The sequence below is a fragment of the Lynx rufus genome, unplaced genomic scaffold, assembly GCF_022079265.1.
Source record: "Lynx rufus isolate CCGP_SWC_20201006 ecotype Redwood Valley unplaced genomic scaffold, mLynRuf1.p SCAF_4, whole genome shotgun sequence".
In the NCBI taxonomy this organism is placed as follows: Eukaryota; Metazoa; Chordata; class Mammalia; order Carnivora; family Felidae; genus Lynx; species Lynx rufus.
Genome location: NW_025814856.1, coordinates 872,548 through 1,016,726, shown reverse-complemented (window position 1 = coordinate 1,016,726; position 144,179 = coordinate 872,548). Strand labels below are relative to the sequence as shown.

General features: G+C 46.1%; 3 protein-coding genes and 1 long non-coding RNA gene across 19 annotated transcripts; 1 reads left to right on the top strand and 3 right to left on the bottom strand.

Moving 5' to 3' along the window:
• The first annotated feature begins 17,404 nt into the window (after positions 1-17,404).
• Positions 17,405-18,609, top strand: LOC124524851 (zinc finger protein 57-like). The gene is given in 2 exon segments (XM_047097275.1): positions 17,405-18,056; positions 18,122-18,609. Coding segments are annotated over 2 exon segments (738 nt in total). The 5' UTR covers positions 17,405-17,421; the 3' UTR covers positions 18,225-18,609.
• A 27,120-nt stretch (positions 18,610-45,729) lies between these two features.
• Positions 45,730-71,639, bottom strand: LOC124523134 (zinc finger protein 77-like). Of its 5 annotated transcripts, none has more exons than XM_047094930.1 (4): positions 70,930-71,639; positions 56,532-56,658; positions 48,634-48,814; positions 45,730-47,984 (listed from the first exon to the last, which is right to left on the bottom strand). In XM_047094930.1, the coding sequence occupies exons 2-4, from the start codon at positions 56,563-56,565 to the stop codon at positions 46,715-46,717; spliced, it is 1,485 nt and encodes a 494-aa protein (XP_046950886.1). In that variant the 5' UTR covers positions 56,566-56,658; positions 70,930-71,639; the 3' UTR covers positions 45,730-46,714. The 5 variants fall into 5 exon arrangements, with proteins under 5 accessions (XP_046950886.1, XP_046950884.1, XP_046950883.1 ...); XM_047094928.1 differs by lacking the exon at positions 70,930-71,639 and adding an exon at positions 70,684-70,898; XM_047094927.1 differs by lacking the exon at positions 70,930-71,639 and adding an exon at positions 65,500-68,636.
• Positions 71,640-74,320: 2,681 nt separating this feature from the next.
• Positions 74,321-120,160, bottom strand: LOC124523132 (zinc finger protein 791-like). Of its 9 annotated transcripts, none has more exons than XR_006964925.1 (7): positions 119,982-120,160; positions 100,169-100,295; positions 96,911-97,076; positions 96,237-96,492; positions 78,448-78,574; positions 75,561-75,741; positions 74,321-75,147 (listed from the first exon to the last, which is right to left on the bottom strand). XR_006964925.1 is itself a non-coding variant. In XM_047094925.1 (5 exons), the coding sequence occupies exons 4-5, from the start codon at positions 96,928-96,930 to the stop codon at positions 94,794-94,796; spliced, it is 1,719 nt and encodes a 572-aa protein (XP_046950881.1). In that variant the 5' UTR covers positions 96,931-96,968; positions 97,072-97,076; positions 100,169-100,295; positions 119,982-120,078; the 3' UTR covers positions 94,458-94,793. The 9 variants fall into 9 exon arrangements, 5 of the variants coding, with proteins under 5 accessions (XP_046950881.1, XP_046950878.1, XP_046950879.1 ...); XR_006964926.1 differs by having other exon boundaries at positions 75,561-75,731; XR_006964927.1 differs by lacking the exon at positions 75,561-75,741 and having other exon boundaries at positions 78,397-78,574; positions 119,982-120,143.
• Positions 120,161-121,356: 1,196 nt separating this feature from the next.
• On the bottom strand, positions 121,357-143,485 carry LOC124524188 (uncharacterized). Of its 4 annotated transcripts, none has more exons than XR_006965175.1 (6): positions 141,175-141,973; positions 133,443-133,630; positions 130,881-130,994; positions 123,524-123,689; positions 122,603-123,401; positions 121,357-122,327 (listed from the first exon to the last, which is right to left on the bottom strand). It is a non-coding gene; the product is annotated as an uncharacterized LOC124524188 (long non-coding RNA). The 4 variants fall into 4 exon arrangements; XR_006965174.1 differs by having other exon boundaries at positions 122,603-122,798; positions 141,175-141,969; XR_006965176.1 differs by lacking the exon at positions 141,175-141,973 and adding an exon at positions 142,765-143,485 and having other exon boundaries at positions 122,603-123,689.
• Positions 143,486-144,179: the final 694 nt, after the last annotated feature.

The following is a 144,179-nucleotide window of genomic DNA, read 5'->3' as shown; positions in this document are numbered from 1 at the left end:
AGCCCAGTGTGGGGCTTGAACTCACAAACCAGGAGATCATGACCTGAGCCAAAACCAAGAGTTGGATGCTTAACCGACTAAGCCACCCACGTGCCCCACAAGCTTGCTGACTTTTAAAATTACAAATTTCAGGGACCTGGTGTGGCAGGGACCTGCACTGGTCCTATGGGAAGGGTCTCACCATGCTGGGATTGATGCAGGTTTGACTCAGAAAGGCAGCCATACCAGATCACAGGGGCATGGCATTTGGAGCAAGCAGGCTAAACAGCCAGTGTCCATTTAACCACCCCTCAACAGGTGTCTCTGTGCCTATGCTGAGGGGTGAGGGAAATGGCACCTGTGGGCTCTTCTGTCCCTTGAGAGGTGACTCTGCGAATGTCACCTCTCACAGATGCACTCCATAAAGAGGAAAGTCTCTCCCTCTGTCCCTTTGGTGATCCTGAGATCATACAGTCAGCCCAGGATTGTTTGCCTGCCTTCTCTCTAGGAGTAGGGCAGTGGTCTCAGGTCTCTATCCCAGACAAGCATGCCAACCTCTGAAACTCCAGTCTTTGAGCCCTGCTGGTCCGCTCCTCTCATTTTCCCAGACAATGGTTTTGGAGAAGTGTTCTCTTTGTCCATATCCCTGTGTGATCAATCTTCTCTTACCTTTCTCTGCAACCGAGGCTCCCTTTCCTCCATGGCACCCGCCATCTGTTTCTCCCCCAAACCACATCTCCACCCTTCCTAACTTCCTCAGTGTGGCCTCGCCTCTCCCTCTAGTTATGTGCGGTTTGTTCTGTCAGTCCCCAGATTGATCTGTTAGGCATTCAGAGTGATTTGATGCTATCTACCTGCATTAGAGGGATGAGGCAAGCCTGGAGTCCTCCTCCTATGTTGCCATATTAGCACCACCCTTCGATTGCTACCAGTTGAAGGAATTTTCTTAGTATTTTCTTATAAGGTGCTTCTCTTAGGAAAAAAAAATTCTTAGATTTTTGTTATTTGGAAATGTGTTCATTTTGCCTTCACTGTTGGAAGTTAGCTTTCTGGATGCAGATTCTTTATTGGCAGCTGCTCATTCTCTCAGCACTCCACAAATGTTATTCCATTCCCTTTGACCTCTGCTGTCTCTGCTGAGGATCAGCACTTGTCTTATTGTGGTTCCCTTTTAGGTGACAGGTTTTTCTCTTGCTGCTTTCGTGATCCCTCCTCAGGCCTAACTTCCACAATTTTTACTACGATATATCTGCTCGTGGATCTATTTGCAGTTTTACTCTTTGGAATCAGTCCATTGAGCGTCTAGATGCGTATTTGATTTTCAATAACTTTGGATCATTTTTAGCCATTACTTCTTAAAAATTTTTTTTAATATTTATTTTTGAGAGAGAGAGAGTATGAGCAGGGGAGGGCAGAGAGAGAGGGAGACACAGAATCCAAAACAGGCTCCAGGCTGTCAGCACAGAGCCCGACATGGGGCTCAAACTCATGAATGGCGAGATCATGACCTGAGCCAAAGTCAGATGCTCAACCGACTGAGCCACCCAGGTGCCCCATTTTAGCCATTATTTCTTGAGTATTTGTTCTCTCCTGTCCTTGTACGGCCATCACATGTATGTTGGTACACTAGGCAGTACCCCACATTACTTCCACATTTTTATTCTCTCTGTTCTTTGGATTGTATAACCAATCAGTCTGTCTGCAAGTTCACTAATTATCCTGACCGTTTTAAACTACCATTAGCCCTTGTAGTGAATTACTTTATAACCCAGGGAGTTGATGGTTCTCTGTGTCAGGTCTCCAACACCAACCTCAGATATGAGGACTCGCTATGAGGACTCAGGGAAATATTTATTCCACAGAAGGACTTATTTCAGAAAAGCTGTTATGCACAGTGCTGCAGTTTATTACTGGGAAAGGGTCTGTATTGAAATTAGTGAATGGAAAAGGAACATGGGGCAGAATCCAGGAGATGTCAGGCTCAAGGTCCAACTCATCCCCTCTCAATGAAATTGTACAGATAGAGCTTAATGTGTGACAACATTTGTGAAATATTTGTAGTCGGTGAACCTTGGAGGCCTTGGATTTTATTTGAGGATTGGTCATGGGCATGCCCATGTTGCTGGTCTTAGCTTCTTAGCATCCAGTTCCTCTAGAAGTCTGATACAATGTGCCCCAAGGCCCCAGGTGTACAAAAGGAGGCATGCATCAGAAATCACACTGTTAAATACTTGGAGACTAAAGAACATCCTATTAAAGAATGTATGGGCTGACCAAAAAGTTAAAGAGGAAATTAAAAAGTACATGGAAGCCAATGAAAATGATAACACCATAAACCAAAACCTCTGGGACACAGCAAAGGCAGTCATAAGAGAGAAGTATATAGCAATCCAGGCCTTCCTAAAGAAGGAAGAAAGGTCTCAGATGCACAACCTAACCTTACACCTTAAAGAGCTGGAAAAAGAACAGCAAATAAAACCCCAAACCAGCAGAAGGCAGGAAATGATTACAGCAGAAATCAGTGCAATCGAAACCAAAAAAAACAAAAACAAAAAAACAGATTAATGAAACCAGAAGCTGGTTCTTTGAAAGAATTAACAAAATTGATAAACCACTACCCAATTTGATCAAAAAGGAAAAGGAAAGGACCCAAATAAATAAAATCAAGAATGAAAGAGGAGAGATCACAACCAACACAGCAGAAATAAAAATAATAGAATATTATGAGCAATTATACGCCAATAAAAAGGGTAATCTGGAAGAAATGGACAAATTCCTAGAAACATATACACTACCAAAACTGAAACAGGAAGAAATAGAAAATTTGAATAGACCCATAACCAGTAAAGAAATTGAATTAGTAATCAAAAATCTGCCAAAAAACGAGTCCAGGGCCAGATGGCTTTCACCAAATATTTAAGGAAGAGTTAACACCTATTCTCTTGAAGCTGTTCCAAAAGTAGAAATGGAAAGAAAACTTCCAAACTCTTTCTATGAAGCCAGCATTACCTTGATTCCAAAAGCAGACAAAGACCCCACTAAAAAGGAGAACTATAGACCAATTTCCCTGATGAATATGGATGCAAAAATCCTCAAAATTAGCCAACCGGATCCAACAATACATTAAGAAAACTATTCACCATGACTGTTGCAGGGAGTATGGCCGGAGTCGCAAAAGAAGAGTCTGCAAGCAAAATGGTTAAGTGAAGGTCCTCATACTCGAGTCGGAATGAGGCCCGACTCCAGAATGAAGCCCCCTTTTACTAGGGAAATTGCTAAAGGCTACGTGCATAAAGTCAGCTCAGCAAGTGTATTAATCAACTTAATAGTTTTGTTTTTCAAGGTTGAATTTCTAGATAATTGTTCTTTATGAAGCCAGGAAGGGTCGGGAGTGAAGGAGGATCCGGCCCTGGACAATGCCTCAAGGCATTCCTTAAGAGCAGCAGCCACGTTCAGCTGTGAAAACGTCCTAAGGGGGCGCCTGGGTGGCGCAGTCGGTTAAGCGTCCGACTTCAGCCAGGTCACGATCTCACGGTCCGGGAGTTCGAGCCCCGCGTCAGGCTCTGGGCTGATGGCTCAGAGCCTGGAGCCTGTTTCTGATTCTGTGTCTCCCTCTCTCTCTGCCCCTCGCCCATTCATGCTCTGTCTCTCTCTGTCCCAAAAATAAATGTTGAAAAAAAAATTTTTTTTAAAAAGAAAAAAAAAAAAAAACGTCCTAAGGCCTTGCACCTGCTCCAGCCTTTCCCTTTTGAAGTCTTTTCCTTTGATGTTTTTCTCCTACATCTTCCACATCTTCCCCTTTTTCTTTCATTTGGCAAAGCTGAACTACAAAGACAGAGGCTTGTGAGGCATATTCTTGGCTTCGTCATTGGCCTCTTCTCCAGACTAGGTATATCCAAACAAGACAAAGATTAATATAAGAATACCATGGGGCGCCTGGGTGGCGCAGTCGGTTAAGCGTCCGACTTCAGCCAGGTCACGATCTCGCGGTCCGGGAGTTCGAGCCCCGCGTCAGGCTCTGGGCTGATGGCTCAGAGCCTGGAGCCTGTTTCCGATTCTGTGTCTCCCTCTCTCTCTGCCCCTCCCCCGTTCATGCTCTCTCTGTCCCAAAATAAATAAACGTTGAAAAAAAAAATTTAAAAAAATAAATAAATAAATAAAAAGAATACCAATCGCAGAAAAGCTTAAGGTTTTGCATAATTCATTGGATTCAATTCTGAGATTCAATTAGTTATCTCAGCTAGAGAGGGAGCACCAGAAAGCATCTCAAGTTTATTTTTGAATGTATCATAAATGTCCTTTTGCAATTGGGCTATATCAGTGGAGGTATTACCTTAAGAAGGTGTCGATGCACAAGGTCCCATGATATCTTGGACTGATTATATACATGGAGAGTGACACAAAAGGTGGTTACGTTCCAATCACATTGAAGCTTTACCTGTTGTTGTAAACTAATCAGTTGATCTCCTAGAAAAAGAACGGCTTGTTGCAAGTCAGATAATTGGCTCTCTAGTTGGTTATCAATCAACCGTTGGCTGTTCCATAGTCTTTCTGAATTTTGATGCCAGTGTTGTACAAAGTGGGTAGTTTGTACAGTCTGGTGCAGCGCAAAACCAGCTGTAGCTGCAATAGCTATAATCCCAAGTACAGCGGTTACCAGTAAAGCTACAAATGGTCAGGTGCGATGTAATACACGTTTCAATATTTCATCTATGAGAAACATTTCAGGGGAGTGTTGCCAAGACCAGTCCATAATTACAGGCATCCAAACCCGATTTCATGCCTTAAGGATATATAAGCTTTGTCTCTCCTGTTTAAAGGGATAGAATTATAAAAAGAGCAATCATGGCAAGTAAGAAGATTGTTTTCAGGGTCCCAATGAGGCATACCTAACATAAACAGAAAAGGAAGTCTGACACACGCTTGAATTTTATGAGTCTCATTTAATCTAAAAGAGAGGGAGAATTTACTTGAGACATTAAGCAGCCTTTCCAAGAGGACATGCCTAATGATCCAGTACCAATTTTCCAAAGCTCAGAATGAACTGGCCCATCAGGTAAACGTGGGCTGGGGGGGAGTCATCCCTCCTTCATGCCATGCAGTGGGTTCAGATGTTATATCCGAAAGGATGTCATCATGATATCGACACCATCAGAGCTCTTTTTTGGAGTATTTGGTCTGAGCAGAGCCTATAGGGGCCCAATCAATGATGCTTCCTTTGGAAGTATTAAGAAGAACTCTACCAACTTCTCCTCTACAGAGCTCCCAATTAATCCGTTCCTCAGGATTTATGGTTTTTCTTGACATCGAGGCAATTTAGGAGGGTAATTGTATGTAGTTTTTTGACTTCTCATGGAGACCCCTTGTAGTAAATACAGTATGGGGACATTAGTCCCATTGTGTATTTCTGCTATCCATGCCTATGAATGAAACACAGTGGTCACCTGTTCCAAAGCATATAGGTGGCCCCTCTGCACCTACAGAATATTCAGGGATTACTTTTCCTTCTTCTTCTGGTTTAAATGGACCTCTATTATCATAAGGTCCAGGCAACCAGACTGAATCATTTACGTAAGCCTGGAAAGAGGGATCATCCTATGCAATTAATCTATTAAGAGGTGGATTTGGAATATAAGCCCAATATGTGTGATTCTCTTTAGCACTCCCAGTTAAAGTAACAACCGACATCATGGCAATAAACACAGTAGAAGTCTTAAGTGTTCCCATTTTTTGGAGGATCTGTTCGGCTTCTTGAGTCATCTTCACTTGTCCCCATGTTGGAGGTTTGGCTTCCATTGTATTTTTGGTTCTTATTTCTACCTTCCTTATAATCTTGGGTTCCAGGCTTAATTCTTCCGTATCTTCCTCCAGTGATCGAAAACTGTCGAATCTTTTTCTCTTCGTCCAACTGTTCATATCGTGGTTTTGATCGCCAGGCTGGAAGCCAGATATCTCTATCTGTGGATACAAGAGCAAATCCTTGACCCCACAATTTAACATATCCAGGCACCATTGGTTATTAGCATTTTTCCAAAATATCGGTTATGAAAGGGGTCTGGTATTAAAGATTGTGTGAGGTTTTCCGGCTGCGGTGAACTCTTGTTCACCTCTTAAATCCAAAAAATTAAGTGTAAATAATGTTTTCATTAACTGATTCTTTGGATTCAAGGCCATATCCCCGTTTTTGTTTTTGTAACATGGTTTTTAATGTATGATCAGTGTGTTCAATAATGGCTTGACCCTGTGGATTATAAGGAATGCCCCATTTTTGGCAAAATACAAGGAAAGTGTGAGAAGTATAAGCCGGGCCATTGTCAGTTTTAAGATTCCAGGGGAGCCCCGTGGTGGCAAGCGCTTCTGAAAGATGCTGTATAACGTGGGCTGGTTTTTTCCCTGTCAAAGGTGTAGCCCGTATAAAACCGGAATATGTATCTACTGATACATGTACATATGCAAGGTGGCCGAATTGCAGAACATGAGTAACACCCATTTGCCATAAATCATTAGGTTACTGACCTCCGGGATTAACCCCCTGGGAGTACGAGGAATGACAATAGGCCCACAAGTAGGGCAGTGTGTGATGATTTCTCTAGCTTGTGTAAGGGGAATAGAAAAGCGTTTACTTAGGCCTTTAGCATTAAAATGAGTAAGATTGTGAAAATCTTGTGCTGTAAGAACAGGGGCTGTCAATAAGGAATCCGCTGTAGCATTTCCTTCTGCCAAGGGGCTGGGGAGGCCAGAAGGAGATCATATGTGAGTAATGTATATAGGATGGCATTGGTGCTGAAGATAGAATTGGACCTGAAAGAATAAGTCAGACAGTTCTGAGCCATCTGAGTAAATATTAATGATTTCCAAATTTTCAATCACTTGCTTAGAACAGGCTGAATCCATTAAGAGACTGATGGAGGAGGGAACGTCTTTAAGCAATAGAATATGGCCAAGTGTTCAGCCTTTTGTACTGAGGCATACAGGGATTTTACACATTTAGAAGTAGGATCATAATATGCAGAATAGCCAGACTTGTTGGCATCCATGAAATAATTAGGTCCATTTACAGGTACTGATTGTACAACTCGAGGCATGATGAAGGAGGTGGTTTTGATAAATCCAATTAATTTGGATTTAGATAATGGTTGTCGATGGGACCTATATAATCTGCAACTCCAAGTTGCCATGAAATGCACTGTCGATATGCCATGGATATTTGTGTGCATGGGATAGAGGTACTATGATTGTCTCAGGGTCTTGGGCTGTTATTTCCCGAAGTCTCTCTCAACCCTTAAAAATTAACATTCCTATTTTGTCTAAATATGTAGATAATTTTTTAAGGGCTTTGTTGGCTAGAAGTATCCATTCCATGATTCCATTAGCCTGCCAAAGCACTCCTGTAGGGGAATGGGGTGACGGTAAAATTAACAAAGAGATGGGTAGTGAGGGGGTAATTCGAGGAAGCTGACTGGAAGCAATTTTCTGCTCAATCCAATGTAATTCTTGGGATGCTTCCGGAATTTTCCAGGGCTATTTAAACTGGAATCCCCTTTAAGTAGATCAAATAGATGAGTCAGTTGATAAGTAGGTATGCCCAGAGTAGGCCCTAGCCAATTAATGTCTCCCGATAACTTCGGGAAGTCATTTAAAGTATGCAAAGTATTTCTACGAATTTGAACATTTTGAAGCATTATTGAATTTTGTACTAATTTTTGACCTAAATGGAATAAGGGATCTTCAAGCTGAATTTTGTCTTCTGCAATAATAAGGCCATATTCTGAGAGAGTTGTCTGAGCTGCTAAAAAGAGTGCATATAAATCATATCATTCGGGTAAAGCTAATAGGATGCCATCCATGTAATGGATGGTCTTAGCATGAGGAAACTGAGATTGTAAATATCGGAGAGGTTCTGCAACAAAGAGCTGACAAAGAGTGGGACTATTTAACATTCCTTGGGGTAAAACCTTCCATTGAAATCGGCTTATGGGCTCTTCATGATTAACCACAGGAACGGAGAATGCAAATCGCTCAGCTTCTTTAGGGCTTAAGGGAATGGAGAAGAAACAATCCTTAAGATCAATAACTATAATTTTCCAATCTCAAGGGATAACAACAGGCGTCAGAAGGCCAGGCTGTAGAGCCCCATTTGCTGTATGAATTTATTTATGGCTCAGAGATCACTCAGCATTCTCCGTTTCCCAGATTTTTTTTAAAATAACAAAACCTGGAGAATTCCAGGGACTAGTTGAGGGTTCAATATGTCCCGCTTCTAATTGTTCAGAAACTAAAGATTTTAAAGCTGCCAGTTTTTTCTTGAGAAAGCGGCCACTGCTCTATCCATATGGGCTCATCAATAAGCCATTTTAAAGGCAGCGCATATTTTTGTTCCCTGGCAGTGGCCGTTAGGGTAAATTTGGATATCCTAGCCCTACGGTTTTATGTTTGGGGAAAATATCAAGGGGTGTTTTAATGCCCGTTGATTTTTACCTAATCTTTTCAATGGATTATATCCCATGACGCACATTATATTTTTACTTTGAGTAGATATAGACGGGATATTAATATATGCATCCCATTGTTGAAGTAAGTCTCTGCCCCACAGATTAATGGCAATGTTAGCCACATAGGGTTTAAGAATTGATCCTTGGGTCCTTCACATCTCATAATTTGTTGGCTTCTTTTTATTCGCCCTAAGGAGCCAAGTCCTGTAAAACTTACAGGTACGTTGTCGACAGGCCAAGATGAAGGCCATAACTTTTCAGATATGATGGTTATGTCAGCTCCAGTGTCCACTAATCCTATAAAAGATGTATTATTAATTTTAAGATGTGTTTCGGGGTGAGGATCTTTCTAAAAAGTTTGCCAATATAGTTGTTTGCCAGTACTACCAAAACCTCCATTTTGAAGAACAGGATTGCTTTGGCCCCCTATATAAGGAAGAATAAGTAACTGAGCAATTTTATCCCCTGGTTGAATAGTATAAGGGTTAGCGGTCGATATCATAACTTGAATTTCATTTTCATAATCACAGTCAATAACACCAGATATACATGAATACCTTTGAGTGGAAGACTACTCCGTGTAAAAATAAGGCCTACTGTGTCTTTTTCCAAAGGCCCATAAACCCCTGTTCTAACTTTAACAACACCTAAAGATGGCTATGAAACAACTGGGTGAATAGCAGGGAGATCGAAGGCAGCACTCCCAGTTGTTGCATGACAGAGATCTGTGACCCGTCGGTGTTGCGGTGTTGATACCCATTGCTGACTGGATAAAGGCTCATTTTGTTTGTTAGGCCCTGAGCTAGGCCCCGTGAGAAGTTTCCCTGATTTTGATCAATATTAGAAGATTAAAGAGAATGCCCCATCTGTGTGATACTTGGAATGGCGCCGATTGGCCCGATGATGTCCTTTTTCACAATGAGGGCATAAAGCAGTTGGAGGTATCGATATGGGTAGATTATTAGTACTGGTACTATTATCATAAATTTGTCCTTCATTTTTTGACAGTCTTTCTTCCTATGGCTGATTTTCCCACAACCAGAGCATTCCGTATTAGATTTAAAAGGACCCATCCCGGGTCGCCCGGGTGGCTCAGTCGGTTAAGCGTCCGACTTCAGCCAGGTCACGATCTCGCGGTCCGTGAGTTCGAGCCCCGAGTCGGGCTCTGGGCTGATGGCTCAGAGCCTGGAGGCTGTTTCCGATTCTGTGTCTCCCTCTCTCTCTGCCCCTCCCCCGTTCATGCTCTGTCTCTCTCTGTCTCAAAAATAAATAAACGTTAAAAAAAATTTTTTTAAATAAAAAAAAATAAAAGGGCCCATCCCTTTTAAAGTAGGTTCATATTGTAAAGTGGGGTGCCAAAATCAGCACATGCTTTCACATAGTCAGCTGTGGACCCAGCAGCTGCTCTTACCGGGCAGACGAAGAACTTGTTGGCATTCCAAATTAGCATTATTGTAGGCACAATGGGAAGAAACAAATCCCTTAGGCCCTCTTGAGGAATTGTTTTCCAAAACATCTCTTAATCTTGCTAAAAAGTCAACATAAGGTTCAGTAAATGAGGGGGTAACCTCGCCTGGAGTAGCTATATGTGGCCAAGCCATCTTGCAACAATTTTGTACTTGTTGTGTCGCTTGATCACTCATACCACATTGATCTCTTAGTTGAGAATATTCTCCTTGTCCAAAAAGTTGTTCTTTGTCAATAGGAATATCATGAAGGTTTCTTTCCCCTTGAATCTTAGCCTGATCTTCCCACCAAGTCATGAATTATAAATATTCAGCATGGGATAAAACAGTTCTAGCCAACATTTCCCCATCTTTAGGGATCAAGCGTTCGGTGTCAGCAAATGCTGAAAGTAAGCCCTGCGTAAGGAGAGTTAATGCTGTATTGGGCACAAGCCATTTGAAGATCCTTCAGGATTTTTACAGGGATCTGAGAATATTCAGCATTATAGCCTCCATTAAGATATTGTGCATTTGGCGGGAAAGCATTCAGAGTAACCGGAAATAGTTCTGATACCGGTTGTATCAATTCTAAATCTCCTTCCTCTTTAGCATTTATCAACCCTTGCATCAGAGGTGTAATGATAGGGCCCTCATGCTCCCTGGTAGGAACTAATATGCGGGGCTGGTTATTAGAAAAAGGATTGAGGGGCGCCTGGGTGGCGCAGTCGGTTAAGCGTCCAACTTCAGCCAGGTCACGATCTCGCGGTCCGTGAGTTCGAGCCACGCGTCGGGCTCTGGGCTGATGGCTCGGAGCCTGGAGCCTGTTTCCGATTCTGTGTCTCCCTCTCTCTCTGCCCCTCCCCCGTTCATGCTCTGTCTCTCTCTGTCCCAAAAATAAAATGAAACGTTGAAAAAAAAATTTAATAAAAAAAAAAAGAAAAAGGGTTGAAAGTAACTGGACAGGCAGTTTTTTGTTTAATATGAGTAGGAATTTTTGTATCCTCAGGTAAAGGAGGGGGGGTGTCCTTTATTATAAGGGGGGGCAATAGCCTCCAAATTATCATTTGTGGGTGGTGGCGGAGGCCATCCTGGTAAAGTATTTTCCTCAGGTGCTACAGCCTTGATTCCCTCAGAAGGAGACTCATCCTCAAAACTATTGGATGTAAAATCCGACTCGTCTCCTTCTTCCGGATGAGTTTTCATTTAGGTGAACCTATATTTTGTTCTGTGTCAGATGTAAAGGCTGTAAAGCCATCTCAATTAAGGAGCATAAAGACCAGACTTTTAAGGAAATGGTATCTCCATTTTGATGAGTGCATCTAAGCATTTTCATAATCAATCTCCATTGTTTAAGGTTTAAAAGATTTTTTTCCAGAAGGGGTAAATCAATAGCAGTGTTTTCTAACCAACTACCAGAGCTCATCAAAAGTTCCCCTTTTTACTTTGACTCCTGAACTCTAATAAAGTACAGAATAATTTAGAGTAAGCCTCTTTTTTTTTTCAACGTTTATTTTTGGGACAGAGAGAGACAGAGCATGAACGGGGGAGGGGCAGAGAGAGAGAGGGAGACACAGAATCGGAAACAGGCTCCAGGCTCCGAGCCATCAGCCCAGAGCCCGACTCGGGGCTCGAACTCACGGACCGCGAGATCGTGACCTGGCTGAAGTCGGATGCTTAACCGACTGCGCCACCCAGGCGCCCCTAGAGTAAGCCTCTTAATCATGAGATTGGGAGTTTCCCGTAACTTCACTATCCCAAAGCTGAGATTTACCTGTCCTACCGCTCCACTTTGGTCCTTCGCGGCTGTAAACCAAAAGTAGTCTCGAAAACTGTTTGCCGCACTGTATCCTGCCGACTACACCAGATGTTGCAGAGAGTATGGCTGGAGTCGCAAAAGAAGAGTCTGCAAGCAAAATGCAGTTAACTGAAGGTCCTCATACTCGAGTTGGAATGAGGCCCCGACTCCAGAATGAAGCCCCCTTTTACTAGGGAAATTGCTAAAGGCTACGCGCATAAAGTCAGCTCAGCAAGTGTATTAATCAACTTAATGGTTTTGTTTTTCAAGGTTGAATTTCTAGATAATTGTTCTTTATGAAGCCAGGAAGGGTCGGGAGTGAAGGAGGATCCGGCCCTGGACAATGCCTCAAGGCATTCCTTAAGAGCAGCAGCCACGGTCAGCTGTGAAAACATGTCCTAAGGCCTTGCACCTGCTCCAGCCTTTCCCGTTTGAAGTCTTTTCCTTTGATGTTTTTTTCCTACATCTCCCACACATGACCAGCTGGGATTTAGACCTGGGATGCAGGGCTGGTTCAATATCCACAAAACAATCAATGTGATTAATCACATCAATAAAAGAAAGGACAAGAACCACACGATCCTCTCAGTAGATGCAGAGAAAGCATTTAACAAAATACAGCATGCTTTCTTGATAAAAACCCTCAAAAAGTAGGGATAGAAGGATCATACCTCGATATCGTAAAAGCCATATATGAAAAACCCAATGTTAATATCATCTTCAATGGGGAAAAACAGAGCTTTCCCCCTACGGTCAGGAACACGACAGGAATGTCCACTCTTGCCACTGTTATTCAACATAGTATTGGAAGTCTTAGCCTCTGCAATCAGACAACAAAAAGAAATAAAAGGCATCGAAATCGGCCAGGTGGAGGTCAGACTTTTACTCTTTGCAGATGACATGATACTCTATATGGAAAACCGAAAAGATTCCACCAAAAAACTGCTAGAACTGATCCATGAATTCAGCAACGTTGCACGATATAAAATCAATGCACAGAAATCTGTTGCATTCCTATACACCAAGAGAAATCAAGGAATCGATCCCATTTACAACTGCACCAAAACCCATAAAATACCTAAGAATAAATCCAACCAAAGAGGTAAAAAATCTATACACTGAAAAGTATAGAAAGCTTATGAAAGAAATTGAAGACACCAAAAAATGGAAAAATATTCAATGCAATCCCTATCAAAATAACACCAGCATTCTTCACAGAGCTAGAACAAACAATCCTAAAATTTGTATGGAACCAGAAAAGTTCTCAAATAGCCAAAGCAATCTTGAAAAAAAAAAAAAAAAAAAAAAAAAAAAAAAAAAAAAAAAGCAGGAGGCATCACAATCCCGGACTTCAAGCTGTATTACAAAGCTGTAATCATCAAGACAGTATGGTATGGGCACAAGAACAGACACGTAGATCAAGAATAGAGAAGACAAAGCAGGAAAGAATATCCAATGGAAAGTCTCTTCAGCAAGTGGTGCTGGGAAAACTGGGCAGCGACAGGCAGAAAAATGAACCTGGACCACTTTCTTACACCCTACACAAAAAGAAACTCAAAATGGATGAAAGACCTAAATGGAAGACAGGAAGCCATCAAAATCCTCGAGGAGAAAGCAGGGAAAAACCTCTTTGACCTTGGCTGCAGCACCTTCTTATTCAACATGTCTCTGGAGGCAAGGGAAACAAAAGCAAAAATGAACTAGTGGGACCTCATCAAAATAAAAAGCTTCTGCACAGCGAAGGAAACAGCAAAACTAAAAGGCAACTGACAGAATGGGAGAAGATATTTGCAAATGACATATCAGATAAAGGGTATCAAAAATCTATAAAGAACTTATCAAACTCAACACCCCAAAAAAAATCCAGGGAAGAAATGGGAAAAAGATATGAGTAGACACTTTTCCAAAGAAGACATCCAGATGGCCAACCAACACATGAAAAAATGCTCAACATCACTCATCAACAGGGAAATATAAACCACAATGAGAACCTAACTCAGACCTCTCAGAATGGCTAACATTAACAACTCAGGCAACACAGATGTTGGCAAGGATGCAGAGAAAGAGGATCTCTTTTGCACTGCTAGTGGGAAACAGCCACTCTGGAAAACAGTATGGGGGTTCCTCAAAAAATTAAAAATAGAACTACCCTATGAGCTAGCAATTGCACTACTAGGTATTTATCCAAGGGATACAGGTGTGCTGTTTCCAAGGGGCACATGCACCCCAATGTTTATAGCAGCATTATCAACAACAGCCAAAGTATGGAAAGAGCCCAAATGTCCATCGACAGATGAATGGATAAAGATGTGGTATATATATACAATGGAGTATTACTCGACAGTCAAAAAAAAAAAAAATGAAATCTTGCCATTTGCAACTATGTGAATGGAACTAGTGGGTATTATGCTAACCGTAATTAGTCAGAGAAAGACAAATATCATAGGACTTCATTCATATGTGCAATTTAAGATACAAAGCAGGTGAACATAAGGGAGGGGAAGCAAAAATAATATAAAAACAGGGAGGGGGACAAAACATAAGAGACTCTTAAATATGGAGAACAGAGCATTAATGGAGGGGTTGAGGGTGGGGGGATGGCCTGAATGGGTAAAGGGCAGTAAGGACTCTACTCCTGAAATCACTGTTGCACTATATGCTAACTAACTTGGATGTAAATTTTAAAAAATAAAAAATAAATCATATTGTTAGCATGAGCTCTGCCATGGCCCAAGGCCCCACCTATATGCACAGAGTTACCATTGTATTTCAAGGGCTTGCATGTTTCCTCCCAGGAGCTGGTCAAGGGCTAGTCCTAAAGAATGTGCTTTAGGACTCAGTTTAATGAGTCCTAAAGGATTATTGAAATAGGTTTGGATAATTGAACTCTGTTACCCTTTTACTGCATACTCTCCAACAGAAGTATTTATTTCATATGCATGGCATATCTGTCTGGGCCCTAATGATAGAAAGGAGTAAGACAAGAGTGGTCATAATAAATGTAGAGTTAAGGTTGATTCCTTAGTGGTTCAAGAAAGCCTATTAGCAGTCAGGGCACGTATTATGAGACCAGAAGTTCCGTTTTGAACCTTCTATGAATCGATTTAGTTCCCCAGTGCTTTCAGACTTACCCTTCTTCCTCCACACACTTGTATATGTCAGGACTCAGTGGTCTTTGAGGATGTGGCTGTGGACTTCACCTTGGAGGAGTGGTCTTTGCTGGATTCTGTGCAGAAGAACCTCTACAGAGATGTGATGCTGGTCTCAGTGGGTAAGGATGGCTTCAGGCCAACAAATATCTCTCATCTGTGCTTTTCCTAAGTTTGAAATGTGGAAAAGGAATACACTGGTAAATAAGACAGATGTGGTCACAGCCATCACAGACCTAGAATCAAATAATGTCTCCATGGTAGTGGAAATGTATTCATTAAACTGAGGTTTTATCAGTGTGGAGGTTCCTCAGAAAATTAAAAATAGACCTACCCTATGACCCAGCAATAGCACTGCTAGGAATTTACCCAAGGGATTCAGGAGTACTGATGCACAGGGACACTTGTACCCCAATGTTTATAGCAGCACTCTCAACAATAGCCAAATTATGGAAAGAGCCTAAATGTCCATCAACTGATGAATGGATAAAGAAATTGTGGTTTATATATACAATGGAGTACCACGTGGCAATGAGAAAGAATGAAATAGGGCCCTTTGTAGCAACATGGATGGAACTGGAGAGTGTGATGCTAAGTGAAAGAAGCCATACAGAGAAAGACAGATACCATATGTTTTCACTCTTATGTGGATCCTGAGAAACTTAACAGAAACCCATGGGGGAGGGGAAGAAAAAAAAAAGAGGTTAGCGTGGGAGAGAGCCAAACATAAGAGACTCTTACAAACTGAGAACAAACTGAGGGTTGATGGGGGGTGGGAGGGAGGGGAGGGTGGGTGATGGGTATTGAGGAGGGCACCTTTTGGGATGAGCACTGGGTGTTGTATGGAAACCAATTTGACAATAAACTTCATATACTGAAAAATAAATAAATACACATATTTAGAAAAAAAAAGAGCAATGAGTTTGGAATAAAAACTTGAGTCTTTTCCAAAAAAAAAAAAAAAAAAAAACCAAAAAACTGAAGTTTTATTTTTGTTTTGGTTTAGAAGCCCTGAAGCTCTTTTGGTTTCAATAGTCTGGGTATTGGCTTCATGTGTTGTTTTGGTTCACAGAGAGGTTTCTTCTTGGAAACCTTGTGACAGTCATTACTAGTGTACTATGTTGACCCCTTTTGCCTACCATTGATGAAGTTTTGAAAGCACTAAAGTCATCAAAGTCTGTCTTTGCTCAGCAGTGCCTTCTTCCTCTAATATGTTCATTCACCTTTTTGTTTCTGATTACAAGACACTGTTTAAAGCCAGTGGGTTGGTTCCACAGGATGCACTTGAGAAAAAAAATATCTAATGAACAGAAAATAGTGAAATTCACAAGAAATAATTCTTGTGCCTACATTTTTTTAAATTTTTTTTAACGTTTATTTTTGAGACAGAGAGAGAGCATGAACAGGGGAGGGGCAGAAAGAGAGGGAGACACAGAATCTGAAACAGGCTCCAGGCTCTGAGCTGTCAGCACAGAGCCCGACGCGGGGCTCGAACTCACGGACCGTGAGATCGTGACCTGAGCCGAAGTCGGATGCTTAACCGACGAAGCCACCCAGGCGCCCCAACTCTTGTGCCTACATTTTAGAAAAAATTGGGAAGACCATAGCATTGAAGATCAGCATGGAAACCATGCAAGACATCTGAGGTGAGTTGCGTTCACAAGATAAAAAAGTCGCAATCCCAGGACAGAATTTTAGTAGGTCATGAACTTAAAAAAAAAAAAAAAAAAAAAATCCAGCTCCAAATCTATTTATTTAGAATTTTAAGAAAGTTTTCAAAAACTTGACTGAGACATTGAATGTTTGAAGCATAATTCAGTTAGAAATGATTCTAGGAAGACCCCATACATAACAAATAGTAATGAACAGTGAACATGCTGAGGTCACTTCCAGGGCATTTAATGAACTCTAAGACAATCCACAGAGGGTAGAAAAACTTCCTGTATACTAAAATGAAGTTAGTCATCTAGTTATAATACTTACTAGTTGCTAATAACAAATCACTAATAAACATAACATTGATAATGTATTTCTGACTTTTAACAGAAATCCTGTGACAGATTCTGTGAAAGCAATGAAGGAAATCAACACAGAGACATGTGCAGCCACTGTCCCCATCTTAATTCCCACAAGAATATTTCTACTGGAGTAAAACTCTATGAATGCACCAAGTGTGGAAATGGCTTCATACATCTTTCTTCCCTTAAGAGGCATGTCAGATCTCACTGTGGGCAAAAACCATATCCATGTCAGGAATGCAAGCAGGCCTTCATTTGTCCCACAAGCCTGAGAACTCACACTGGAGAGAAACCCTATGGGTGTAAATTATGTGGTAAAACCTTTCTTTATTTCTGCTCCCTCACTCAACATATCAGGATTCACACTACAGAGGAAAATAATGAATGCAAGCAATGTGGGGAAACCTTCCATGAATTCTCCAGTCTCACTAGACACATGAGAACTCACACTGGGGAGAAGCCATATAAGTGCAAGGAATGTGGGAAAGCCTTCATTTATCCCTCAATCTTTGAAAGACACATGATAACACACACTGAAGCCGTATGATTGCAAATTATGTGGAAGAGACTTTTACCATTCTTACTCCCTCACTCAACATAGGAAGATACACACTTCAGGGGGAAACCTATGAATGCAAGTGGTGCAGGCAAGCCTTCAGTCAGTTCTCCAGTTTTACTGGGCATGTGCAAATGCACACAGGAGAAAAGCCATATAAATGTAAGGAATGTGGAAAAGTCTTTATTTATCCTTCAGTCTTTCCAAGACACGTGATAACACACACTGGAGAGAAGCCCTGTGAATGTAAGTCATGTGGGAAAAGTTTCTGGCATCCCTACTCCCTCTCTCAACATATAAAGAGTCACACAGGGGAGAAAACCTATAAATGCAAGCATTGCGGTACAGCCGTCCCAGAGATCACCAGTCTTACCAGACACATGAGAACTCATACTGGGGAGAAGCCATATAAGTGTAAGGAATGTGGGAAAGCCTTCAGTTATCCTTCAACCTTCTGAAGACACGTGATAACACACACTGGGAAGAAGTCCTGTAAGTGTAAACAATGTGGAAAACCCTTCAGTTATCCCCAGTCTTTTCAAAGACACTAAAAGACTCACACTAGAGAGAAGCCCTATGAGTGTAAGGAGTGTGGGAAAGCTTTCGGCCCTAAACCTTCCATGTACATGTGAGAGTGCAAATTGGGGAGAAGCTGTTTAACTGTGGGCACTGTGAGAAATTGTTCAGTTCCCCCAAGTCCTTCCAGGGGCATGTGAGAACCCACACTGGAGAGAAACCTTACGAGTGCAAACAGTGCGGGAAAGCCTTCAGTTGGCCCTCAACCTTTTGAGAACATGTGAGAATTCACACTGAAGAGAAACTGTATAAATGTAAAAATTGTGGGCGAGCCTTCACTTCTTCCAAATCCTTCCAAGGCCACGTGCGGACCTACACCAGAGAGAAGCCTTATGAATGTACACAATGTGGGAAAGCCTTCAGCTGGTCCTCGTCCTTACAGAAGCACTTGAGGATGCACACGGGAGAGACACCCCACATGTAAACAGTGTGGGAAAGCCTTCAAGTGGCCCTCATCCTTTCAAAACTATGTGAGGATGCACACTGGGTAGTAGCTCCAGAAAGGCATGGAATATTTGAAAAGTTTGTTAAGTCATACTTTTTAGAGGGGAGTTCCATAATCGTAAGTAATGTTGGAAAACCTTGCACTGATTTATATATAATACTCCAGAAAATTCATGCCAGGAAAGAAATATAGAAGATATAAATATGGTATTGTGTTTGTCATTACCTCATTTTAAAAATGGACCCCTGGGGCGCCTGGGTGGCTCAGTTGATTAAGCGTCTGACTTCAACTCAGGTCACAATCTCGCGGTCTGTGACTTCGAGCCCTGCATCGGGCTGATGGCTCAGAGCCTGGAGCCTGCTTCCGATTCTGTGTTTCCCTCTCTCTCTGCCCCTCCCCTATTCATGTTCTCTCTCTCTCTCTCTCTCTCTCTCTCTCAAAAATAATAAAACATTAAAAAAAATAAAAAATAAAAATGGACCCATACGAGTGCCTGGGTGGTTCAGTCAATTGAGTGCCTAACTCTTAGCTTCAGCTCAGGTCATGATCTCACAGTTCGTAGGTTCAAGCCCTGTGTTGGGCTCTGTGCATGAAGCCTGCTTGGGATTCTCTGTTTCCCTCTCTCTGTCTCTGCCCCTCCCCTGCTCTCTCTCTCTCAAAATAAATAAACTTAAAAAAATGGACCCCTAAATAGTTCTTTCACAAAAAGAATGTTCTTCACAAAAAGAATGTTCTTCACAAAAAAGAATGTTTTCACAAAAAAATGTTCATGTTAGAAATAACTCTCCAAGTCTTTCAGCTAGAGTGCATATGTTTGAATAGTGTTCCCCCGATTTTCCCATTTATTTTTCTTTCTTTGTAGTTTATTTGAACCATAGTAATTTCAAGTGCTCTTTTAATGTTACAGAAAGGTGCTTTTTTTTTTTAAATGTTACAGAAAACTTAACTCTTCTGTATTGTAGGTAAGTGCCTGACAGTACATCCACTTCAAAGCTTCATCTAGAATAAACCTTGCTGGTTGTGTAATACAATTGCCAATAGAACCAATAGATAGGGAACCACCCTCCACCCTTGACCCCAACGTATGTAGAACACCCGGTGTGCATGCTCTCTGTACTCACAACCTTGCTATGTGGCCCAGGTGTGCTATATACTCTCCAGGACTTGTATTAAACCTAGTTCTTGTAAGTTCCATGATGGCAATTGGTGAGGTGCATCTTACAGTCATATGAAGAACCACAAGGAACAGTCCAGTCACAACACTAGCTCTGGATGGGTCATGTCTGTGGGGGCTCACCGCAAGTAGTATGGCTCAGGGGAGTGCCCCCAGACATTCCTAGCCAATAGCATGGCAACTGACAGGCTGAGATGAACAAAACCGTAGTTTTTCTGTATCATTAGAACAATAGAACTTTAGCAATTTTCTTACTGTTCTAGTATGGCACATAGTGGATATCACTTCTGTATTTTTCTTACCAAAATAGTCTTGTTTGATGCAAAATTTGGTAAGTATGCAAAACTCTACAAAGAGCAATCTTTATCTCCTGCAATTTTCTCTTTTCCTTCTCCGCGTGACCTGGACAGTAAGTTTTGAATTAAGAATAGAGACCTGTGACATAAATGTATAGATGGAGTTGGAGATGGTTATACCAGATTTCATTACAGAAATGTGGGTAAGTCTGGGAATATTTCCCTAAATATCTTCCCCACAGACTTCTCGGTTCAAATTCATTAACTGTCAAATATGCATGAGACATACAAAAAGCAGACTGGACACTGACGTCTAGACTATTGTAGTGATTCCTGCCTCTTTTAATCAAGAGTACCCTCAAAACAGACAGCGAGCACTTGACTTTCATTCTCAGGCTGTCAGCATTTCCATGTGATCCCCAACATGGATACTAAGAAATGTTCTTTTTTACTTTTCACTCTGGGGATATATTAAAACATCCCATTGCGATTATGGACTGTGAAATCAACTAATTACCAACTTAGGCAACACTTATTCTGTCAGGGTTACTAGGTTTGTACAAATTCAAGGACTTTTCTTTCTGGTATGATTTGATTTTATTTTTTTTAAGTTTTTATTTATTTTGAGAGCAAGTGTGTGCATGCAAGTTGGGGAGAGACAGAGAGAGAGAGAGAGAGGGAGGGAGGGAGACTCCCAAGCAGGCCCTGTGCTGTCAGTGTGGAGCCTGATGCAGGGCTCAAACCCACAAATCTTGAGATCATGACCCACGTCGAAACCAAGAATCGGATGCTTAACCGACTGAGCCACCCAGTCGCACCTTGATGCTATTTTCTGAGCAGCCCTCATATACCCAGCATTTTAGTTTCAAAATGTATACAGTTAGGTTTAAAGCTAACCAGGACATCCTAGGCCCTGGATGTAGAGGCATGACACAAACAAGTGTTAACACTCCTGGTCTTGTATTTTTGTGAGAAAAGAGAGACTGTCAACATGGCAAAGGTGTGGTTTATAAGGAAATAGGGACCTTTCAGGAAAGCAAACTGTGGCAAGTCAGATAACAGGAAATGCATGGGGTGGGATGTATATTTTCTCTATGGACAGTAACAGTTGCAGTGAGGAGGTCGTCATTAATTCATACAAACACACTGAATAAATTGTGAATGAAGTGTTTCAGGAACTGTTGGAAGTACTTGTAAATATTGGGAAGAAATATTACAGCTGTGAATTTGTGGAGTTTACATGAATGACGTCGCATGAAAATAAAGGTAGGGGCATGCTTCAAGCTTAAAATCTTGACGGTTAAAAGTTTTAGGCCACCTGATGTGCACTCAGACTTTGGAAATGGGTATTACGGATCAGGGTCTTTCCAGTGTGGGTGTGAACTCAGAGTTGCAAGCTGCGTTTGTAAAAGCTCTTGCCTTGGCGTACCACTCCCCTAGCCTCTCCTGCATTCTAGCCCATGATCTTGCTTGGCGGCCCTAATGCAACACTATAAATGCTGAATTTACTGCTCGGGGTCTGAGTAAATATGTAATGATTAAAAAAAGGAGGGGGAGGTCGCAGGCTTTCTGTTTTGTGCTCTTGCTTCTGGATCAACGCGTGGATGGTAAAAACAGACATAAATGTTTGCAGCGATCATCTGATACACAGACCGACTGTACTGCTAACTTGTGATTCCTACCAAAAGCTGTTCATTTGGGGAGGGCACAACACAGGGACAGTGGCCTCTCTGTCCACCCCTGACATCAGGCTCTGATGTCACAACTCTCATCACAACTCTCATCTGCTTTCTGGAAGCCTGACCCACCTCCCTTGCCCTTCCTCCTGGTATGCACACTGTACTAAGGTGGTGGTCTCCAGAAACATACTCCTCTCTTCTGGGCTGCTTGCTGGATAAATCATCAGGACAAAATGAGTGGGAGGTTGTGCAAATTCATTTTTGAAAACTTAGCAGCTCGTCCTGAACAACTTTTAAATGGGATGTGTCTGAGTAAGTTGTATCAAAATGTTTTCCATGGAAATGTTGTTATTCCTCTTCTGCACGCCTCTTCCACGGGAAAGGTCTGGGTGAGAGGAGGGGCTGGTTTTAAAATGTCATGTTATGGGGCGCCTGGGTGGCGCAGTCGGTTAAACGTCCGACTTCAGCCAGGTCACGATCTCGCGGTCCGTGAGTTCGAGCCCCGCGTCAGGGTCTGGGCTGATGGCTCAGAGCCTGGAGCCTGTTTCCAATTCTGTGTCTCCCTCTCTCTCTGCCCCTTCCCCGTTCATGCTCTGTCTCTCTCTGTCCCAAAAATAAATAAACGTTGAAAAAAAAATTTTTTTTTAAATAAAAAAAATAAAAAAATGTCATGTTATAATGGCTAAGTGGAACACAAGTCTGGTGTCTAGTGAGGTGATGGGGAAGGCAGAGGCCAATGTCAACCTTGTTTCTCAGAATCCTTCCTGAAGGAAACCTCACGCCATCTTTCTAACGTGCTGTGAGTGTCTGAGCGCAGACGGCTGGGCTGACCCATGTGAGTCTGGCTGGCACTGCCTGGCTCTGTTATTCCCATACGGAGCACCTGGAGACACTGTCCAGGCGAATGAAGCAGGGGGTCAGGGCAGGCAAGCCATCTGGGAGTGAGGCAGTCCTTCTAAAGTCAAGGACTGAACTGAATTATCTGGACAGGACAGAGAACTCTAGAGGCAGAAGGGGCCATGTTAGAAGCCACACAGGGACCTCTGAGCCTGAACTGCCTGATGCACCAATGTGTGCTCAGGACACCCTGACAGCTGTGCCCTCTCTGCCTCCTTTGGGACTGTACTTCCTGTGTGTGTCACATGTGCTGACACTGCCTGAGCTGTGGGAGACATTCAGGTCAACTTCCAGTTACTGGGCAGAGTTGTGTTGTGTCTGAATCGATAGGCCAGCCAAAAAGGTGGATACAGAAGTTTAAGGAGGAATCCAGCTGGCTTTCTAAGAAAAGCCTTTCTTTTTTCCAAAGTCCACTATCCTTAAACATCATAACAGAGATCAGCACTGGCAGATGGTCTCATCCTGCCATATGGTTCCCACTGATAACTATTTTGCTGTAAACCAAGGGCCAAAGGCCTGGACTGTAGACAAGAGTTAACACAGCAGGCCCGACTGCTGTCCTTTGAAAGGTTGGCTACGTCTATACTGTTTGTATAAGCAATGTAGTTCAAGCAGAACTCCTGCCCTCCTTCTGGGAGTCTGGAATGTTGGCATGTGACAGGCAGTCAGTACTTGTGTGAGCAGTTCCCCGATACAAACCTTGGCACTGTTTCTGTACTGAGCCTCCCTGGCTGGCAACAATTTACATGAGCTGTCACAAAAAAATTCATGAAGTGCACCCTGTGTGCCTCCAGTGGGAGAACCCAAAAGCTTGGGCCTTGCTTCCCAAACTTGGGCCCATGGACCTATTCCTCTCACTGATCTGCCCCTGTATCCTTTCCCTATGAGAGATCTTGGCAGTGACCGTGACTAGATGCTGAGTCCTGTCAGTCCTTTGGGAATGCTGTGGCCATGAAACAAAAGCCCAGCCCAGTTTTTCCTATGGGGAATCGTAATCCTTGGGCCTCAGCAGCATGTCTCTCTCTCTCCAGGGCCTGTCCCGAGGTCTCCTGGAGCTCCAGTGTTCCCATAAGGAACCGAAGTGTCCTCCTGCTGAGAAGCATCATTAGTGATGCACAACTGCACCCACTAGGGAGCAGGTCTCTATGGCATGAGGTGCGCAGGCTGTAACAGTGGCAGAATCCATGTCACAAGGACACACACACCTCAGCCACAGCAATCCCCACGGCCACACAACCAGCTCAACACATGCACAGTCACATCCAACAGTGTCATGACTGCCAAGGATATCACAAAGGTACATGCACCCATGTATCCTTCAATCACCCGCTATTCTGTTATGTACCCCAGCCTATTTGTAAAACACCAAGAAACAGAGGAGAGCATAAAGACAACGACAGCTATTGTAGAACTTGCATACTCTTTGAAGCATTTGGTTAATTTATCTTTTCTCATTATTTTAGTTAGATTTTACTTCCAAGTATTTCAAATTGCTATCATTTTATTCAAACACAGAGAAGTGGATGGGTGGGTGCAGTAACTGTAACTGCACAAGGACTTCCTTTGCCCTCATCAACCCCAACAGCATATGGTTTCTCTTCAGCAAGGGCACCTTTTCTCTGACAGCAATGTTAATTACCATACTTTAAAATAGCTCAAATTGGGGCACCAGGGTGGCTTAGTCGGTTAAGCATCTGACTTTGGCTCACGTTACAATCTCATGGTTTGTGAGTTCGAGCCCCACGTCAGGCTCTGTGCAGACAGGGGAGCCTGGAGCCTGCTTCCGATTCTGTGTCTCCCTCTCTCTCTGTCCCCCCTGTTCACACTCTCTCTTTCTCTCTCAAAAATAAACATTAAAAAAATAGCTCAAATGGGTCAAAGAAGGCATCACAAGAGAAATTTACAAGTACTTGAGTGAGGGGCGCCTGTGTGGCTCAGTCGGCTGAGCGTCGGACTTCGGCTCAGGTCATGATCTCGCGGTTCTTGAGTTCAAGTCCTGCATCAGGCTCTGTGCTGACAGCTTAGAACCTGAAGCCTGCTTTGGATTCTGTCTCTCTCTCTATGCCCCTCCCCTACTCACGCTCTGTCTCTCCCTCTCTCTCAAAAATAAACATTAAAAAAAAGTTCTTGAGAGAAATGAAAAGGATAAACTTACCAAAACATACAGAGAGCAGTAAAGGCATTGCTAAGGGAGAATGTATGTACATATGCTTACATTAAGACACAAGGACGACCTCAAATCAACAACCTGACTTGACAACCTCAGAAATCAAGAAAGAGGGACGAAATCCAAACCTAGCTGAAGAAAGGAAATAATAAACATTAGAGCAGAGATAAATGAAGAAGAAAATAGAGAAAATCAATGAAACCAAAACTTGGTTGAGAAGATCAACAAAATTGGCAAACCTTTAGCTAGGTAGACTGAGAAAGAGAAGACTCAAATTACTAAGATCAGAAGTGACAGGACATTGCTACTGAATCTACAGAAATAAAAAGGACTGGGGCGCCTGGGTGGCTCAGTCGGTTGAGCGTCCGACTTTGGCTCAGGTCATGATCTCGCGGTTTGTGGGTTCAAGCATTGTGTCAGGCTCTGTGCTGACAGCTCAAAACCTGGAGGCTGCTTCGGATTCTGTGTCTCCCTCTTTCTCTGCCCCTTCCCTGCTCATGCTCTATCTCTGTGTCAAAAATAAAAAATAAAACATTAAAAAAAGCAATAAGAAAGACTACAAGAGAATACTATGAAGAAACGTACAGCAAAAACTTGGACAACCTAGATGGAATGGGGGAATTCCTAGAAACACAAAATGTACCGAGAATCAATCATGAGGAAACAAATTCCAAATAGAAATCTAATGAGGCTGAATCAGTAGTCAAAATTCTCCCAAAGAAAAGTCCTTAACCTGAAGGCTTCACTGGTGTATTGTACCAAACACGTGAAGAAGAATACTAATCCTTAGCAAAATTTTCCAAAAAATTGAAGAGGAGAGAAGGAACACTTCTCAAGTTATTCTGTGAGACCAGCATCACCCCCCAGGAAACAAAACTACAAACCAATATCCTTTATGAATTTGTATGCAAAACTCCCCCAACAAAATGCTAGCAGATAGAACTCAGCAGCATACTGAAAGGATTGTACACTGTGATGAAGTGAGACTTATCACTGGAATGTAAGAATGGTTGGGCGTACAAAAATTGATCCATGCAATATGCCACATTAATGAGAAAAATGAATGAAGAGAAAAAATCCAAAGGATTATCTTAAACTGATGCAGAAACAGCACGCAACAAAATTCAACACCCTTTTATGTTAACATTCCATCGACTAGGAGTAGAAAGGTACCACCTCCATTTAATAAAATCCGCATGAGAAAAACCCCCAGAGAACATCACACTCAGTGGTGAGAGACTGAAAACTTATGCCCTCAGATCAGGAATAAGAATGAATTTCACCACTCCTGTTTAATGGAGTACTGGAAGTTATACCCAGAGCAATTAGGCAAGGAAAAGAAATAAGCATCCAACTTGGAAAGGAATAAAGATGATCTCTGTACAGCTTAGGTGTAGAATACTCTAAAAATCACACACACACACACACACACAACCATTAGAAATAATAAATGAACTTAGAAAAATATCAGGATAAAAACACAAAAGTTTCTTTTCTAAATCAAATAAAAAATCTGAAAAGGAAATTACAAAAACAATTCCATTTAAAACATCATCAAAAAGTATTAAGTGTTTAGGAATTAACCAACGAGGCAAAAGACTCATATAAGATAAAACTACAAATCATTGCTGAAAGAAATTAAAGATATGAATAATGGAAACATCATATATTCATGATTCAAAGACAATTTTTTAAGTATTTTTGTATTTTTAAACTTGTTTTATTTATTTTTTTAAATTTACATCCAAATTAGTTAGCATATAGTGCAACAATGATTTCAGGGGTAGATTCCTTAATGCCCCTTACCCATTTAGCCCATGCTCTCTCCCACAACCCCTCCAGTAACCCTCTGTTTGTTCTCCATATTTAAGAGTCTCTTCTGTTTTGTCCCCCTCCCTGTTTTTATATTATTTTTTTCCCTTCCCTTATGTTCATCTGTTTTGTCTCTTAAAGTCCTCATATGTGTGAAGTCATGTGATTTTTGTCTTTCTCTGACTAATTTCACTTAGCATAATACCCTCCAGTTCCATCCACATAGCTGCAAATGGCAAGATTTTGTTCTTTTGATTGCCGAGTAATACTCCATTGTGTATGTATGTGTGTGTGTGTGTGTGTGTGTGTGTGTGTGTGTGTGTGTATATATATATATATATATATATATACACATCTTCTTTATCCATTCAACCATCAATGGACATTTGGGCTCTTTCCATACTTTGGCTATTGATAGTGCTGCTATAAACATGGGGGGGGGTGCATGTGTCCCTTCAAAACAGCACACCTGTATCCCTTAGATAAATGCCTAGTAGTACAATTGCTGGGTCATAGCGTAGTTCTATTTTTAGTTTTTTTGAGGAACCTCCATACTGTTTTCCAGAGTGGCTGCACCAGGTTGCATCCCCAGAAAGACAATATTTTTAAGGGCACCTAGATGGCTCAATTGGCTAAGCACCCCACTCTTGATTTCAGCTCAGGTCGTGATCTCATGGTTTGTGAGATGGAGTCCTGTGTCAGGCTCTGTGCTTGGAATTTCTCTCTCCCTCTCTCTCTCTGTCCCTCCCTATTCACACATCTGTGTGATGTCTCAAAATTAAACTTAAAAAAAAAGACAGGTTTTTTTTTAAGTTTATATATTTTGAGAGAGACAGAGATAGCGTGACTTGGAGGGGCAGAGAGAGGGAGACAGAATCCCAAGCAGGCTCCATGCCACCAGCACAGAGCCCAACATGGGACTCAAACTCACAAAACTGTGAGATCATGACCTGAGCCAAAACCAAGAGTCAGATGCTGAATTAATTGAGCCATCCAGGCGCCCCCCCCCCCCCGCCCGCAAAAAAAAAAAAAAAAAAAAAGAGTATTTTTAAAATGTCAGTACTACTCAAAGCAATCTACAGATTCAATGCAATTCCTATCAAAATCCCAATGGCTTTTTCTTTGCAGAAATAGAAACACCCATGCTAATATTCATAAAGAATCTCCAGCAACCTCAAGTAGTCAAAACAGTCTTCAAAAGGTGTGGGGAATAAGCTTAGGAATCCCCTGGGCTTACACCAATGGGTTAACAAGGCATAAAGAAATACAAAGCCATAGGATACTCACAACCTGGGTTTGGGTAAACAAGAGTAGGGAGGTGCAAAGGCACCTCAGAATAAAGAGGGGGTGCAAAGGCACCTAGCCTAGAGACGGGGTGCAGATCCCCCCACTCAGAATAGAGAGGGGTGCAAAGACCCCCCAATACAAAGGTATATGAGGCAAGCAAGATTAGGTATTCAGGGCAAAAGTGCCCCCCAATTTAGTAGTATAGCAGAAAGCTGCCTTCATAGGAAGGAAGGACCAAATTAGGTAAGCAGGTAAATTGGGCTATAGACCTGCACTTCAGGTGAAGCAGCCCAGAGCAGAGATGATTAACAAAAGAAAGGTGCCTTGTTAACCCTGAGGTTATTTGTCCTACCTGTCTCATCCCCTAGGCTAGCTAAGATAAACAGGTGGTGCCTCAGGTCCACTGTAAACAACCTCCTGCCCACCTGCCCAGCACCAATATTTTGTATTAACCCAAACCCCTAACCCCAAATATGCTCAAGACCCCCTTTCCCTCATGTCCACAAGTTAATGTTCACAGATTCATTGTCTCTTTGTGCATATCCATAGCCATGTTTGTAAGTCTTCTGATCCTAATAAAAACTGGGCAAGGACCCTTATTCTGGGCTCTTGTCTTTTCCTGGATATTAGCCATCTCTCGCTTTTCATCCTGCATCCCACTCTTTTGCTGGCCAAAAGAGAACTTTAGACTTAGAGTCTATGACAAAAAGGAACAAAATTTGTAAGTTTCCCTCTTCCTGGCTTACGAGTTAACTACAAAGCTACTATAATCAAAACAGTGTGGGAAGGGCATAAAGATAGACATATAGACCAAGCAGATAGAATAGAAAACCCAGAAGTAAATCCTTGCATACATGGTCAGCTGATTTTGACAAGTGTGCTAAGACCATTCAATGAGGAAAGGACAGTGATTTCAATAAATGGTGCCAAGGAACTGGACATCTACATGCAAAAAAACAAAGTGGCACCTTTACCTAACACCATACCCAAACATTAACTCAAGATGGATCAAGAACCTACATGTAAGCCCTAAAACAACAAAACTCTTAGAAGGAAATATAGGAAAAAACCTTCATGACATTGGATGTGGCAGTGACTTCTTAGCTGTAACATCGAAGTCACAAGTAACGAAAGAAAAAATAGGCAAATTTGCCTCCATCACCCTCTTCCTCTCTTCCTGCTGAAAGTCCCTGTTCCTCTGAGTCTTGCCCCAATCCTTCCTCTCCTGCACCTGTTAAAACCTGCCCCTTTAAAACTAAATCTGATGATCCAAACAAACCCCAGTTTCTTCCCTGGATGAAAGCTGAACTGTGAGCCAGAGTGAATGAGTTTCCCAAAGTGACTGAAGACCCCCGTAGATTTGATGACGAATTTAACATACTTACTCAAACTTCCCAAACTGATTTCTCAGATTGATATCAACTAGTCCCTATACGTGTTGGTGAGGGTCAGGCCACACACAGGATGAAGCGAGTCTGCCAGGAAATCCTTGAAAGGTATTTAGAGAAACAGACCTCTCACTTCTGGCAAGATGCTAGAACACACAATGAAAGTCTCCACCGGGCAAATGTGGTAGCTTTTCCTAAGCCTGCTGACGGGAACAGGGTTTAGGATTGCAAACAGCACCTGATGAATGAACCTGTTGATGACAATTACACTCAACCCCAAGTTGTCCTCAAAGAAAATGCTGCTCTTCCTTTAAGACGGGGAATCCGCCCAAGTAGCCTTTAACTAACTCCATGTTTGCTAATCGTCTGAACCAGGAACATACTCTTCTGGTTAACAGGACCAGGATGGAAAGGGAAGACATATCCACTGCAGACTGAGTTAATTTGGCAATGCTGACAGATCACCTTTTGACTCCCCATTGCAGTGTATGGGAAACTAACTAAGGCATAGTTTTGATGGTTTACTGCAGGTTTTACCTAAAGGATGATAATGTTGAATGGGTTGAGTGTGCTATTGCAACTTATTTTTGAAATCACTGAGGGAGCACCCTTACTTGTGGCTACTTCAGCCTAATAGGTGAGTTATATTCCCTTATTTGAGCTTGCACTTTAACTAAGGGTAAAACCACAGACTATACCAATTGTCAGTATGCCTTTGGGGTTGTTCATACTTTTGGAATATTGTACAAATTGTGTGGCTTCCTTACCTCCAATGGGGATAAAATTAAAATGACTCCTATGTCCAAAATGTATTAGATGCTATACTTTTGCTAGCTGCTTGGGCCCTACTAAGGTTCCCGGGCACTCCAGGCTAAACCCCATGGTGGCCCAAAGGAAATCACCTCACTGATATTTCCATGAAAAGCACTACTCTCCAGGAAACCAAAAGCCAAATATCTGTCTTGGTCTAAAGGGATGTTCTCCCAAATGATAATTTGGAAAAATTAACAAAGGATACCCAATAACTGGCCTCAGAGAGGGAAAAACAATACTGAAAATCTAATAATTATTGATTCAGTAAAAAGAGAGAACATTGGTTTGGACCAAATAACACTCTGGCCCTACTGGAGATTCAACAATGCCCACTACTCAGCACTGTATATGCATTAAACCCTGGCCTAATGATACAGTGGTAATGTTCATGAACTAATATTGGCAAGGAAACATTAATAAAGCCACAGAAAGTGCCTACCTCCCTGGTCCCACCTGTCCAAGTACAACCCAGGGAAACACGTTTGCATAAATGGATTTCACACAGCTCCCTCTCTCCTGGACATGAATACAGTTTAGTCATGGTTTACATGTTTTCTCACTGGACTGAAACTTTCGCTTGCAGACAAGCCAGTGCTGGTCCTGTGGCTGCAGTGCTGTGAGAAAACATTATCCTTACCTGGGGAACACCTCTCAAACTTCATAGTGATTGGTGAACCCATTTTGCCAGTCAGGTGCTTCCGTGAACCAGTCTGTTAAGCTGGTTTTACAAAACATTCCCTGCACATACCATCCACAATCCTCAGGCTTAGTTGAACACACTAATGGCACTATCGATGCTCAATTGACAAACTGGAGAGACATCCCCCCACCCCCTACACCATGTCCGAAAGCACTGTGGTTAGTCCTAAATCTCATATCCACCCTCCAGAACTCCTAGACTCCCACCCTGAGATATCACAGCATGTCCATTGCACTGGTCCCTGTTGACTTTGACCCTCAATGAGAAAGGGAGGTATGCTTCAGTATTGGAAAAGATTGGTCGCTTCTATTTGAAATAACCATGTTCTGGAAGAGCAATCTTCATGGTACCCTTCTGGAGAGAGAGGAAGACCTGGATCCTCCCACCTTGCAACCCCAAGATTTCGCCTACTGACAAGACACCTCCTGGTTCTCTCCAGTCTCCCTGGAAAGGCCCCTCTCAGCATCTGCCTGCCAGCCCTTGTGTCACCACACTCCAGGGCACAGACTCTTGGATACACGTGACATGTCTAGACACACAGCAAACCCTGACTGCCTTGCACACCACGTGGTGATATGACAGTAAAGGTTTCCCGGAACAGCAGCAGACCACATCTGTGCCACAGCCTTCCTGTGATGTTTGGCCCTGGTCTGGGGTCCTTTAGCTCACTGTTGTTTTCTTCTCTCTTCACCGAGAGATGCCCTGCCCTTGTCTGCATTTATAAAACACTTGAGGGAGGGGGAACCCTTTTCTTGGTCTTCTGGCCTTTCAGGAACAGGCTCATGAGCATCCCATGAGTTTTCAGAAGGGATAGAAAGTTTAGAAAATCAAGTCTTTCCTTCACTTGACCTATTAACTGACTTAGGATTCGTACCCAAGTTCATGGTGTCTTCATTTGCAACCTTACAGGCTGTATTATTGAGAACACATTTGGTTCCAAGTAGTTTGAGATAAAGATACTATTTCAAAATACCTTTCAAGTTTTGCTATTTTTTTTTCAAAAACTTCACCACTAAGCTTTGTGTTCTCCCCCGCACTGTCTCCTCCCACATGCCCTGGGTTTGTTCTCGCCCTGTGCTTCTGCAGGGCCCACTATCTGCCCTCACGGTCTCCCAGGTGGGAACTTCCAGGAGGCATACAGGACTCTGGGTCTGCCTCCACAGGGAGAACTTTCCCCCTGAGGTTGGAATAAGTGCCAATAAACATTTCAGTGAGCTGCCTTCAGACTCGGGGTCCCGGATTAGATTCATCTTACAATTTGGATTTGTCATGTTACTTCTTTACGGTATAATATTTTAATTTTATTTGTTTGTTTGTTTGTTTATTTATTGCCTCTCAAAACATTTTAAGAAAATGATATACCTGAGGGCACCTGGGTGATTCAGTTGGTTAAGTGTCCAACTTCAGCTCAGGTCATGATCTCGTGGTTCACGAGTTCGAGACCCACAGTGGGCTCTGTGCTGACAGCTCAGAGCCTGGAGCCTGCTTCATATTCTGTGTCTCCCTCTCCCTCTGCCCCTCCCCTCCTCATGCACTCTCACTCTCTCTCTCAAAAAGAAACATTAAAAAAATAAAAAAATAAATGATATACCCAATAATGTGATGTTGGCTCAATGCTTTGAGATAATCTCCAAAGCTTATCACCTCCGGAAGATAGAATATTTAATTGGCAAGTGCCTGAGAGTTTCTCCCTCCCAACCTTCCTTGTGTCTCAAATGTGGCCTTAAGTGGTTCCCACTGCTCTGTACGTTCCCCCAAACATAAGACACAAGTAGGAAAGGTTCTTCTTGGCAAAAGACAAAAACACTAAATATGGAAAAACTGACTCTTGATGAGCAATGCTTTTGAGGAAGGAGCTTGATTGAAAGGGGCAAGTGTGAAAATTAATAAATGGAAATGTGCTTTAGAATGGACTCAGGAGAAAAGCAAGGCAGCCCTTGTCCACTACCACTCGTGCTTAATTGCAGATCCCACAGAAAGAGAAAAGCCTTGCAAGTCAGTAGGACCTTAGCTAATACTTTACTCCCCCAGGAGCAGGAAGAAAGGCTTTCACCCTCTGCCAGCCCAGCCAGTGAGCAGCCACAACGCGTCCAACTGCTAGTTTCCTACAATGCACTCTTGGTTCACAGCAACCCTCCCAACCTTCACATTCCACTAGAAAACTCTTTGTCTCCTTTGTTCTCTGGACTTGTGTGGTTCTGCCATCGCTTGTTCCAGACTGTAATTATCTACTGTCTGTAAATAAACCAATTTACCAAATTTATTTACTTATTTATTTGCTGGTAAAATAACTAAGAGTTTCATTTTGAAGGTTAACAAGGTTGACACTGATTTCTCACTTGAACTAATGGCAGCACAAATACAGTGCAGTGGCATATTTAAAATGTTAAGAGCAGGTGCACCTGGGTGGCTCAGTTGGTTGAGCCACCGACTTCGGCTCAGGTCATGATCTCACATGATCTCATGGGTTTGAGCCCACGTGTGGCTCTGTGCTGACAGCTCAGAGCCTGGAGCTGTTGCAAATTCTGTGTCTCGCTCTCTCTGACCCCACCCCACCCCCACTCTCACTCTGTCTCTGTCTCTCAAAAATAAACAAAAAAAAATAATTTTAAAGGCTAAAGGCAAAATTATCTGTCAAACTAAATGTCTATACTCAGCGAAAACATCCCTCAAAATGAAGAGGAAGCTAGAGACTGGGTCAGACAGATGAAAGCGGAAGGAATCCGTCCAGGTAGACAGGCTCCACAGGCCTGTCTTTCAGGCAGAAGAGACCTGATTCCAGCTCAAGTTGAGGTCTCTACAAGATGTGTTTCTTGCCATTTAAACCTAAGAAACGTTTAATTATTTCAACGTCATGCTGACCCAACATATTATAGGGCAAATATATGCCTAAGAGTGTGGACAACCAGGTGCAGCCTCATGGCTTCCACTCTGCGGTCACGACTACGGTGGGAGAGGCAGCTCTAGGGCACCTGGGTGGTTTTAGGGAAGCGGAAACTGTTCACACCTTCACAAAGCAGTTAACCTTTAACTGTATCCTCATGCTAACAAGCCTTAAATTAATGAGAATTGACCACATCTTCCTTCACTGAATTTTCAGAGTCCTAAGGATTTTATGAATTTTTAATCGCTCCCGCACCCACTTCCCCTTAGGGTGCGGAACTGTGTGTGTCGGCTCTTCCAGGACCTTCCTGAGACCCTGCTCTGGTCGCACTCCCACAGTGAGCCCCCAGAACAACATGGGACAGCACTTGGAGGTACTTCCTCAAGGACAGAAACTTACTCTTCGCCACAGAACAGCAGACAAGGCCGTTTACCCAAACCTCAGGCCTGTGTGAAGGCAGTACTATCAGCCCGTGCAGGACACAACTGTTGTTACAAGACAGATCCGTGGGGGGTCGTCCCAGACCCGAACCCCAAAGCAGCGGTGGGCCCCTCCGCCCTCTGCCCCCCTACATTGCCGACAACTGGGGTTGGGGGTCCTGGGACCACCACTCCTGCACCCCACCTTGCGGACAAGGACGGAGAGTCAGGTGAGGACCGACGGTGACCCCAAAACCAGTATGGGACACCGGAACCCCACTCGGGAAGATGGCTATAACTCGGGGCCACACCCCTGGGATCTGGGAGACCTGGGCCCATGACTCAGCCTTTCTCAGTCCCACTCCAGGCTCTCAGAGCATCTTCCTGGTGGTTCTGGGACTGTGGCAGGTAAGAATGTGGACACCACACCTAGAGCAGAGGGAGGCATGTGGTTATGACCCAGCTGCACCGGAAGAGCCACCTTGGAAAGCACAGGATCCCGCCTACCCCCGAGCCTGATTGGATGGTTTCTGAGCACAATGATATAATTGCACCGCGTTATGCACCCCTGTGACCTGATTGGGCATTGCTTCAGGTCCTAACACCTGATTGGACACTGCTCTGAGAAACCCGCTCCCACCCCGTGATAGGACGGCCTGCAGCCCCCTTCACGTTCTGATTGGAAGGTGATCCTGGCACCACCCCTGTGTCCCAGAATTGGGCAGATCTGCTAGGTCCCATCTCCTGCTCCCTGATAGGCTAGCGGTACACACGTGTTTGACCCGCCTACCCAGAGGGTCAGCTCCCAGCAGGATGGCTCCTGGCCAGGGGATGCACCGGCATCCTCCTTCCTTCAGGTAACTAAGTTTCTCCAGGAACCTCCCTTCTCCAGGAAACCTGCCCAAGTGAGACAGAGCAGGGCTGTGAAACTGCACGCTCCCGTGACATCAAAGACTATACTAGGATTACTCCCTTATTGCAAGTTCAACAGAGGCAAAATCAAGCCATACACTGCTTGGTGATGAGAACAGAGGTAGAGCTGCAAAGAAAGGAAAACAACAGCAGTCCCCAGGGACACCACACTCACACACTACAAGCGAAAAATCATACACCTGCAAATACGGCACAAAGGTCTTAAGTGCTTGTGAACACCGGAGTCACCACAGCAGCATGAAGGCGTGGAGCTCCCAACCCTGATGCAGAAGGACAGTTCTGTCCTGAGACACTTTTCCCCAGGGGACGCTCTCTGGATAAAGCCCCCAGTAACCCGGGTCAACAGGGACAGGAACGACCTGACACACTTACCACCCTCTGCCCTGAAGGGGAAGAAAGGAGGCAGAAAGAACTCGGGCATTTTACACCTGCTCAACGTGAGGCTGGCGGAGGACAGAGCCATCAGTGCTGGGCTGGACAGGGACAGCGCTGCTCACAGGTCACAGGTGACCTGCAGAGCCTACCTGAGCCCTGTGCTCCTGGGTGGTTCAGTTGGTTAAGTGTTAAATCATGTGAGTCTTGATTTTGGTTAGGGTGGTGACGTCATGGTTTGTGGGTTCGAGCCCCAGATGGGGCTCTGAGCTGAAGGTTCAGAGCCTGCTCGGGATTCTCTGTCCCTGTCTCTCTGCCCCTCCCCCTGCTCACACTCTCTGCCTCAAAATAAAGAAAATAAATATAAAAAGAGAGAGACAGAGAGAGAGAGAGAGAGAGAAGACTCACAGGAAGTCCCCCTGGCTCACCCATGACAGGGCCACGCGCAGACCCCCCCCACACCCACACTTTGTGCCTCATCTGTGATCAGCTCAGCTGCTTGTCCCCGTGACCAAGGGGCACAAAATGCTGGCTGGTCCCACTTTGCTTTGGCTTCTCTCCTTCCTCCAGACCCCTGAATGTGGGCTTGCTCTCAGGCTGAGCCACACACAGACCCTCCTGAGGGACAGGGGGACAGGCTGGCCTCAGGGAACCTCCACGTCAGCACCACACCTGCTCATGCCTGGTTTCTTTCCTCCTCTCCTTTTACATGACTCTTGAGACACTCCTAGGTCTTAGGCTCACAGTGTCCTCCCTGTCGATGTAGACCCTGCCCCAAGTGCAACTGCCCCCCCCATCCCCTGCAGGCCCCTGCCCCCCTGCACAGCCATTGTCCCCAATGCAAAAGCCACCCCCCCTCCCCGTCCCCCTGCAAGGCCCCTGCCTCTAGTGCAACAGTCCCCTTCCCCCCCCGCCCCCTTTGCAATCATTCTCCTCAATACAGGACTCTCCTTACTCAGTTGGGAATCTTCATTTGACACTGGTTTAACCAACTGTCCACCACCGCCCGTTTCCTACCCAAACTTTACCCAGGCCACTGTCCTCCCCACAGGCCCCTGAACTGCGGGTGGCCCACACTCTGAGCATCCACTCAGCTGAGGAACGAGGCCCTGGGGACATGAGCCAATGAGGCCTTCCTCCACCGCAGTGGCCGGATCCCGACACTGGGCTTTCCTGCCCATCCCCCTCTTAAAGAACAGCCACGCCCCGGTTCTGTTTCACTGGAGACACTGGAGGATCTCTGAGACTGGACATTGTCCCTGTTGGAGTTTTTTGTATTAAAGTGTCCTCAGACAAGCTGGGATTTGAATTTCTCTCTTAGGTCCATCATGAGTTCCCAGGATTTACCGCCCCACGGGTGGTGGTCCCGGCCTTCTTCCGCCAGCCAGGGACTCAGCTGGTAACACGGAAACCAGCACGTGAGAAGGGGACAGGACGCCGGGACTCCACCTCGCGGCCCGCCGCAGAAAATCGGGAGGGGACCCCAGAGCCAACCCGCGGGGAGGGGACAGGACGCCAGAACCCCACTCCGCGGACGAGGGCTGAATCTCGCGTCCGGTCACCGCGGTCCGGGAGACGCGGGCCCGCGGCCACTTCCAGACGGTTACGGCCAGTTGGAACGAGCGCCCCCCACCCCGTCTCAATCCCGCCGGACTCACCCTCTGGCGGCTCCGCTCCGGGCTCTCCACGCGTCCTCCACTCGGCACTGCGGCCCCAGGCGGGTGCCAGCCCCGCGCAGAGGAGCCCGAGCCCGCGGGGAACGCGGATTCGCGTCCACGAGGTGGGATCGCGCCCGCCCCCGGGCCTGATTGGACGGTTCCGGGATATAATTGCGGCCCCCGCGCGTGATAGGACGGCTTGCGGCCCTTCACGGTCTGATTGGAGAGTAATCCTGACGCGGCCCCTGTGGCCTCAGATTGGACAGCTCCCCCAGGCCCCGCCTCCTTCCCCCTGAGGGTCCCGCTCGCGATACACCTGTGCGGGGTCTGTGAGCCCCCAGGTGGGCTCCCAGCAGAATACACTCTTGGCCCGTTGACCCGTCTGCACCCTCCTTCTGTCCCGAGAATCTGACTCACTTTCTCCGCGGAGCCTCCCTTGTCCGGCACCAGATCAGGAAGAGACAGAACAGAAGGGCCCGGTGACCCTTGAGTCCGTGGTGGACACGGGGTGGCCGTGCACGGATCCCCTGTATTTAAGAACAGCTCAATGACCGGTGATGTCACCAAACAGAAGAGAAGGTCTTCCTGGGTTTTGACCTGACCCTTTGACACCGCGAGGCCCCACTCTCCATCCCTGCCCCACTTCTCTGGCCTCAGGTCAACCAAACATGCCCTGTGTCCTCAGCCCCCACGAAACGTGGGATCCCGCGATCCCAGCAGGACACAGTCACAGGTGTGCATGGCTACGGGAATGTAAACTAGGGCATCTGATGTGGATAAAATCTTGATTGTTTCTCAAGAAGTTAACCACGGAATTATAATGTGACCCATGTATTGAGTCCTACCCAAACCGAAACAGATTCTCGGATGTGGCACACGAATGCCAGGTGCAAAACTACTCAGGACCCACAAGAGGGAAACGTCCCAAGTGTCCCCCAGTGCGTGGATGGATGAGCAGGGTGCAGTGTATACACAGGACGGTGATTCAGCCCCAGAAAGGAATGAGGCACGGACACATCATGCACGTGAACCAATCGTGAAAATGTTATATACCACGTGGAAGACACCAGCCACACCAGGCCACATGGTGTGAGTCCGCTTACATTAAATAGGCAGAGTGGGCAAATCCATTGCGACATTAAGTATTTCAACAGTGCCCAGGAAGCATGATTTCCTGGCTATTGTGGCCTTTAAATTTGTTTTGAAAATTGAGATATAAGTCACATACCGTAGTGCTCACACTTTTAAGAGTAAAATTCAGGTTTTGTTTTATTTGGTGTGTTCTCAGTGCACCATCTGAAGAAGGAAATGGAGCCTTTTACATTCCACATTCACAGGGACTGATTACAAACAGGATCTGCTGTGACTTTCCTTGCAGAACACAATGCACACCTGAGTATTGCAACACATCCCACACCTGTGGCTGTGCCCAGCTGGGGGTCCTGATAACACACATCCCTAGACATTGTTTAACGCCATAGGCCATGAAGGAGTTTCTGGTTTAAGTGATGATCTTTGATTCTTATGCAAATATACATCTGTACATCCATACCTTCATCATTATGCTTCCAACATACAAGTTTTTGATGACTGCTCAATTTGGGGTAAGTCCCTGTACCTCATTTTATAAAAATTCATGTCTCTGAACAATTGTTCCTATGTATAAAATTTTGAAGTGGGATTTGTGAAGTTCCAAGAACTTGGTATAATGCTGATGGAGTTCTATTAAAATGATTCAACTATTTAAGTATTGACACATGGGAAGATTTCCTTGAACCTCTTTCTCAGCCCACCTACAAGCCAGGAAATTCTGATGGCTCTAACTTCAAATACTATCTGGGCTTCAACCTCCACATCGTAGCCATTCTACCAACCCAGTGTGATCCACCACCTTGGCTGAAATCACCATCCTACTGTCTGTTGTCATGGTAACAGAAGGATACTCTGTGGGTGCCTGATCAACTCATCTTGAGAAATCACCATCCTAAGGGACCTGAATGTGAGACAGGAAACCATCAAAACACTAGAGGAGAAAGCAGGAAAAGACCTCTCGGACCTCACTTGCAGCAATTTCTTACTTGACACATCCCCAAAGGCAAGGGAATTAAAAGCAAAAATGAACTATTGGGACCTCGTGAAGATAAAAAGCTTCTGCACAGCAAAGGAAACAATCAACAAAACTAAAAGGCAACCAACGGAATGGGAAAAGATATTTGCAAATGACATATTGGACAAAGGGCTAGTATCCAAAATCTATAAAGAGCTCACCAAACTCCACACCCAAAGAACAAATAATCCAGTGAAGATATGGGCAGAAAACATGAATAGACACTTCTCTAAAGAAGACATCCAGATGGCCAACAGGCACATGAAAAGATGCTCAACGTCACTCCTCATCAGGGAAATACAAATCAAAACCACACTCAGATATCACCTCACGCCAGTCAGAGTGGCCAAAATGAACAAATCAGGAGACTATAGATGATGGAGAGGATGTGGAGAAACGGGAACCCTCTTGCACTGTTGGTGGGAATGCAAACTGGTGCAGCCACTCTGGAAAACAGTGTGGAGGTTCCTCAAAAAATTAAAAATAGACCTACCCTATGACCCAGCAGTAGCACTACTAGGAATTTACCCAAGGGATACAGGAGTACTGATGCATAGGGGCACTTGTACCCCAATGTTTATAGCAGCACTCTCAACAATAGCCAAATTGTGGGAAGAGCCTAAATGCCCATCAACTGATGAATGGATAAAGAAATTATGGTTTATATACACAATGGAGTACTACGTGACAATGAGAAAGAATGAAATATGGCCCTTTGTAGCAACGTGGATGGAACTGGAGAGTGTGATGCTAAGTGAAATAAGCCATACAGAGAAAGACAGATACCACATGTTTTCACTTTTATGTGGATCCTGAGAAACTTAACAGGAACCCATGGGGGAGGGGAAGAAAAAAAAAAAAAGAGGTTAGAGTGGGAGAGAGCCAAAGCATAAGAGACTCTTCAAAACTGAGAACAAACTGAGGGTTGATGGGGGGGGGTGGGAGGGAGGGAAGGGTAGGTGATGGGCATTGAAGAGGGCATCTTTTGGGATGAGCACTGGGTGTTGTATGGAAACCAATTTGACGATAAATTTCATATATTAAAAAAAAAGAGAAATCACCATCCTACTGTCTGTTGTCATGGTAACAGAAGGATCCTCTGCGAGTGCCTGATCAACTCACCCACCACCAAAGTCCATCTTCTTGACTGACCAGCACATGCAACCCACCCCATCCTCTCCTCTCACATCTGCTGTTCCTCCTCCCCCCTCACTCTGCTGGGGGCACAGTGGCCTCTGGTGTCCTTCAGATATCCGAGGTCCCCTCCCTCCTTCAGAATGCATTCGTCTCCTGGGGCTGCCATAACACAGCATGAGACAGACATTTGTGGTGTCACAACTGAGGTGGCTGGAAGCCTGAGATCAAGATGTCTTGCAAGGTTGGTTCCTTCTGGAGGCTCTGAAGGACAAACTGTCCCAGGCCTCCCTCCCAGCTTCTGGGGGTTGCCCACAACCCTTTGCATTCCTTGAGGGGGTAGACACATCATGCCAATCCCTACTGCTGTCTCACATGGTCAAGCCCTGTCTTCAGTGCAGGCCTCTGTGTCCAAATCTCCCAGTTTTATAAGGACACCCATCATTGGGTCAAGACCTACCCTGATCCAGTGTGTCCTCATCTTCCTTACATGTGCAAACACCTTATTTTTCTTTAAAAAAAAATCTTTTCATGTTTTTATTCATTTTTGAAAGACAGAGCACAAGCAGGGGTGGAGCAGAGAGGGGGGTTGGAACACAGAATCTGAAGCAGGCCCCAGGCTCTGAGCTGTCAGCACAGAGCCCGATGTGGGGCTTGAACCCACGAACTGTGAGCCAAAGTCGGACGCCGAACCAACTGAGCCACCCAGGTGCCCCTGAACTACTTATTTCTAGAGAAGGTTGTATTCTGAGGTTCCACGTGGACATGAAATTTAGGGTGTACAATACTGAACCCAGAGTGTGTGTATGTTTGCACTGCATATACCTTGTCATGAATTTAGGTATCAACTTCCAGTGTTACCTGAAATCACTATTTTACTCTTCCACTTTCCTATTCCCACCAACCTCCTAAATATATATCCCTGATATTTTAATTAAATAGAACTTGTATAGCAACAAAATGACACCCTGTTTACTTTTCACTGGTGAGACTTATATATAAAAATGATATTTTATCTGTTTACATTTATGGGTTGTCAAATCAGCCTTGCAGTTTTTCATTTAAGACAATTCTTGTCCATATTCTCATACATGCTTAGTCATAGTACCAGCTACATATGACCTCATGGATTTTTTTCCTTATGAATCAATTTTTAAAATTCTTATCTATTAAGGCTTTTGTGATTAACATGATTGTGGTACATTAATAAGACTAAGATAATGACTTTGTCGATGCCCTGAGCCAAAGACCCCCAGGGCCACACCTGTAGTCAGAGAGGATCATCCTGGATTAGCGCATCAAATGACCACAACTCATGAAGGAGGGTAGAGGTGTCAGTGTGAGGGACACACTGTGACATGAGCCGCGGGAGGACGTGTTCTGACATGTCACATTCAGACATGTGATGGATGATGTCAGTGTGTGGGATATTCTCCTTTACTCTGGACTGGGTGCTGTCTAATCCAGATACCATCAGGAGGTACGTGTAAATTTATCATTGAAAAGTTGTCATAGTTCTTATGTTTTTATTTTTTGAAAATGTTTATTTATTGGTGCACCTGGGTGGCTCAGTTGGTTAAGCATCCCACTTTGGCTCAGGTTATGATCTCATGGGTCTTGAGTTTGAGCCCCACATGGGGCTGGCTCTCTGTTGTCAGCATGGAGCCTGCTTCCAATTCTCTGTCACCCTCTCTCTCTCTGCCACTCCCTTGCTTGCTCTCTCTCAAAAATAATTAATAAATTAAAAAACAATATTTTGAGAGAGAAAAAGAGAGAGCAGGGGAGGGACAGAGAGAGAGGAAGAGAGAGAACCCCAAGCAGGCTCCACACTATCAGCAGAGAGCCCACCGTGGGGCTCGATCTCATGAACCATGAAATCACGTCCTCAGCCAAAATCAAGACCCGGATGCTGAACTGACTGAACCACCCAGGTGCCCACACAGTTCTTATCTAGAAAAAAGAAGGCAGTGCAGCTCAAACTATGCATAAAGAGGCAGCCAGCACATCAGCAAGAAGCAGGGAATATTTGGTGAGTTTTATGGACTGGACTCTATTTTCAAGCCTTTTACAGACATGACCATAACATGGTCTTCATGTGCCTCGACACATCACAGACAAGGAAGTGCCTCGTCCGAGGACAGGTGGGTGAATGGTTTCTGCTCAGTGAGAGAATGTCACAGCCCAGTACTGAGTGCCGGGCCGGCTTCCGTGTCTGAGGCTATGACTGCCATTGTCGCTGACTGTGTGAACACTTGACCTGCTGCTTACTCATATCCGGCAGTGTGTTCCTTCCATAAAGGAACTCCACCAACATATATAAATCCAGTTTCCCCTGAGCAAAATCTGTAAGATAGATATTTTTTTATCTCCTTGTCTGAGTTGCCTGAGGCCTACAAATGCAGGTGATTTTCCAGAGGACACAAGAAGAAAGGAAGCACTCAGGATGGTCACTGAAACTGAGCCTTCTTTCCCAGATTCTATACTGTCAGGTAATAAATAATGAGCCTCCCTCATGTCCCACACCGTCGGCTCAGAGCACACAGTGATGTTCCATGCCGATCCAGGCACTGCAGACACTTGCCCACATGGCCTCGTGCTCATGGCCGCCCACCCTCTTGCTCTGCTCGCTCGCCCCCGTGGTGCTCCCCAGTGTCACCCCCTCTTTACATGCACTGACTGTCCTAGGATGTGATCATAATACACGATTATCCTGGGCCTTTCTGTGCACCTGGGTTGGTCACACGAACTGGGTAGCCACTAAAGGCACACAGAACACGTGCAGAGTCACAGCCTACAGACATCAATGGGCATCCCAGCAAAACTTAGAACCTGAAGGCACTACAAAGAATAGAACTCCAGCTTCAGAAGGAAAACTGCCACTGGGTATGCAGAAGGGCTAACAACTTATAAGCCAGTTTGACAATGTATGTCATGGGTCTGCTAAGAAAAAGAGAGTTCCATGGAATATGTCCAGCTTGAACTCTTTTCCACCGGTGATGAAACAGAAGCGTGGTTCTGATCCACAGCTTCCATGCTGTTCTAGTTCAGCGCAGCTAAATCTGAGCCTTATTAGTGTGTGGTATCCACGTGACCAGTGGTCGTTATCGATTGGTGAACTGAGGACAGCAGAGAGGAAGGCCCATTCTGACAGTGGTTGGAATGACTAGACATAAGCATTCCTCTCTGCAAACACTGTACAGATATCTTGATTTTCCATTTAAACTACCACATTCCTGAACATTCCCTTTACCATTTCCTTCCCCAAGCCCCAGTGGGACTGCTCACCTCACACATCATCTCAGACATGAAGCCCAACTCCACCCGAAATACAACCAGACTCCCACCACGCCCAGGACCAGGGCATCATCCCTGGAGGCCATGTGACACAGAGATAGAAACTGGTCTGTGTCAAATGGGGGCGGACCAACAGAAGCATGAGTGGTCTGAAGGAAAAGGGAAAGGCCTGGCCCATTTTTCCTCCACTGGAAATAAGGAAACACCTCTGAGTGAAGCATTACCAATCAATTACCCATCCTTCATGGGAAGAAACATCCTTTTCAGCACAATTTCTAGCAGGGAGGAAGTACAGGTTTCCATTCTGGTATCGATTTTCAAGTAAACATCTAAGAGCTATTTTGGACAACAAACATTGGAAAGATGCATTTCCAGATATTAGCAGTTATGCCTGGAGCTCCACGTAAGAACTCATTCCCACCACCACTAGACTCACCTCATCAACAACACTGTTTCTTCTAGTCGTTCACAGACAAGTAGGAAAGACACATGTGTCTGGCTCCTCCTCCCATACTTTTGAGGACACTCACAGCCCAGCTGATGACACACCATCACAGCTCCACCATTGAGAGGTGGTCATAGACCAGCCAATGAGAAGGCACCATCTTCAAACCCCCAGTTTGTCCCAATGGACTTTTTCTTTACCACAACCCCTCCCAACTCTCCCCATTTCCTGTAAAAGAGCATCCTCTCCTTTCTTCTCTGAACTTGCCCATGGATTGGCCATTTCTTTCTTTTTTTTTTTTTTTTAATTTTTTTTTTCAACGTTTATTTATTTTTGGGACAGAGAGAGACAGAGCATGAACGGGGGAGGGGCAGAGAGAGAGGGAGACACAGAATCGGAAACAGGCTCCAGGCTCTGAGCCATCAGCCCAGAGCCTGACGCGGGGCTCGAACTCACGGACCGCGAGATCGTGACCTGGCTGAAGTCGGACGCTTAACCGACTGCGCCACCCAGGCGCCCCTGGATTGGCCATTTCTTGCCTGTCCTGATTTGCAATCCTTGCTATTCCCAATAAACTCGTTTTTGCTTGTAAAATAATAGACACTTAAAATTAACCTCACTTTGGGGTCAGAAACCGCACCCGTTAGAAGTGTGCTTTCAGTCCTACTCCTGTGCGGACTCGGACTCTTCCTACCTGGACCTGTGCAGGCCTTTGGATCATGGCCTTTTGAAACCAGCCAGTTTGCGGGAAACTGTGGTTTTTAGGAGTTTTAGGAGATCCCAGTCATCGAATGCCTTGAGGAAAGAGACTACATTCGGATCCAGACAAACCTCCTCAGGACTGCGGATCGCCGACACGTCTCCTTTTGATTGGTGGCATTTTACACGTCACTCCTCTGAACAATGAAGACTTCTCATAGTTTACGGATAGGTCTTTTAAATAGGATGAAAGTGGTAAATATTAGCTTGGGTGTGCTATCGGAAATCTTTTTTGGTTTTTAAATAACATTGTATCATTTTTTAAAACTATCTTGACAGCCAGTATGGGGATCGAACCCACAACTCTAAGTGAAAGAGTTGCTCACTCCACTGACTCAGCCAGCCAGCCTGCAAGACCTTTTTTAAAAGGTACCACGGCAGCAATGCTTTCCCTTTCACATCCAGCCCAGTAGTATGAGTTACAAACTGCTACTCGGCCATATGCCTTAGCCACGGGCAAAACCAAAAACATTTAGCCCGATAGTTGATATACACTTGGGGTACCTCAGGACTCTGGAATATTATGGAAACAATGAGGTGTTTTTATCTCCAATGGGGATAAAACTGAAGAGGTTCCTATGTCCAAAATTTATCAGATGCTATATTTTGGCCAGCTGATCTGGCTATTAGGGGTACTAGGCACCCCAGGTATTATGTCCTGGGGGCCAGAGGAAAGCACCTCATAAGGATTTCCACCACAATCACTGCTCATGGAAACAAACGGGCAAACCTGACTCATGTTGCAAAGGGATGTCCTTTGAAGTCACAACTTGGCACAAAATTGACTGACACCAAAAATTAGTCCCAAAAAAGAAACAATATTGGAAGTTTACCAATTGCCCATTCAATAAAAAGAGAGAACTCGGGGCACCTGGGTGACTCAGGCAGTTAAACATCTGATTCTTGACTTCCACTCAGGTCATGATCTTGCAATTCGTGGGATCAAGCCCTGCATCGGGTTGCATGTGGACAGTGTGGAGCCTGCTTGGAATTCTCTCTGCCCCTCCCCCACTCTCTCAAAACAAATAAATAACAAAAAAAAAAAAAAGAGAGAACTGATGTGAAAATATATCCTTTAATAATAAGGATTGAATAGAAGAGTAGGTACTGACTCAGGAAATTCCAGTATCTGCAACAGAGAACAGAACTTTCAACAATAGAAGTCTACATGTTGTGATCATATACTAGAAACATTCTGCAAGGTGAAATTAAATAAATCTTTTTCTATAATTATATAAAGTTGTACACACACTGCCACACACACACACACACACACTCTCTTCTCACTCCTGGGTCCAAGATATATACTAATGGAAAGGAGACATGTTGTGCATAACAGTGTGATTACTTGAAATCTGAGACAACAACATCTATGTTGTACAGATGCAGAGGAGAAAGAAGGCCACTTAAAACCATTAGCATTCAGTGACATGAACTAGGAATTCATACATTTGGGATCCCCATTAAGGAAGAGGCACTTTGAAAGACAAAGTCATATTCATAACAATGAAAAGATTTGTGTCCTGCCGGAATTTTTGTGAACAAAATACATCAAGTTCTATACCTGATGTTTTCCCAAAATCTTGTTTGTTCAGGATCATCTCCAGTGTGTTGGCTCACATTCCCAATAAAATTTTAAGGGAGAATAAATGCTTTCCCACAGTGTGTCTGTGCTCACAGATTCCTGGGATACCTGAAGGCTTTTCCACGGTGCTGAAGTTCATAGGGTTTCACGTCACTGTGCTTGCCCGTGTGTCCTTGAAGGGAAGAGAGACAAACGAAGGCTTTCCCACAGAGCAGACATTTACGAAGTTTCCCCAGTGTGTGTTCTCATATGTACCTGCAGATGTGTGTGATCCCAGGAGGCCACGCTGCTTATTCAGAGTTTCATTGCACTGTGCGTGTTCGAGTGATGTTTGAAATGTTCACTCTTCTGGAAGGTTTGTCCACACTCCTTAAAATCATGGTGTCTCTCCCCAGTGTGTGTTTCCAGGTGTGATGGACACTTGAGGGCCCTCCCACACTGCTGACATTCATAGGGTCACTTTCTAGTGTGTGTCCTAACGTGTACTCGCAGGTTCTCAGAGGAGGTGAAGGCTTTCTCGCAGTGTTGACATTTATAGGGTCTCTCCCCAGTGTGTGTCCGCGCATGTATTTGTAGGTCTCTGTGATACCTGAAGGCTTTGCCACACTCCTCGCATTCATAGGGTTTCACTACATTGTGTGTGGTCATGTGACGTTCAAAAGGTCGATGCTTCCTGAAAGTTTCCCCACACTCCTTACATTCCAAGTGTCCGCCCACTGAGTGTCTTCTCGCAGTATGTAGTACGAGGGTGTGGTGTCGAATGAAGGCTTTTCCACAGTGCTGACATTTATAGGGTCTCTCCCCAGTGTGTGTCCTCACATGAGCTTGCAGACTTGAGTTGTACCTGAAGGTTTTCCCACACTCCTGACACTCATAGGGTCTCTCCCCCGTGTGTGTCCGCATATGTTCTCGCAGATTTCCAAGATATCTGAAGGCTTTCCCACATTGCTGACATTCAAAGGGTCTTTCCCCCGTGTGTGTCCTCATATGGATTCGCAGATCTGTCTGATCCCGGAAGGCTCTGCCACACTGCTTACATTCACAGGGTTTCACCATACTGTGCATGGTCATGTGCCGATTAAAATGTCCACAATTCCAAAAAGATTTCCCACATTCCTTACATTCATAGGGTCTGTCCCCTGTGTGTGTTCTCACATGTCTTACAAGGGCACTGCGACCAGAGAGGGCTTTCCCACAGTGCTGACACTCATAGGACTTCTCCCCAGTGTGTGTTTCCTTATGTGTCCGCAGGCTTGAGTTATACCTGAAGACTTTCCCACACACGTCACACGCATGGACTCTCTTTCCACAGTCACCTCGCACGTGACCCTGAAAGGAAGACGTGCGAGTGAAAGCTTTTCCACATTTCTTGCACTCTAGAGATTTTTTACTACTGAGCCTCTTCGATGTCTTAGATACTCTCCCAGTGTCCTGACTTTCATAGGGTTCCTCTATAAGGTCTGTGTCCGTGTGAGCGCTGAGGCTCACGACGCAGCTGCAGGCTAGCCCACACTCCTCACCGGGACTAGGTTTGGGTCCTGGGTGAGATCCTCTTGGCTTCCCAAGGAAGGAACCATCTGCGAAGGCTTCTCTACGCTTAGCATGTTGACAGGATTTGCCTCTAGTAGGATAACCCTCATGCACAGTAAGACTTGTAATCAGGTTCAGGGTTTCTCCACATGGATCTCCTTCAATACGTTCACAGACACTCTCCACCAAAGGACTTCTGTTCAAAATAGGAAGGCACATGGTTAGGGAATAATGCTTATAAGCGATCTCTTTATTAATTAATGATATATTGATGTTTGTTAATCATTATTGGACTACCTAATGGCCATTGTCAATGAATGGGTATGTTTGTGGCACTGTCTCCATGCTTACAAAGTGGTACAAGTTTACTGCTCTGGCTAAGGACTCAAACAAAGTCATAACTTTCTGGGCTTCTTACATATAGTTTTCCCTGATCATTCTTCCCAACTGAATTGTTTTACAGATGATCAATATCTACAATGCATTTATAAAAACTTTTTCTTGTGGGGCGCCTGGGTGGCTCAGTCGGTTAAGCATCCGACTTCAGCTCAGGTCACGATCCCACAGTTTGTGGGTTTGAGCCTCGTGTCGGGCTGTGCTGACAGCTCAGAGCCTGGAGCCTGCTTTGGATTCTGTGTCTCCCTCTCTCTCTGTTCCTCCCCCACTCATGCTTTGTCTCTCTCTCTCTCAAAAATAAACATTAAAAAAAATTTTTAAAAAAACAAAAAACTCTGTCTTGTGAAAATTCCGACTACACAATTGTTGTGCTAGGTTTACAGCTGTTCTTTAATTTCTAGTCTCATAATCGCCAACATCCCCGTTCCTCCCATGCAAGTGTCATTCACCTTGAATGCCCTTCCTGGGTTTGCAGGTGATCTCCTCTGCTACAAAATGTCTGCTTTTCTCCAAAAACAGAACACGAATCTTTTCTTGTAAATATTCCTGTTTTGTCTTCCCCCGGCGGCTCATTCAGCAAAATGCTCCACTGAGGCCTTGATGTACTTGTGTTACCTTGACTTCGACAACCTGCAAGAATTAGTAGCATAATTTAATTTCTTGGGAATGGTCTGAGGTTTCAGGATAAGAAATAGACCTTACATCGACTTCCAGTCAGATACCGATCCCAAAATGTAAAGGAAGTTCATCAGGAAGAATGGACACATGACCACAGAAAAATTCTGGGGACCCTAGTGGTTTGGGACTTTGCCATTAAGAAGGAGAGTGTATGAAATGGCAGCCTCTTTACTCAGCAATACTTCAAAATATATGGAGACCAATGTGGAGATAAGTATTATCAGATTATTATCAGATACTAACTAGGCAAGATACACACATCCACCCCTACCCCTACAAGAGGAACACAAAAGGCTCACTTTGAGGGTGAGAATGGATGAAAAGTCTGGCAGGGAAGCCAAGTGAATGACAAACATCATCTTCTCAAAGAAAGACTGAGTCACCTTTCTAATGGATGTGTCCAAATGCTTCTCCCTTCTCTGGCACCTGGTGCACCCGAGGGTTGCTGGTCTGTCCTGAAGGCACAGAGGCCCTTGGTAAAGCCTGCTGCACTGTCCCAGTTGCCAACGGGAGGTCAGGTGGTGTGTGTGGCTACTGCCCTGCCCCTGGAGAACAGCTCAGCAGGGGGTGGTATTTGAAGGGCATCAAGCAATTTGGAAGATGGATTCATAGTCTTTAAGGTCATTGCTAATGGATACCTGTGTTTTGTTTTGTTTTTAGTGGAAGCATATTGATCTACACTATTGTCAGTTGTACAACATAGTGGTTGGACAATTATATACATTAAAAAGTGCTCACCATAATAAGTGTAATTACTGTCACTATACAAAACTACTATAAAATTATTGACCATATTCTCTGTGCTCTACTTTTCCTTCCTTCCTTATTTATTCAATAAGTGCAAATCTGTTCTTCTCAATCCCCTCCATGATTTCACCTGTCTCTCCATCCCCTTCCAATCTCACAAACACCATTTTATTCTCTATAGTTCTAAGTCTATCCTTATTTTCTGCTGTTTGTTCATTCATTATGTTCTTTAGATTTCACATATAAAAGACAGTGTTTGTCTTTCTGTCTTATTTACTTGGAATAATACCCTCTAGATCCATCCAAGTTGTCACAAATTGCAAGACTTCATCCATTTCATATTGCTGAGTGATAGTCCCTTGTATGTAGATACCACATCTTCACTATCCATTCATCTGTTGATGGACACCTGCGTTGTTTCCATATCTTGAGAATAGTGACTAATGCCACAAAGAATGTGGGGGTGCATATATCTTACTGCCCTGGTTTTTTCTTTGGTGAACTACCCAGAAATGCAATTATGGACCATATGGTACTTATGTTTAGCTTTTTGTGGAAGCTCCATACTGTTTTCCAACGTGGCTGCACCAATTTAAATCCCACCAACAATGATGAGTTTCCTTTTCTCCACATCCTCACCAATACTTGTTATATCCTGTGTTTTTTGAAGGTAGCCATTCTGGCTGCTTTAAGGTGACAGCTCATTGTGGTTTTGATTTGCATTTCTCTGAGGATAAGTGCTATTGATCAGCTTTTCATGTGCTAAGTGGCCAACTCTGTATCTCCTTTAGGAAAATGTCTGTTATGTTCCTCATCCCATTTTTTATTTTTCCTTTTGTTTCCCTTACCTGAAGGGAGAATTCCACAAAAATATTGCCAAGGCTGATGACGTCCATGAGTTTATCTCCTCTGTTTTGTCTTAAGAGGTACGTGGGTTCAAGTCTTACACATAAGCATCTAATCCATATTGAGTTTACTTTTGTGTGAGATGATGTAAGAAGGTGGTCGAGCCTTACTTTTGCAGGGAGCTGTCTCATTTTTCTAACACCATTTATTGAAGAGACAGTCTTTTTCCCATTGTATATAATCAGCTCCTTTTTTTGTGGATGATTTGACCATATAAGCATGGGTTTATTTCTGGACTCTCTTCTGTTCTCTTGATCTATAGGTCTCTTTTTGTGCCAGTACGATACTGTTTTGTTTCGTATAGTTTTGTAGTATAGTTTGAAATCTGGGACTGTTGTATCTTCAGCTTTGGTATGCTTTCTTTCTCAGCATTGCTTTAGTTATTTGGAATCTTTACTGTTTCAATAAAAATTTTAGAACTTTTGCTCTAGTTCTTTGAAAAATATTATTTGTATGTCAATAGGGATTTCATTGAATATGTAGAGTGCTTTTCATAGTATGGGCATTTTTAACAATATTAACCCTTACAATCCATGACAATGGTATATCTTTCCACTTATGGTGTCATTTTCAATTCATTCATTAAATGTCTTATACTTTCAGAGTACAGGCCTTTCAACTTCATTGAGTACATTTATTCACTATATTTTCTTGTTTTTGAAGGAACTGAACATGAGATTGCTTTCTTAATTCCTCTTTCTGCCATTTTGTTATTATAGAAAAACAACAGACTTAGGTATTATTACTTTTGTATCTTTCAATGATTCTAGTTCTAATAGTACTTGGGGAAGTTTCAAGGATTTTCTATAAATAGTTTCAAATCATCTGCAAATATTGACCATATTTTCATCTTCCTTAACAGTTTGCATATTTCTTAATCTTGTCTGACTTGTTTGGTTAGGACTTCCAGTACTATGTTAAATCAAAGTGGTGAGAGTGGACATCGTGTTTTGTTCCTGATCATAGAGGAAAAACTTTTGGCTCTTGACCACTGAGTATGGTAGCTATGGGTTTGTCATATGTGCCCTATATTCTGTTGAGGTATGTTCCCTGTATACACACTTTTTGAGAGTTTTTATGAGGAATGGAGGTTCAATTTTGTCCAAAGATTTTCTACATCTATGGAGATGAGCACATGATTTTTAATAATTTATCTCATTAGTGTGGTGTATCATATGTTGATGGATATGCTTATGTTAAATCCTTGCATCCATGGAATAAATCCCACTTGATTGTGGTGAATGCTCCTTTGAATATATTTTGAATTCAGTTTGCTAACATTTTGTTCTATATTTGACATCTATGTTCAACAGGGATATTCCTGTGTAACTTTTTTTCTCTTTGTAGTGACTTTGTCTGGTTTTGGTATCAGGGTAATGCTGGCCTTATGGAATGAACTTGCAAGTATTCTTTCCGCCTCTATTTTTGAGAATGGTTTGAGTAGGATAGGTATAACTCTTCTTTATATGTTTGGTAGAATGTACCTGTGAGGCCATCTGGATGGTTCTGGATTTTTCCTAGGAGTTGTTTCACTAGTAATTCAATTTTGTTTCTTGTAATGGATGTATTTACATTTTCTATTACGTCTTGATCTAGCCTTGGCAGATTACAGATTCTAAAAACTTGTCTATTTCTTCTAGCTTGTGCAGTTTGTTGGCAATTTCTCATGCTAATCTATTTTAATCCATTGTATTTCTGTGGTGTTGATTGCAAGTTTTCTTTCTAGTTTCATTAGTTTCATTTCTAATTTTGAGCCTTCTCTCTTGTTTTCTTGATTACTTTCACCAGATATTGTCAATTTTATCTTTTCAAAGAACCAGCTCTTCTTGCAATTGATCTATTTTTAAATCTCCATTTCATTTATTTCTGCTCTGTTCGCTATGATTTGGGCTTTGCTTGTTCTTTTTCTAGTTACTCTAGGTGCAATGGTAGAATGTTTGAGATTTTTCTTGTTTCCTGATGTAGGCTTGTGTCACTATACACTTCCCTCTTCAAACTGCTTATGCTACACATGCCAAAAATCTTCCATCACTGCACTCATTCAGTGAATACCTGGAGGTATTTAACAACTTCACTTTAATTTCTCTGTTGTTTAGTAACATTCTGTTAGGCTCCATGCGTTGGAGCTTCCTTCTGTTTTCTTGTACTTGACTTGTACTTTCATACTGCTATGCATGGAAAACATGCTTGGTATGGTTTCAGTCTTCTTAAATTTACTGCAACTTGTAAAATTTTGGGCCTAACCTATGGTCTATCCTGCAGAATGTTCCATGCAGACTTGAAAAGAATGTGTATTCCACTGTTTGGGATGGACTGTCCTGTATACATCTATTAAGTCCATCTGGTCTGATGTGTCATTGAAATCCATTCTTTCCTTACTGATTATTAGTCTAGACGTTCTATGCATTCACATTAGTGGAGTGTTAAATTCTCTTACAATTACTGTACTACTGCCATTTTCTGCCTTTGTATTTAGTAATGTTTGCTTTATATATTGAGGTGTCCCTGTCAGATGCATAGATCTATGCAATTGTTATACGCCCCCTGTTGGATTGATCTGTTTGTCATCGTGTCATGGCCTTTGTCTATTACAGTCTTTGTTTTGAAGTCTGCTTTATCTCATAGAAGTATTTCTACCTCTGCTTTTTCCCCCACTTCCATTTGCATGGAAAATCTATTTCCATCTGCTTGACTTTCAGTCTGTGTCCACTGGGTGACAGTGACTCCCTTGCAGGCAGAATATACATGGGTCTTTTCTTCTTATTCATTCAGTCACTGTAGATCTTTTGATTGGAGCCTTCAGTCCACCTATACTGAAAGTAACTATTGAGAGGCATGTACTTCTTGCTATTTCGTTCAATGTTTTCTAAGTGCTTTCATAGTTCTTCTCTGTTCCTTTCTACTCATGCTCTCTCCTCATGTGATCTGACAACTTTCCCTAATGTTTTGCTTGTGTACCTTTCACTATTTTCTGTGCATGGATTATAGGGTTTTGGTTTATGGTCACCATGAGGTTCATATGTAATATCTTGTGCATACAGCAGTATGTATTACATTAATAATTGCTTATTTGAACACATTCTAAAACACATTTATACTCCCCCACGTTTTATGGGTATGATGTCATACTTCATGTCTTTTTTTCCCCAAGGGTTCACACCAGTGAATATGGGGCTTGAACTTATGACTCTGAGATGAAGAGTCACACACTCTACTGACTGAGCCAGCCAGGAACCACATATGTCACATCTTTTCTTGTATATCCCTTGAGTGACCTCAAGATACAACTTTTGAGTTTACTACTTTTGAGTTTTACCTTCATACTAATTCTGTAAGTGATTGATTTACTATCTTTACCACACATTTGCTTCTACCAGGAATTAAAAATATTTTTTTTAACGTTTATTTATTTTGAGAGAGAGACAGAGTGTGAGCAGAGGAGGGGCAGAGAGAGAGGGAGACACAGAACCCAAAGCAGGCTCCAGGCTCTGAGCGGTCAGCACAAAGCCTGACATGGGGCTCGGACCCAGGAACTGTGAGAATATGACCTGAGCTGAAATTGGATGCTTAACTGACTAAGCTGCCCAGGTGCCCCTCTGCCAGCAATTTTGTTTTTCCTTTCATACTTTTCATGCTTCTACTTATGGCCTTTTCTTTTCCACTTAAAAGAAGTCCTTTGAGATTTCTTGTAAAGCTGGGTTAATGGTGATGAACATCTTCAATTATTTTTCTCTGGGAAGCTCTGTCTCCTTCAATTCTGAATGATTAACTTTGCCTGGTAGAATATCCTTGGTCATAGTTATTTCCTTTTGGCCCTTCGAAAGTATTATAGCACTCCCCACTGACTTGCCATGTTTCTGCTAAAAAAAATCAGCTGACAGCCTTACGAAATTTCCCTTAGAGTTTACAGTTTGCTTTTCTCTTTCTTCTTAGACCTTATCTCCTTAGTTTTAAGTTTTTTCCCGTTTTATTATAAGTCTTGGCGTGAACGTCCTTTGGTTCATCCTGTTTAGGCTTGCTGTCCTTCCTGGATCTGGATATCTGTTCCCATCTCCTGATTAGGGAAATTCTCAGCTTTTGTTTCTTCTAGTAAGTTTCTGTCCCTTTCTCTCTCTTCCCCTCCTCAGACTTCTCTAATAAAATGTTATTCCCCCTGACATGGTATAGTGTGGGGCAGTTAGTTAGACATGAGTGAGGAGGGATAAAACAGATCTGGCCACAACCTCAGAGCCACCCCTACGTGGGGCGTGGCAGGGGGTGGGGCTAACAGCCACACCTACAGAGCCACCTCTAAGGGCTAACAGGAAAGGCCTAGCCACAGAGCTGGCTCAAAAGCCACAAAGGGAGGTGTGTGTGAGGGGTGTGTATGAGGGAGCCTCAGTGGCTCAGTCTGTTTAGCATCTGACTCTTGATTTTGGCTCAAGTCATGATACCAGGGCCATGGGATCAGGCCCTGCTTTGGACTCCGTGCTTAGCGCGTAGCCTGAGAATTCTCTCTCTCTCTCTCTCTCTCTCTCTCTCTCTCTCTGTCTCTCTCTCTCTCTCGACTCTTGATTTTGGCTCAAGTCATGATACCAGGGCCATGGGATCAGGCCCTGCTTTGGACTCCGTGCTTAGCGTGTAGCCTGAGAATTCTCTCTCTCTCTCTCTCTCTCTCTCTCTCTCTCTCTCTCCTCTCTCCCTCTCCCTTTGCCCCATCCTCTGCTTGCATACTCTCTCTCTCTAAAAAAAAAAAATTCAAAACCAAAAAGCCACATTGGGACTTTCAAGAGCTGAGCCATGTGCAGAAAGAGTGCAACTTACTCTTAAGGTTACAGCAAAAGCTCATAAAACTCATAAATAGCAAAAACTCATAAATAGACAATATATAAATCTGTACAATTCTAACAGAATGAATCATGAGCAGGCACAGGCACAGAAGCCCAAATATTCTAAAACCACCATTTTGCCAGTCAAAATGTCAACCAAAGGCAAATTTACACGTACACGAAGCAGGCTTCAAAGGAGAGCATCCTGGGGCCACTGCCCCTCTTACTCCAGCAGTGGCCCCTTTTCTCTAATGGAAAGCGCAATGACTATGCATATCTACTCAAGCCACCCCAGCTCCCCATTCTGGTACAGGTCTCCGATTCTTTGGTGCATCCAGGACAAGAACCAAGCAGCCCAGGAGTGACAGAGGTCCCGGAACCTGTCCTCACTTATTTGTCAGTATTGTTTTTTTGCTGTTCATCCTGGTGGCTTCTCACTAGTGCATCTTCCAGATGACTGATCTGTGTTTAACATCCTCTTACCTCCTGCAGATCCCATCTGGCGTTTTTCAGGCCAGTTATGGAAACTCTGAGCTGTGACTGGTTTTTGTTTATAGTTTCTATCTTCTTGTTGAAAGTCTGTGTTTCTACACTCTTCTCTCAAAAGACTGGTGAGGATCTGCAGGACCATGACTTTGAACTCTGTCTCTGGTAGGTCTCTTATCTCCATATCACGTAGCTCATTTTCAGTGGTTTTGTCCTGTTGTTTCCTTTACAACATATTTGTTTGTCTCCTCCCTGTGCTGGCATGTAGCAAGTTGGCAACATTTCTTGGTCTTAAAACTAGTGGCCTTGGAGTGCCTGGTGGCTTGCTCAGTTGGTTAAGCACCCAACTCTGGGTTTCAGCTCAGGTCATGATCTCACGGTTCATGAGATCAAGTCCACATTGCGCTCTGTGCTGATGGTGCGGAGCCTCCTTGGGATTCTCTCTCTCCCCGTCCCCCACTCTCATGAGTAGTGTCTACACACACTCTCTCTCCCTCTCAAAATAAATAAACTTAAAAAAACAGGGTAATAAACAACCAATTTAACACATAAAACTATGCCTTTGTGGAAAAGCTATATGACTCCAGATAGGTTTCATGAATGCTTGGACCAACTCTGTCCTTCTTCCAATGTATTCCCATTCCTCTGGCCCAATAAGAACAGCCAATTGTAAGAAACATTTCTTCCCTAAATGACTAGTGAAGGTATGGAGCTATCCTTACCCACAGCAGACAGGTTCCTGCAGGTCTCCAGCATCACATCTCTGTAGAGCTTCCTCTGACCACGATTCAGCAAAGCCCACTCTTCCGGGGTAAAGTTCACAGCCACATCCTCAAAGACCACAGAGGCCTGAAACATACCACACACTCTATTGCTGCAAAGCTCCATCTGCACCCACATGTGTGGGAGAATGAAGGGTGTGGGTTAGAGAATGAAGGGTGTGGGTGACAGGCAGGGAGCTGACTCCATTCCTAGGACCCCTGAGTCACAACAGAGGGTGAGGACAACAGCTGACATAGACTTACACACACCCAATTTACTGGGTTATTTACACTGAGACAGATCTGAACAGATCAATACTGTACAGATTGAAACATGAAATATTCACTCAGATAACACAGGAATTGGAGGACACACGTTTGGCTTGCTCAAAGACGATAATGCCTCATCATCAGCTCCAAGAACTGGAACCAGAATGTCAGGATGGTGTGGACACTCGGATTCCAGTGCTGCTTGATGGGAGCAGCTCTCGTCCTGGAAGGAACAAGGGCAAGAAGCCTGCTGGAGTCCTCTGTCTTCCGACAGAGGCAGACACGACCCTTTCCCCGGATTAGGTGGGCTCTGGGCACGGACACAGGCCAGGGCCCGGGCGCCTGGCACACCTGGTGTGTAAGACAAGTCCGGGGCCTTAAGAAACTTGGAAGTCAGCAGGGCCGCTGAAACATTTAACCCAGGGCCCAGAATTCAAGGAAAAGGGCACCAGAAGGAAGAGTCTCTGAGGGATTGATGGGGACACAGCCACCGCTCACGTTAACACAGGGGGAAGAATCACAGTGTATGGACCGTTTTTAGGCAACAGGCCTGAGTGATGGAAAGATACGCAGCAAAGGGCGCAGTGAGCACACAGCTGAATGCACACGGGCTCCCGAGTGACCTGCCTCAAAACGGCCACAGGCCCTAACTAACCCCTGCGTACTTACAACTGGGCACAGGTCCCACACAGGGAGCATTCCAAAGGTTCCCATGCTCCCTCGTGACCCCATAACTGTAGCCCCCAAGCACTGCCTCCCGGCAGACGGTCTCTCCTTTGCCATCCTGCCCGCTGCTCCCTTGCAGGGTATTCAGCAAACTCCCATCTCCTCTGTTCTGCCTTGGGGGGAATTCTCTCACCCCCTGAGCTGCGGGCCTCCCCCTGATCGGGTCACCCCACATTTGTTGGCCTTCACAGGGACCCTCTCCTATACTCGGCCTCTCCTGGGATTTCCTAGGAATTTCTTGGGAGTTTCCCTTGGTGGCCTGACTCTAGTGTTCTCTGGGCACCTGACAACCTCCACCTGAGAGGTTCCTCCTTGGTGAGGATCCCAAGTCCCAGGGGGCGTCTATGGGGCACCCCTTGCCCAACAGGATGAGGGATTTCCCCTCTTGCCCTTCAGGGGGGATCCTTGACCTCTTCTCCTTTCTTTTTTTCCTTTGGCAGGTGTAACCATACTCCTCACCAGGCAGCCAAAGTTCTCTATCCAAGGGGTCCCTGGTATGGTCTATGGGTCTGAGGGTGAACAAGGTCAGACTATTCGGGCCTGTATGGGCGAATGACCCCTTTCCTCTCCTCTCCACTCTGTTCCCAAGGTCTATTCCCAACGGGTGGCAAATATGGCAATGGCAGCTCGGCCGTGGTGAATCCGCACATGTGAAGGACTCTGCTGGGACCCTTTCCTGATGCTGGCTGAGTCTCGGCAGCCTTGCTTCTGTCAGATTCCCCCCTTAACTCCTTAGTTCCCATGTATGCAGCTGCCATCTTGATCTACAAGCAAACACATTCCTACACATCTGAGTGCTGAGTCCTCCCCTCCTTTTTGCTTAAGTACAATGAGAATCTGTTCTCCTTTTAACAAGACACCATTGGACACATTGGTTATTTCACCAAAGATTTGACAGGAATGTCGGATTTGGGACAGACCTGCATAGACCCAGAACTAACCAGACAGCTTGAAGGAATTAAGGTGGACTTTGTGGAGCCAATCAACCCCCCTGGAAATATTGGCCTGATGCCTTGCTGACAGGGTTCCCAGCAGCCTTACCAGGTGAGTAAAGTCAACTCCTGGCAGGTGCCGGAAACCTCAGGATGGTTTGGGGACCTTGAGAAGAAGAAATCACATAAATCTACAGGTCTTGCAGACAAGTCTGGTGACAAATATTTGGCTTGTCTTCTGGCCTCGAGGGGCTATTAAAAGTTCAGTCTAGAGGGGCGCCTGGGTGGCTCAGTCGGTTAAGCATCCAACTTCGGCTCAGGTCATGATCTCACGGTCCGTGAGTTCAAGCCCCGTGTCAGTGTCTGTGCTGACAGCTCAGAGCCTGGAGCCTGCTTCGGATTCTAAGTCTCCCCCTCTCTCTCTGATCCTCCCTAGTTCATGCTCTGTCTCTCTTTGTCTCAAAAATAAACATTTAAATAAATAAAGTTTTTTTAAAAAGTTCGATCTAGAGATTCCTTATGAAAATTTTGAGCAAAGCAAGCTTTTTAAAAAACTTATATGGCCAATCACTGTTCTTGCTGAGCGTTTGTAAATAACTAGGCCATTTTGTTAAAACTGGACCTGTTTTACAAACAAATCAGTCTTGATTTGGCTATCTCTAGAAATAAGAGTGAATGCAGAGAGAAAATAATTATGTTTTGAAAACAACATCTTTGTAGATACTGGGTTTTTGATACTATTTCTTATAAACCAGACTAGGTTTTGAATTCTTCTGGTTTCCTCAAATATCTGGCTAGAGCTCTCCAAACTAAGGTTTCATATCTTCCTTTCTCATGACTTAAAATCATTAAAAGTTAAAATTGCTGTTTTTATTAAAATTCTGAATACCAACGCTAGACAACTTGACGTGAACTTCAGAGAGATTGCCACAATAACTCATGTACAGAGAATCATCATGCTTGTTACTCTGTTTGGATAAGAACAGAACCCCAGGGACACAGCATTATTTGAACAGCTGGAAAATGGGAAAGACTCCCCAACAACTGCATGACTCAACTGTCACCTTGACCAATTCTGCATGGCTGTGATAAGAAATTCACTCCTTAAACGCTTGAGCATATCCCACTCCATGTGATTAACTATGGACTTACAGAAATAAGGGATGCCCTCATTTTTCTTATATTGGATTGCATGGTGCAGGTTGGGACGTCCTTATCTCCGGGGAGAGGTAGCTCCCATTTGCCAGCAATTCCTCATAATTAGGATATTGTTAAGGTTAGACATCAGGCATTGAAGGCTTATTAATGGTCCTCTCCTGTAACCATATTTCTCCTGGAAAACCTCTATGGATTTAAAATTACAAATAGAGGTTTTAGCCAGGCATACAACAGCCATCTTTAACCAAGCCCAACACACAGTCACCCACAAACGGAGAAGGTGACCCTCCAATACCCAATGGCCTGATATCCTGCAGCAGCTCAAAAAGGAACCTATGCTTTCATTAAAACAGAGTGCCATGTATGCACTCCAGATTACCCCAATAACATAACAGGAGTGCTGACAGATACAAATACTCATGTCGGTGCTTGAAAGGATCCTTCCCTCTCCTTTAATGACTGGCGAAACTCCTGGACTGGAGGAAGATCATGGTCAACTATCAAAGGTCTTTTCTTCAGGCTTATTTTCCTGCTGAATGTTGACATACCAGGGACATCTCTATGCCCTCATTCAGCAGGAAGAAGCTACTGAAGGTGACACCCCTGTCCTAACGCCAAAGATTTGTCATTTTCCACCTGTCAGGGGGATGTCAGGGCCACATTTAGACAACAGGCTTCACCAATGGAAACCTGAGTTAGGCAAAAGGGCCCACAGTGACCACACAGATGGATAAAAAACAGGCTCATGAAGTGACCCGCCTCTAGATAGCCACAGGCCCCAACTCTCCAATGGTCTACTTACAACCGGGCACAGTTACCACAAAAAGGGCGAATTTCCATGTGTCCCTACACTCCTTCACTCTGCCCTATGACCATAGCTCGTCACCACCACCTGGTGGCCTGCAGCTCCCCTACAGTGCATTCAATAGACTTCTAACTCCTTTGTTGGGTAAATTTTGCTGTGGGTGAATTCTTTCACAGCCTATGCTGCCCACCCTCCCTCCCCAACCAATCTGAACACCCTACACATAGTATCTTTGGAGCAATATGAGGACACCACATCACTGAAGGAAAATGCAAACAATTATGAGAAAATAATCAGGAATTACTTAAATAAAAGACATGTTTCCACAACCTAAGCACACAGAATCCCAGCTACATCAGCTACAATGAAGGCAACACCATTTCATCTGGGGCTGCAGCGTGGGTTTGCTAGTCACATCTGATACGAGGCTTGTAACCTACACAGGTTTTCCAAAACTTGTATAACAACAATAAAAAAGATTATATTATAGGTTACATTATAAAGGCAAATAATACAACTAAATAATGGACAAAAAAATGTGAATGCACATTTCCCTAGGAAGATACAGAAGTGGCCAAAAAGCACATGAAATGAGCTCAACGTCACCACACATCAGGGATCCATATGCAAAATGCAACCATGCACAGACACTTCCAATCTACCCCATGTGGCCAGTTTATCCTGACACCAAAATTAATCCTATATGAAATGGATTCTACAGGGGCGCCTGGGTGGCTCAGTTGGTTGAATGTCTGACTTTGGCTCAGGTCATGATCTCTCCAGTCTGTGAGTTCCAGCCCTGCGTCAGGCCCCATGCTGACAGCTCCGAGCCTGGAGCCTGCTTCTGATTCTTTGTCTCCCTCTCTCTCTGCCTCCCCCGATCATGCTCTGTCTCTCTCACTCTCAAAAAATGAATGTTAAAAAAAAATTTAAAAATAGTAATAAAATGGATTCTACAACGTGACCAAGCGGGATTTATCTGGGAATAAAATGGTTGGCTCACCAAGCAAAACAGCGGTCATAAACTTCATGAACAGAAGAGAAACAAAAACCCCATGATCACTTCCACACAGAAAAGGTATCTCCTTGAACCCACCACCCTCTCTTGACAAAAATACTCAGCCAACTAGGAACAGAAAGGAACTTCCTCATCCCGAAAAGGGGCAACGGGGAAAAGTCCACACCTAACATTTGCGCACCCAGACACTTCTCCAAAGAACATATGTAAATGGCCAGTGGGCCGATGAAAAGATGCTAGACATTCGTCACGCGGGACACGCACCTCGAACTACCAGCAGAGGCCCCTTCGCACCCACCACACTGGCTATAAAGACGCCCCAGGAAGCGCCGGCGAGGACGTGAGCAGGGCGCATTCTCCTTCATTTATCCTGCTGCGGATGTAAGCGGGGGAGGCCGCTTTGGAAGAGTCTGGTGGACCCCCAACATGAGCAACGTGGAGTTCCCACCCAACACGGCAGGTCCGCTCCTCGTATCCACCTGTCCCAGACCAGGGAGGACGAGCGCCATCACACACAAGTGTGCGCACGCGCTCTCCGCGGCACGACTCCCGATCGCCCGCGATGAAAACCACCCAGAAGCCGGGCACCTCTTCCAGACTGAGTAAAGGCGACACGACTGAAGTGCAGTCAAGAGTCCACAGGGGAAGCTCCCCAACCTGCCGCTCAGGGCCAAGGGCAGACACAACACAGAGAGACGCACCTGCACACCCATAATGCATCACTGTTCATGCAGGAGGAAAGATTATTTCCTCCGGTGGCAACAGCTCAGCCAATGAGAGACAATCATAGGCCAGCCAATGAGAGACAATCATAGGCCAGCCAATGAGAGCCAGTCACAGTCCAGCCAATGCGAGAGAGCCAGGCCTCAGCCAGTGAGAGCCACAGCCCAGCCAATGAGAGACAGTCACAACCCAGCCAATGAGGGATGGTCGCAGCCCAGCCAATGAGAGACAGTCATGCCTCGGCCAATGAAAGAGAGCCACAGTTCAGCCAATGAGAAGCCACTACACGTGGAACACCCAGTTTGCTCCAATGGCTTTCTGGTTTGGCACAGCCCCTCCCAATGTCCCCTCTCCTCTAGGAAAAAGCGTTCCTCCCTTTGTTCCTCCCTTTCTTCTCCAGACTTGCCTGTGGTATTGCTGGGGCTTACCTGTCCCAAATCCCAATTCTCTGCTATTCTCATTTTTTTTCCTGGAAAAATAACTGCCGGTTTCATTTTTAAGTTAACGTTACTTGGTGATCACCAGGGGACCCAGAGGAGACCCCAACCACTCCCAGGCTGGCGAGCAAATAGGTGCAGGTACCCACGGAGCCCACTGCTCTCTCTGCTTTCTTGGGGACCCTGAAGTGGAGGTTGTTTTGTGCTGAGATCAGAGCCCCGCTCCCTGGGTCTGCGCTCTCCTGGTTGTGCACTCTCCAGGGTTTATTCAGAACCTGTGTTAGGGGCTTGTCCTTTCTCAGAGAACTCATTTTTGTTCCGACTACTTTCCAAAACTGGACTGTTCCTCTTGGAATCGTGCCTGTTGGAAATGCATTGGCCCTTGGTCTGGTTTCTTCTGGAACAAGGCTACTCCTATAGAGACTAGTGTTCATAAATTTTTATTCTGGTCTAGAGAAAACTACCAAGAAATGGATTCCAGTTATCAAAGCGCATGGAGGGGGCCCTCAAATGGAACCCTGGCCAATCTTATGTTTAAAAACCATGGTGCATCCTCGTGCATTTCTAACAAAATGAGCAACTGAACCAAATATAATTTAGAACTACAAGGGCCTTTATGGGGAACTTTCAATCTCCCCAAACATGTTTTATTGAATACTGTTAGAAAAAAAAATTTAAAAATTAAGAAGGAAGGAAGGAAAGAAGAAAAGAAAGAATGAGAGAAAAGAATAGAAAAGAAAAAAAAAAAGAAATTAGGAAGTCATGAATCCAGCAAACTGAATTTGATACATATTTTATTCGGTACCTCAAGACTTGCAAATATTTTCAGGATCTAAGTGTACCTCTTTGCAAAAGACTATTTCAAATGAACCAAGGCAAACAACTGAAATAACGACAAATGGCTTCCGAAGTGTCTTTTTCTCCCGCCCAGGCTTCCCTGTCTGCAGACATCCGGCGGCTACTCTACACCTGGGACCTGCCTCCAACCACTTTCCTCAACAAGCTCTGAACTTCCCCTTTTCTTCTGAACCTGCCCATGATCCCTCCTTACCTCAGCCTGTTAACCAGGCCTCTTTAAAGGGAAGGCTTCTCAAGACCTAAAAGCCCATGTTTCTCATGTTCCCTGGACTAAGGCAGAAGTTTCCAAAAGTGCCCAGGACCCCCCATAAGCTCGCTGAAGAACATGACATGGCTATTCAACTTACCAACATGGTTTCCCAGATTTAGATCAACTAGTCCACACGCATGTTGCTGAGGCCCAGGCCACACATGGGATGAAACTAACCCAAGAGAGGGAGAGAGAGAGAGGCCCAACTTCTGAAAAGATGCCAAACGTCTGAAAATTCCCACCAAGCAATTACAGTAGCTTTTCCTAGGACTGTGAATTAAAACAAAATCCAGGTTTCCACACAAAAGCCTGATGAACCTGTACATAGCTATTACAATGGACTTCAGCCTATCTTCAATGTAACTGCTGGTCTTTCTTCACATGTGGAATCCATCAGGAGCATTTAATGGGCTGGACTGGAATCTTTCTTTTTAGTTAAAAGGACCAGGATGGGCTGGGAAATCTCATCCCCTGCATATTTAATTATTTTGACAAACTAGGCCACTCACAGCCCACATGAAGGAAAGCTAAAATTCTTAATTTGCACCACGAACAACTGAAGGCTTCTATAAGGAGCGCCTGGGTGGCTCGGTTGGTTGAGCATCCAACTTCGGCTCACATCATGATCTCACAGTTCGTTGGTTTGAGCCCCATGGTGGGCTCTGTGCTGACAGCTCAGAGCCTGGAGCCTGCTTCGGGTTCTGTGTCTCCCTCTCTCTCTGCCCCTCCCCCACTCACACTTTGTGTCTCTAAAAATAAACAAACATTTAAGAAAAACCCACCAAATACCTCCTAGTCTGCACTATTATGGCCAACATCCAGGACATGTGAGGAAGGTTACCAGCAGCCCGAATGCTCCAGGTGGGAGCCCTCCTCCCGGCCCCTCCCAAGCCCTCCTCATGCCCAACGGCTGGGCTCTAAGGACCACAGGGGCGCTGCCCCAAATTCCCTCCTGATCAGCTTGGAGAAACCACTCTCCAGATGGGGAGGGACTCTCTCTGTGCCGCCTGACACGGGACCTACACTGTGAAGCAGGTCCCGCCGCTGAGAGCTCACGGGGCTCCAACAGTGGGGTCTCTAATGAACCTGCACAGGTTCCTGCCTCTGAACCCGCCCCCTTGTGTCTAGTCCCGTGTGACAGACACACCATTTTCACGTTAGTTCCTCCACCTCTAGTCATTCACTGCACGGATCCTCAGAAGGGATCACGCTGGAATTTCATTCTCCCACAAAGGGAAAGTAATTCTAGAACTGGATGAAGATACTCGAAATACCTAACCAGGGGACGAAATGCCCTTTGGACATCTTTTATCTACTTCATCTCTGACACACTAGAGTGGCATCTGGGGACACTGATCATTTGTCTCGGCTGGATCACCTGCCATCCTCTTTCTGAGCAAAATCCCCAACTAATATTGGCAGAAACCACAGTGTACCTCCTATGAAGATTCAAATAAATCCCTCAAAGTGCTGTCATATTTAATAAATTTCCTGTAAATAAAGAAGCCCTTAAAGGCACCAAGCCCATAGAAGATTACGAACCTGAGGCTATGATCCCATTATACCCTGCACCCATCCTCTTTTACCAGTGCCCAGACGACGGAGGACTGTCCAGGACACGGTGATCACTGGCACCTGCTGTTCCCAACTCCCACACGCTGACATCCCTTCCCACTGAGAGCAAATTTTCAAGGAAATGAAACTGCACAGTGCATTTTTCGTATTGCAGTTTGTGAGGATGAACGCAGTTACCTCTGCTTTCATTTGAAAGGAACAGAAACACGCCAGGGCACTCACGCCCAGGGCGGGACAGGCTTTCTTGCTTTTCTTGAATCTCAAAAGCTGGTCTGGATGATGGAAAATTGCTGAAGGCTCTGCTCTCTGATGATATGTAGATGGTTTCGGTCTCTGCTCCCCTTCTCAGACCTCTTCCCAGGAAGCCCGAATCCACCTGTTACACCTTTTGGCCTTGAAAGGACAAAATGTCTCTAAAGAAATATTGCAGGTTGCTCAAACTCAGGATCGATACGTAGGGCGTCTGATCCGGGAATGAGCATGACACGTGGACCCACGTGAAACCCCTCGTGACTGCTCAGCACGGACACAGCACCTTCTGACTCCCAAATAATAATATAGAGAAACTGAACAGAGGTGTCCAAAAATGTTCCCCAGAAATGTAAAAGCATTGATGGAAATCTAATAATTGTGACTTTAGTAAAAAGAGAACTCTGGTTGGACAAATACCAGTCCAGCAATATCCAGAGACACTATAATATGCACTACTCACCAGTGGACGGACATTAGAGCAGTGGCCTCCAACAACCTAATCGTGTTCGATAATGACTATGAGCGGAGAAATACTAATAAAGTCACAAAAGTGACAACCTCGCAGGTTCCACCGGTCCAAGGACAACCCCAGGGAAGCTGGCTCGCACAAACGGATGTCACACAGCTCCCTCTCTCGTAAACATGAATACAGTTTAGCCGTGGTTTATATGTTATCTCACTGGACAGAAGCCCAGTGTTTCCCTATGGCTTCAGACTGTGAGAGAACGATATCCCTACCTGGGGAACGCCTCTCAAACTTCACAGGGATCGGGGAACCCAGTTTACCAGCCAGGTGCTTAAAAGTTTACCAGCCAGGCTGGGAACCTAGTTTACCACCCAGGTGATACCAGCCAGAAGCACCGTCGAGTGGTTCATACTCTGCACCCCGTTTCCTGCTAACGTGTAACTTACAAGCTACAATATGCAATGTCCCCCCAGCGCAGAAGGACTTACGAGGCATTTACCCTGAGGACAGGACCACACTGACGGCAACAGCAGAGCCCACAAAAGGAAAACATGAACTGGAGACCCCCACGCCCCACCATCCCGGGACGGAGGGGTTCACTAGGAGGCGCCAGCCGCAAATACCCGCCTGAGCGACACAGATGAGCCCTGGGCAGCCACACGGCAGCCACATCACCGGTGGCACTGCTGATATTCCCCTCTCGCACCGCAACAGAGATCCGGTCAAGTGACACCTGCTTGGGGGGTGATGACACGGAAAGCTGCCAGCAGAAAGAGGTATGGCCAAAGGACAAAACTCCTAAGTGTCACCCACACTGGACTCCCGGGGCAGCGAGAGCCTCTCCAGGAACAACAGGCCAAGGAGCAGAGCAGGAGCCGCTCACATCGGTCACCCGCGGTGCCCACACCGCACAGGACACCCCATTGCAGAGGGTCACGCCCAATCCCCACACGGGAGCTGAGCTCTCCCTGCTGACACCAGTCCTCCAGGAAGGAAGGAGGGGACCCGGAGACCCCAGGGGACCCAACCCTGGAGATCTGCACACCCTGCACCCCCTACTCCAGGGCTCCAATTCTAACCAGGGAGGAAACCCTCCCAGTTTAGCATCTGACCCCTACACGCTGTGTTCATGACCCTTCCAATGGCACTTGACCCCAAGGAGCCTTCCCTCAGTCTGACCTGCACATCTTCCTGTTTCCACAGATCCCACTTAACCCCACAACCCCTTGGACGATGCCAACACCGGTCCTCAGGAGACATCCCAGGGCGGCCCCAGATCGTTCCCAGCACAGCTGTACCGGCATCCCCTTCTTGGGGCCCTGCGTCCTCTCTGGGCGGCCACAGCCCCTTCCGCACTGGTCCCGGGGGCCACCTGCAGGCAAGCGAGACCCCACCACACCTTCCCTTGCCTCCCACCAGGCCTAGCTGTGGGGGTGGCCGGTCCCCAGCCCAGAGGAGGCCCCAGCTTCCAGCAACTTGGGTCATCCGAATGACATGGGGACTCCAAGCTGCTGTGTGGACAACCAGGTGCAGCATCACGGCTTCCACCCTGAGGTCAAGGCCACAGTGGGAGGGGCGGCTCTAGGGCCCCTGTGTGGTTTCACAAGAATGGAAGCTGTTTATCCCTTTCAGAGAACAGGGACCTGGTACCGTTAGAATTGAACCCGTCTCAGTTCACAGAATTTGTGTGCGTCTCTGACACCGGCAATTCTCAGGGGACAGATCAGGAAGACAGTTTTCCAGCTCTGGACCCTGCGTGGAACTGTCACCAGCATTTGGATGAATCCTCTGATGCATGACTCCACCCACCTGCATGAAGGCGTGGAGCCCCCAACCCTCATGGAGAAGGACAGTTCTGTCCTGAGACACTTTTCCCCAGGGGACGCTCTCTGGATAAAGCCCCCAGTAACCCGGGTCAGCAGGGACAGGAACGACCTGACACACTACCCTCTCCCCTGAAGGGGAAGAAAGGAGGCAGAAAGAACTCGGGCATTTTACACCTGCTCAACGCAAGGCTGGCGGAGGACAGAGCCATCAGTACTGAGCTGGATAGGGTGACAGGTCCTGCTCACAGGTGACAGGTGACATGGAGACGCCTACCTGAGCCCTGTGCTCCCAGGAAAACCTCAGTGGAAGGGAAAGGCACTCCCTCCCCCACCCTGTTGGGGTCTGGAAAACAGCAGGCTGCACGAGCGCCCCTCCCCCGTCAGACCAGGAGAAGACTAACAGGAAGTCCCCCTGGCTCACCCACGACAGGGCCACGCGCAGACCCCCCACACCCACACTTTGTGCCTCATCTGTGATCAGCTCAGCTGCTTGTCCCCGGGACCAAGGGGCACAAAATGCCGGCTGGTCCCGCTTTGCTTTGGCTTCTCTCCTTCCTCCAGACCCCTGAACGTGGGCTTGCTCTCAGGCTGAGCCACACACAGCCCCTCCTGGGGACAGGGGGACAGGCTGGCCTCAGGGAACCCCAACGTCAGCACCACACCTGCTCATGCCTAGTTTCTTTCCTCTTCTCCTCCCTTGTACACAACTCTCAGACAACTTATACAACTTGAGACACTCGCAAGTCTTATGCTCAGTGTCCTCCTTGTCGATGTAGCCCCCCGCCTCCTGCACAGCCCTTGCCCCTAATGCAGCAGCCCCCTCCCCCCTGTAGCCCCTGCCTCTAATGTAACAGCTGCCCACCCCCCCATGGCTCCTGCATCTAGTGCAAAAGTGCCCCGCCCCTGGCATGGACCAAGCCTGAAGTGCAACGGTGCCCCTGCTCCCCACTTTGCAATCACTCTTCTCAATACAGGTCTCTCCTTACTCACTTCGGATTTTTGACAGAATTGACACTGGTTTGACCAACTGTCCACCACTGCCCCTTTCCTACGCAAACTTTACCCAGGCCACTGTCCTCCCCACAGGCCCGACTGCAGGTGGCCCACACTCTGAGCATCCACTGAGCTGAGGAACAAGGCCCTGGGGACCTGAGCCACCTGGGGACCTGAGGCCTTCCTCCACCCCAGGGGCTGGATCCTGACACTAGGTCTTCCTGCCCATCCCCCCCTCACAGAACAACCAAGCCGGTTCTGTTTCACTGGAGGGTCCCTGAGTTGGGAGCTGGTCCCTGTTGGAACCAATTGTAATAAACTGTCCTCAGCCAGGCGCAGATTTGAGGTCATCTCCCAAGTCTGTCACCAGCTAGACCTCAAGCTGACGAGCTTGTACTCACAGAACTTTGCCCCACGTTTCCCTAAGCTGTCCTTTCCAGCTGTCCTTTTAACTCAGGCAAAGGACAGGAACCTGCCCCTGGAGCAGACCCACTGCCCTCACCAGACCTCCAGAGCCCCAACCTCCCCAACCAGTTTAAGAAGCCCCAGGATTTCTGTCGGTGCAGAGGGATCTGGAGGGACCTCTGGAATGACCACCAATTACCTTTACCTCATTATCACACTGAAGTCTCCACTGGGGGAGGAGCACAGCCTCCTGTACATGACTTACTTCCTGGGGACAGGCCTGCTGCCCCAAGGCCCACCCGCAGCACCCCTCCTTCCACCCCACACAGGACGAGGAGGCTTCCCCATGGAAATACCCATCCCAGCCCTAAACCAGAAGAGCCCATCCACCCTCCCTCCGGGGAGTCAGGGCTTTGGAAGTTATTTCCTGTGATCTACTGATCTCCGTATCTGCTGCTAATAAAGTTTTCTTCCTGGGACTGCTCAGTGTGGAGCAGTTTCTGACTCACCAAGCAGAGAACTCAGGTTGGTTGGGTGACAGGTCCACCGTGGGTCCCCCTGGAAGCTTAGCGGGTTTAGGGGGTGCCCAGAAAAGCAATCGTTTTAGGACCCTAGCTCCATTCCGTGATCTACCCCTCTCCGGCTCTAATTGCCCAGCACACCCCTTGCAGAACTTCCTGGTCCGGGTCACAATCACAAAGAAATGGAAAAACAGAAGACCAATCTCAGCCATTTACGACTTGAAGGGAACAGCGTGGAAGCAAAGACTGACAGTCTGCACCAGGCCAGGAAACAGCCAAACCCGTGAAACTCTCCGCGCCGTTTCCAAAGTGAGAAAACCCTGCATTTCTTACCCGAGATCGCAGCCCAGGACCCCATGCGCGTGCACCTGCTCCCTCAGCGCGCGCTCAGCCCCGGCCCCACGTCCCACACTTACCTCCGCTGGATTCTAACGTCCAAGTCTCAGCCCCCGGGAGCAGCTCCGGCTCCGTGACCGTCACACTGCACGCGTGCTTTCTGGGCACGTCTTCCAGCTCGGTCCGAGCGACCTCACGCCCGCCTAGACTGCCCCCAACAGAGCTCCCCCCCACCCCCACCGCCCCGTCCCCGCTAGGGAGTCGCGGATTCAGAAGCTATTTCCTGAGGCCGCCTTATGGCTACAAATAGCTTCCTTTATGTGACAACTTACCCGGACAGTCTCTACCTGTCCTCCACCGAGGAGCGCAAACTCCTGCTTAGTCAGGTCGTCGCACACGCTCCCCGAATCCCAGGCCTCCCCCCTGCCCTCCCCCAGCCTCCCTTCTCCGTTCCAACCGCCCAGGACCCAGGTGCGGACCCCTGGGGATGAGGACACCCCGCCGCGGCCGCTTCCACCTAGGTCCGGCTGGTCCCATCCGCCCCGCCGGCCCGCGCACTCACCATCTTGGGGCCCTGCTCCGCGCCCTGAGAGCTTCCACCTCCGACGCCCACACCCGCGCCGGGGGCAGCACCGGATCCAAGGGCGCCAACAGCTCCGGCTGAGAGCCACACCCCCCGGACTCTCACTCGGGCCTGGTAGGGTAGCTTACACGGCCCGGGCCCTGATTGGACGTTGCTTCAATCCCTGCGACCCGATTGGATGCTGTCCCGAAGACACCACCCCGAACCAGATTGGACATTACCTACCGCGCTTCCGCCCCGTGAGAGGACAGTCTGGGGCCTTCACGTTCTGATTGGAAGATAATCCTGACACCACCTCTGCGGTCACAGATTGGGCTGAACGCCCAGGCCCCGCCTTCTCCACTTTGAGTGACAGGTTGGAGGCACACACGTGGTTCATCCTCCGGCCGGGAGGTGGGCTCTCAGTCCAATGTGCTCTGGGCGGGGTCTCCTGCCTGCCTCCTCCTTTTCGGTCGCGCATTCCACGCAGTTTCTCTGTGGATACTCCCTTGTCCGGCGTGGGATCGGGACGTGACAGAACAGAAGGGCCCGTGGCCTACACGTGGTCACTACGTTTAAGAACAGCTCACTGACCGGTGACCTCATCGCACGGGAGCCGGGTCCACCTGTGTTTGGAGCTGACATTTGACACCGTGAGTCCCCACCCTCTGACCCAACCTCCACTTCTCAGTCCTCAGGCCAATCAAAAGGGCCCTGTGTCTTCAGCCACCGTGCGACGTGGGATCCCGCGGTCCCAGCCGGGCACAGCCACAGATGTGACACGTTACAACACTCAGGTGTGCGTTATATTCTGCAAGGAAAGTCACGGCGGATCCAGGTTGTAATCCGTCCCCGTGAACGTGGAATGTAAAAGCTCCACATCCTTCTTCAGGTGGTGTGTTGATGTGGGACAGCTCTGGGAACACGCGAGGGGAGGGGAGGGGAGGGGAGGGGAGGGGAAGGGAAGGAAGGGAAGGGAAGGGAAGAACACTGAGTTTTACTCTTAAAAGTGTGAGCACAGGAGCACCTGGGCAACTCAGTCGCTTGAGCCAAGGACTTCAGCTCAGGTCATGAGTTCCTGGTTAGTGAGTTGGAGCCCAATATTGGGCTTACTGCTGTCAGTATATTGTCCGTTTCAGATCTGTCCCCATCTCTCCTTGCCCCTACCCCTGCTCCCTCTCTCAAAATAAATAAACATTTAAAAACATGTGTGAGTCCCATGGTATGCGACTTATATCTCCATTTTCCTAAGCAAATTTAAAGGCCACAATAGCCAGGAAATCATGCCTCCTGGGCACTGTTGAAATACTTCATGTCTCTGCGGATTTGCCCACTCTGCCTATTTAATGTAAGTGACTCACACCATGTGGCCTGTGTGGCTGGTGTCTTCCACGTGGTATAACATTGTCACCATACGTTCACGTGCATGATGTGTCTGTCCTTCATTCTCTCTGGGGCTGAATCACTGTCCTGTGTATACGCTGCACCCGGTTCATCCATCCACACACTGGGGGACACTTGGGACGTTTCCCTCTTTTGCGGGGAACGCACGGTTTTGCACCTGGCATTCGTGTGCACACATCTGAGTGTCTGTTTCCGTTTACGTAGGCCTGGAACACTTGGGTCACACTGCGGTTCTGTGTTTCACTTCTTGAGGAACCACCAAACTTTTTCCACATCAGCTGTCCTAGTTTCTACTCCCACCAGTGTAGCTACCAGGGTAGCAAGGTTTTGTTCTCTCTTGGGGGCACAGAAATACACTGGACAGTCGTGCCCCAGGGACTGACGGTCTTCCTGTCGTTTCACAAACCACTAAAGCTGATCTGGAGGAGAGAGAGTCTTCCGCATGTCTACTTAGTTACAGTACGCAGGTAGTTTCGTTGTCTGCTTCCCCCCAGTAGAAGACATCATGTACCTGTTGCCACTTTTGGCTTTAAACGGACATAAAGCCTCAAAAATCTGCAGTTTGCTCAGACTCAGGACCAATACTTAGGGCACTTGATCGTGGAGCCAGACCTCATTTGGATCCAAAGAAAACCCCTCATGACTGCTTAATGCTGACACGTCCCCTTTTGACTCCCCATGGCAATTTACATGCCACTCCTCTAAACAGTAAAGATTTTGCATAGTTTACTGATGAGTCTTTTAAAAAAAGATCAAAGTGGTAAATATTAATTTGCGTGTACTATTGCAAATCCTTTTTTTTCTTTAAAGATTTTATTTTATTCTCATTGGTTTTAACGTTCTCTCTACACCCAGTGTGGAGTCAAAATCCAAAAGTCCAAGACCAAAAGTTGCACGCTCCACTGAATGAGCCTGCCAAATGCCCTGTAAATCCTCTTGAAAGTACTGAGGAAACAATACTTTTCCCTTTGACATCCAACCCAACAGGATAGTTACATATGTTTACTTGGCCATATACCTTAGTGAAGGGTAAAACCAAAACCATTTAGTCCCATAGTTTGAATGCCTTTGGAGTACCTAGGAACTGTGGAATATTATGGAAATAATGAGGTGTTTTTATCTCCAGTGGGGGGATAAAACGGAAAAGGCTCCTGTGTCCAAAATTTACAAGATACCATATTTTGACTGACTGATCTGATATTAAGGGTACTGGTCTTTCCAGACTTTACCTCCTGGGGGCCAGAGGAAAGCACCCCACTGTATTTCCACCACAATCACTGTTCATGGAAAAAAAAAAAAAAATAGGCAAATCTGAGTCATGGTCCAAAAGGATGTTCTTCCAGGTCATAATTGGGAACAAAACTGACCAAAGATACCAAGAATCAGTGCCCGAACACATTAACCAATATTGGAATTTTAACCAATATCCGTTAAATAAAGAGATAACTGGAAATGTATCTTTCAATAATAAAGACCGAAGTACACACAGAATTGGCAAATTCCAGTATCCGCAACAGCGAACAGAAATGAACTTTCTTTTTTTTTTTTTTAATTTTTTTTTCAACGTTTATTTATTTTTGGGACAGAGAGAGACAGAGCATGAATGGGGGAGGGGCAGAGAGAGAGGGAGACACAGAGTCGGAAACAGGCTCCAGGCTCCGAGCCATCAGCCCAGAGCCCGACGCGGGGCTCGGACTCCCGGACCGCGAGATCGTGACCTGGCTGAAGTTGGACGCTTAACTGACTGCGCCACCCAGGCGCCCCATAGAAATGAACTTTCAATAAGACAAGTCTGGTGTCATGATCAGATAGTAGCCATATTCTGGAATGTATAATTCACGAAATTTTTCTCTAAAATTATATAAAGTTGCATGTACACCTCCCCTCAACAGACACTTTCTTATCACCCCAGGGTCCAAGAGACATTGTAATGGAAAACAGATATTTTTATATAACCATATGATTACTTCAAGTCTGAGATAACAACATCTACATCCTACAGATGTAGAGGACAAAGAAGGACACTTAAAACCATCAGTGTTCATATCAGTGACACGAACTAGGAATCCATACATGTGGGAGCCCTATTAAGGAAGAGGCACCCGGAAACTCAAAGCCATATTCCCAACAGTGAACAGATTTTTGTCCCACCTGAATTTTCATGAACAAAATACATCAAGTTTTATACCTGGAGTTTGCCCAAAATTGTGTGCATTCAGGATCATCTCCAATGTATTGGCTCACATTTTAATTAAGATTTTAAGAGAAAAGAAGAAAAATAAATAAGATTTTAAGGGAGAATAAATGCTTTCCCACAGCATGTCTGTGCTCAAAGATTCCTGGGATACCTGAAGGCTTTTCCACGGTGCTGAAGTTCATAGGGTTTCACGTCACTGTGCTTGCCCGTGTGTCCTTGAAGGGAAGAGAGACAAGTGAAGACTTTCCCACAGTGTGGTCGTTCATAGTGTTTCTCCTGAGCGTGTGTTCTCACATGTTTTCTCAGGCTTGACTTATACCTGAAGGCGCTCCCACACTCTTAACACTGATAGGAGTCTCTCCCCAGTGTGACTTCTCACATAACGTGTAAGGTAGCAGTGATAAAGGTTTTCCCACAAATGTCACACTCATGGACTTTCTGTCCGCAGTGAACTGACACATGACCCTAAAAGGAAGACGCGCAAGTGAAAGCTTTTCCACATTTCTTGCACTCTAGAGATTTTTCACTACTGAGACTCTTCGCGTTTGTGTCAGACGCTCTCCCAGCATCCTGACCTTCATAGGGTTTCTCTACAAGGTCTGCGTCCACGTGAGTGCTGAGGCTCGAGACGGAGCTACAGCCCAGCCCACATTCCTCACAGGGACTACGTTTGAGCCCTGGGTGAGATGTTCACGTCTTCTCTAGGAAGGAACCATCTGCGAAGGCTTCTCTACACTTAGTGCATGATTTGCCTGCAGTAGGACACCCCTCATGCACAGTAAGACTTGTAATCGGGTTCAGGGTTTCTCTACGTTGATCTCCTTCATTCAGAACGTTCACAGACACTCTCCACCAAAAGACTTCTGTTCAAAATAGGAAGGCACATTGTCAGGGAATAATGATTATAAGTGATCTCTTTATTAACAAATGATCTATCGATGCTTGTTAATTATTATTGGACTACATAATGTCCATTTTCAATGAATGGGTTCGTTTGTGGCACTGTCTGTATGGTTACAACGTGGAACGAGATTAATGCTTTGGCATTAATAACAGTCATAATTCTCTGGGTTTCTTACATATAGTTTTTCCTGACCATTATTTCCAACTGAATTGTTTTTCAGATGGTCAATACCTAGAATGCATTTATAAAAACACTGTCCTGTGCAAATCTGACTATACGATTGTTGAGCTGGGTTATTGCTGTTCTTAAATTTCAAGGTAGTCTCACAATCTCTCCGGATCCACACATTCCTCCTGTACAACTGTCACTCACCTCACACACCCTTCCTGGGTTTGGGTTTCAGCTCCACTGCTATGAAACTTCTGGTTTTCTCCAAAAGCAGGACAGGAATCGTTTACTGTAAATATTACTGTTTCCTCTTCACCCAATAGCCTATTCTGCAAAGTGTTCCACGGAGTCTTTGATCCACACGTTTTACCTTTACTGGCAGAAACTACAAGAATTAGGAGCCTAATTTAATTTCTTTGGAAATGACCTGGTGTGTAAGGTAAGAACACAGACCATATGCTGATTTCTATTCATACACTGATCCTGAAATGTAGATGAAGTTCATCAGAAAGAATGGACACGTGACCAAAGAAAAATTCGGAAGACCCTAGTGATTTGGGACTTTGGCAGTAATAGGAAAAGGGTACATAATGGCGGCCCATTCACTCACAAATACTTCCAAACAGATGGAGACTGGGGCGCCTGACCATTGGAAACTGTGGGTCAAGCAGCCGACTTCAGCTCTAGTCATGACCTCATGGTTCACGAGCTCCAGCCCTGTGTGGGCTCTGCACTGATAGTGTGGGGCCTGCTTGGGATTCTCTGCTCCTTCCACACACTCTTTCTCTCAAAGTAAATAAATAATCTTAAAAAAAAAAATAGACATAAAGTGGAGATAAGTATCAGACAAGCAAAGTAGTAAGGAATTGGGCAAAACACACACGTCCACACCTACGTCTACAAGAGGAACACAAAAGGCTCACCACGAGGGTGAGGATGGATGAAAAGTCCAACGGGGAAGCCACGTGAATGACAGACATCATCTTCTCAAGCAAAGGCTGAGTCACCTTTCTAATGGCTGTGTCCAAATGCTTTTCCTTCTCCAGAACTTGGTCAACCAGAGGAACACTGGTCTGTTCTGAAGACACAGAGGCCCTCGGTGGAGCCTTTCTGCACTGCCCCAGCTGCCGCTAGGAGATAAGATGGTGTGTGTGTGGCTGCTGTCCTGCCCCTGAGAAGAGCTCTCACCAGGGAGGATTTGAAGGACCACAAGCAATCTGGAAGATGGGCTCTTACTTTAGTCTTCAGGTTCATTAATGATAAGTGTGGGGCGTTTTTAGTGGAAATCTATTGGTCTGTAATATTGTACAGCCTACTGCTTGGACAATTACAGTCATTACAAAATCCTCACCATGATAATTGGAATTACCATCTGTCACTGAACAAAACTACTACAATATTACTGCCCATATTCCCTGTGCAGGACTCTGCATTCCCATGACCTCTTTACTGAATAAACCCAACTCTGTACTTTTCAATCCCCTTTACCTATTTCACCTGTTCCTCCAACCCCTTCCAATCTCATAAACACCAATTTAATCTCTATAGTTTTAAGTCTGTTTCTATTTCTTGTTGTTTGTTTGTTCATCCATCGTGCTGTTTCGATTCCACACATGAGGAAAATACAACGTTTGCCTTTCTGACTTATTTACTTGGAATAATATCCTGTAGGTCCAACCGTGTTGTCACAAATGACTGAGTAATACCTCTTGTATGTAGATACCACATCTTCACTATCCGTTCACCTGTTGATGGACTCCTGGGTTGCTTCCCTATCTTAAGTATAGTGACTGATGCCACAGGGAATGTGACAGCGCACATATCTTTTTACATTCGTTTTTTTTGTAAGTTTACCCACCCAGAAGTAGAATTATGGACGTATGGTACTTGTGTTTAGTTTTTTGTGGAAACTCCATACTGTTTTCCAAGGTGGCTGCACCAATTTAAATCCGAACAACGAGATTTTTTTTCTCCACACCTTCAACATCACTTGTTATTTCTTATCTTTCTGATACTAGCCATTCTGGTTTCTGTGAGGGGACAGCTCATTGTGGTTGTGATGTGCATTTCCCTGATGATTAGTGACATTGAGCAGCTTTTCATGCGTTAAGTGCCCATCTCTGTATTTTCGGTGGGAAAATGTCTGTTATGTCCCTGTTCCCGTTTTTTACTTTCCCTTTTGTTTCCCTTACCTGAAGGGATAATTCCACAAAAATATTGCTAAGACTGATGTCCATGAGTTCAGCGCCTCTGTTTTGTCCTAAGACAAGTATGGGTTCAAGTCCTATCCTGAGGTGTTTAATCCATACTGAGTTTCCTCTCAGGTAAGAGGTACGAAGACTTTCCAATTTCATCTTGCAGGGAGCTGTCTCATTTTCCCAACACCACTTACTGGAGAGACAGTCTTTTCCCCACTGTATATTCTCAGCTCCTTCTTTGTAGATAATCTGGCCATATAAACATGGCTTGACTTCTGGACTCTCTATTCTGTTGCCTTGAGCTCTGTATCTTCTTCTGTTGCCAGGACTATATGGTTTTGTTTACTATAGTTTGAAATGTAGAACTGTTTTTTGCTTTCTCAAAATGGCTTTGTTTGTTGGGAATCTTTTCTGTTTCCATACCAAATTTAGAATTTCTTGCTCTAGATCTTTGAAAAATGCTATTAGTATATTGATAGAGATGGCACTCAATACATAGAGGGCTTTTTATAGTATGGGCGTTTTCAAAGAAATTAGTCCATACGATCCGTGACAATGTCACCTTCGATGTCTTTCATTAAATGTTTTATACCTCCCAGAGTAAGATGTTTCAACATCCTTGGTTACTTTTAACATGGTATTCTATTGTCTTTGAACTAATTGAACATGGGTATGTTTCCTTAATTTCTCAGCTACGTGGGTAGTAACTATAGAAATGCACAGATTTTACAATATTAATTTGTGTTCTGCAACTTTTCCAATTCATTTATTACTTCTAATACTAATTAGTGAAGCCTTAAGGATATTCTAGGTACAGTCTCATATGATTTGCAAATATTGACCTTTTCTCCCTCCTCCTGAAGAGACCAGTGAAGGTATGGAGCCATCCTTACCCACGGAGGACAGGTTCCTGCAGGTATCCAGCATCACATCTCTGTAGAGCTTCCTCTGACGTCAATCCAGCAAAGCCGACTCTTCCGGGGTGAAGTTCACAGCCACATCCTCAAAGACCACAGAGGCCTGAAACATACCACACACTCTATTGCTGCAAAGCTCCATGTGTACCCACGTGTGTGGGAGAATAAAGGGTGACGGGCAGGGAGCTGACTCCATTCCAAGGACCCCTGAGTCACAACAGAGGGTGAGGACAACAGCTGACATGGACTTACACACACCCAATTTACTGGGATATTTACACTGAGACAGATCTGAGCAGACCAGTACTGTACAGACTGAAAAGTGAAATATTCACTCAGACAACACACAAATCAGAGAACACACGTTTGGCTTGCTCAAAGACGATTATGTGTCATCAGCTCCAAGAACTGGAACCAGAATGTCAGGATGGTGTGGACACTCAGATTCCAGGGCTGCTTGATGTGAGGAGCTCTCGCCCTGGAAGGAACAAGGGCAAGAAGCCTGCTGGAGTCCCCTCTCTTCCGACAGAGGCAGACACGACCCTTTCCCCGGATTAGGTGGACTCTGGGCACGGACACAGGCCAGGGCCCGGGCGCCTGGCACACCTGGTGTAAGACGAGTCCGGGGCCTTAAGAAACGTGGAAGTCAGCAGGGCCACTGAAACATTTAACCCAGGGCCCAGAATTCAAGGAAAAGGGCACCAGAAGGAAGAGTCCCTGAGGGATTGATGGGGACACAGCCACCGCTCACGTTAACACAGGGGGAAGAATCACAGTGTATGGACCGTTTTTAGGCAACAGGCCTGAGTGATGGAAAGATACGCAGCAAAGGGCACAGTGAGCACACAGCTGAATGCACACGGGCTCCTGAGTGACCTGCCTCGAAATGGCCACAGGCCCTAACTAACCCCTGCGTACTTACAACCGGGCACAGGTCCCACACAGGGAGCATTCCAAAGGTTCCCATGCTCCCTCGTGACCCCATAACTGTAGCCCCCAGCACCGCCTCCCGGCAGATGGTCTCTTCTTTGCCGTCCTGCCCGCTGCTCCCTCGCAGGGTATTCAGTAAACTCCCATCTCCTCTGTTCTGCCTTGGGGGAATTCTCTCACCACCTGACCTGCGGGTCTCCCTCTGATCGGGTCGCCCCACATTTGATGGCCTTCACAGGGACCCTCTGCTATACTCGGCCTCTCCTGGGATTTTCTAGGAATTTTCTGGGAGTTTCCCTTGGTGGACTGACTCTAAGTGTTCTCTGGGCAGCTGACAACCTCCACCTGAGGTTCCTCCTTGGTGAGGATCCCAAGTCCCAGGGGGCATCTATGGGGCACCCCTTGCCCAACAGGATGAGGGATTTCCCCTCTTGCCCTTCAGGGGGATCCCTGACTCCCGCCACTTTCTTTTTGCCCTTTGGCAGGTGAAACCATATTTACTCACCAGGCAGCAAATTTCTCTATCTCAGGGGCTCCCCGGTATGGTCTGTAGGTCTGAGGGTGAACAAGGCTGGACCATTTGGACCTGTAAGGCCAAATGACCCCTTTCCTCTCCTCTCCACTCTGTTCCCAAGGTCTATTCCCAATGAGTGGCACAGGTGGCAATGGCAGCTCGGCCATGGTGAATCCGCACATGTGAAGGACTCAGCTGGGACCCTTTCCTGATGCTGGCTGAGTCTCGGCAGCCTTGCTTCTGTCAGATTCCCCCCTTAACTCCTTAGTTCCCATGTATGCAGCTGCCATCTTGATCTACAAGCAAACACATTCCTACACATCTGAGTGCTGACTCCCTCCCTCCTTTTGCATAAGTTCAATGAGAATGTATTCTCCTTATAACAGGACACCATTGGACACACTGGTTATTTTACTAAGGCTCTGACTGGAATGTTAGATTTGACAGAGACCTGCATAGACTCAGAATAAGCAGACAGCATGAAGGAATTAAGGTAGACGTACTGGAACCAATCAAGCCTCCTGGAAATACTGGCCTGATGCCTTGCTGACAGAGTTCCAGCAGCTTTACCAGGTGAGTAAAGAAAGTCAACACCAGGCAGGTGCAGGAAACCTCAGGATAGTTTGGGGACCTTGAGAAGAGGAAACCACATAAATCTACAGGACTTGAAGACAAGTCTAATGAAAATATTTGAGGGGCACCTGGGTGGCTCAGTCGGCTAAGCGTCCGACTTTGACTCAGGTCACGATCACACGGTTTGTGGGTTCAAGCCCCATATCGGGCTCTGTGCTGACAGCTCAGAGCCTGGAGCCTGTTTCGGATTCTGTTTCCCTCCCTCTCTGCTCCTCCCCTGCTCATGCTCTCACTCTCTCTCTCTAAAATAAACATTAAAAAAAATTTTTTTTAATGTATATATATAAAAAGAAAGAAAATATTTGACTTGTCTTCTGGCCTCAAGGGGCTATTAAAAGTTCAATCTAGAAATTCCTTATAAAATTTTTAAGCAAACCAAGCTCTCAAAAAGAAAGAAAGAAAAAAACAAACAAACCCTGAAATGGGCAATCACTGTTCTTGCTGAACTTTTGTAAGTAAGTAGGCCATTTTGTTAAAACTGGACTTGTTTTACAAATGAATTGTTCTTGATTTGGCTATCTCTGGAAATAAGAGTGAATGCAGAGAGAAAAAAATTATGTTTCAGTCACACATTTTTGTAGGTATTAGACTTTGATACTATTTCTTAGAAACCAGACTAGGTCCTGAATTCGTCTGGTTTCCTCAAATTTCTGGCTACAGTTCTCCAAACTAGGGTACCCATCATCCATTCTCTTGAGTTAAAGTCATTAAAAACCAATCTGCCCTATTTCCTCAAGTCCTGAAAACCGATCCTGAACAACTTGAGGTCAGCTTCAGAGAACCCACCATACAGCTCATGTAGACACAATCTCCATGCTTGTGTCTCTAGAGGGATAATGACAGGACCCCATGGACACAGGATTTTGTGATCTGGAAAATGGGAAGGACTCCCCAACAACTGCATGACTCAACTATCACCTTGACCAATCCTGTGTGACTGGGATCTCAAAATCGCTCCTTAAACCACAGCGTACCCCACTCCATACGCTTAATACGGACTTGTGGAAATAACGGATGGGATCACATTCCCTATCTTGGACTGGAGGATGCACTTGGGGATGCTCTTATCTCCCAGGACAAGTATCTCCCACTTGCCATCGATTCCCATAATGAGGATATAGTTAAGGGGAGACATCAGTCGCCCCTGATTTAGGCAAGTGGCTGTCCACACGGCAAGTGCCGCAGGGTGGTGGCAGAGACAGGGACACCAGGACACGTGGGGCCAGGGAAGACTGGTTTTCTAAAGGGTAAAAGGGATCATCAGATTCACGGACAATAACCAAGTCGGGTGGATTTAACTGGAAACAAGAGGAACACATGGACAGAAAGTTCCAGCACGTGTGATCAGACCTGAGCGATGGAGGAGTTTTCCCACAGAACAAAAGACGGTCGTCTACACAGGAAGAGACGGGGAAGTACAAGTCTACTAACAATGCGAAGGGTGCATCCACGCAGACAACCCAGAGAAAGGATACACCCTGACGTGGAGAAAACACAGCAGGCAGAAATGAAACAGACACATGTCCAGGACGTGAAGGAAACAGACCATCAGGAAGCAGACACGTGAGATACAGGAGACAACACGCTGGAAACGCTTCCACGGAAGAGGGAACCCACACGTGAGAAATGCTCAGCCCTGGAGGAATCAGATAAACCAACGTGTGACGTCCAGGAGACCCCGTGTCACACACTCGAGCTGGACGCCATGAAGTCGCAAGTGACGGGACCCAAAACCGACACGTGGTTCACACTCCGCACCCCGTTCCTGCTAACATGTAACTTACAAGCTACAACATGCAATGTCCCCCCAGCGCAGAAGGACTTACGAGGCACTTACCCTGGAGACAAGACCACACTGCCGGCAGCAGCAAAGCCCACAAAAGGAAAACATGAACTGGAGACCCCACGCCCCACCATCCCGGGACGGAGGGCTTCACCGGACACACTGAGCCGCAAGCACCCGCCCGAGAGACACAGACGAGCCCTGGGCAGCCACACATCACCGTGGCACTGCTGACATTCCCCTCTCGCACCGCAACAGAGATCAGGTCGAGTGACGCCTGCTGGGGGGTGACGACACGGAAAGCTGCCAGCACAAAGAGGTATGGCCAAGGGACAAAAGTCCTAAGTGTCACCCACACTGGATTCCCAGGGCAGCGAGAGCCTCTCTAGGAACAACGGGCCGAGCACCAGAGCAGGAGCCGCTCAGATTGGTCACCCACGGCGCCCACACCACACATGACACCCCAGTGCAGAGGGTGACACCCAGTCCCCCCATGAGCGCCAAGCTCTCCCTGCCGACACCGGTCCTCTGGGATGGAAGGAGGGGACCAGAGACCCCTGGGGACTGGACTCTGAGCTCCACACGCCCTGAACCCCCTCCTCTGGGGCCACAATTCTCACCAGAGAGGAAACCCTCCCAGTTTAAGATCTGAACCCTACACGCTTTATGTTCATGACCCTTCCAACGGCACTTGACCCCGAGGAGCCTTCCCTCAGTCTGACCTGCACAGACTTCCTGTTTCCACAGATCCCACTTAACCCCACAACCCCTTGGACGATGCTAACACCGGTCCTCGGGAGACACTCCAGGGCGGCCCCAGCCCCTTCCCCACTGGTCCGCACTGACCCCGGGGGCTGGAGGCCACCTGCAGGTGAGCGAGACCCCACCGCACCTTCCCTCGCCTCCCACAAGGCCCAGCTTTGGGGGTGGCCGGTCCCCAGCCCAGAGGAGGCCCCAGCTTCCAGCAACTTGGGTCATCCGAATGACACGGGGACTCCAAGCTGCTGTGTGGACAACCAGGTGCAGCATCACGGCTTCCACCCTGAGGTCAAGGCCACAGTGGGAGGGGCGGCTCTAGGGCCCCTGTGTGGTTTCACAAGAATGGAAGCTGTTTATCCCTTTCAGAGAACAGGGACCTGGTACCGTTAGAATTGAACCCGTCTCAGTTCACAGAATTTGTGTGCGTCTCTGACACCGGCAATTCTCAGGGGACAGATCAGGAAGACAGTTTTCCACCTCTGGACACTGTGTGGACCTGTCACCAGCATTTGGATGAATCCTCTGATGCATGACTCCACCCACCTGGCATGAAGGTGTGGAGCCCCCTGCAGACCCCCCCCCCCAACCCTCATGGAGAAGGACAGTTCTGTCCTGAGACACTTTTCCCCAGGGGACGCTCTCTGGATAAAGCCCCCAGTAACCCGGGTCAGCAGGGACAGGAACGACCTGACACATTTACCACCCTCTGCCCTGAAGGGGAAGAAAGGAGGCAGAAAGAACTCGGGCATTTTACACCTGCTCAACGCGAGGCTGGCGGAGGACAGAGCCATCAGTGCTGAGCTGGACAGGGTGACAGGTCCTGCTCACAGGTGACATGGAGACGCCTACCTGAGCCCTGTGCTCCCAGGAAAACCTCAGTGGAAGGGAAAGGCACTCCCTCCCCCACCCTGTCGGGGTCTGGAAAACAGCAGGCTGCATGAGGGCCCCTCCCCCGTCAGACCAGGAGAAGACTCACAGGAAGTCCCCCTGGCTCACCCACGACAGGGCCACGCGCAGACCCCTCCCACACCCACACTTTGTGCCTCATCTGTGATCAGCTCAGCTGCTTGTCCCCGGGACCAAGGGGCACAGAATGCTGGCTGGTCCCGCTTTGCTTTGGCTTCTCTCCTTCCTCCAGACCCCTGAATGTGGGCTTGCCCTCATCCTGAGCCACAAAGCCCCTCCTGGGGACAGGGGGACGGGCTGGCCTCAGGGAACCTCCACGTCAGCACCACAGCTGCTCATGCCTGGTTTCTTTCCTCCTCTCCTCCCTTCTACACGACTCTTGAGACACTCGCAGGTCTTACGCTCACAGTGTCCTCTCTGTGGATGTATCTCTTGCTCCTAATACAACAGCCCCCCGCCCCCCTGCACAGCCCTTGTCTCCAATGCAACAGCCCCCACACACACACAGACACCGTCCCCCTGCAAACCCCTGCCCCTAGTGCAACAGTCCCCTCGCCCCTCTTTGTAATCATTCTCCTCAATGCAGGACTCTCCTTACTCAGTTGGGAATCTTCATTTGACACTGGTTTGACCACCTGTCCACCACTGCCCCTTTCCTACGCAAACTTTACCCAGGCCACTGTCCTCCCTTGAAGTGTGGGAGGCCCACACTCTGAGCATCCACTGAGCTGAAGAACGAGGCCCTGGGGACCTGAGGCACTGAGGCCTTCCTGCACCGCAGGGGTCGGATCCTGACACTGGGCCTTCCTTCCCATCCCCCTCCTGCAGAACAGCCAAGCCTCGTTCTCTTTCACTGGAGGGTCCCTGAGATGGGAGCTGGTCCCTGTTGGAACTGATTGTAATAAACTGTCCTCAGCCAGGCGCAGATTTGAGGTCATCTCCCAAGTCTGTCACCAGCTAGACCTCAAGCTGATGGGCCTGTACTCACAGAACTTTGCCCCACGTTTCCCTAAGCTGTCCTTTCCAGCTGTCCTTTTAACTCAGGCAAAGGACAGGAACCCGCCCCTGGAACAGACTGACCTGCCCTCACCAGACCTCCAGGGCCCCAACCTCCCCGACCAGTTTGAGGAGCCTCTGATTCCCGCCTGTGCAGATGGACCGGGGGGACATCTGGAATGATCGGCAATTACCTTTACCTCATTATCACACTAAAGTCTCTACCCAAGAAGGAGCAAAGCCTCCTGTACATGACACACACACTGGGGACAGGCCTGCTGCCCTAAGACCCACCCCCAGCACTCCTCCTGCCTGCCCCACTCAGGGTGACGAGGCTTCCCCATGGAAATACCCATCCCAGCCCTAAACCAGAAGAGCCCATCCACCCTCCCTCCGGGGAGTCAGGGCTTTGCAAGTTATTTCCTGTGATCTACTGATCTCTATCTGCTGCTAATAAAGTTTTCTTCCTGGGACTGCTCAGTGTGGAGCAGTTTCTGACTCACCAAGCAGAGAACTCAGGTTGGTTGGGTGACAGGTCCACCGTGGGTCCCCCCTGTAAGCTCAGCGGGTTTAGGGGGTGCCCAGAAAAGCAATCGTTTTAGGACCCCAGCTCCATTCCGTGGTCTATGCCTCTCCGGCTCTAATTGCCCAGCACACCCCTTGCAGAACTTCCTGGTCCGGGTCACAATCACAAAGAAATGGAAAAACAGAAAAGCAATCTCAGCCATTTACGACTTGAAGGGAACAGCGTGGAAGCAAAGACTGACAGTCTGCACCAGGCCAGGAAACAGCCAAACCCGTGAAACTCTCCGCGCCGTTTCCAAAGTGAGAAAACCCTGCATTTCTTACCCGAGATCGCAGCCCAGGACCCCATGCGCGTGCACCTGCTCCCTCAGCGCGCGCTCAGCCCCGGCCCCACGTCCCACACTTACCTCCGCTGGATTCTAACGTCCAAGTCTCAGCCCCCGGGAGCAGCTCCGGCTCCGTGACCGTCACACTGCACGCGTGCTTTCTGGGCACGTCTTCCAGCTCGGTCCGAGCGACCTCACGCCCGCCTAGACTGCCCCCAACAGAGCTCCCCCCCACCCCCACCGCCCCGTCCCCGCTAGGGAGTCGCGGATTCAGAAGCTATTTCCTGAGGCCGCCTTATGGCTACAAATAGCTTCCTTTATGTGACAACTTACCCGGACAGTCTCTACCTGTCCTCCACCGAGGAGCGCAAACTCCTGCTTAGTCAGGTCGTCGCACACGCTCCCCGAATCCCAGACCTCCCCCCTGCCCTCCCCCAGCCTTCCTTCCCAGGAAATTTTAACAGGGACTCTCTGAGGGGAGAAAAGACAAAACAAAACAAAAACACCAAAAGCAACAAAGACTAGAAAGGCCCAGAGAACACCATCAGAAACTCCAACTCTACAGGCAATACAATGGCAATACATACCTATCTTTCAGTACTCACTCTAAATGTCAATGGACTAAAAGTCCCAATCAAAAGACATAGCGAAACAGAATGGATAAGAAAACAAGATCCATCTATATGCTGCTTACAAGAGACCCATTTTAGACCTAAAGACACCTTCAGATTGAAAGTAAGGGGGTGGAGAACCATCTATCATGCTAAAGGTTGCCAAAAGAAAGCTGGAGTAGCCACAATTGTATCAGACAATCTGGATTTTATTTATTTATTTATTAACATTTATTCACTTTTGAGAGACAAAGCACAAGTCGGGGAGGGGTAGCGAGAGAGAGCGCCAGAATCGGAAGCAGGCTCCAGGCTCCGAGCTGCCAGCACAGAGCCTGACACGGGGCTTGAACTCACGAAGTGTGAGATCATGACCTGAGCTGAAGTTGGACGCCCAACCTACTGAGCCACGCAGGTGCCCCAGACAATCTAGATTTTAAAATTAAAGTGTAACAAGAGATTAAGAAGGGCATTATATCATAATTAGGGGGTCCATCCACCAAGATCTAACAATTGTGAACATTTATGCCCCTAACGTGGTGCACCCAAATATATAAATCAATTTACCACAAACATAAAGAAACGCATTGACGATAATACCATAATAGTAGGGGACTTTAACACCCCATTTACAACAATGGACAGAACATCTAAGCAGAAACTCAACAAGGAAACAATGGCTTTGAATGACACACTGGACCAGATGGACTTAACAGATATATTCAGAACTTTTCATCCTAAAGCAGCAGAATACACATTCTTCTCAAGTGCACATGGAACATTCTCCAGAACAGATCACATACTGGAACACAAATCAGCCCTCAAAATGTACAAAAAGGTTGAGATCATACCATGCATATTTTCAGACCACAGAGCTATGAAACTTGAAATCAACTACAAGAAAAAAATGGAAAGACAACAAATACTTGGAAACTAAAGAACATACTACTAAAGAATGAATAGGCTAACCATGAAGTTAAAGAGGAAATTAAAAAGTACATGGAAGTCAATGGAAATGATAATACCACAGCCCCAAACCTCTGGGATGCAGCAAAGGCGATCATAAAAGGGAAGTATATAGCAATTCAGGCATTCCTAAAGAAGGAATAAGGGTCTTAGATACACAACCTAACCTTACACCTTAAAGAGCTGGAAAAAGAACAGCAAATAAAGTTCAAAACCAGCAGAAGATGGGACATAATAAATATTATAGTGGAACTCAATGCTATTAAAATAAAACAGGCAAGCAAACAAACAGTAGAACAGATCAATGCAACCAGGAGCTGGTCCTTTGAAAGAATTAACAAAATTGATAAACCCCTAGCCAGACTGATCATAAAGAAAAAGGAAAGACCCAAATAAATAAAAACACAAATGAAAGAGAGATCACAACCAACACTGCAGAAATACAAACAGTAATAAATGAATATTATGAGCAATTAGCTGCCAATAAAATGGGCAATCTGGGAGAAATGGACAAATTCCTAGAAACATATAACTACCAAAACTGAAACAGGAAGAAATAGAAAATTTGAACAGACCCAAAACCAGTAAAGAAATTGAATTAATAATCAAAAATCTCTAGGAGCACCTGGGTGGCTCAGTTGGTTAAGCATCTGACTTCGGCCTAGGTCATGATCTCACCATTCCCGAGTTCAAACCCTGTGTTGCGCTCTGTGCTGACAGCTAAGAACCTGGAACCTGTTTCAGATTCTGTGTCTCCCTCTCTTTCTCTGCCCCTCCCCCACTCATCTCTCTCTCTCTCTCTCTCTCTCTCTCTCTCTGTCTCTCAAAAATAAACAAACACTAAAAAAAAAAAATTCTCCCAAAAAAAACAGAGTCCTGGGCCAGATGGCTTTTCAGGGGAACTCTACTAAACATTTAAAGAGTTAACACCTATTCTGTTGAAGCTGTTCCAAAAAACAGAAATGGAAGGAAAACTTCCAAACTCATTCTATGAGGCCAGCATTACCTTCATTCCAGAACCAGACAAAGACCCCCTAAAAAGGAGAGCTACAGACTAATTTCACTGATGAACACGGATGCAAAAATTCTCAACAAGATACTAGCCAAATGGATCCAACGATACATTAAAAGAATTATTCACCATGATCAAGTGGGATTTACACCTGGAATGCAGGGCTGGTTCGATATCCACAAATCAATGCGGTACATCACATTAATAAAAGAAAGGACAAGAACTACATGATCCTCTCAACAAATGCAGAGAAAGCACTGACAAAATACAGCATCCTTTCCTGATAAAAACCCTCAAGAAAGCAGGGATAGAAGGATCATACCTCAAGACCATAAAGGCCATATACGAAAGAACAACTGATAATATCATCCTCAATGGGGAAAAACTGAGAGCTTTCCCCCTAAGGTCAGGACAGGGATGTCCACTCCCGCCACTGTTATTCAATATAGCATTGGAAGTCCTAGCCTCAGCAATCAGACGACACAAAGGAACAAAAGTCATCCAAATCGGCCAGGAGGAAGACATACTTTCACTCTTTGCAGATGATATGATTCTCTATATGGAAAACCCAAAAGATTCCACCAAAAAAGTGCTAGAACTGATCCATGAATTCGGCAAAGGCGCAGGATATAAAGTCAATGCACAGAAATCAGTTGCATTTCTATACACCAATGATGAAGTAACAGAAAGAGAAATCAAGGAATTGATCTCAATTTAAAATTGCACCAAAACACATAAAATACCTAGGAATAAACCTAATCAAAGAGGTGAAAAATCTATACACTGAAAACTTTAGAAACTTATGAAAGAAATTGAAGAAGACACAAAAAATGGAAAAATATTCCATGCTCATGGACAGAACAAATATTGTTAAAATGTTGATACTACCCAAAGCAATCTACATATTCAATGCAATCCCTATCAAAATAACACCAGCATTCTTCACAGAGCTAGAACAAACAATCCTAAACTTTGCATGGAACCAGAAAAGACCCCAAATACCCAAAGCAATCCTGAAAAAGAAAACCAAAGCAGGAGGCATCACAATCCCAGACTTCAAGCTATACTACAAAGCTGTAATCATCAAGACAGTATGGTACTGGCACAAGAACAGACACTCAGATCAATGGAACAGAGTAGAGAACCCAGAAATGGACCCACAAACATATGGCCAACTAATCTTTGACAAAGCAGGAAAGAATATCCAATGGAATAAAGACAGTCTCTTCAGCAAGTGGTGCTGGGAAAACTGGGCAGCGACATGCAGTAAAATGAACCTGGACCACTTTCTTACACCAGACACAAAAATAAACTCAACATGGATGAAAGACCTAAATGTAAGACAGGAAGCCATCAAAATCCTTGAGGAGAAAACGAGGCAAAAACCTCTTTGACTTCAACCACAGCAATTTCTTAGTCAATATGTCTCCAGAAGCAAGGGAAACTAAACCAAAAATGAACTATTGGGACCTCATCAAGATAAAAACTTAGAAACAATCAGCAAAACTAAAAGATAACTAATGGAATGGGAGAAGACATTTTCAAATGACATATCAGATAAAAGGTTAGTACCCAAAATCTATAAAGAACTTATCAAAGTTGAGCATGAAAAAATGCTCAACATCACGGAAATACAAATCAAATCAATACAAACACAAATCAAAACCACAATGAGATACCACCTTAAACCTGTCAGAATGGCTAACATTAACAACTCAGGCAACAACAGATGTTGTCAAGGATGTGGGGAAAGGGGAACTCTTTTGTACTGCTGTTGGGAATGCACACTGGTGCAGCCACTCTGGAAAACAGTATGGAGGTTCCTCAAAAAATTAAAAATAGAACTACCCTATAACCCAGCAATTTCACTACTAGGTATTTATCCAAAGGCTACAGGTGTGCTGTTTCAAAGGGACATATTCACCCCAATGTTTATAGCAGAGCTATTGACAATAGCCAAAATATGGAAAGAGCCCAAGTGTCCATCAACAGATGAATGGATAAAGAAGATGTGGTGTGTGCATATACACACACGTATACATACATACATACATACATACATACATACATACATACATACAATGGAGATTACTCAGCAGTCAAAAAGAATGAAATCTTGCCATTTGGAACAACATAGATGGAACTACAGGCTGTTATGCTAAGCAAAATCAGTCAGACAGAGAAAGAGAAATATCGTATGACTTCACTCATATGTGGAATTTAAGATACTAAACAGATGAACATAGGGGAAGGGAAGCAAAAATAATATAAAAAGAGGGAGGGGGAAAAACATAAAAGACTCTTAAATATAGAAAACAAACTGAGGGTTGCTGGAGAGGGTTGTGGGAGGGGGAATGGGCTAAATGGGCAAGGGGCATTAAGGAGGACACCTGTTGGGATGAGCACTGGGTATTATATGTAGGGGATGAATCACTGGATTCTATTCCTGAAACCATTATTGCACTATATGCTAACTAGCTTGGATATAAATTTAAAAATAAAATAAGAAAATTCTCACTTTTTACTGACAGCATATGAAATCTCTCCACACAAAAATTTTAAAAAGTGTAGCTTCTGGTATTATTACAAAGAGCCAGGATTTTGGAAAAAATCTTCTTCAAATGTAAGCACTCCATCCACCTGCATCCCTCCACCTGGTCTTTCTGATATCCTCCTCATTCCCAGTGACAGGGCTCCAGGGAACCACAGGGGCTCTTCCCAGCTGTCCGTCTTAATCAGCTTGTGGAACCACCTGCACATTGGGAATGAATCTCTGTCCTTGTTGACACCAGAAGTACATTCTTGGTCCCCAAACCCCTGCTGTAATGCAGCCCCTGCCTGGAAGGATTAATATAGTTCCAGTATTTTTTTTTGGGGGGGGGGTGTCTAAAAAAAATCTGAACAAATTCCTGTCTGTGAGCCTATTCCTTTTGTCCAGGACATTTGCGAGAAACTCACCGTCTTTTTCTCCTTTCTTCCTCCTCTATTCACATATTAGGCAGAGATTTCTTAGAACAGGATCATGACAGAATTTCTTTCCTCTAAAAGGGAGACATAATTCTAAACTTTGACAGTAGTAATCAGATTAACCAACCAGGGAGATCAAATGACCCTTGAACACATTTTATCAGCTCTATCTCTGAGGCACTAGAGTGGAATCTGGGGACACTAACCATTTCTTTTACTGGATCACCTACCATCGTCTTTCTGGGAAGCATCCTCAACTGATATTGGCAGAATCGTAGTGTAGCTGCTATGAATATAAAATTGTATTTTTCAAACCCTCCTGGCAGAATGGAATGAGACAATATACTACAAATAAAGAGGCTCTTCAGGGCATCAGGCCCACCCTAAGAACAGAAGGCTCAGGTGCTCAGAATCCCCTATACGGTTTCCTGTAGTGCCTCTTTCACTTGGCAGAACCTAATAGATGATAACGGATGTCTGTCCAAGGCGTCTCAGCAATAAATAACATCTTTATCCCTCCAAGCTCTGTTGTTCTTAAGCCCTATTGGCTACTGGCATGCACTGCCACTGAGAGCAAATTCTTCAGACCACATTTGGATCCAAAGAAAACTCATGACAGCTTAATGCTGACCCGTCCCCTTTTGACTCCCCATGGCATTTTACATGCCACTCATCTAAACAATAAAGATTTTTCATAGTTTACTGATGTGTTTTTTTTTAAAAGGAGGAAAACAGTAAATATTAGGTTGGGTATGCTTTTGCAAATCCTTTTTTTTTTTTAATTCCATTTTATTATTTTTTTACATTACCTCTACACCCAGTGTGGGGCAAAAACCCAGAAGTCCAAGGGGCGCCTGGGTGGCGCAGTCGGTTAAGCGTCCGACTTCAGCCAGGTCACGATCTCGCGGTCCGGGAGTTCGAGCCCCACGTCGGGCTCTGGGCTGATGGCTCAGAGCCTGGAGCCTGTTTCCGACTCTGTGTCTCCCTCTCTCTCTGCCCCTCCCCCGTTCATGCTCTGTCTCTCTCTGTCCCAAAAATAAATAAACGTTGAAAAAAAAAATTAAAAAAAAAAAAAAAACCCAGAAGTCCAAGACTAAGAATTACATGCTCTACTGACCGAGTCAGCCAAGTGCCCTGCAAATCCTTTTAAAGGTACCACGGTGGCAATACTTTTCCCTTTGAATGTCCAGTCCCATAGGATGTTACATACCGTTACATGACCAAATATCATAGTCAAGGGTAAAACCACAAGCATTTCGTCCCATAGTTGGAATGACTTTGGGGTACCTCAGAACTGTGGAACATTATGGAAACAGCAAGGGGTTTTTTTGTTTTTGTTTTTGGTTTTTTTGGTTTTTTTTTCTTGCCTCTATTAAGGATAAAACCTAAGGGGCTCCTATGTCCAGAATTTACCAAATACCATATTTTGGTCGACTGATCTGGCTGATATCAAGGGTACTGGTCTTTCCAGACACCCCCTGAGGGCCAGAGGAAAGCACCCCACTGGTATTTCCACCACAATCACTGCTTTCGGAAATAAGCAGGCAAACCTGAGTCATGGTCCAAAGGGATGTCCCCGCGCACTGAAGAAAAAGTTCTCACTTAGAGTGGACATGCAGGGCTCTCTCTGCCAGCGAAACAGCGCCAGGAGCAAACTGCATAGTCTTTACTTCCTGTTCGCCAGGAATAAACATCAAAGAATGTCAAGGCACGGGAGGAAAACACAAAGAGCCTCCGGACATAGACCACACACACATCCGGTGTTTACATGAAAGCACGTAGGGAAGATGTGCGGTTTTGAAGACTGCTAGACGACTACAGTGGGTCTGTTCCCGAACTGACTCCTGGGAGATCATGGGACTCTGGATCTCACAGGGCTATCGGTGGACAGCCTTGAGCCCAGAACATCGCTGGTGTTTCAGCATTTACCCCATTCACTTTAACCAGGCCTTGCAATCCACTCTCAAGAAATAACTGCACAAGGGATGTTCTTCTGGGTCATAATTTGGAACAAAATCAATCTAAGAACTAGTGCCAGAAAGATAAACCAATATCAGAACTTTAAAAATTGAAGAAAAAGGGGTGTCCAGGTGACTCAGTGGGTTAGGTGTCCAAGTCATGATCTTGAGGTTTGTAAGTTCAAGCCCCGCGTTGGACTCTGTGCTGACAGCTCGAGGCTGAAGCCTACTTCAGATTCCGTGTATCCCTCTCTCTCTCTCTCTCTCTCTCTGCCTCTCCCCCGCTTGTGCGCTCTCTCTCTCTCTCTCACCCGATCTCAAAAATAAACATTTTTGAATTTTTTAAAAATTGAAGAAAATGAGAAAATTGATGTGGAAATATAACTTTTAATAACAAAGACTGAAAAGATGAGTAGACACAGAATCAGGAAATTCCAGTATCCATAACAGAGGACAGAAAAGAACTTTCAACAATGAGGGGTCTAACATCATGAAAACTTATCAAGAACATTTTGGAATGTATATAATTCAAGACATTTTTTTGTAAAAGTATATAAAGGTGTTAAGTACACACCAACAATAGACACATTTTTATCACCTCTAGGTCCAAAAGACATTATAATGGGAAAGAGACATGTTGTACAAAACCATGTGATTACTTCAAGTCTGAGGTAACATCTAGGTTGTACAGATACAGAGGACAAACAAGGCCACTTAAAACCATCAGTGTTCGTATCAGTGAGATGAACTAGGAATTCATACACTTGGGATCCCAGTCAAGGAAGAGGCACCTGGAAAGTCAAAGCCATATTCACAACAATGAAAAGATTTCTCTCCTGCCTGAATTTTCATGAACAAAATACATGAAGTTCTATACCTGAAGTTTTCCCAAAATTGTGTGCATTCAGGATCATCTCCGTTGTACTGACTCGCATTTTCAATAAGATTTAAAAGGAGGGATGCCTGGGTGGCTCAGTCATTTGAGCATCTGACTTTGGCTCAATCATGATCTCACGTTTCATGAGTTCAAGCCCCACATCTGGCTCTATGCTGACAGCTCAGAGCCTGGAGCCTACCTCAGATTCTGTTTCCCTCTCTCTCAGCCCCTCCCCTGCTCACGCTCTGTCTCTGTCTCAAAAATAAACATAAAAAAATATTTGAAGGAAAAATAAATGCTTTCCTACAGTGTGGCTTTGCTCACAGATTCCCGGACAGGCTTTTCCATGGTGCTTAAGTGTGTAACGTTTCACATTACTGTGCTTGCACGTGTGTTCTCGAAGGGAAGAGGGACAACTGAAGGCTTTCCCACAGAGCGATCATTCATAAGGTTCTTCTGCCCAGGTCTACGAGACACTGGAAGGTCTTACCAGAGTCCTTACATACAGAGGCTTACTGTCCACTGTGCAGCCTCACGTGTTCTTGAAGGGAGCAGTGATTTGTCAAGGTCTCTCCCCAGGGTGTTTCTTCATATGTGCTCGAAGAGAGGAGGAGAACTTGTACACCTTCCCACACTTCTTACATTCATAGGATTTAATGGTGCTGTGTGTTTTCAAATGACTTTCAAAATTTTGCAGCTGACGGAAAGCTTTCCCACACTCTATACACTCAAAAGGTCTCTCCTCAGCATGTGTCCTCATGTGTGCTCCCAGGTTTGAAGGAGATGTGAAGGCTTTCCCACAGTGCTGACATTTACAGGGTTTTTCCCCAGTGTGTGTCCACGCATGTATTCGTAGGTCTCTGTGATACCTGAAGGCTTTCCCACACTCCTGACATTCATAGGGTTTCACTACATTGTGTGTGGTCATGTGATGTTCAAAAGGTTGATGCTTCCTGAAAGTTTCGCCACACTCCTTACATTCCAAGTGTCCACCCACTGAGTGTCTTCTCGCAGTATGTAGTACGAGGGTGTGGTGTCGAATGAAGGCTTTTCCACAGTGCTGACATTTATAGGGTCTCTCCCCAGTGTGTTTCCTCACATGTTCTCGCAGGCATGAGTTATACCTGAAGGCTTTCCCACACTCCTGACATTCATAGGGTCTCTCCCCCGTGTGTATTGTCACATGCTCTCGCAGATTCCCAAGATATCTGAAGGCTTTCCCACATTGTTGACATTCATATGGTCTTTCCCCAGTGTGTGTCCTCATATGCACTCGCAGGTCTGTGTGATCCCGGAAGGCTCTGCCACATTGCTTACATTCATAGGGTTTCACAGTACTGTGAGTGGTCATGTGACGTTTAACATGTTCATACTTTCGGAAAGATTTCCCACATTCCTTACATTCATAGGGTCTTTCCCCAGTGTGTGTCCTCATATGTACTCGCAGGTCTGGGTGATGCTTGAAGGTTTTGCCACACTCCCGACATTCATAGGGTTTCATTACATTGTGTGTGGTCATGTGACGTTCAAACTGTAGATGCTTCTTGAAAGTTTTCCCACACTCCTTACATTCCAAGTGTCTGTCCCCTGTGTGTCTTCTCCTAGGTACTAGAAAGGACTGCTGGCCAGGGAAGGATTTCCTACAGGGCTGATATTTATAGAGTTTCTCTGGAGTGTGAGTCCTCACATGTTTCTGCAGGCCTGACTGACACTGGAAGGCTCTCCCACACTCCTGACATTGATAGGTTCTCTCCCCAGTATGAGTTCTCACGTGATGTGTAAGATCAGAGTGACACATAAAGGCTTTCCCACACACGTCACATGCATGGACTCTCTGTACACAGTCATTTTGCACATGACCCTGAAAAGAAGAAATGCAAGTGAAAGCTTTTCCACATTTCTTGCACTCTAGAGATTTTTTACTACTCAGACTCTTTGCGTATGTCTCCGATGCTCTCCCGGTGTCCTGACCTTCATAGGATTTCTCTACAAGGTCTGCACCCACCTGAGTGCTGAGGCTTGAGACAGAGCTACAGGCCGGCCCACATTCCTCACAGGGACTAGATTTGAGTCCTGGGTGAGATCTTCCCAGAGTCCCTAGAAAAAAACCATCTGTGAGGGCTTCCCTACACTTAGCGCATTCACAGGATTTGCCTCCAGTGGGACAGCCCTCATGCACAGTAAGACTTGTAATCGGGTTCAGGGTTTCTCCACATGGATCTCCTTCAATACGTTCACAGACACTCTCCACCAAAGGACTTCTGTTCAAAATAGGAAGGTACATTGTTAGGGAATAATGATTATAAGTGATCTCTTTATTACCTAATGATCTATTGATGTTTGTTAATCATTATTGGGTTACATGATGGATATTCTCAATGAATGAGTATGTTTTTAGCACTGTGTGCAAGGTTCCAAAGTGGAACAAGCTTCCTGTTCTCCCTGAGGACTCAAATAGAGTCATAACATTCAGGGCTTCTTACATATGCTTTTCCCTGACCATTTTTTCCAACTGAATTGTTTTTCAGATGATCAATAGGTAGAATGCATTTATAAAGGTTTGTCTTGTGGAAATTTCGACTACACGATTGTTGCACTAGGTTTGCAACTGTTCTCTAATTTCAGGTCAGTCTCACAATCGCCAACATCCCCCCTTCCTCCCTTACAAGTGTCACTCACCTCAAAAGCCCTTCCTGCATTCGGGTCAAATCTCCACTGCTGTGAAATTTCTGCTTCTCTACAAACACAGAACAGGAATAATTTTTTGTATACATTCGTATTTTCACTCAGAGGCTCATTCTGCAAAGAATTCCGCTGAGTCTTTGATCCACTCATTTTACCTTGACTGGGAGAAACCACAAGAAATGGGAGTCTAATTGAATTTCTCGGAAATGATCTGATATGTAAGGTAAGAAAACAGACCATGTATCTCTATTTATATACTGATCCCAAAATGTAAATGAACTTCATGAGGAAGAATGGTCATGTGACCAAAAAATTCCGAGGACCCTTGTGACTCGAGACTTTGGCAATAATAGAGAAAGTGTCTGAAATGGCAGCCCGTTCATTCAGAAATACTTCAAACTAGATGGACACTAATGTGGAGTTAAGAATTATCAGAAGAGCCAAGTAGGAAGGAACTGGGCAAGATACACACATCCACACCCTACCTCTATAGGAAGACAGAAAGACTGGCCACATGGGTTATGATGGATGAAAAGTCCAACAGGAAAGCCGGGTCAATGACAAATATCACCCTTCTCAAAAACACAGTCATGTTTCTAGGGGATGGGTCCAAATGTCAATCCCTTGTCCGGAACCTGGTCCAACCAAGGGTTGATCAGTTCTGAAGGCACATAGGCCTTTGGTGAAGCCTTCCTACACTGCCCCAGCTGCCATTAGAGGTCAGGTGATGTGTGTGGCTGCTGGCCTGCCCCTGAGAAGAGCTCAGCGGGAGGGAGGATTTGAAGGACAACAAGCAATCTGGAAGATAGGCACTAACTTTAGTCTTCAGGGTCATTGATGACCGATAATTGGGTGACTTTTTATTATTTATTCATTTATTAACTCATTCATTTAATCATTCTTTTACTAGAAGCATACTGACCTATATATTAGTGTCAGATGTACAATACAGTGATTTGACAATTACATACATTACAAAATGCTCACCATAAAAAGTGTAATTGCTGTCATTATACACAACTATACAATTATTGACCATATTCCCTATGCTCTACTTTTCCTTCTGGTAACTTATTTATTCAACAAGTGCAAATCTGTTCTTCTCAATCCCCTCCATGATTTCACCTGTCTCTCAATCCCATTCCAATCTCACAAACACCAATTTGTTCCCTAGAGTTTTAAGACTGTCCCTATTTTCTGTTGTTTGTTCATTTTGTCATTTAGATTCCACATATAAGTAACGTGTTTTGTTTGTCTCGCTGTCGGACTTATTTACTTGGTATGATACTCTCTAGGTCCATCCACGTTGTCACAAACATCACAAATTTGTCCCTTTTGTATTACTGAGGGATAGTTCCTTGTATGTAGATACCACATCTTCATTATCCATTCATCTGTTGAAGGACACCTGCATTGCTTCCCTATGTTGAGTACAGCGAGTAACAGTCTGGTGAACCAGGGGGTGCACATGTCTTATCGTGCTGGCTTTTTTTCTTTGGTGAACTACCCAGAAGCGGAATTATGGACTACATGGTACTGTTGTGTTTCATTTTATTGTGGAAATTCCAAACTGTTTGCCAAGCTGGTTGCACCCATTTAAATCCCACTGACGAGGAGTTTCCTTTTCTCCACATCTTCACCAACACTCGTATTTCCTGTCTTGTTGACCTAGCCGTTCCGGCTGCTGTGAGGGGGCAGCTGATTGTGGTTTTGATGTGCACTTCCCTGAGGATTAGTGATACTGAGCAGCTTTTCATGTGCCAAGTGGCCACCTCTATTATTTTCTGTGGGAAAATGTCTGTTATGTTTGCTATGTTCCCCTTTCAATTTTTTATTTTTCCTTTTGTTTCCCTTACCTGAAGGGATGATTCCACAAAAATAATGCTAAGGCTGATATCCATGAGTTCAGTGCCTCCGTTTAGTCTTAAGATGTGTATGGGTTCAAGTCCTGCACCGAGGTGTTTAATCCATATTGAGTTTCCTTTCAGGTAAGGGGTATGAAGCTGGCCCAGTTTCACCTCTTTGCAGGTAGCTGTCTCATTTTCCCAACACCACTTATTGAAGAGACAGTCTTAACCCCATTGTGTATTTTCAGCTCCTTCTTTGTACATAATCCGGCCATAGAAGCATGGGTTTATTTCTGGACTCTCTATTCTGTTGCCTTGATCTATGTGTCTATTTTTGTCCCAGTACTACACTGTTTTGCTTAAGTATAGTTTGAAATCTGAGACTGTTGTATCTTCAGCTTTGGTATGTTTTCTCAAAATTGCTTTATTTGGAATCTTTTCTGTTTTCATAAAAATTTTAAAATTTCTTGCTCTAGTTCTTTCAAAAATACTATCTGTATATTGATGGGGATTGCATTGAATATGTATAACACTTTTCATAGTATGGGCATTTTCAATAATACTAGTTCTTATAATCCAGGACAATGGTATGCCTTTTTTTATTGTGTCATCTTCAATTTCCTTTAAGTATTTTTAAATGTTTATTTACTATTTTTTGAGAGAGAGAGAGACAGAGACAGAGCATGAGTGGGGGAGGGGCAAAGAGAGGGAAACACAGAATCCAAAACAGGCTCCAGGCTCTGAGCTGTCAGCACAGAGCCCAACGCAGGGCTCAAACTCACAGACCATGAGATCATGGCCTGAGCCAAAGTTGGATGCCCAACCAACTGAGCCACTGAAGTGCCCCTTCAATTTATTTTTTTTTAATTTCTTAATATTTATTTTTGAAAGAGAGAGAGAAAGAGAGAGAATGAGTGGGGGAGGGGCAGAGTGAGAAGAAGACATAGAATGTGAAGCAGGCTCCAGGCTGTGAGCTGTCAGCACAGAGCCCAACGCGGGGCTCGAACCCACAGACCGTGAGATCACGACCTGAGCCAAACTTGACACTTAACCAACTGAGCCACCCAGACGCCCCTTCAATTTCTTTCACTAAATGTTTATACCTCCTAGAGTAAATATCTTTAAACTTCCTTAGTTACATTTAACATAGTATTTTATGGTTTTTGAGGTAATTTAACATGGGTTTGTTTTCTACATTTCTCTGCTATTTTGATAGTAGATACGGAAGTGCAACAGATTTTGGAATGTTAATTTTGTGTTCTGCAAGTCTTCTAAATTCATGTATTAGTTCTAATAGTATTTGGTGAAGTGTTAAGGACATTCTATGTATTGTTTCATATCATTTGCAAATTTGACTTTCTTCTTCCTCCTGAAAAGACCAGTGAAGGTATGGAGCCATCCTTACCCACAGCAGACAGGTTCCTGCAGGTCTCCAGCATCACATCTCTGTAGAGCTTCCTCTGACCACGATTCAGCAAAGCCCACTCTTCCGGGGTGAAGTTCACAGCCACATCCTCAAAGACCACAGAGGCCTGAAACATACCACACACTCTATTGCTGCAAAGCGCCATCTGCACCCACGTGTGTGGGAGAATGAAGGGTGTGGGTTAGAGAATGAAGGGTGTGGGTGACAGGCAGGGAGCTGACTCCATTCCTAGGACCCCTGAGTCACAACAGAGGGTGAGGACAACAGCTGACATGGACTTACACACACCCAATTTACTGGGATATTTACACTGAGACAGATCTGAGCAGACCAGTACTGTACAGACTGAAAAGTGAAATATTCACTCGGACAACACACAGACCGGAGGACACGCGCTTGGCTTGCTCTAAGACGATTATGCCTCGTCATCAGCTCCAAGAACTGGAACCAGAATGTCAGGATGGTGTGGACACTTAGATTCCAGTGCTGCTTGATGGGAGCAGCTCTCGCCCTGGAAGGAACAAGGGCAAGAAGCCTGCTGGAGTCCCCTCTCTTCCGACAGAGGCAGACACGACCCTTTCCCCGGATTAGGTGGGCTCTGGGCACCGACACAGGCCAGGGCCTGGGCGCCTGGCACACCTGGTGTAAGACGAGTCCGGGGCCTTAAGAAACGTGGAAGTCAGCAGGGCCACTGAAACATTTAACCCAGGGCCCAGAATTCAATGAAAAGGGCACCAGAAGGAAGAGTCCCTGAGGGATTGATGGGGACACAGCCACCGCTCACGTTAACACCGGGGGAAGAATCACAGTGTATGGACCGTTTTTAGCAACAGGCCTGAGTGATGGAAAGATACGCAGCAAAGGGCACAGTGAGCACACAGCTGAATGCACACGGGCTCCTGAGTGACCTGCCTCGAAATGGCCACAGGCCCTAACTAACCCCTGCGACTTACAACCGGGCACAGGTCCCACACAGGGAGCATTCCAAAGGTTCCCATGCTCCCTCGTGACCCCATAACTGTAGCCCCGCCTCCCGGCAGACGGTCTCTCCTTTGCCATCCTGCCCGCTGCTCCCTTGCAGGGTATTCAGTAAACTTCTATCTCCTCTGTTCTGCCTTGGGAGAATTCTCTCACCCCCTGAGCTGCGGGCCTCCCCCCTGATCGGGTCACCCCACATTTGATGGCCTTCACAGGGACCCTCTGCTATACTGGGCCTCTCCTGGGATTTCCTAGGAATTTCCTGGGAATTTCCCTTGGTAGACTGACTCTAGTGTTTTCTGGGCAGCTGACAACCTCCACCTGAGGTTCCTCCTTGGTGAGGATCCCAAGTCCCAGGGGGCATCTATGGGGCACCCCTTGCCCAACAGGCTGAGGGATTTCCCCTCTTGCCTTCAGAGCGATCCCTCTCTCCTCTCCTTTGTCTTTTAACCCTTCAAGAGGTCTAACCCTAGTACTCCTCAAACAAAGAGGCCAGGGTGGCTCCACACTCTGTCTGAAGGTGTGAGAGTGAATAGGTTGGACTGCCCATGTCTATGAGGGTGAAGGGCCCCTTTCCTCTGCTTTCTCACTCTGTCCCCCAAGGTCTGCTCCCAATATGTGGTGTAGTTGGCAACAGCAGCCCAAGCCGGGTGAATCCACACGTTATAGACTCAGCTGGGACCCTTTCCTAATGCTGGTGGAGTCTCAGCAGGCTTATTCTTTCAGACCCTTTCCTTAATTCCTTTGTTTCCATGTATCCAGCTGCCATCTTGATCTACAGGGAAACACATTCCTACAGGTCTCAGTGCTGAGTCCTCCCCTTTTTTTTTTTGACCCAGGTTGGCCACCGGGTGTGTGTCTCTCCCTAGAGCAGGGTACACCCCAGCACAGATTTCTATTGCTATTTGTTGTGACACTCTCCTTGATCGCATGCCCCCAGTAAAGTCAGGTGCCCCACATAAGGACATAAGGCCCAGTCCTTCTTCAGGACAGTGCACACCCTGACTGAAATCTCGACCACAAGTCACAGCCTCATTCCCCTTGGTGGGACAACCCTTTGGGAATCAGCAGCAGATCTTTCCCAGTATGGGACAAAGTCCTCTATTCCTATACTCGCCTTTGGGCTGTATTTTTAAAAAGTGGATAAAACATGAACCCCAAGACCTGAGAAAAATCATCTCATCTTTCATGTCATGTGTCCTGGCCTCATACAAACTCCCAGATCAAGACATATGGCCCCACTACGCAACTTGAAGTCTTTTGCCAGAACTCCTCCAAATGCTCACAGGTCCCATACATGCAAGCCTTCATATTCATGGCACTGTCCCCAAATCCCAACCTCTACAAAAACTGCAGAATGTGTCTTCCTCAGACACATGGCCCATCTGACCCTTCAGACATTTTAGATGACCTCTCTTTTATTCCACCCATTGGCTTTCCCCTGCCTCTACAGGAACAGGGGCTCTACTGGACTTAAATGGCCAACTTTAGATTTTTCCCATAGGTATCCCAGGTTAAAAAAAAAAAACAAAAAACAGTGGGCAACAAATTGACTCCTAGTGGACGCAGATGCAACGTATTTGATTTTTTTTTAATTTTTAATGTTTCTTTATTTTTGAGAGAGAGAGAGATACAGAGCACGAGCAGGAGAGGGGCAAAGAGAGAGGGAGACACAGAATCCAAAGCAGGCTCCAGGCTCTGAGCTGTCAGCACAGAGCCCGATGGCAGGGCTCGAAGTCATGAACCATAAGATCATGACCTGAGCCAAAGTCAGACACTTAACCTACTGAGCCACCCAGCTGCCCCAGAATATATTTGATATTAAAGCTAATTTAAGGTTGCTGATGTAACGAAAAGACATGATTTTAGAGTTATCCATACATATTTATTACATATAAAACTTTTATACTAAAGGTCAAATAAGCTCTGTTGCAGTTTGTAAACAAATGATGACTTAAAATCATGGTTAACTTTGTCTCAGAAAGTTCTCATGGGTAATTTTTAAGATAGCTTTCAAAATCTTTCATAACCTGAAACTTTGAAATTTTGCTAAGTTCAATGATAAATTCGGTTTAATTCACTGGGCATCTAAGTCTTTTCTCAATAAGATAAAATACTAACATGTTAATTAGCAAAAATAAGTTCCATCTGCTTTTGGCTTCTTATTGCAGAGAAACTAAAGATACCTGCATCTGTTGGAAAACATACATTGTGCCTCATTTAAAGACTGTGCTATGAAAAAGGCATGTTCCTAAAAACTATGAAATGCGTCCATAAATTTGTCATCTAAAGAATCCTGGTGTATAGACAGTTCTCAATTGGTTTTCACTGGAGACTAAGGTTTCTAAGAGGTATAATTCTTCTAAATGTAACTGAGACTGACCGGAATGGGGAAAGCAAGTCTGTATCTAAGAGAGTAGGAGATATGAGGGATGGGAATACATTTTGTTAAGGTGAAAGAAAGTAATTTTCTCCTAAAATGAGACTGGTTATTTAGAGAAAAAAATCTCAGGACAAACTCTGAGTGCAAAAGAATGTTGCAGACAAGTCTGTGAAGGGACAGCTTTAGAAAGTAATTTTATGTGTGTGTGCTTAGGATGGACTAATATTGAAATAAATTGATTTTATTAAATTTTTTTTTCAACGTTTATTTATTTTTGGGACAGAGAGAGACAGAGCATGAACGGGTGAGGGGCAGAGAGAGAGGGAGACACAGAATTGGAAACAGGCTCCAGGCTCTGAGCCATCAGCCCAGAGCCTGACGCGGGGCTCGAACTCCCAGACCGCGAGATCGTGACCTGGCTGAAGTCGGACGCTTAACCGACTGCGCCACCCAGGCGCCCCTGAAATAAACTGATTTTAAAAGGATACTGCTTCGATAGTAAACATGCACTTTTCTCGCTGGGACAAAGCTTTCTTGGATTGTTGGTCTGGTCTTGATCAAGACGATGTAAACAAAAGTCTTCTTCCTTTCCTTATCTGCCCCCAAAACCAAAGTTTCTATGTTTTGCTTTCACCAGGTCTTTGACTACTTAAAGTTAAAACTTCTCAAAATGTGTAAGATCTGTAATTCTATTTAGACATGTGCTTTAAAAATTTCTGAGAGTTCAAGGGGTGCCTGAGTAGCTCAGTCATGAGTTAAGCATCCAACTTCGGCTCAGGTCATGATCTTACGATTTGTGAGTTCGAGCCCCACATCGGGCTCTGTGCTGATGGCTTGGAGCATGGAGCCTGCTTCAGAGTCTGTGTGTGTGTCTCTCTCTCTGCCCTTCCCCCAGTAATGATCTGTCTGTCTCTGTATCAAAAGTAAATAAACATTTAAAATAAATAAAAATAAAAATTTCTGAGGATTCCAACACACTTTCCCAAGTTTAGAAATTGTAAACGAAGTCTTTTTTGACTAATTAGGCTTGCATATCTGGTATGTTAAGTTACTTGGAAAGCAGGGTCAAACAAATAGTAATAAACCTTAGATTGTATCATTTGAGTGTACACTACAGCTGTTTTGAAATTACATAAAATCCATAAAGTTTAAATATGTTCTCATATAACATCATCACTTGACATTCTAATTAATAAAATACTAGGTGTCAAAGAAATGAGCAGATTTCCTTGTCAGCTATATTACACTGAAGTCACATATCAGATCATGAGTCATGGCCATTTCTATGTTGTTTTGTTTTTTTGTCATTTATATTTATTGTTCTGATGCTCTTGCCAAATGAGTTTTGTCTTCAAGGAGATTCATGAATTTCCAGAACTAATGGGAAAGTTGCATTCAAACAAACAGGAATTAATTAACATAGGACTAAATGAATTAAAGATGCTTATAGTTTTTGTAACTCTTATTTGAAATACTGCTGGTTCTATAGTGTTTGCTCTAACAAACTGAGGAAGTTTTCTCTTGAAATACCTAGGACTTACAGAAATGTGATGAAGTATTCCTTTGTGAACAAATGGAAACATTTCCCTTTTTTCCCTACCTAAATGCCACAGAATTCCGAAACTCTCAGTGAGTATTCTTTCTTTTCCTGTCAAGGATAAGCGTTTGTGTAAGTTCAATGAGCCTCTCTTCTTCTTGTAACAGGACACCATAGGAAACGTTGGTTATCCTACCGACGCTTCGACTGAAATGTCATATTTCAGAGAGACATGGTAAGACAACAGATACTACCAGGCAGCTTTAAAGAAATAAGGTTGACTTTATGCAGCCAATCAAGCCCCTTAGAAATGCTGGCCTGATCCCTTGCTGACAGAGTTCCCAGCAGCCTTACCAGGTGAGTAGACAAAGTCAATTCCTGGCAGGTGCAGGTAACCTCAGGATTTATTCAGGGCCTCAAGAAGAGGTATTCACCTGAATCTACAGGGATTGTAGACAAGTCTGACAGCAAGTATTTGACTTGGCTTCTGGCCTTGAGAGGTTATTAAAAATTCAATCTAGAGATTATTTATAAACATTACAAGCAAAGCAAGTCGTTAAAAAAAAAACTCCTATGACCAATCACTATTCTTTTTATCATTATTATTATTATTTTATATTTTATTTATTTTTGAGAGCAAGAGAGACAGAACACAAGCAGGGGAGAGGCAGAGAGAGAGGAAGACACAGAATCTGAAACAGGATCCAGGCTCTGAGGTGTCAGCACAGAGCCCAACGCAGGGTTCAAACCCACAAACTGTGAGATCATGACCTGAGCCAAAGTCGAATGCTTAACCGACTGAGCCACCCAGGCGCCCCACCAACACATTCTTCCTGAGCTTCTGTGAATAATTAGGCCATGTTTGTTAGTCTTGATTTGACTATCTCTGGAAATAAGGGTGATTTCAGAGAGAATAAAAAATAATGTTTCAATAACACATCTTTGTAGATATTAGATTTTAATACTATTTCTTATAAACCAGACTAGGTCCTGAATTTTTCTGGTTTCATCAAATATTTAGCTAGAGTTCTCCAAACTAAGGTTTCCAACCTTCCATCCTCTTGCCTTAAGTCATTAAAAACCACAACCACCCTTTTTCCTAAAGTCTTGAAAACTGATGCTGGACAACTTGAGGTGAGGTTCAGAGAAACTGGCAAAAGCTCATGTATAAAGAATCATCATGCTTGTTACTGTGAGGATGATAACAAGACCTCATGGACATATGATCATCTGAACAGCCAAAAAAAATGGGAGGAACTCTCCAACATTTTCATAACTCAACTATCACCTTGACCAATTCTGTGTGGCTGGGAGGCCAAAAATCACTCCACAAAATCCCGAATTTCCCCTTCTCCATGGGATTGGCCGTAGACTTCTGGAAATAATGGGTAGCCATTCTTTCCTTATGATATGACTGCATGATGCACTTAGGGATGCCCTTATCTACCAGGACAAGTCACCTCCCACTTGCCAGCAATTCCTCATCATTAGAATATCATTAAGGCTAGGGGCACCTGGGTGGCTCAGTCGGTTAAGCATCTGACCTCGACTCAGGTCCTGATCTCACGGTTCGTGTGTTCAAGCCCCACGTCAAGCTCTGTGCTGACAGCTCAGAGCCTGGAGCCTGCTTCAGGTTCTGTGTCTCCCTCTCTCTCTCTGCCCCTCCCCTGCTCACATTCTCTCTCTCTCTCTCAAAAATAAACAGTAAAAAAAAATTGTTTAAAAAGAATGTCATTGGGGCGCCTGGGTGGCGCAGTCGGTTAAGCGTCCGACTTCAGCCAGGTCACGATCTTGCGGTCCGGGAGTTCGAGCCCCGCGTCAGGCTCTGGGCTGATGGCTCAGAGCCTGGAGACTGTTTCCGATTCTGTGTCTCCCTCTCTGTCTGCCCCTCCCCTGTTCATGCTCTGTCTCTCTCTGTCCCAAAAATAAATAAACGTTGAAAAAAAATTAAAAAAAAAAAAAGAATGTCATTAAGGCTGGACATCAGGCAAAGAAGCCTTCTTGATGGTTTTACCCCTTAGACATTCTGTCACAGGAGTTGCCTCTATCAATGTAACATTGTAAGTAGATGCTTTAACCAAGCACACAGACATCACCTTTAACCAACCCCAACACACGCTCACCCAGAAATTGAGGTGGTCCTGCAAAACCAAACAGCCCTTAAAATCCTGCTGCAGCTCAAGGAGTAACGTATACTTTCATTAAAACAGTGTTGGGGCGGCTGAGTGGCTCAGCTGGTTAAGAGTCTGACTTCTGCTCAGGTCACATCTCCTGGGCCCCACATCGGGATCTCTGCTGTCAGCGCAGAGCTCACTTTGGATCCCCTGTCTTCCACTCTCCTTGCCCTTCTACTGCCTCGTGCACTCTCTCTCTCAAAAAGAAATAAGCAGGGGAGGGGCAGAGAGGGAGACACAGAATCCAAAGCAGGCTCCAGGCTCTGAGCTGTCAGCACAGAGCCTGATGTGGGGTTCAAACCCATGAACTGTGAGATTATGATCTGAGCCAAAGTCGGATGCTTAACAGACTGAGCCACCCAGGCAACCCAACCCGCCCAAAAAAATCGTTTTAAAAGAGTGTTAAATATATGCTCCAGATTACAATAATGTAACAGGATTGCTAAAAGACATGGGTACTCATGTTGGTGCTTGAAAGGATCCCTCCCTCTCCTTTAATAACTGGTTAAACTCCTGGACTGTAGGAAGATTTTGGTCAACTATTAAAAGTCTTTTATTTCAGCTTCTCTTCCTGCTGAATGTTGACCCACCAGGGATATCTCTATGCCCTCATTTAGCAGGAAGAAGCTACTGAAGGTGACACGCCTGCCCTAATGCCAAAGATTTGTATTGTCCACCTGTCAGGGGGATGTCAGGGCCACATTTAGATAACAGGCTTCACCAATGGAAAACTGAGTTAGGCAAAAGGGCCCACAGTGAACACACACATGCATAAAAAATAGGCTCATGAAGTGACCCACCTCGAAATGGCCACAGGCCCCAACTATCCAATGGCCTACTTATAACCAGGCACAGTTACCATAAAAAGGGGAATTTCCATATGTTCCCACACTCCCTCACTCGGCCCTATAAGTCTAGCCCCAAACCACTTCCTGGTGGCCCTCTGCTCCCTCATGGTGCATTCAATAAACCTCTATCTCCTTTGTGCTGCGTCGGGTGAATTCTTACACAACCCACACTGCTGGGTCCCCCAAACATCAGAACCCCCATACGTAATATCTTTGGAGCAATACAAGAAGCCACCATATCATTGAAATAAAGAGCAAACAATTATCATAAAATTATCAAAAGTTGTTTAAACAAAAGACATGTTCCCAAAATCTAAGGACACAGAACCCCAGCTACATCAGCTACAACAAAGGCAACACCCCTTCGTCTGGGGCTACAACGTGGGTTTGCTAGTCACACAGCTGACACGAGGCTTGTGATCTAAACAGGTTTTTAAAAACTCATGTAACAACAATAAAAAAGACAGTATAAAGACAAATAATACAACTAAATAACGGACAAAGAATGCGAGTACACATTTCCCCAGGAAGATACACAAATGGCCAAAAAGCACATGAAATGATGCTCGATGTCACCATCATCTGGAATCCATCCACAAAATTTAATTGTGCACAGACACGTCTAACCTACTCTATGAGGCCAGTTTATGGTGATACCAAAACCAGTCATATATAAAATGGATTCTACAACGTGACCAAGCGGGATTTATCTGGGAATAAAATGGCTGGCTCACCAAGCAAAACCGCAGTCGTAAACTTCATGAACAGAAGACAAACAAAAACCCCGTGATCACTTACACACAGAAAAGGTATCTCCTTGAACCCACCACCCTCTCTTGACAAAAATACTCAGCCAACTAGGAACAGAAAGGAACTTCCTCATCCCGAAAAGGGGCGGCGGGGAAAAGTCCACACCTAACATTTGCGCACCCAGACACTTCTCCAAAGAACATATGCAAATGGCCAGTGGGCCGATGAAAAGATGCTAGACATTCGTCACGCGGGACACGCACCTCGAACTACCAGCAGAGGCCCCTTCGCACCCACCACACTGGCTATAAAGACGCCCCAGGAAGCGCCGCCGAGGACGTGGGCAGGGCGCATTCTCCTTCATTTATCCTGCTGCGGATGTAAGCGGGGGAGGCCGCTTTGGAAGAGTCTGGTGGACCCCCAACATGAGCAACGTGGAGTTCCCACCCAACACGGCAGGTCCGCTCCTCGTATCCACCTGCCCCAGACCAGGGAGGACGAGCGCCATCACACACACGCGTGCGCACGCGCTCTGCTCTCCGCGGCACGACTCCCGATCGCCCGCGATGAAAACCACCCAGAAGCCGGGGACCTCTTCCAGGCTGAGTAAAGGCGACACGACTGAAGTGCAGTCAAGAGTCCACAGGGGAAGCTCCCCAACCTGCCGCTCAGGGCCAAGGGCAGACACAACACGGAGAGACGCACCTGCACACCCGTAATGCATCACTGCTCATGCAGGAGGAAGGAAGATGATTTCCTGGGGTGGCAACAGCCCACCCAATGAGAGACGGTCACAGCCCAGCCAATGAGAGAGAGCCAGGGCTCAGCCAGTGAGAGCCACAACCCAACCCATGAGAGACGGCCACAGCCCTGCCAATGCAGGATAGTAGCAGCCCAGCCAATGAGAGGCAGTCATGGATCACCCAATGAGAGATGGTCATAGCCCAGCCAATGAGAAGCCCCTGAACGTAGAACCCCCCCCCCCAGTTTGCTCCAACGGACTTCTTGTTTGCACAGCCCCTCCCAATGCCCCCTCTCCTCTAGAAAACAGTAGCCCTCCCTATAGTCCTCCCCTTTTTTCCTCCAGATTTGCCTGTGGTTTTGCTGTGGCATATGTGTCCCGAAATACAATTCTCTGCTAGTCCCAGATAAACCCATTTTTTTTCCTGGAAAAATACCTGGTTTTAAGGTTAACAGTTACTTGATCACTGGTGGACCCACAAAAGACCCCAACCACTCCGGGCTGGCGAGCAAACAGGCGCGGGTCCCACTGCGCTGCTTTCTCGCGGACCCTGAAGCGGAGGGTAAGTTTTGTGCCAGGATCAGAGCCCCGCTCCCCGGGTCTGCGCTGTCCTGTGTCTGTGCTCTCCGGGGTTTATTGGGGACCTGTCTTAGGGGCTTGTCCTTTCTGAGAGAGCTCATTTGGCTTTTGTTCCGACTACTTTTCAGAACTGGACTGTACCTCTTAGAACCGTACCTGTTGGAAATGTGCTAGCCCTTGGTCTGATTTCTTCTGTAAAGAGGCTACTCCTGCAGAGACTAGTGTTTATACATTTTATTCTGGTCTAGAGAAAACCACCATGAAATGGATTCCAGACATCATGAAAAGAACAGCTTTAAATCCAAATGACAGCCCTGCCTTAGTTTATTTTTTTTTTTAATTTTTTTTTCAACGTTTATTTATTTTTGGGACAGAGAGAGACAGAGCATGAACGGGGGAGGGGCAGAGAGAGAGGGAGACACAGAATCGGAAACAGGCTCCAGGCTCTGAGCCATCAGCCCAGAGCCTGACGCGGGGCTCGAACTCACGGACCGCGAGATCGTGACCTGGCTGAAGTCGGACGCTTAACCGATTGCGCCACCCAGGCGCCCCAGCCCTGCCTTAGTTTAAAGCTAAGTTCTCTTTTCTGCTTATTATGGATCTTTGATAAGAAATACAGTTGCTGAGAAGTCTGTTTTGCTTGCCGTTTGCTACGAGCATTGTGAAACCTTTCCTGAATGTAACCCGCTATGTAATAGAATAAGTTGTGAAACTTCCTAAATGTAGTCTGGGATGTAATAGAATAAGTGATTGTACATGAACTAACCGGCATTTCTCGCTTCTGTAAACCTGCTTGCTTAACATGTTTTCCCCTTCCCCTTGGTTCCTCAGGTACTTGAGAAAGGGGAGAAACGAGAGACCCGGGCAAACTGTTTGCCTAGTCATCCTGGTCTGTGAAAAACAAACTTAGCTTCAATCCGCTTGCTTAACCAGCTTGTTCCGCTTCTGTACAACTGCTTGGCGTAACCGCGAAGAATCCCTAACTTCCCCATAACTTATTTGTACCTGTCTATAAAAAGGCTGTAAGAACCTCACTCGGGGCCTCTTAGCGTCACCGGCAACGAGTGCGCGGAGGTCCAGGTTCGAACCTGCAATAAACGACCCTTGCCGCTTGGCTTTGGCTTATGACTCTGGTGGTCTCTTGTGGGGGGTCGCAACCTTGGGCATTACAATCAAAGCGCAGGGAGGGGGGGCTCCCACCTGGGACCCTGACCAGTCTTACGTTTAAAAAGCCATGGTGCGTCCTCATGTGCATTTCTAAAAAATGAACAACTGAACCAAATGTAATTTAAAATTACAATGGCCTTTATGGGGAACTTTCAATCTCCCCAAACTTGTTTTATTGAAAATTAAATTAGGAAGTCATGACTTCAGAACATTGAGTTTGATACAGATTTTATTCGGTACCTCAAGACTTGCAAATATTTTCAGGATCTAAGTGTGCCTCTTTGCAAAAGACTATTTCAAATGAACGGAGGCAAACAACTGAAATACAACAAATGGCTTCCGAAGTGTCTTTTTCTCCCACCCCGACTTCACTGCTGCAGACACCCAGCGGCTACTCTACACCCAGGACCTGCCTCCAACCACTTTCCTCAACAAGCTCTGAACGTCCCTTTTCTTCTGAACCTGCCCTTGATCCGTCCTTACCTCAACCTGTTAACCAGGCCTCTTTATTTTTTTTTATTTTTTTTTTTAAATTTTTTTTTTTCAACGTTTATTTATTTTGGGGACAGAGAGAGACAGAGCATGAACAGGGGAGGGGCAGAGAGAGAGGGAGACACAGAATCGGAAACAGGCTCCAGGCTCCGAGCCATCAGCCCAGAGCCTGACGCGGGGCTCGAACTCATGGACCACGAGATCGTGACCTGGTTGAAGTCGGACGCTTAACCGACTGCGCCACCCAGGCGCCCCTAACCAGGCCTCTTTAAAGGGAAGGCTTCTCAAGATCTAAAACCCCACTTTTCTCATGTTCCCTGGACTAAGGCAGAAGTTTCCAGAAATGCCTAGAACCCCCATAAGCTCGCTGAAGAACATAACACAGCTATTCAACTGGGACACACCAACAGGGTGTCCCAGATTTAGATCAATTAGTCCACATGCGTGTTGCTGAGGCCCAGGCCACACATGGGATGAAACTAACCCGCGAGACACAGACGCCCACTTCTGGAAAGATGCTTATGACACTCACTGGAAACCCCCACCGGGCAATTACAGTAGCTTTTCCTAAGATTGTGAATTAAAACAAAATCTAGATTTCCACACAAAAGCCTGATGAACCTGTACGTGGCTGTTGTAACAGACTCCAGCTTGTCTTCAACATAACTTCAGGTCTTTCTTCACATGTGAAATCTACCCAGGCAGCATTTAATGGGCTGAACTGGGATCCTGCGTTTTACTTAAAAGGCCCAAGATGGAATGGGACTCCACGTCCACTGCATTTTAGTTATTTTGGCAAACAAGCGGACTCACACCCCACGTGGAGGAAAGACAGCCAAAATTCTTAATTCTCACCTACGGCAGCTGAAGCCTCCTAAAAACCAAACACCTACGGTTCGCGCTACGATTGCAAACAGGGGGACATGTGAGAGAAGGTTACCAGCAGCCTGAATGCTCCAGGTGCGGGAGCCCTCCTCCCAGCCCTTCCCAACCCCTCCTCATTGCCAACATCTGGGCCCTAAGGACCACAGGGGCTCTGCCCCAAGTTCCCTCTTGATCTCTGACATGTCTTCAACGCAAAAAATGGAAGCCAGCTCCAGGAAACCAATAGGCAAACTTCTGTTCTACTTCAAAGGGACGTTCTCCTAAAAAATAATTTCGCAAAACTGACCAGAGGTGTCCCCAAAATGCGCCCCAGAAATGGAAACACTTTATTAGAAGTCCAACTGTTACTTCGAAAAGAGGGAGAACTCTGGTTTGGGCCAAAGAACAGTCTGGCCCTAGGAGCTAGATTCTACAATATTCACTACTCACCACTGAACACACAGTAGAGCAGCGGCCTCCAACAACAGGAGAGTGTTCGAGAAGTACTCGTGGAGAAAGACTGAAGCCACAAAAAAATGTGACAACCTCGCTGGTCCCACCTGTCCGGTTACAACCCAGGGAAACCCGTTTGCATGAATGGATTTCACGCAGCCCCCTCTCTCTGAATAGGAGTGTTAGTCACAGTTCATAGGTTATCTCACTGGCGGAAGCCTTCTCTTGTCGACAGCCCAGGGCCTGTCCTGTGGCTGCAGTGCTGTGAGAAAAGGGCGTCCCCACCTGGGGAACACCTCGCAAACTTCACAGGGATCCGGGAGCCCAGTTTGCCAGCCAGGTGCTGTTCTGTTCGGCCCGTCTTACACCTTCGCTCTGCGTAACACCTAGGATCCTCGGGCTCAGGTGGGCTCACTGAAGGCACTACTGCTACTCAAGGGACACCCTGTGTCCCAAACACCGTGTCCAAAAGCACTGGGGTTGGTCCTTTTCCATCTCACACCCCCCTCCAGAGCCCCCCCCCCCGACTCCCACCCTGAGAAATCACAGCACGGCCAAGGCACTGGTCCTCGCTCCTTTGACTCTCGGTGACAAAAAGGTGTATACGTTAGTATTGGAAAAAATTAATAGCTTCTTACCAAAATAACCATGCCGTGGGAGAGCCACGTTCACAGTGCCCTCCCGGGGGAGGAAGACCCTGAGGCCTCCCACCTTCCAACTCCGGAGATTTCGTCTACTGACGAGACCCCTCCTGGTTCTCTCCGGCCTCCCTGGAAAGGCCCCCCGTCAGCATCTGCCCGCCAGCCCCTGTGTCACCGCACTCCAGGGCACAGACCCTGGATGCATGTGGCACGTGTAGACACACAGCAAACCCTGACTGCCCTGCACACCACATGGTGACGTGACGGGAAAGGTTTCCCGAACGGCAGCAGATGACATCTGTGCCACAGCCTTCCCGAGAAGTCCGGCCCTGGCTTGGGGCCCTTTTTCTCACTGTTGCTTCTTCTCTGTTTCATGGAACTCTCTTTGTGGGGTTCTGGCCTTTCAGGAAAGGGCTCATCAGGATCCCGAGACAAATGAACCGGTCACTTGCCTTTTCTCACGTGTTAGAAGGCTCTAAATTCACAAAAGTCTTTCCTCATCCGAACTATTAACTGATGCCGTCCTATTACCCAAATTCATGGTCTCTCCATTCACAACCTTACAGGCTGCATTTCTGGGTAACATGTGGTTCCAAACTGCACTTTTGAGAACACTTTTTAAAACATCTTTCAAGTTTTGCTACTTTTTCAGAAACTTCACCACTAAGCTTTGTGTCCCCCCCCCCCCCCGCCCCCGGCACTGTCTCCTCCCAAATGCCCTGGGTTCGTTCTCTCCCTCTGGGTCCGTGGGATCCACCATCTGCCCTCACGGTGGCCCAGGCGGGGACTTCCAGGAGGCAAACAGGACTCCGGGTCTGCCTCCACAGGGAGAACTTTCTCCCCGGGGTTGGAATAAGTGGCAATAAACATTTCAGTGGGCTGCCTTCAGACCCGGGGTCCCGGATTAGAACAATCCATAGAGTTATGCTACTTTTCTTTCATATTTTATTGCCGGTGAATCGTGTGATTCATACAAGTACACGCTCTGCAAGGCTGACACTGCTGATGCACACGGCCTAGATGACAAGTGTCTGACGGCATCTCCCTCCGAACCGTCCCTGTCACTCAGGTGTGGCCTCGACTGGTTTCCACTGCTCTGCTCGTTCCAACACGAGACACGCCAAGCGGGAGACGTCCTTCCTGGCGCTGAGGGACAAATCCACTAAATACAGCAAACCCGCCTCTCACTCCCAGATGCTTCCGAGGAAACACGGAGGTCAAACAGAGGAAATGGAGAGATTCGCCCACGGAAAGCTCCTTAGGGACGGAGTGGGGGGCCGGCAGGGGGCGCCCTCGCGTCCGGCCCCGTCCTCACCGGGGGCCCCAGCCGCAAGCCCAGCACCCTGCAAGCCCAGCCTGCCTCAGCTGGGACGCCGCCTCCCCACCCCCACCCTGCCAGTGGGAGCCACCGTGCTTCCAGCTCTAGGTTCTTCCGCATCCCGTGTTTCCATCCCGGCCCCTCCTGGCCTCTCTGGGAGAGCGCCCCTCTCCTCTGTTCTAGTAACTGCCTGTGGTCCTGTGGTACCTTACACGTTCAGAATTAATTCCCTGCTGTTCCGGAACAAACTCAGTTTTGGGGGTAAAGTAAGTGACAGTTTCCATTTACAACTTACCAGTAACTAGAACACGAGGCAGCAACAGACAGACGGATAAACAGCCTGATTGACAAAGAAATGCACAGACAGGCGCCCCTGACTCTAGCAAGTGGGTATACGCTCAGCGGGTGCCACAGGGCATCAGCAGAGATGGGGACACTTGGACACATGGGGCCAGGGAAGGCTGGTTATCTAAGGGGTAAAAGGAATCATCAGATTCACAGACAATAACCGAGTCTGGTGGATTTAACTGGAAACAAGAGGAACACACGGACAGAAAAGTTCCAGCACGTGTGATCAGACCTGAGCGATGGAGGAGTTTTCTCACAGAACAAAAGAAGGTCGTCTACACAGGAAGAGACCGGGAAGTTCAAGTCTACTAACAACGTGAAGGGTCCATCCACACAGACAGCACAGAGAAGTGACACACCCTGACCTGGACAAAACACAACACGTAGAAATGAAACAGACACATGTCCAGGACGTGAAGGAAACAGACCATCAGGAAGCAGACACGTGAGATACAGGAGACAACACGCTGGAAATGCTTCCACGGAAGAGGAAACCCACACGTGAGAAATGCTCAGCCCTGGAGGAATCAGATAAACCAACGTGCGACGTCCAGGAGACCCCATGTCACACCCGCGAACTAGAAAACAGGAAGCCAGAAGGGACAGGACCCAGCACTGACGTGTGGTTCAGACTCTGCACCCGCGTTTCCTACTAACATATAACTTACTCATGAGCTACAATATGCAATATGTGAGACAGATCAGGATCACAGTTTTACAACCCTGGACCCTGCATGGAACCGTCGCTAGCATTTGGATGAATCTTTTTTTTTTTTTTTTTAATATTTTTGGGACAGCACAAGCAGGGAAGGGGCAGAGAGAGGGGGAGAGAAAAGGGATTCTCCACTGACAGTCTGACAGAATTGAGCTGCATGTGAGGCCTGGCCTTGACCTCACAAACCCGGAGATCACCACCTGAGGGGAAGTCAGCTGCTCAACCAACTGAGCAACCCAGGTGCCTGGGATGAATCCTCTGATGCATGACTCCACCCACCTGGCATGAAGGTGTGGCGCCCCCTGCAGATCCCCCCCAACCCTCATGGAGAAGGACAGTTCTGTCCTGAGACACTTTTCCCCAGGGGACGCTCTCTGGATCAAGCCCCCAGTAACCCGAGTCAGCAGGGACAGGAACGACCTGACACACTTACCACCCTCTGCCCTGAAGGGGAAGAAAGGAGGCAGAAAGAACTCGGGCATTTTACACCTACTCAACGTGAGGCTGGAGGAGGACAGAGCCATCAGTGCTGGGCTGGACAGGGACAGCGCTGCTCACAGGTGACAGGTGACCTGCAGACGCCTACCTGAGCCCTGTGCTCCTGGGTGGTTCAGTTGGTTAAGTGTTAAATCATGTGAGTCTTGATTTTGGTTAGGGTGGTGACGTCATGGTTCGTGGGTTCGAGCCCCACATCGGGCTCTGAGCTGAGGGTTCAGAGCCTGCTTGGGATTCTCTGTCCCTGTCTCTCTGCCCCTCCCCCTGCTCACACTCTCTGCCTCAAAATAAAATAAATTTAAAAAGAGAGAGACAGAGAGAGAGAGAGAAGACTCACAGGAAGTCCCCCTGGCTCACCCACGACAGGGCCATGCACAAAGCCCCCAAATCCACACTTTGTGCCTCATCCACGATCAGCTCAGCTGCTTGTCCCCGGGACCAAGGGGCACAAAATGCTGGCTGGTCCCACTTTGCTTTGGCTTCTCTCCTTCCTCCAGACCCCTGAATGTGGGCTTGCTCTCAGGCTGAGCCACACACAGACCCTCCTGAGGGACAGGGGGACAGGCTGGCCTCAGGGAACCCCAACGTCAGCACCACACCTGTTCATGCCTGGTTTCTTTCCTCCTCTCCTCCCTTCTACATGACTCTTGAGACACTCGCAGGTCTTAAGCTCACAGTGTCGATGTAGCCCCTGCCCCCAAATGCAACTGCCCCCCGATCCCCTGCATGGCCCCTGCCCCTGATACTACAGTCCTCCTCCCCCCTGCACAGCCCCTGCCCCTAATGCAACTGCCTCCCCCGCTCCCTGCACGTCCCCTGCCCCTAATGCGACAGCCTCCCCTGCCCCTCTGCCCCTAATGCAACTGCTCCCCCTTCTCCCTGCACAGCCAGTGCCCCTAATGCAACAGTCCTCCTACACCCCTGCACAGCCCCCGCCCCTAGTGCAACAGCCCCCCCGTGCCCTGCATGGCCCCTGATTCTAATGCAACAGCCCTCCCTTCCCCCTGCACAGCCCCTGCCCCTAATGCAACTGCCCCCCACTCTGTTCTCAGCCCCTGCACCTAATGCAATAGCCCCCCCCCGCCCCCTTGGACAGCCCGTGTCCCTAGTGCAACAGCCCCCTGCCTCCCTGCACAGCCCCCACCACTAATGCTACAGTCCCCCTCCCCCTGCACAGCCCCTGCCCCTAAAGCAACTGCCCCCCACTCTGTTCTCAGCCCCTGCACCTAATGCAATAGCCCCCCCCCCGGAAAGCCCGTGTCCCTAGTGCAACAGCCCCCTGCCTCCCTGCACAGCCCCCACCACTAATGCTACAGTCCCCCTCCCCCTGCACAGTCCCTCCCCATAGTGCAACAGTCCTCCTACCCCCCTGCACGGCCCCTGCCCCTAATGCAACAGTCCCCTCCCCCTTCTTTGCAGTCATTCTTCTCAATACAGGACTCTCCTTACTCAACTCGGATTTTTCTTTTGACATTGGTTTGACCAACTGTCCACGACCTCCCCTTTCCTACCCAAACTTTGCCCAGGCCGCTGTGCTCCCCACAGATCCCTGAACTGCAGGTGGCCCACACGCTGAGCATCCACTGAGCTGAGGAACAAGGCCCTGGGGACCTGAGCCACCGAGGCCTTCCTCCACCGCAGGGGCCAGATCCTGACACTGGGCCTTCCTGCCCATCCCCCTCTCGCAGAACAGCCAAGCCGGTTCTGTTTCACTGGAGGGTCCCTGAGTTGGGAGCTGGTCCCTGTTGGAACCGATTGTAATAAACTGTCCTCAGCCAGGCGCAGATTTGAGGTCATCTCCCAAGTCGGTCACCAGCTAGACCTCAAGCTGACGAGCTTGTACTCACAGACCTTTGCCCCACGTTTCCCTAAGCTGTCCTTTCCAGCTGTCCTCTTTAACTCAGGCAAATGACAGAAACCTGCCCCTGGAGCAGACCCACTGCCCTCACCAGACCTCCAGGGCCCCAACCTCCCTATCCAGTTTGAGGAGCCCCGGGATTCCTGTCGGTGCAGAGGGACCTGGAGGGACCTCTGGAATGACCACCAATTACCTTTACCTCATTATCACACTGAAGTCTCCACTGGGGGAGGAGCACAGCCTTCTGTACATGACTTACTTCCTGGGGACAGGCCTGCTGCCCCAAGGCCCACCCGCAGCACCCCTCCTTCCACCCCACACAGGACGAGGAGGCTTCCCCATGGAAATATCCATCCCAGCCCTAAACCAGAAGAGCCCATCCACCCTCCCTCCGGGGAGTCAGGGCTTTGGAAGTTATTTCCTGTGATCTACTGATCTCTATCTGCTGCTAATAAAGTTTTCTTCCTGGGACTGCTCAGTGTGGAGCAGTTTCTGACTCACCAAGCAGAGAACTCAGGTTGGTTGGGTGACAGGTCCACCGTGGGTCCCCCTGGAAGCTCAGCGGGTTTAGGGGGTGCCCAGAAAAGCAATCGTTTTAGGACCCCAGCTCCATTCCGTGATCTACGCCTCTCCGGCTCTAATTGCCCAGCACACCCCTTGCAGAACTTCCTGGTCCGGGTCACAATCACAAAGAAATGGAAAAACAGAAGACCAATCTCAGCCATTTACGACTTGAAGGGAACAGCGTGGAAGCAAAGACTGACAGTCTGCACCAGGCCAGGAAACAGCCAAACCCGTGAAACTCTCCGCGCCGTTTCCAAAGTGAGAAAACCCTGCATTTCTTACCCGAGATCGCAGCCCAGGACCCCATGCGCGTGCACCTGCTCCCTCAGCGCGCGCTCAGCCCCGGCCCCACGTCCCACACTTACCTCCGCTGGATTCTAACGTCCAAGTCTCAGCCCCCGGGAGCAGCTCCGGCTCCGTGACCGTCACACTGCACGCGTGCTTTCTGGGCACGTCTTCCAGCTCGGTCCGAGCGACCTCACGCCCGCCTAGACTGCCCCCGACAAAGCTCCCCTTTCTGAATATTCATCCTCACCCTCCATAAAAGAAAAACCCTCTTCCCTGCTGGGGAGTCGCGGCTTCAGAAACTATTCCCTGCGGCCTCCTTATGGCTGCAAATAGTTTCCTTTACGAGACAACTCACCCGGACAGTCTCTACCTGTCCCCCACCGAGGAGCAAACTCCTGCTTAGTCAGGTCGTCGCACACGCTCCCCGAATCCCAGGCCTCCCCACCCCCACCCTCCCCCCTGCCCTCCCCCAGCCTCCCTTCTCCGTTCCAACCGCCCAGGAACCAGGTGCGGACCCCTGGGGACGGGGACACCCCGCCGCGGCCGCTTCCACCTAGCTCCGGCTGGTCCCATCCGCCCCGCCGGCCCGCGCACTCACCATCTCGGGGCCCCGCTCCGCGTCCTCGGGGCGTCCTCCTACGCCGCGCACCCCCGCAACCGTGGCAGCGCAGGATCCGACTGCGCCAGCCGCCCCGGCTGAGAGCCACACCCACCGGGCTCTCCCTCGGGCCTGATTGGATGGTGTACAGGTCCCGGGCCCTGATTGGGCGATCCTTCAGTCCCTGCGATCTGATTGGATGGTGTTCCGAAGATAACTCTCCCCGAATCTGATTGGATATTGGTCCTGCGGCTGATTTCCTCCCCCTCCCAGGCCCGCCCCCTGCCCCTGAGTGACAGGCTGGCGGTACACACGTGTCCGATCCCCCTGCCCGAGGTGGGCTCTCAGTAGAATGCGCTCCAGGCGGACTGAGCCGCCTGTCTCCTCCTCCTTCTGTCTGAGGATCTGACTCAGTTTCCCCGCGGAGCCTCCCTTACGCGGCGTCGGATCCGGATGTGACAGAATAGAAGGGCCCGGTGACCCTTCAGTCCGTGGCCCATACAGCATAACGGTGCACCTGTCCCCTGTGTTTTGGAACTGCTCACTGACCGGTGACGTCACCGTAAGGAAGCCAAGCTCCCCCGAGATTTTTTTTTTTCATGTTTTTTTTTTTTTCAACGTTTATTTATTTTTGGGACAGAGAGAGAGACAGAGCATGAACGGGGGAGGGGCAGAGAGAGAGGGAGACACAGAATCTGAAACAGGCTCCAGGCTCCGAGCCATCAGCCCAGAGCCTGACGCGGGGCTCGAACTCACGGACTGCGAGATCGTGACCTGGCTGAAGTCGGACGCTTAACCGACTGCGCCACCCAGGCGCCCCTCCCCCGAGATTTTGACCTGACCCTTGGACACCGCAAGGCCCCGCCCTCCGGCCCCACCCCTACTTCTCAGGCCTCAAGTCGACCAAACAAGCCCTGTGTCCTCAGCCCCCGGGGGACGTGGCTTCATTACCTGTGTGCCCAGCTGGGCACAGCCACAGCCGTGACACGTTACAATACTCAGGTGTGCGCTATATTCTGCAAGGAAAGTCACGGCAGATCCAGTTTGTAATCAGTCCCTGTGGATGTGGAATGTAAAAGCTCCACATCCTTCTTCAGGTGGTGGGTTGATGTGGGACAGCTCTGGGAACACACAAAATAAAAAGAACGCTGGGTTTTACTCTTACAAGTGTGAGCCCTATGGGATGCGAATTATATCTCCATTTTCCTAAACAAATTTAAATTTTTTTTTTCAACATTTATTTATTTTCGGGACAGAGAGAGACAGAGCATGAACGGGGGAGGGGCAGAGAGAGAGGGAGACACAGAATCGGAAACAGGCTCCAGGCTCTGAGCCATCAGCCCAGAGCCCGACGCGGGGCTCGAACTCACGGACCGCGAGATCGTGACCTGGCTGAAGTCGGACGCTCAACCGACTGCGCCACCCAGGCGCCCCTCCTAAACAAATTTAAAGGCCACAGTAGCCAGGAAATCATGCCTCCTGGGCACTGTTGAGATACTTCGTGTCTCTGCGGATTTGCCCACTCTGCCTATTTAATGTGACTCACACCATGTGGCCTGTGTGGCTGGTGTCTTCCACGTGGTATAACATTCTCACGATTCGTTCACGTGCATGATGTGTCCGTGCCTCATTCCTTTCTGGGGCTGAATCACCGAATGTCCTGTGTATACGCAGCACCCTGTCATCCATCCACACACTGGGGGACACTTGGGACGTTTCCCTCTTTTGCGGGGTCTGCACAGTTTTGCACTTGGCATTCCTGTTCACACATCTGAGTGTCTGTTTCAGTTTACGTAGGACTGGAACACTTGGGTCACAGTGCCGTTCTGTGTTTCACTTTTTGAGGAACCACCAAACTTTTTTGCACGTCAGCTGCCCTGACACTCCCACCAGCCAAGCACAGGGTTCCGCTTTCTCCACATCCTGACTGCCGCTTCTTTTCTGGATTCTGGCTCCTAGCCGTCCTCGTGAGTGGGAAGTGGCATCTCATCGTGGTTCTGACTCGCATCGTCCTGATGGGAGGATCGTTTCATGTGTCTATTAGACACTTGTGCGTCGTCTTAAGAGAAATGGCTGTTCAAGGTTTTGCTCACTTTTAACCAGGTTTTTTCACGCTCTGTGTTGCAGATATAAGGGCCGTCTGTGTATTCCAGTTATTAAGTCTTATCGCATAAGTGATGTAAAAATGTTCTCCCATTTTTGCGGGTGTCTTTTCACTCCCTTGATCGTGTCCTTTGATGCACAAAGATTGACTCTACTGTCAGTTGTGGGAGACAGACTTGAGCCAGCTTCCTATCGGGCGTCCTGGCTTCATGCTCCAAGACTCCGTGATCAGCTTTGCTGCCACTGGGGAAAAGGTCGTGGGTTCAGTTACGATGTCAGAGCAGCAAGGCCCTGAGAGCGATCTTGGCTTTGCACAAGAAATTCAAGGGCAAGCCATTTAAGGAAAGGGACAAAGATTTACTAAGGAGAGAGGTAAGAAAGGAGATCCTTCACACAATGATGGCCTCTCCTCCCAGACGACCCAGAAGACAACCCTCCCTTGCCTCTAACCAAAGGTTTTATAAGTTTGTTTTATTTTATTTTATTTTAATTAGCTAACCGTACAGAAAAGGACTTACTCTTTAACTCTGGGTTCATCATTGAGGTGAGTTTTTCCTTTGTCTTAAGGTTGTGGGACTACCCACAGCGGGCAATTTTCAGCATGTCCAGCCTTTGTGGCTTTTACTGCTGGAGGGAGCAGGGTCTTGTGGTTTCTCATGAGTCAGATCGTGTGACTCTTCTTATGACCTGATGACTTTTAGGTTAAGGGTCAGCCTAAGACCAAAAGGGCTTTACATTGGTCTGTCTCCTGAGTCTCCCTCCCTTCCCTCCAGCCTCAGTTACGGCAGGTCTTTCCACGGCTCCCCCAAGCCCCTCCCGGCAGTGCCTGCTGCCCTCTGGTCCTCCCTCAGATGCCACCCGGCCAAGGACTGGAGTGCAGACCCCTGTGGAAAGAGGGGATGGACGGGATACCGGGACCCCAGCCCACGGCCAGGGGCATAAACTGTGGTGGGGACCCCTACAGTACTGGGAGACCCAGGCTGCGGCCACGTCCAGCCCGCTCAAGTGGGAACCAGCCCCTCCCAGTCTCCCTGGTCCTACCAGGTGAGGGTAACATGGTGGCGACACCTGGGGCCCCAAGGACAGGTGCACAGAGCCACGTCCACGGGGCTAGGAGACCTCCCCCTTGGATGATGCTGTAGCTCCCCGCACCCTGAACGATCTGCACTCCCCTCCCAGAACCTGTGACCCAACAGAGCTTCGGAAGTTGCCCCCACATCCGCCCACTGGGCAGCGCCCCAGCACTGGCACTGGGTGCGGTCAGGGCTCCTGGCTCTCCATGCCTGGCCAACTTGACTGGAGAGTGCTTCGTGGGTCCTGCGTGATAGGCACATGGCTGAGCCCGCGTGAACTCGGGTTCTGGCCCCAGCCTCCCCCGCCCGGCCGCCTTCCTGCAACCGGACCCTGCTGCCGAGGACGCAGAGGCAGAAACCACTTACATCCCCCTCCTGGACCAGAAGTCCTGACTCAGTGTCCCTGCGGAGCGCCCCCTTGTCCAGAGCTGGGACAAGAGGGGACAGGCCTGGACGGGACAGGAGGGTCTGGAGACTTCAGGGGTCGGGGGTCAGCCTGGGGACGAGGTCCTGGTGGCTCTGTGTCCTTCCTCTAGGAACAAAGACACTCAACAGTGACCCAGCTGTTTTGACATGTGACCTTGGACACCCTGAGGCCCAGCCCTGCCCTCCGCAGCATCTGGGGTTTGACCAAGGGTTCCCCACATCTCATGTCTTGCCCCTTGGTTATCAGGTTCTCTCCATTCAGGCCCCAAAGTTTGGGCCACCCCCAGGACTGAGCAAACACCGGGACTGAGAACCAGCTCCTGGTCTGTTTCTCCTGAGAACAAGTTGACCACAGGGCGCCCTGCCCTGTCCCCACCCCGCTGGTCCTGCTGTCCTCCGGTCTGTCCTCATCAGTGCACTTTCCCCTTCTTACCTGGAAAAGAAAAGCCCCTTTCTGTCTGATTCGAGACCTTTGCAGACTTCTGGGCTCATTTTGTTCCTACTTAAGTCAAGTTCGTCCTTATGACACATCCAAGTTTTTGTATTCTGTTTTTTGTTTTTTTGGACATACATGCACTTTAAACCAGGAAACCCACAGCTTCCTGAGAGCTTGGTGCTCACGGGAAGTTGGAACTGTTTAAAAAGCAAAACTCAACTGAATTCATTTTAAAGATCTTTGTTGGCTTTACTCAATGATTCATGAATCGGGCAGCATGCCATCTCGCGGGTACAAGGGAGCTCGGAGGAGCTGCACAAAATGAAAGGCTCACAGGCAGGCGGAGTGGGGACAGGAAGTTCTATTAGACAAAAAGTGGATGGATGGTGGGAGGTCACCTTTCCTTCCGGGAGGGCAGGGGTCTAGCAGCCCGGCGACCTCACTAGTGCTGACCAGGTCGTTCCTGATTGACTGGTTTAAGATTCCATTTCTGGGAGAGGCCGAAACTGCAATTAAGTTAACTCTTGGTCTGGTGACAAGGAGCTTAGCAAGTGATTCCATTTTGGACTTGTGGTCTTATTTTTAACAGAACCCAGGCCCAGAAGCCGGAACTCTTCAAACAACCACAGATATGACATGTACTTAAAAAATTTTACAGGGTACCTAGGTGGCTCAGTCAGTTGAGCGTCCGACTTAGGCTCAGGTCATGATCTCACCGTTTCATGGGTTCGAGCCCCATGTCGGTGTCTGTGCTGACAGCTCAGAGCCTGGAGCCTGCTTCGGATTCTGTGTCTCCCTCTCTCTCTGACCCTCCCTTGCTGTCTCTCTCTCTCCCTCTCAAAAATAAACATTAAAAAAAAATTTCAAGTGGACATTTCACACTGGAAAGAAATTTATTTGAGATCACTGTCTGACCGTGGTCCTAAAGGACTTTGAAACATAGAAGGCCATGCTTGCCGTGTGGGGTTGGCCGGTGACACAGGCAGTGAGGATGTGCAGAGAGAGCAGAGCCACAGGTGGGATGGAGCTGATTCTGTCTCCAAGGGAGGAGAGGGACCGGACATCTAGAGAAATGTCGGCCCTGGTTCCTGGCAGGCTGGGCCTTTTGAGGGTTTTTTAGGGCATGAGAAGGTTGTAGCTGTGTCCACCGTGGAGGGTGGGGGAAGGGGTGGATCCTGGGCAGGGCGGAGCAGGAGGTGACAGGTTTTCAAGGGGCTCTGTCCCGAGCTCATCCAGGATGTGGATTGTGGTCAGACTAGACAAGAACATGACTTGGGGCCTACTTCCTACTTGGGGCCTACTTCCTGAGAACGGAAGGCACCGTGACCTAGAAAAACCAGAGAGTTAGGGGCGCCTGGGCGGCTGAGTCAGTTAAGCGTCTGACTTTGGTCAAGTCATGATCTCCCAGTTTGTGGGTTTGAGCCCCAGGTCACGCTCTGTGCTGACAGCTCAGAGCCTGGAGCCTGTTTCGGATTCTGTGTCTCCCCTCTCTCTCTGCCTCTCCTCTCCTCACACTCACATTAAAAATAATGTTTATTTATTTTTAAGAGGCAGAGAGAGAGCATGAGTGAGGGGCAGAGAGAGAGGGAGACACAGAATCCGAAACAGGCTCCAAGCTGTCAGCACAGAGCCCGACGCGGGGCTCGAACCCATGGACCGTGAGATCATGACCTGAGCCAAAGATGGACAGTGAACCGACTGAGCCAGCCAGGTGCCCCCCCCCCAAAATTTTTTAATTAAAAAAAAATAAAAGTATACTGGTATAAAATTGAAATTCAGCTTTTCTCTCTGTTAAAACGACAAAGTTTTCTTGGATTGTTGGTCCACTCTTGATAAGAAAGTGCAAACAAAGGTTGTTATTTTCTTTTCTCTTCTATCTGCCCAGAAAACGAAAGCTTCTAAGTTTTGTCTTTATCAGGTCTTTGATTACTTAACAAAGTTAAAAACTTCTCAATGTTAAAGCAGCTAAGTTTTGCCAACAATTATATGGCTTCCTGCAGAATCCTACTGCCACCTTGGTTAAACATAAATATTAAATTTATTATGATATGGAACCCTATTTCAGGCTTGTGCCTTAAAATTTTCTGAGGTTTCTGGGGCGGCTGAGTGGCTCCGTCGGTTAAGCGTCTGACTTCAGCTCAGGTCATGATCTCGTGGTTCGTGGGTTCCAGCCCTGCCTGGGGCTCTGTGCTGACAGCTCAGAGCCTGGAGCCTGCCTCAGATTCTGTGTCTCCCTCTCTGTCTGCCCCTCCCTCCCTCACACTCTGTGTCTCTTTCCTTCAAAAATAAAAGAACATTTAAAAAATTAGAAAATAAAATTTCCTGAGGTTTCTAACAAACTTTCCAAGATTTAAATGGGAAAGTTAATTAGTCTTGTCTATTTTGTATGCTAATTGGAAAGCCCTGTCAAGCCAGTGATGATGAGCCTTACGTCGTACTGGATGGGCAGATGCTGTAACTATTCTAGAAAATATATGAAATTCCTCAAGTTTTATTATGTCCTGGTGGAAACTCATTACTTGAATTATTGAAATATCGTGTATCATGGAAATAACCAGATTTTCCTTGACATTGGCATTATAATGAACTCTCCTATCAGATCTTTGACCATGGCCATTTCTGAGTTGGTGGGTTGTTTTGCCCCGTTTTCTTTTCTTTGGTAAATCATGTTAGTTCTTGTTCTGAAGTCCTCACAAAACGTGTTTCATCGTCAACGATATTCATAAAAAGGACTTTTGACAAACATAGGTTTTGCTATCTTTAAAATCATAAAACCAAGCTGAATAAGAATTTCTAGAATTAACAGAAAAAGCTGCATTCAAACAGAACAAAAACTAATGACATAGGACCCAATAAAATGAGGGAAATGATAAAATATCCCTTTTTGAACATGCTGAATCATTTCGCTTTTCTCCCTCCCGGAACCATTCAGAATTCAGAAACTCAGCGAGTATTTTTGCTTTCACGGCAATTATAATTACTTGCATAAGTTCAGTAAGAATCTGTTCTCAGTTTGTGAGTTTGTGAGTTTGAGTCCCACGTCTGGCTCTCTGCGGTCAGCAAAGAGACTTCTTTGGATCCTCTGTCTCTCTCTCTGCCCCTCCCCTGCTGTGCGCCCTCTGTCTCTCTCTCTCTCTCTCTCTCTCTCTCTCTCAAAAATAGATATCAACAGTAGCCAAACTATGGAAACAGCCCAAACATCCATTGACTGATAAATGGACAAAGAAGACGTGGTGCGCGCGCGCACACACACACACACACACACACACACACACACACACAATGGAATACTACTCAGCGATGAAGAAGAATGAAATCTTGCCATTTGCAACAATGTGGATGGAACTGAACGGCATTATGCTAAGCAAAATAAATCAGAGAAAGACAGAGATCATATGATTTCACTCATATGTGGAATTTGAGAAACACAACAGCTGAACAGAGGGGAAGGGAAGGAAAAATAAGATAAAAACAGGGAGAGAGGAAAACCATAAGAGACTCCTAAATACAGAGAACAAACTGAGGTTGCTGGAGGGAGGAGTGTGGGGGATGGGCTAAATGGGTAAGGGGCATTAAGGAGGGTTCATTTGGGATGAGCACTGGGTGTCATATGTAAGAGCTGAATCACTGGGTCCTACTCCTGAAGCCAAGTCTACACTGCAGGTTAACTAACTTGAATTTAAATAAAAAAAAAAAAAATAGGGGCGCCTGGGTGGCGCAGTCGGTTAAGCATCCGACTTCAGCCAGGTCACGATCTCGCGGTCCGTGAGTTCGAGCCCCGCGTCGGGCTCTGGGTTGATGGCTCGGAGCCTGGAGCCTGTTTCCGATTCTGTGTCTCCCTCTCTCTCTGCCCCTCCCCCGTTCATGCTCTGTCTCTCTCTGTCCCAAAAATAAATAAACGTTGAAAAAAAATTAAAAAAAAAAATAGATAAACATTTAAAAAAATAAGACAAAAAATAAAGGATCTATATGAACAATCACTAATCTTGCTGAGCTTTTGTAAGTAATTAGGTCAAGTTTGTTAAAACTGGACTTGTTTCATAAACGAATTCGTTTTGATTTGGCTATCCCTGGGAATAAGGGTGAATTTTGACAGAAAAATTATTTTTCAACAACACATCCTTCTGGATGTTAGATTCTGGTTTTCAATTGTCTTTAAACATTTGCCTAAGCTACACAACTTGAGGCGAACTTCAGAGAGACTGCCATACTTGTGCATATGTACGCAATCTTCCTGCTTGTTACTCTGTGGGGATAATAAAAGGACCCAAAGGCATATGATTATTTAACCAACTGGACAATGGGATGAACTCCCCAACAATTATATAACTCAGCTCTCACCTCGATCAATTCTATGCGGCTGGGATGTCAAAACCGCTCCTTAAAAGTCAGAGTGTAAACCACTCCATGGGGGTTAACTATGGACTTATGGAGTTAATGGATGGCCCCACTCTCATTATGACTGGATTGGACAATACACTTGGGGACGCCCTTATCTCCTGGGACAACTCATCTTCCACTTGCCAATGATTCCTTGTAATTAGGATATTGTTAAGACCAGACATCGGGCAAAGGGGGCTTCTTAATTGTTTTAGCCCTATTTGTTCTGGGAGCTGCCTCTGTGATGTAACATTACAAGTAGAAGCTTTAGCCAAGCATACGGTGGCCACCTTTAACCAGGCCCAACCTGCAGTCGCCCACAAATTCAAAAAGTGGCCCTCCAAAACCTAATCCTGGCTGCGAGTCAAAGAAAAAAGCTATCATGCTAACGTTGAGACTAAATGTTGTGTATTTATCCCAGATGACTCTGCTAAAGTATCCAAAGTTTTAGCAGATGTACACACGGTACCTAAATGCCAACTCTTTTTTTTACAATGTGCACAACGTGATGCTGAGCCTGGTGGGTTTCTCCATTACAGGGTACAGATTAGCGTTATTTGTATCAATACATAGCCAGTATAATACATCACCCCAATACCAGCACATATAGGAATATTTCTATCCCTAAAAAGAACGTTTCTTTCTGGCCCGTGGTAAATGTTACTTGGGACTCTGCAGGTCCTAAGAGGCCTTTGTCTTATCATCATCAAACTATCAGAATTTTAACTGAATATGCCAAGCCACAGATGGGCTCATAACAACGATGGACAAGCTCCCTGTCCCAAAGGTATGACCATCTGACACCAATGTTTCTTTCATCAGGAGGTCTGGAAGAGGTCGTATGGCTCACGGGGGCCCTTGATAAATACACAATTAAGGCCTTAAATGACCCTCAAAATAGCACAACCCTATTAAACACTAACGTCACCCGAATGCGTAAAGCAATTCTATAAAATAGAAAGACAGTAGATGTCTTAACAGAACACAAGGAGGAACATGGGGCATTTTTCAGCAGAATGTGGCATTTGCACTCCAGAGTATAACAAAAATGTAACAGGATAGTGACATAAATAATTAAATTGGTGCTCTTAAGGACCCTACATAGTCTTTTAACCATTGGTTACATTCCTGGGCGGGGTGGATTACAGTCCCACACTAAAGGATCTTCTTATCACACTTCCTATTTTTATCATAATGTCAATCCTAATATGTTGTCTCTTTCTCTGTGTTTTCTCCTATTGTCGAGATTCACGATCGCAGTTCCTGACTCCTTGATCCTTATTACTGTGTCTACTCTGGACTCTACAGCAATGGCTTTCTGTAATAGTGACTTGTTGGGACACATAGTGACCAATTTCAGTCCATAGGTAGGAACACCTCCCCCCACCCACTCCCTCCCCTCCCCCCCTTTCCCCTCCCCTCCTCCCTCCTTCCTCTTCCTCCCACCACCTGTCAGTTTGAAGAAGTTACAGAAGATGAGCACTTCACCTTTCAATAACCTTAAAGATTTAAGGACCGAAGATTGGTCAGGGAGGAAATGATGAAGGACAGAATCAGAAAAATGTTCACCAGAAGGCTGACCCATAGTCTGCCTTGTTCTGATAAGGATCAAATACGCCCTGGTGGCTACTTTCGCAGAGGGACTCATGACTCTCTGTACATCTCGCCCCAGTTAATATTGAACTGAATGAAAAACACCAGAGAAATCTTATGAAAAGAGCCGTAAGTATTAAACTGATGTGATGTGGGGTCTGAGAGCAAAAAGTCAGGAAAGAATTCTTGAGACATTTTCACCGCAAAAAGGTGTTTTTACTGAAGCACAGGGGGCAGGACCCGTGGTCGAAAAGAGCTGCGCTGGGATTGTGAGAAGAGACTGGTTACATACTTTTTGGTTAGTTGGGGTTAGGAATAGCAGAAGCCTCAAAGGAATTTGGAAGCAAGGCTTCCAGGACCTTGAGGGGCTAGCTGCTCGTAAGAGAAGGTTACTGACTACTGTCTAGTAAAACATTAATCCCGAGACCCTTCAGATGTGTATCGGGGGGCCTATGTTTCAAGGATGGTTGCCACCACATATCTTGGTGGAGGGGAGGGTAGAGATAAAGGAAGTCTCCGAAGGCGTTTTCACATGTTAAAGAAGACTGACAGGATCCTGGAGGTCTGGCTAATGTCAAGCTAAGGCTGCCTTTTGCCTCTAGCAAAGCATTAACCATAAGGCAGCTGTCAGTTCCCGGAGGAATGTCCTATTCTGCCTGTCTCAAGTATCCGTCAATGGGCTGCACGTTGTAAGGACACTTAATTTTACCTACATTTCTCTTGCCTTTGCCTTCCTCACCACTCCCCTCTAAACAGTGTTGACCCTTCAATCTATAAGGTTGCTAAAAGCGGAAGGCCTTCCGTAACTTCTCGGCTAAATAGGGGGGCAGCGAGGTCCCTACCTATGGGTCAACATTGGTCAGGTGGGCACGTACGTGTAGGACTTACCAAAGGCAGAGGCAGCTGTGGCTAGAGTTGATAACATATGGGAGTCTCCTTCAGCAGACAGGACCATCTGTCAGCTTGAACTTACGGCAGTGAAGGCATCTTGGTGCCGCGGATCTTCCACAAGTTCACAGGAATAAAAAGGCACGTTAGCAGGCACACACTGGATTCCTGTGAGGGACGTACTGGTCTCATTCTTGATATATGAGCCCATGAGGAATGTCACAGCACATGATGTGACCCAGGAGGGGCCCTTCCATTTTGGAAGTAAATCTCCTGCTGTATTAGACTTCCGACCTTTTATTTTTTTAAGCTTTTGCACAGTGAAAGAAGCTACGTTTTATTGACTTATATTTGAGAGAGAGAGAAAGAGAGCTGGGGAGAGGGGCAGAGGGAGAGAGAGAATCCCAAGCAGGCTCCAGACTCAGCACCGAGCCCTACACAGGGCTTGGTCCCACGACCCTGGGATCATGACCTGAGCTGAAAGACGGGAGTCAGCTTAGTAGATAAAATCTACTGATGAAATCTGGAGTGGGGTTCATGAACAAACGACCCAGAAAGAATTCTTGAGATGTCTTTGGTGCTAAGGGTGGTTTTAGTAAAGCACAGGGACAGGACCCGTGGGCAGAAAGAGCTGCACTGGGGTTGTAAGGGGTGACTGATTATATACTTTCAAATTTGTGGAGGGAGGGGGTTGTAAGTCACCAACGAATTTCTGGATGCTGAAAGCAGGGTCTCACAGGACCCTGAAGATTTAGCTATTGTCAAGATAAGGTTGCTTTTAGTTTTTAAGGAAGTATAAACATTGAGGCATTAGGGCAGCTATCAACGCGTTGGGGAGTGTTACACCCTGCAGGCCTCTGACATCTACCGATGGGAATTTAATTTAAACTACATTTTTCTTGGCTTTGTTTCCCTCATCAGGACCCTCAACAACTGAGCCCCCCAGGCAGGACTTCCCATTTAAAGGACTTCCAAGGGGCACCTGGGTGGCTCAGTCGGTTGAGCCTCCGACTTCAGCCAGGTCACGATCTCGCGGTCCGTGAGTTCGAGCCCCGCGTCGGGCTCTGGGCTGATGGCCTGGAGCCTGGAGCCTGCTTCCGATTCTGTGACTCCCTCTCTCTCTGCCCCTTCCCTGCTCATGCTCTGTCTCTCTCTGTCTCAAAAATAAAAAAAAAAAATTTAAAAAAAATTTAAAAAAATTAAGAAAAAAAAAAAGGGACTTCCAATACTTTAAATAAAGCATGTCGGGGCGCCTGGGTGGCGCAGTCGGTTAAGCGTCCGACTTCAGCCAGGTCACGATCTCGCGGTCTGTGAGTTCGAGCCCCGCGTCAGGCTCTGGGCTGATGGCTCGGAGCCTGGAGCCTGTTTCCGATTCTGTGTCTCCCTCTCTCTCTGCCCCTCCCCCGTTCATGCTCTGTCTCTCTCTGTCCCAAAAATAAATAAAAAGGGTTGAAAAAAAAAAAAAATTTTAAATAAAGCATGTCTCCTGCATTTATATGGGGTAGGTTGCTGGTAACTGTCAGATCAGGTTTAGGGAGGAGATGGCCTGCTTGTTCATTTACAAAGTTATGAATTAACCTGAAGTGAATAACTTCACAGAGCATAATAGTTTTCCTCTACTGATCGAGTCACAGTGAGAAAGGCCTTTCCGCATAGTAACTCAAAGAGGCTTAGCCCTATTGTTTTGGGGCAATTCTCATTCTGAGAAACACTTTTGGCAAAATAGTAATTCAATTTTCTTGAGTCTCAATGCTTAAAGTCTAATACTTACAAAGACATGTTATGGAAACACATTTCCTCTATAATCACCCTCATTTTTTTTAAACATTTATTCATGGGGCGCTTGGGTGGCTCAGTCGATTGAGCGATTGAGCGTCCGACTTCGGCTCAGGTCATGATCTCGCGTTCCGTGAGTTCGAGCCCCGCGTCCGGCTCTGTGCTGACAGCTTGGAGCCTGGAGCCTGCTTCACATTCTGTGTCTCCCTCTCTCTCTGCCCCTCCCCCGCTCGTGTTCTGTCTCTCTCTGTCTCAAAAATAAATAAACGTTAAAAAAAATTTAAACATTCATTTTTAAGAGACAGAGAGCGCACATGAGCATGGGAGGCGCAGAGAGAGCAGACACAGAATCCGAAGCCAGCTCCAGGCTCTGAGATGTCAGCACAGAGCCCGACGCAGGGCTCGAACTCACAAGCCGTGAGATCATGACCTGAGCTGAAGTCAGAAGTCTAACCGACTGAGCCACCCAGGCGCCCCATATAATCACCCTCGTTTTTATCAAAGGTAGCCAAATCAAGACTAACGCATTTGAAAAACACATCCAACTTTAATTAATTTGCTTTAATTATTTACATAAGCTCAGCAAGAGTAGCGATTGATCATACACATCTTTTAAAATATACTTTGCTGGAACTTTTTATAAGGAACCTAGATTGAACTTTTAGAAGCCTTTCTAGGCCAGAAGCCAAGCCAAATACCTGTAGATTTGGGTGTATCCCTCTTCTTGAGGTCCCCCAAATATCCTGAGGTCCCTGCACCTGCCAGGAAGCGATATTCTTTACTCACCTGGTAAGGCTGCTGGGAACTCTGTCAGCCAGGCATCGGGCCAGTATTTCCGGGGGGGTTGATTGGCTCCACAAAGTCCACCTCAGTTCCTCCAAGCTGTCTGGTTAGTTCTGAGTCTATGCAGGTCTGTCCAAATCTGACATTCCTGTCAAAGCCTTGGTAAAATAACCAGCGTTTCCAACGGTGTCCTGTTACAAGGAGAACAGATTCTCATTGAACTTATGCAAACAATCATAACTTCCACAAAGAAGGAATACTCACTGAGATTTTTCTGAATTCCGGAGGGTTCAGGTAGAGAGAAAAGTTAAATGCTTCACATTGTTCACAAAGGAATATTTATCACATTTCTGTAAGTCATAGATATCTTTTCTTTCTTTCTTTCTTTCTTTCTTTCTTCTTTCTTTCTTTTTTTAGGTTTATTTATTTTTGAGAGAGAGAGAGAGAGACAGAGCACGAGCAGGGGAGAGGCAGAGAAAGAGGGAGACACAGAATCCGAAGCAGGCTCCAGTCCCCGAGCTGTCAGCAGAGAGCCCGACGCGGGGCTCGAACTCACAGACCGCGAGATCATGACCTGAGCCGAAGTCGCTTAACTGACTGAGCCACCCAGACGCCCCAGTGGACGCCAAGTCCCGACAGATTCTCCTGCCTTCTGGGCCCATTGATCAAGAGTGTCTGTAAACCAAACATCAGTTATTTGGCTTCATTCCATCAGAGTTGGTGCCATTCAGGCATCTCCCTAGCTCTCCCATGATGGATCGACTTCCATTCTCACATATCCACCATTTAGATTTTCCTGTGAGCTCCCACACATCCACCCAGGCCACTGGTTTGTACTCTTTTAGTTGGTGATCTTTTCTGACACTCCCTCATTTCTCTGATTTTACCATATTTATGTTAGGTTGAATTTGTGTACTAAACATCTTCCTATAATATGTCCAGTGGTCCTGTGTACCTGACTCCACAGGAACTTCTGAAATTTACAATTAGGTCAGAAAACACACAGGACTTTTTTTTTTTCCCAGTTGCTCTATTGAGTTGTTGCATTTACCCCGTACTTTTTGTTTCTGGACAATTCTACATGAGAAATAGGTACCTTGTAAATACATGAAGCAGATTGTGGGAGTGTTCTGTTAGAGATGAATGCAATCTCTAAATGATAAACTTAATATGTGTTCAATTATTACAATTTTTATGTTTGCAAACTAATTTGTGCTTTTTTTTCCTGTTTTTCCCCATCCCCGCCCTCTCCTGAATTTGTGTTTTGTCAAACAATTTTTTGGTACATAATTTTTGGAAAAATCCTAGTAAAACTGGTTTCATATTTTCTGTGTACTTAAAACTTAACTTTATTTTTCATGTACTGAAAGGATATGTTAAAATATTCCAATACAGGGGCGCCTGGGTGGCTCAGTCGGTTGGGCGGCCGACTACAGCTCAGGTCATGATCTCATAGTCTGTGAGTTCAAGCCCCGCGTCGGGCTCTGTCCTGAAAGCTCAAAGCCTGGAGCCTGCTTCCGATTCTGTGTCTCCCTCTCTCTCTGCCCCTTCCCTGCCTGCTCTCAGTCTCTCTCTCTCTCTCTCTCTCTCAAAAATAATAAAACAATAAAAAATTTTTGAAATAAAATAAAATATTCCAATACAGTTATGGATTATCAAAACAATACTGTAATTTTGTCTTTTTGAACATATGTTTTGACCTCAGAATTTAATGTGAATTTTCTTATTCTTATAATGTTAAGCAGTTTCCCCTTTATTATTTTTTAATATTTATTTATTTTTGACAGAGAGGGAGAGAGACAGAGAGACAGAGGGAGACAGAGAGACACAGAATCTGAAACAGGCTCTCAGCTGTTAGCGCAGAGCCTGACGGGGGGCTCGAACTCACCGACCACAAGATCATGACCTGAGCCCAAATCGGATGCTCAACCGACTGAGCCACCCAGGCGCCCTAGCAGTTTCCCCTTTAAAACTGCCTATCCAGGGGCGCCTGGGTGGCTCAGTCGGTTGAGGGACCAACTTCGGCTCAGGTCATGATCTCACGGTTTGTGAGTTCGAGCCCCGCATCAGGCTCTGTGCTGACAGCTCGGAGCCTGGCACCTGCTTCGGTTCTGTGTCTCCCTCTCTCTCTGCCCCTCCCCCACTCATGCTCTATCTCTCTCTGTCTCAGAAATAAATAAACATTAAAAAAATTTTTTTTAACTGCCTATCCACTTGTAAGGATAAACACTTATACATTGGCCAAGTCAATACCCGCCAGCCAGAACACATGAGAAATACACATGCAGTTGAACAAAATTAGATTTGTGGACTTCCTACGATGGGGTGACTGCTCAGCATGAGGAAGACTGGAACGTCTCAGAAACTGCATAGTAGAAAGGACCTACAGGAACTGGATTTATTTCGGGTGATCTGGGGGAGGCATCAAAGGAGCCGGTTTTTTACTGGGTGGGATATTGTCAAGAAGAGTACAGTAGAATGTTAATTCCGTAGGCTTCGGTTGCTCAAATTCTGCACTTCTTGAAGAAAGCACTGGTCCTTGACCAGCTCCTGGGAGATAAATTTTGAGTCCTTGAAATATTCTGACCAATAAGTGTTCTGTATGTCTGCGTCCTTGGACCACACCGTATCAGTTTCACTGAGTAGTTTATGCTAACAGTGTGACTTATGGTGAGTGCTTGCTTTTGTGTGCATAAGGCCACAGACGAGGCTGTTACAAGTTTGACCTCTGAGGAAGGAAGCTGGAGGCTGGGTAGCTAAGCTCAGTTATGTGGATGTTGCATGGCTACATGACTGCCCCCTGGAGATGAAGGCTTAGGTGAGCTCTAACTGTCAACCCTTCACACGTGGTGTCACACATCACTGCTGGGAGTGCCGTGTATGTGACTGGTGAGGGAGGACAACTGGAGGTCTGCATTGATTTCTCCCAGACTTCACCCTATGTGCTATTTCCCTTTGCTGATTTCAGTCTATCCTTTTTACCATAAACCACGGTATAATGGTTCTTCCGAATCCTGTTTGTGTTGCAGGGAGTATGGCCGGAGTCGCAAAAAGATGAGTCTGCAAACAAAGGGCAGTTAAGTGAAGGTCCTCATGCTCGAGCCAGAACGAGGCCATACTCTAAGCGGGTTGCTTGAGCTGCTAAAAAGAGTGCATGTGAATCGTGTCGTTCGAGTAAAGCTAATAGGTTGCCATCCATGTAATGGATGATCGTAGCATGAAGAAACTGAGATCGTCAATATCAGAGAGGTTCTGCAACATGTTTGGTCCTTCAAGTGAATCATCAAGTCTGAGAATGCTCTTGGGGAATTTTGATACAGGAAATGAGTGTAATTGTACGATTTAGAATTCCAGTAGTCTTATCTAGAAGGCAGAAAAAAGAGAATAGGGCTAAAATTACCTTGTAAAGAAGGAGAAGTCAGTTTTATTAGCCAGACTAGGGATATTTCATTATTTTTGTGATTTGCATAATTCTATTATTATCCTGTGTAACGCCATGGCTACAGAACACTCTTGTTTTTGCCTTGCAGGTAAAGAATTTTATGTACAAAGAAGCAATTGGCATAAAAGGTGGAAATGTGGGTCTTGGTGGAAAGAACAATCCAGGACAAGGGAGATACCAGGGAAAGCAAAAGGGTGTAGTCTATTTTTTCTATTGAGAGCAAGGGCATCAGTGAGTGAGGATGTTGTTCATTAATGTATATTTCCATCTTCTAGTGTGTCTTATGTAGACACTATTAAAGGACCTGCTCCAGGGTGTTTGTAAATAGTGTGTGTGATACACAGTCCTGCATTCATGGAGTTGACAGAGTAATGATTCTCTATAAACATAAAACCCGACTCATAGTTCAGCTTTATTTTTACAATGGTTAAAACCATTTAGGTTTAGGTCATGTGATATATTTATAAGTTGGAAAGACTTTCTGTCACCAGAGTCCACATGTATCTGGGCTACAGAATGTGGCTATTTATAATCCTCCTGAAAGAATTGTAAAGAATTATAATCCTTTTGAAGCGATTACAGTCTACATAACAGAACTTGTATCCTGGAAATCATAGAGTCATCCCTAGTTGGAAAAGGGGTAAGATCACCTGCACAGTCTTACCCCAGCATATGCCCTTTCTTATAAGTAGATTGATATCTATGCAAGCTTTGGTGATCTGGTAGGTGCAATGAGAAGGACTGTGGATGGTGAGGGGATTTTTTTGTAGGAAAAATGAAGGTGAGCTGCACACATAGTGTGTCTTTTTGAGTATTTTCCAACTTAGTATGAAAGAATATATATTTAGCATTCTCAAACATGGAAAATTTTAATGCCCTTGTATGGAAAGAAATAGAGGGTTGCCTGGGTGGCTCAGTCAGTTAAGTATCTGACTCTTGGTTTCAGTTCAGGCCCAATCTCAAGGTTCACGGGATGGAGTCCCGCATCTGCTCAGTGGGATCAAGCTCCGCATCGGGCTCTGCACTGACAGCACAGAGCCTGGTTGGGATTCTCTCTCCCCCACCCCGCCCTTCCCCTGATCACACTCTCTCTCTAAATAAATAAACATTAAGGGGCACCTGAGTGACTCAGTCAGTTAAGCCTCCAACTTTGGCTCAGGTCATGATCTTGCAGTTCATGAGTTCGAGTCCCACGTTGGGTTCTGTGCTGACAGCTCGGAGCCTGGAGCCTGCTTCAGATTCCTTGTCTCCCTCTCTCTCTGCCCCTCCCCTGATCACACTCTGTCTCTCTCTGTCTCTCAAAAATGAATAAACGTTTGTATGGAAACCAATTTGACAATAAATTTCAAAAAAAAATGAATAAACGCTAATAAATAAACATTAAAAAAAAGAAAGAGGTGGAAAATTTTGTTTTAATGTCGCATAAAGTTTTTCACAGATACTTCCATATATTAGTCCTCCAGTATGTTAGGGCAAAGAAAAAATGCAGTACCTCTTTGCTTAATTAAACAGCAAATGAAGTAAAATCTGTGCCTACTTTTCCCAACATCAATATTTTGTAATAGTGCAGATATTTCAACGTAATTTGACCATCGTTACCTTATTTGATCCCCCTCCCCCCTCTCAACCAAACTCCAAAGAAGAAAGTTGAGCACAGGGAGCATGGTTTGACATCGGCTCATGTAACTTATAATCAATGAAATCTCAGTTTTGAAGATTTTATGTGTTCCATGACCTATACTAGGCACTGTAGAAATCCAAAACTCAGACCACCACTGAAAGGCAAATATAATTGCTCAGTTTTACAAATATGACATCAAATACATCTGACTCAAAATGCTACAATGTCTGAGTTCATTACATGGCTTTTTCTTTTTTTTTATTTTAAAAAAAAAATTTTTTTTTTCAACGTTTTTATTTATTTTTGGGACAGAGAGAGACAGAGCATGAACGGGGGAGGGGCAGAGAGAGCGGGAGACACAGAATCGGAAACAGGCTCCAGGCTCTGAGCCATCAGCCCAGAGCCTGACGCGGGGCTCGAACTCACGGACCGCGAGATCGTGACCTGGCTGAAGTCGGACGCTTAACCGACTGCGCCACCCAGGCGCCCCTACATGGCTTTTTCAATAAAGATATGGTTGGGGCGCCTGGGTGGCTCAGTCGGTTAAGCAGCCGACTTCGGCTCAGGTCATGATCTCGCAGTCCGTGAGTTCAAGCCCCGTGTCGGGCTCTGTGCTGACCGCTCAGAGCCTGGAGCCTGTTTCAGATTCTGTGTCTCCCTCTCTCTCTGACCCTCCCCCGTTCATGCTCTGTCTCTCTCTGTCTCAAAAATAAATCTTAAAAAAAAAATAAAGGTATGGTTTTATTATTTATTTTTTTTTAATTTGTTTTTACATTTTATTTATTTCTGAGAAACAGAGTGAGACAAAGCGTGAGCAGGGGAGGGGCAGAGAGAGAGGGAGACACAGAATCGGAAGCAGGCTCCAGGCTCTGAGCAAGAGGTCAGCACAGAGCCTGATGCGGGGCTCGAACCCACGAACCGTGAGATCATGACCTGAGCCGAAAGTCGGACGCTCAACCAACTGAGCCACCCAGGTGCCCCTAAAGGTATGGTTTTAGAATGTAGAATGGATCAGAGTGTCAGGGTGGGGAAGGGCTTGACTACAAATGGGCAGCACTAGTGATTATTTGGGAGTGAGATATTAGTCTGTATTATGATATTGGTGCCACTGTATACATTGCTGAAAACTCACAGAACTACACGCAAAAGACTGCATTTTACTGTTTCGCATATGCCTGAGCCAACAACAGAAACCCATACCAGCACCTTGATTTTTAGGTAAGCAAAACAACTCTCTCCACCTCCTCCATGATGTTACAGAGAATGGCAGATACAGATAAGAGGGAGTCTTGAGCCATCACGCCTTTCTTGGAATCCACTCAGAAATTAGGGGACACCCTCCTGGCACATGCCTGCCCTTAGCTCCGGGATGCCAGAGGGAAGGGGATGGGAGAAAAAGGAGCAACGGCCGGATTTTGCTGCTGTTCAGCTAGTTGTCTCCAGGCAGGATTCATGAGGCATACCGATTGTCACACTCCTGCAGCTCCCTCAAGGACTCCTTTTAATGTTTTGCCACTACAGCTTTGCTCTGGTTACTGTGACGTCACTCTGATAATCATAAGCTGCCCCCCAGATATGCGTTAACAATCATCATTCAAACATACGGCTCACTGATACATTGGAAGTATCTCACAACTGATGTTTTATGAGACGACAGTAGATAACCTCAACAGCAGCTAGCCCCTCAAGGTCCTGGAACGCATGCTTCCGAATTCCTCAGGCACTTAGGCCATCCCTAACCTCCACTAACTAAAAAGTATATCATCAGTCACTCCTCACAATCCCAGCGGAGCTCTTCCTGCCCACGGGTCCCTGTGCCGTAATAAAAGCACCTTTTTGCACCAAAAAGGTCTCGAGAATTATTTCTTAACTGTCCACTCCACAGCCCCACATCAGAAGGGACAGGGCATTTGCTCTACAGGGTCCTGGGAATCTGAGCTCTGAAAGAACTATTGGTTCGAAACAAGGGCGGACCTAGTTTTGTCAAGCGGGGCCCTCGAGGGCAGGAAGCCCCTGCTTTCAAAACCCCACCCCAGGGGCGCCTGGGTGGCTCAGTCGGTTGAGCGTCCGACTTCGGCTCAGGTCACGATCTCGCGGTCTGTGAGTTCGAGCCCCGCGTCGGGCTCTGGGCTGATGGCTCAGAGCCTGGAGCCTGCTTCCGGTTCTGTGTCTCCCTCTCTCTCTGCCCCTCCCCCGTTCATGCTCTGTCTCTCTCTGTCTCAAAAATAAATAAATGATAAAAAAAAAAATTTTTTTTTTCAAAACCCCACCCCAAACCCAGTTCTGTACTTTTGGCTGAAAGAGTTCACTAAGGGATCCGCATCTGTCCCCATCCTGTAAATATTTCCCTGGAGCAGCACCACGTTGCAGCGAGGTGAGAGGGAGTAGAAAACGGGCAGTGAAAGCCGAGACGGTGGCCCACACCCCTCGCGGGAGAAGCCGGCTCTGCGGCACCGGCAGCTCAGCAGCACGTGGCCAGGCGTGCATCCCACCTTCTCGCCCCTTCAACCCTCCATCACAGACATGCGCATGCGCAGTCCCAGCGCTGCTAGACTCAGGGCGGCACATGCGCAGTCCACACCCGGAACCACAGGCTCTTTGGCTCCCTAATCATCCCCAGGCTCCAGGCCAGGTCTGCGGGGTCCGCCCCTCCGTGCCCCCCGGTCACTCACTTTCTGGGGCACACCCGCAGGAAACTCAGCTCGAAGAAAGACGGCCCTCCAAGGCCTCGATCTGCCCCTCGGGTTTCCCCCAACACGCACAGCACCCCCTGCAGACCAGCTGTTCCCAGAGGCAGCTGACAGTTCCGACCTTTGCCGAGTGTCCCAGTGCAGGCCAAACCTCCCTCCTGTCCTGGGAGTGGAGCCTGCCGACTTCCCGGAAGAGACGCGAGGACCGGCCGGAAATGGCAGAAGTCCCCGCCCCCTGGGCCTCACAGCCGCTTCAGGCGGGTGCCCAGGAGGAGCTGCGGGTGGTTTCCTGGGCCTCAACCTTCTTCCTGTCTCCCGCTGGCTGCTGAGGGAAGCCGCTGAATGTCTGCCAGGTGCAAAGGGAACGACAGTGAAGTGGCTGGACTCGGAGGAACCTGGTGGTGGACATGATGGCTGAAGAGGTGACTGTACCGTTCGCAGCCCCAAACAAAGGGACAGCACACACTCCCCTGTGAGATAGTGAGGGGTGCTTCACTGGAAGAAACTTAATCTCCACTCTAAGTATGGGGATGGATGTTAACTAGACTTATGGTAGTGATTTCACAATATCTACATATATAAAATCATTATGTCGTCCACTCGAGACAAATACAATGTTACATGCCAATTATATTTCAATAAAATAAAATAAAGAATAATACCACGATGTTCGCTATAATTACTTCTGTCTAATGGGGCATTGAAAGTCCTGGATAATGTAATAAGAAAAATAAATTACAGGAACAGCTCTTCTTTTTTAATTTTTAATTTTATCTCCAAGAGAGAGCGTGCGTGCATGGGGAAAGAAGGGCTGAGGGAGAAAGAGAGGACTTTAAGCAGGCTCCATGCTCACGATGGAGCCTGACTCAGGGCTTGATCCCACGACCCTGGGATTATGACCTGAGCTGAAATCAAGAGTCAGGCACTCAACCAACTGAGCCACCCAGGCACCCCCCAGGCATAAGTTCTTTAAAAGAAGAAATTAAACGTATTATTTGCAGGTGATATGATGGTTTACATTGAAAACACACAAACAATTCTACAGATAATTATTAGAAAAGATAGAGTTTGACAATTTGGTATAAAGTTAATATATTTTATTTTTTAAAGTTTATGTTATTTTGAGAGAGAGAGCAAGAGCTATGCCTCAATCTTAAATGCTTTTCTTTCCTGAGTTCATTTTCCAATACAAATGATGCTTCCCTACCTCCTCTGAGGAAGAACTATTTTAATAACAGCACTGGTGACCTGGCTTCCTCAGAAGAAAAAAATGCATATGGAACAGCATGAATTCTGACCTGTCAGAATTTTCCTACTGGACTGACTTTTTTATTGAAAGTAAGACAGTTTGTACCCCAGGCTTCTCACAGGCAAGATTTTGTCTTCCACAGGGAGAGGGTAGAGTGAGCTGTTGGGTTTACTGAAGTTGGATACAGATCTAACATTTAAGTTATATTTTACATAGGTACTAGAACAGAGTTCTGCTGTTAAGTATAATTTTACCCCCTTTTGCCACATTCTAAGATCTATAATTTTGAATATCATGTTTCATATTCTCTCCTCTGTACTTACCACAGCTTTGCCTCTGTGGGCTTCATCAGGGATATTTTCTTCTATGTTATCTTACTTTGCACTAAGTCTCTCTTCAACTGTAAATTGTTGGTACTTCATCCTTGAAGTTCTTAATTTTGCTGACCTATTCACAGTCATGTTTTCCATTTGTTCCTTTTTAAGTTTTTATATAAATGCAACAGGAATACAGAAAAGTGAACATATTATAAAACAGCTCACTGAATTTTTATAAAGTTAACACACCCATACAATCAGCACCAGATCAAGAAACAGAACATTGCCAGCACCCGAAGCTCAATTTGTGCTCCCTTCCAGGCATTATCCCCTAAAGATAAGAGCATGAATGAGATTCACATATTTTTTCCTCCTGAGGTCAGGAACATGACAAGGATGTCCACTCTCACCACTGTTGTTCAACTCAGTACTGGAAGTCCTAGCCTCAGCAATCAGACAACAAAAAGAAATAAAAGGCATCCAAATCGGCAAGGAAGAAGTCAAACTCTCACTCTTCACAGACTACATAGTACTCTATATGGAAGATCCAAAAGATTCCACCAAAAAACTCTAGAACTAATAGCTTAATTCAGCAACGTCACAGGATATAAAATCAATATACAGAAATCAGTTGCAGTTTTATACGCCAATAGCGAAGGAACAGAAAAAGAAATCAAGGAATTGATCCCATTTACAATTGCACCAAGTACCATAAGATACCCAAGAATAAACCTAACCAAAGAGGTAAAAGATTTGTATGCTGAAAACTAGAGAAAGCTTACGAAAGAAACTGAAGACACAGAAATGGAAAAACATTCTATACTTATGGATTGAAAGAACAAATATTGTTTAAAATGCCTATACTACCCAAAGAAATCTACGTATTCGATGCAATACCTATCAAAATAATAGCAGCATTCTTCACAGAGCTTGAACAAACAATTCTAAAATTTATGTGGAATCAGAAGACCCCGAATAGCCAAAGTAATGTTGAAAAAGAAAACCAAAGCCAGAGGCATCACAACTCTGGACTTCAAGCTGTATTACAAAACTGTAATCATCAAGACAGAATGGTACTAGCACAGAAGCAGACACACAGGTCAATGGAACAGAATAGAGAGTCCAGAAATGGGCACACAAATGTGTGGCCAACTCATCTTTGACAAAGCAAGGAAGAATATCAAATAAAAAAAAAAAAAAGACAGTCTCTTCAGCAAACGGTGTTGGGAAAACTGGACAGTGACATACAATAGAATTAACCTGGACCACTTTCTTACACCATCCACAAAAATAAACTCAAAATGGATGAAAGACCTAAATATAAGACAGGAAACCATCAAAATCCTAGAGGAGAAAATAAGCAACAGCCTCTTTGACCTTGGCCACAGCAACTTCTTTCTAGACATGTCTCTGAAGGCACG

Bases quoted from the DNA above. Each gene is read 5' to 3' on its own strand.
- LOC124523134 (XM_047094926.1), bottom strand. From the start codon at position 56,709: ATGTGGGTGCAGATGGAGCTTTGCAGCAATAGAGTGTGTGGTATGTTT. The intron at 48,815-56,531 runs GTAAGGATAGCT...TAATTCTTGCAG, and splicing joins CAGGAACCTGTCTGCTGTGG to GTTGTCGAAGTCAAGGTAAC. The intron at 47,985-48,633 runs GTGAATGACACT...TATTTTGAACAG, and splicing joins ACCCAGGAAGGGCATTCAAG to AAGTCCTTTGGTGGAGAGTG.
- LOC124523132 (XM_047094921.1), bottom strand. From the start codon at position 100,334: ATGGCGCTTTGCAGCAATAGAGTGTGTGGTATGTTTCAGGCCTCTGTG. The intron at 96,969-100,168 runs GTAAGGATGGCT...CTGTGTTTGTAG, and splicing joins CAGGAACCTGTCTGCTGTGG to AGAAGCAGAAATTTCACAGC. The intron at 96,493-96,910 runs GTGAGTGACACT...TATTTTGAACAG, and splicing joins ATGCAGGAAGGGCTTTTGAG to AAGTCCTTTGGTGGAGAGTG.